General features: G+C 43.6%; 2 protein-coding genes across 2 annotated transcripts in view; one reads left to right on the forward strand and one right to left on the reverse strand.

The window, feature by feature from the left end:
• Nucleotides 1-4,224: 4,224 nt before the first annotated feature.
• Nucleotides 4,225-98,956, forward strand: LOC117731205 (chemokine-like protein TAFA-1). The gene is made up of 5 exons (XM_034533396.1): nt 4,225-4,321; nt 6,740-6,876; nt 83,661-83,801; nt 94,851-94,975; nt 98,927-98,956. The coding sequence occupies exons 2-5, from the start codon at nt 6,753-6,755 to the stop codon at nt 98,954-98,956; spliced, it is 420 nt and encodes a 139-aa protein (XP_034389287.1). The 5' UTR covers nt 4,225-4,321; nt 6,740-6,752.
• Nucleotides 98,957-131,689: 32,733 nt separating this feature from the next.
• Nucleotides 131,690-144,179, reverse strand: part of tafa4b (TAFA chemokine like family member 4b) — a 17,641-nt gene continuing 5,151 nt past the window's right edge. Inside the window, 2 exon segments of the mRNA XM_034532076.1 lie at nt 131,690-131,934; nt 141,810-141,965. Of these exon segments, the coding sequence (XP_034387967.1) occupies nt 131,690-131,934; nt 141,810-141,965 (401 nt within the window).

Consider the following 144,179-nt stretch of genomic DNA (forward strand, 5'->3'; position numbering starts at 1 on the left):
GTTTAGGTAATTAATGGGAAACACAGATTGACGTCACTGGCCGCGTTAGCACCGTTGCGAGTCCAAAAAACAGGGGTTCATTTTAAAGCCGACAGTTAAACAGCTGATCACAGAGCTAGAAACAAAACGCAGACTCAAGAGACAGATCACCCAGAGAAAGAATATAGTCCTTACCTTGTTGAGCGGCAGGCTTAAGAATGGCAGCGTGAAGGCAGTCAGGGCCTAGCAAACCAATCGAAAGGGCGATAACAAGCAAGCAGGTCATAACAACAGGCAGAGGCAAAACAAGACGGAGGCTCCAATGCCAAGAAAACATACAGAACCTGGCAGAGCGGGACCACCGGTGACTATATATACACCGCCCTGACTAATGGGATGATAAGAGGCAGCTGTGCAGAAGTGATGCTTAGGGGATAGGAGATGGTATGCAAAAAAAAGAAGCAATTTACCACATACACACACATAGTTTGCCAAAACATCGAAGCCAACCTCTTTCCCACGACTTTATAAAGTGGTATAATGTCACAATATTTGTGCTGGTTGCTAGTATATAAACATAAACTCCAGTGAAATCAAAATGTCCCAATTAAAGAAGAGTGAAGTGTGTCAACTGAATTTAATTTGTCTCTTGATGAAAAAGAGAAAGTAATTAGGAACGCGACAGCCAAAAATCATTTAGATTCATAGCTGTGAAATAACAATTTGCCTTTGTGTTTTCCTTTTAGAATTCCCACTGACATGTAAGCCTTTATTCTCACAGGATCTGCTGAAAAGTAGAGAAAGGCTGAGGGTAAAAGCCTGAGAGGTTTAAGTGTGGAGAAGTGTATATCCTCCAACCTCACCTTTCAGACTTAAAATTACAAATCGACAATACCTTCAAAGCCAGGGCCCCTCAGTAATGAACACCTGTGAGCAAAAGCAGGAAGAAGGACGCTCCGATTAATGTGAAATAAATTATTTCTACAGATCAGGCTCTTTCGTTTCATTAATCATTTTCTTTTCTTCGCCATCCACCACTGAGCAAGAGTTGCCGCTGCATACCTTTTCCAAATGAATTTGCTCTCCCTGCCTTAATCTTTCTTGCTATTTTCTTTCTATCTCTGCCTCCCTGTCACTCTACTTTTCTCTCGGACAGAATGTTTTATAGAGCGACCGTCTAGGTTTACTAACACAACAATTCCCCAGATGAAGAAATGCTTGGTTTGCTCCAGTGAGAAATGTTGAGACGTATGTCGGAATAATACTGGACAAGGTCTCATTTTTAAAAAGGGAAGCAGGAAGCGGCTGAGGATAGGGAAGGGGGGGGGATTTAAAATGGTATTTTGGTACTGCTAGCAGGTGCATATTGAAGCTTGTTGGCTGCACCGGAAGGAAGAATTGTATTAGCCAGAGGGAGAAACAGAAAGAAAGAGAATAACAGAATGGGAAAGAGAGACGGAGAGCGAAAAAAAGCGATATTGGCAAACCCTGTTGTTTACATGGCTGCCCAGATCCAAACACAGAGTTGGCCAGTGATTGGCCGGTTGTGGCTATGTCTTGGCGTGGGCTGCAGCGACAGCTGTTTGGAAATGATGGAAGCCCCTGAGAAGAGAGACAGGACAGAGCGGGACCACAAGAACAATCCAGAATTACTGTGAAATGGTGTCGTCCCAATCCATTCTCACCAACACAGCTCACTCTCGGTCCGAATGGAAAAACAGGACAACAAATCAACAAAAAGGAGAAAAAAAATGAAGACACAAATGGGAGACTTGTGGCGGTGCTGCACATTGCTGAAAGCAACATTTAGTAATTGGATGCCTTCAATTTTAAGTTGTCCTCTGAGGCATGTTTGCGGGCCTGTTTCATTTCACGCCTTCATCTCAGTCCAATGGGACAGATCATCGAGACATTAAGCCATGAAGACAAAATGAAATTTAAGCGTGCATGCTTATTAATGCTCCTTACAAAAGGAAACATCGACAACTATATGCACAAATAAGCCTATTTATTGGTAATCAAGGCATTCCGTGCCAATATAGCTTGACAGTGTAGAAGCACTAATCAATGTGGTAATCACTGCAGTTCCCGCTTACTGCGAATCTGGTCACTTAACATGTGCCGTGCTTCCACCCAACAGAGATCCAGATGGCAGTTTCGCTATTCGAAACTGCATTCGCAATAGATTATTACAGAACTATGTGAATACAGAGGAGGCAGCCCAGAGGCAAAAACAAATCAACCCATATGCTTAAAACGGGCATAACAGCCACTCTTATTGTTAAACCAAGCTTTCTACATCTCCTCCTCCATTTGACATTGTGTGTCTCTACATTCAGCTTCTTTCTCCCCTGCAGATTGTAACTCTGTGGGCTGAGCACACCCGGCTGTCAAATCCTGTAGCCTATAAAGAATGAGCGCAGGTGATAGCATCAGCAGAGATGGTCCAGGATGCCCTGTGGCATAGCACAGTGACACAGCAACTGAAGGGCTTATTAACCATCTCAAATATTCTACCGACTGTACTAGTTAACTGCATAACAACAACAACAACGACAACAACAACAACAACAACCAGGAAGCGGATAACGACGCACCGTGGACTGCATTCGCACAAACCACAGCATGCAAAGAAATCAGGATGCAGCTACAGCTCTGAGACAAAGTTTTTTGAACAGGTATATTCCTCATCAGGTTCGTCTGTCCGTACTCCCCCACAGCACCAACGCTGTCCTCACTGTCTGCCAGCTTATTGAGCCCCTCAGCTGTGTATTGTTGTGAGTAGCATACGATTCATTTTCTGTGAAATGTCAGACTGTGAGTGAGTCAGCCACGGCAGGTGCGTGGGATTTGGCATATACTGTAAATCTCTGGTTAACAATATAATGACTTAAAGGGGGAGCCCCTCACACACGGAAGTTAATGTGTTGGAGGAAAACGTACTCCACACAGACAAAGATCGGTCGCTTCCACCTGCCTGCGTGGCTCAAGCACAGTGAAAAACATACACCCACTCAAAAGACAATGGATGTCACTCAGGGTTCAGTTTGCGAGCATGTGACGGATGGATGCTCACATGCTCCATCGGGCTGTCGCTGCCAATGCAACTTTGTTTCGGTGATGGGAACGCATCAAAAAAAAAAAAACGCATCCCCCCCCCCCACACACACACACACGCGCGCGCGCACACACACACACACACACACACACACACACACACACACACACACACACACACACAGGTAGGACGAGCCAGCTCGTCAAAAAGATAATATGGTGATCGTGGCGCTCTGATGAGGCTATTCTGCCTTCTATTAAAAGTGCTGCGCTTGGAGCATATTTCACTCTCAGCCGTCAAGTGTTGGCTGCCGATGACTAAAAGAGGCACATTCAGTCACCCTCCCTGCACACTCTCTCCAACCCGCACACGTACATGCGCAGATGGATACGCTCAGGCACACTCACAAGTGAGCTGGAGGCTGTACTCGCACGTCTCCCGGACGTTGTGGCTACAGAATAGGATGTAAAGAGGGCTGGGTTAATAAAGCCTTCTTCAATTGCTGATGAAGTCTTGATGTAAAAGTGGGCAGTCTTGCTTTAAGACATGTGATCTGACTCTCTCTCTCTCTCAGCTCTCCCTCTCTCTCCCCCTCTCTCTCTCTTTCCAGCTGGGCTACATTGTAATACACACACACACACACACATACACACACACACGCTCACTCACACGCTCGCTCTGCCTCCCCGACACAGACTCTCTACTTAGTGCGTTGGAGAGAGAGACTGAGGCTCACACTATCAGCACCGCTTCTCAATGGGGGGACGCAGCCAAGAGCGGACAGAGCAGTCATTCCACTGGAGCCTTCCGCTGCACGCGTGAGGAGGAGCTGACAAGTGAAAAAGGGGGTTAAATAAGGAGTTCCACAGACGCAGAAGAGAACACGGACTGAAAGGGAGGAGAGGACTGGAGGAAGGTTTTTGTTTTGCACGCCTGTGGCCGATACAGCCGTGACATGATCAGCCTCCCCATCACCTCAAATCCAGGGCAGTTTGTGACACAGACCCCTGGGTGTTTTTGCTGCTGGTGACTGTGTTGCCAAGGATTTCAAAAAAGGAACTGAGCAGCGGGGTTCCACAGGAGAGAATACTGAGAGGAGGTTTTGGGGGGAAGGTGGTGGGGGGGAGGGGGGCGAGGGGGAACTGAATATTTGCCCTTTTTGGAGCGCTGTTCCGCTTCTCTGGTGCTGGAATTTCAGGTGGGAACCCCTTGCCTTCAAAATATGGATGGATTTAAGACAGAGGAGTGATTCTGACTGAGCTCCTTTCCTTTTACACTGCTCAGGTAAGTTGTGTGGGACTTTCCAGGAATACCTCTGGTATTTTGGGGGACGGGACGGGTGGGGTTTGGGGTGCTGATTTGACCAGGAAAACTATCTTAGGGATGCAGAGAAATGTGTCTGAGAGGAGCGAGGATGACACGACTTGACTGGGAGACGGGAGGCATGTGGAGAAGTAGGACAAACAGCTTGTGTATCATTAAACAATGATGCGTTGGACAGTTTCATAAGGTGTACATGTATTTTAACACCGTGGAAATACTGGCAACATGCTAAAAGACCTGCTATAGGTGCACTGCATTTGATAGGAAGCAAAAAGTTCAGTTATGAGATGGCAACCTGGAGTAATGTTGTGACACCTCGATCATCCCGAGAGGTCTCGCTTCCTGCTGCGTGACGAACAGACAGGATGCGTTGTGCGGAACGTGTGAGCTGCAAGACAGAAAACAGGTTTAATTTGATTAAATCAATGCTGCACGCAGGTGCATCGGTGGGTCTGCGCCTGCAGGTGTGCGTCTGCTGTTTATACTCCTCGAACGCTGGATGTACCGTGTACATATAGAGGAGCTGTCCTCTCAGTTGTTTTATTTGGGGGGGGGGGGGGGGGGGGGGGGGGGGGGGGGGGGGGGGGGGGGGGGGGGGGGGGGGGGGGGGGGGGGGGGGGGGGGGGGGGGGGGGGGTCGTGCTCTACAGAAACCAGGAGAGTTTGTTTCTTTTTATTTATTTATTTTTCATCCACAGCTGCTTTCTGTTCCTATGAAGTTGCCTTAAAACGATGCACATGCCGCTTGGTTGTTATTTAAAGTCTGCCCTGCGTCTTGCCATCCCGATAACCGGGGGGTGGGGTGGGGTGGGGGGGGGCTCAGAGTCTCTTTGCAATATGCAGCTGACCATGAGGCGCAACGATGCTTATGAATATGAAAGCCAGCTCGTCGATCAGAAATACTGTGTAGTTAAAAAAAAAGAAGAAAAAAGAAAGAAAAAAGAAGAGGAAAACATACCCACGGGAGGACTTTACATTTCCACAAAACCGCGGATTATGGTGGATTGAGTGCAGGGGTGGGGGATTTACAATGTGCTGTTCATAATGATATGCTTAATTTTCAGTGAATATTAAGCAGTCTCAATGTCACTGAGGGCACAGAGCATTTTAGTAGCCTAATGGCTTTAATCTCAGACGCACATCCAAACACAAAGTGGTTTATTTGGAGCGAAGCAAGGAAGCGTGTAGGCTTTGGTGCTTTCTGGAAACAAACGTAGTGATCAGGCCTGCTTTCATTCTTCAGACATTTGAAACACGTCTGTCTTATACAGACTCCTTATTGAAATGTGAAATTTCCATGGTTTTGAAGTTCATATTGAAGAGACTCCCCCGGGCTCAGAGTCTGCTTTATATTCTCCCGTGTATTGAGATATGGCAGAATCAAGCATTAAAGAGAGTGTAAGATTCCCACTGTCACATTAGAGCATCTGATTCACTCATAAAGTCGCCACCTCGATGAAACATGACTAATGTGATATCGCAGTGATGCAGCGGGTGACTTGGGTGGAATATATTCTTCTCAAAACTGACAGTTTGTTCAGTCCAGGGATTACTCAACACACCGAGCCACATTTTGGTTGAGAAGAAGTGGGCTGATGATTTTAAATTCCCCACTGCGGGGTCTTATATGAAGACGAGCGCTATGGTAACACCTGGAAAGGAGGAGAGCCTCGTTATTCAATGAGGGCTAAGGCGTGTCTCCATATGCTGGCCCTCACCAGCCATTAGCTGAACAAATCTACATAAGGGCTGTTTTTGCTTGGACATGTAGTCTACTATAAACCTTAAGGATATTTAAGGATTTAATGTTACTGATGTTGTTGTTGTTGTTGCTGCTATTAATGGAACTGTAATGTTAAAGGGGTGACATACATCATTATATAATCATTACAGTCTGACAAAAGCTCTTTTCCTTGTTCTGCATTTCATTCTTTATTTGTGTCTGGTTACGCTGACATATATTAATGAGATTACCTTTTACTTTTTGTCTGCAGGTTTTTTTCTAATATTATTTTTTATTGAAGTCTTCTCTTTATATTTTCATTGCTATTGTTATTGTAAAAAAAACCCACCTCTGCACACACCTTTAAATAAAACTTACCAGTATAGATTAAACATGTCCAAGTTATATCAGAAGATTCATCAGCATAATTACATTACATGTCATTTAGCTGACGCTTTTATCCAAAGCGACTTACAATAAGTGCATTAAACCATGAGTCCAAACTCATATATATATACTCACATATAATACATTGTTTCTGTTGTTTGGCACATGAAAGTAAACACAATGCGCGTTGTAAATATGTATTGTATGGCGACACGCATGTAATACCGTGTTTCCCCGTTGTTTCTCTCCCGCTGTGTTGTCGTCCTGCAGACTCGGCCTTACCATGTCCTGGTTGTTGGCCATGTGGATTAGCCTCGGCTTCCTGCTGCTGTGCCAGGCCACACTCTACCAGACCATCCAGCAGCACCACGTGGCCCGGCCCGGTCGCACCGACATTCTCACCCTGGGTACGTGCCCCTCTTTGTCGGATTTGGGCTTCGCAGCACAGCACAGCGCCACAGAGCGAGACGTTGCCCTCTCGATTGGGACAGCGGGCTCTCCGCTCTGGCTATTTAGTGCAACAGCAATGTCAGAATGATTTGCCAGCGTACTGTACAGCATCATCATTGTTCATTGTGCTTCTAATTGTATGTTGCATAGGTATATTCAGTCATACTCTTATCAATCAACTCGTACACATTAGTGCTTTGTAAGGAAGACATATGTAGACTGTCGGACTTTGCTTGTGCGGCTGAGCTGCACATTTCTGTTTTCATTTAAACATGGAAACCCTCTAAGACAAAGAGCATCGTCAGGCATGCTCGGTATAGGGAGACGATTTGTGTTTGCAGCAAAGAATTCTCCGCTACTACACCCTGAGACTTGCTGGCAGACTGTTACGAGCAGGGCAAACTAGGAGCAAAAATCCCTATTACAGTGCTGTGGCCAAGGGAGCTTTGATCACTGTGGCTTAGATGGAAATGACAATTATGTTTCCCTATTTTTTGCACTAGGAACGTTTGGCAATTAAGCCCGACGCCTTCTGCACCGTAGGGGCAAAAGGGGACAGTAGACGCCAAGGCGGATCAAATTCTCTGATTATGGAAAAGCTTACCAGTATTGCTTATGATGTATGTTGGAGTGTTACGAGGGGAAGTCAAAGGTTTTCTTCGAGCAAGAGCATAGGCTTTCTTTAAGCTTCTAACAATGAGTGTGACTCCCAAGCTGAACCGTCGTTCAGAGTGGGGCTCTCTCTCTCCAGAAGCCGAGCGGCGGTTAAACATTGATGCTATCTTCTGCGTGCATCCCCCTTTGTGTGTGTGCCAAGAAAAAGAAGAAGGAAAAACAAAGTCCACCATTGAATTCACCATGCCAGTGATGAACATTTGTGACTTTAAGCAGCATGTCGGAGAATTGGCTTACTTTTGCTTTGGAACAGCTGACACAGTAAAATCCCAGCTATGATAGATAGAAAGTTCTCAAAGTATCCCGGTCCCCTTAATTGGAACAAGAGGGTGAGGGATGAGCGACAGACAGCCTCCGATGAATTTTTAAAGGCTGGCTTCCAGTTTTTCGTTTTTTTTTTTTTCACCTCCCTTTTTGACTGGTTGGCAAGTCGAGCTCGGTGCCAAAGATGTACAAGGAAGTGCAAGGCTCAGTAAGTGTCTTTTGAATAATGCAGACTTCCCAAAGGGAAAGAGAGAAAAAATAAGACCCGCCACCCTCGACGCGGATCTAGAAGAGTCATCCAGGCAAAAGAATAGTTATGGCTGAGGGTTCTCTGGAAGGTGTCCTGTCAGACAAATCAACTCACACACTTACGACTCACAGCAGTCATGCACACGCTCACACATTTACACACCCTTTTCTCACCGAGGCGGTTGCAGTGTGTCGTTTTCATGGGCCCTCTGGGGATACTGGAGCTGTGGTCAGGACGCATCGTGCCTGAGAGGATGCATGCCGGGTTGATAAACGCACACTCTGTTGATTTGATCATTTAAAGTCTCAGATTTCCTTTCTGATGTTAGACAACAATAACGTCCCCCGAGATGTAATCAAAAGAGAGATGTAATCAAGTATACCAGCATTCGAGCCCTTCACACAGGCCCCCCTGAACCCGGCGGCGAGCGCGAGGCCGCTTTTTGGATTGCTGCACCAATCAGATTGAACTTTGGGCCCACGCTTTGCTTGGCGCAACGAAAAGCCGTCGCGGCGCCAAGCAAAGCCATTGGAAATTATGGAAATAATGGTTTCCCGAGCGCAGAGGCAGCGTTTGCCGCTTTCAGTGTGAAAGGGCACGTAAGACAGATGGTCTGTTAAAGTGTTATTCCAACACGAGGATACTCTCCAGAAAACTTTTAAAATTAAACAAACTGTGATGGATGACAGCCATAATTGGTGCTGGCAATCAACATCTGAGGATATGTTAACATATTTTACTGTCCTAATCAGCAAGCTTCACAGGGATAATGGTCTATCACAACTGGGAGCTAGGAGAGAACAGTCTGTTTCACCCCCCCCTCTCTCTCTCTGCTGCTCAGTAACTGTAACATTTAAAGTATATCATGTTTTTTTAAGAGGATTAAGCTGACATCAATCTTACTCAGCCGTGGAGTGGCGTTAACCGATCTAACCAGAACTGCTCTCCCAGAATTGAAATGCTATGATGCTATGATTAATATTTGAATTAGAATTGATTTTATAATTTGAGGAGCTCTCTGGTTTCATTGAGGGCAGCACCCTCAGATATAAATAGATATGGCTATGTAGGACGTAGCGAAAAATAAGAAAAAAAGAAAAGCTTTCGAGTTCTTTTTCGTAATGAAATCATGTTTCTGTGTTTCAAGAGGATGATGAAAAGATGTGTGATGTACACTCTGCCGTACAGAAAATTAAGTTGTAAAATGGTTTTGTTAATGAAGCATGAGAAATAAAAGATTCAAAATGTCTGCGTAGATAAACAGATTAATAGGAATAGCGTTTCATTTTAGACTCATACATGCCTTACATTTGCTAAGATTATTGATTCTTTATCTTTTTACTGCTTGATGACAAGATAGGTGAAACTGCATTGTCTTCTTAACAGTCATAATCCAAGTTTGGAAGTGAAATAGGGGTCGGTATTTATGTAAGAAAACATTTTTGTTGATATATTTTGCAACTCACAAACCATCCCACACAGACAGAGATACACAGACAAGGGGCTGTACTGATATCTGATGAGGATGTGAAGGTCATGTTGAGCTAGTTACAGATGTGGTTCTCCAGCCTGTTGAAGCATTTTATTTTTTTTGTTGAGAATTCTGCTTAAATCCGCTTTCTGCAACAGTGAGCTGGCGGTGCAAAAAAAAGAAAAAAAAAAAGTGATTGCTGAGATCAAGTTTCAAGATCGCATTTATTTTATTTTTCCTCGCAAACGTTTCCGTGACAAATCGGCATAGTCAGCGCCGAGGCGGAGATTGAGTAACGAGTTGCCTGACTGCTTTGTCACCTGCTCAGGAAGCGGCGCCGCCGCTCTCCTTCCCATGAGCCTCTGCTTCACACAGCCTGCCCTGCGTCCTGCTGGTGCCGCTGAAGATTGATGGCGGCCTGATTCTAGGCAGCCAATTCTGGTCTCTCAAGAAATAATCCACTACACTGACAGATGAGCTGAATGTGACACGACACACACACACACACACACACACACACACACACACACACACACACACACACACACACACACACACACACAAGCCCCGTTCGGCACTCTCTCCACCTGAAGTGCTCACTGCCAAGACTGCTGCTGCACAAACCAGGCCACTGTTGACAGCACATTGTATTGGACTCCATCACAAGTCAGTGGAAGTGTAACCGATTTACATTGTCACTGCATTGCTGAAGTTACTGTAGATTTGCTGTTGAAGTTGAACGCGCTCCCTAATGTGTTGTCCACTCAGTGTAGTACATTTTTGTCACGCTCAGCTGGTATACTGTATTTTTCTACCCTTGTTCAGCTACATACAGTAGCCATGTTCATAATTCATCAATACCCGGAGGGACAGTCTGAGAAGAACAACACTTCAGCTGCTGCTTTGTTTCATGATGACTCTGACAGGACAGTTTAAGAGAGTCTCAGATCGAATAGAACAACATGCTACCTGTTCCAGGTGCAGCTGTAAAACTCACTCGCATTGCCTGTTACACTTTGACAGCAGTTTTTTGCTGACGTTTTGTTCAACCTTTTTTTGGGGGGGGCAGCCATGACAGTGTACACGTGTACTATAATCACAGCACTGTATATAACATAGTATTAAATCCCCTAATCGCTGTTCATGAAATAAAATAAAAAATAGCACAATTAAATAATCAAAGAAATTAAATGACCCATGTGTGAATGGCGATGCCATGTTGTTGTTTTTGTCATGGAAAAGGCGAGGAACGAATGCAGCTATTGATTTGAGATGACTTGTTTAATACAATTAAAGATGATTGGAAGGCATTTTAATGTGCCATAATGCTCCCTCGGTGTAAAAAGAAAAATGTACCCTTTGAGGTGGAAGAAAGTTAGTACTGTAATTGATTAGTCACGATGCATCATATGGTGAAACAAGAGCTCATCGGTGAGGAGAAAACAACCTGTCGAAAATGCTGTAGTCCTCAACTTCAGCTTGATGTGTGTATTTAAGATCAAGTTTATTCACTGCAGGCGGTTGAAATAAACCGTAAGCTTGATTTAGGATGGCTGTCTCTCGGTGAATGAGGATGGGGTAGAAGTCTGGTTGCCATACGTACACGCGGCATGAATTGATTTCTTTCCCTTTCGTTCCATTACCGAACGGGTGGCTGCTTCAGAAGATTGGTGATATTTGCTGGCAGTGTTTGGGAATGTGAAGAAATTAGTTTCCCGGGCTCACAAACTGAATGCACACGCCGTTTTCAACTCGGAACTCATTTCGATACAGTTCCCAGACTCCTCGTTACAAATAGCTCACTGTTAGCGGGCTGAAAGGCAAAAGTGAACGTGCGCGTCTTTTTACGCAATCATCTTCAGAGTGCTAATCTCGCTGCTTCGCCTGTTCTGTGGAGGTGTAAGAGCTTTAGTGAACGGCACATCCATCCATACTGCGCTGAGGAACAGCTATGGGATTTCTGCGTTTTGCCATTAAATCAGCTTTATTTACACCCCCATTAAACTGCGGGGACTAATTACTGTGAGAATTGATGGTGAAAGAAAATTCAATTAAATTATAGTCACTTGAATGAATGACGCCTTAATCAGTTCTTTTGAACACATCCGAGTCATTAATGTCCACGATTGTGGAATAGCCTTTTATGTGGTTGCAGTATTTTGTCTGACTAAATATTCACTTAATGTAAAACATCTCTTTAAGAGCCATATTAAAGTACTGTGTGATTGAAATAGAAAATGCTATACGACAGATTTAATTAGAAACATTAATTTCTTTAACATGGGCATCTGCAAATCCTGCAAGCAAAGGAAGTACAATCCTATAATCTATATCCACGTGGGATTATAATTGCTTTGAAAACTGTGGGCTTAGGTAGAGAGCTGTGTGATCTCACTTTCTATCACACAGCATGCATGCCCTTCGAGTTAATGAAAGCAACCTTTCTAAAAACTAGGCAATAACTGCCTGATCATTCAAGGTGCCGAACAGCTCTTTCTCCGTGCCTGGCCTCTCCAGCCCCCAATCCCCCCCAGCCCTCCATCGTCTGGCCCCCTCTCCTCAAACGCTCCCTCCTTCCATCTCCTCCTCTCTATCGGCCCCTCAGACGATTTGTCATGGATCAGATGAGACAATTTGTCATGGATTAGTGCACTTAAATGTCTGTGTGATAGTGGAAGCAGTCACTGGAAAAGCTTAGGAATCCTATTACATTGCGTTTTATGGACGGTGAGAGGGGAGGTAGCAGTGGAGGTTGAAATGGCACTTTCTTTAGCCTGCGTACCGTTTCTTGACTTTTTCCTCCACACATAATCAGATATTCACTTTGAGGTGAGCTCCATTGACGCGTCTTAAACTGGGAAAGGAGAACAGAAGTTATATATTCTTTCCTGATTCCCCACTTGCTCAGTATCTTGCCATTTAATTGACTGTTCGCTAAGCCTGCTAAGCCTGTCAAGCATTCCGTTCTCTCTCAGCACATAAGCAGTTTACGATGATAACAGTAGATGAATCACTCAAAACGCTTGGTCACTTTTGAAACTATGTGTTCTTTATTTCAAACAGAAATTTAAAAAAAGCAGGTTAACTAACTAACTATGTTGAATTTCGTCGGCTGAACTGTCGCTCGAGAATTCGATGTTGCTAGTGAGCTAATGCTAGAGAGTTGCTTGAAAACTCTCTCCTAGAGGTCCAGATGAATTGTTTTAACCCAAGAACCCTGTTAAGGTGTTATAAATATGATTTAGTTTCTGACATTACCTCTAACCCTAGATACGCCCCTTGCCTTTGGAAAAAAATGCTTGGTTATTACATAGCTAGTAAGCCAGGTATGCTAACATTTGCGGCTTACGTCAGAGCTCGCAAACACAATTGAATTGATTCCTTTTAAATTTGCTCTTCTCACTGTCCAAAGTGTGGCTCTTATTAGAGTCTCGACAAGCCTTGTGATGGCTGCTAAGCTGTGATTGGAGGTGGGGTTTAGTAAACCGTGAATAAGGCAAGCGGCCTGAAAAATTAAGCCTACCTGGAAGTGCCAAAAACAGTTCTTCAAATGGCCAACTTCAAAGCCTGACATAAGACATGATTTTTGTCCCTATAGTTAATTCCCCCCTTTGTGAATATTATTACAACTCACATGCTAAATTATATCAAGGCTTAAAATGATGCATAATTAAGCGTACAGCTGCTTTGAGTGACAGGTGGGTGTGGTGGGTGCTATGCAAACAGTACCTGGACCAGCTCCAGCCCTACCCACTCATTGAAATATGGCCGCACTTCTGACTCTACAAAAACAAGAAGTCACTGGCCAAAATGATACGCTCAAGGCCAAAGCACTTACAATGATAAGAAGTTCAAGCTAATTGATTGTTTCATTGCATCATTAGTGGAAAGCAGCATCTACTCCTCTGCCATGTTGGACTGAAATCAACTACTCCACAAAATTCTAACTAAATAATTTATCTTCTATTGACATAAATGTAACTAAAACATCAGAGAGCCTGTGCAAATAGAATGCAGAAATCAATAACCAAATTATTAAAATGACTAGAATTACTAGAATAACCTGATTCATGTGCTCATGTACATATCATGAGTATTTACTCAGCGGCCTTGATTGGAGCAGATAGATCCTATTTTTCTCTGATGTGAGATAATTGTCGAGTCCACGGTGGCTATTTATCACAGGTGGCTCATTCCCAGAAATATTTAAAAAATAAAAGGAAGAATATGAAAATATTGCCATCTGTCGAGCAGTACCTTGAGATACACGTCTGTGTGTCACACGTCGTCCATTGGTTTTTAATTACTCCTCCATTTGTACTTTTGTTTAGCCCGATCTGATTCATTCCACCCTCTTGCTTCCCAAAGCAGCGGAAAGTTACTACATCGTACATTATTTCGTATCTTTATTCATACAATATCTTATGCAGCTTCTCGATCACCTCTCGGCCCCTCTAGCAGCGTCTCACTTAAGTGGAATGGCTTGCTCATGTTAATGGAGCAAAGAGACACACTGCCAGGTAATTGAGATGCAGCAGAGCTACTTTGTGGCATCATTTAGAACCACTGCAGGGGACAACTGTTACTCATTGAGTGTTTTGTTTGCAGAGGACTCCCTTTGCTTCAACCCAGTGGCAGACAAATTAGATATGGTCTTAACCATACTACTAATTTACTTTCTAAATCCCTTCACGTTGCTGCGTTGCTCTCTTTTCTTTAATCAAGAACACTTCCATAAATATGTTATACATAAAATAGATTACTTTCATCATAGTTTTTTCTGTGTGCGTATTTTAGTTACAATTGAGGAAATATGAACAAACTGGCTTGTTGACCTGACCCGCCATATTTCCGTGGCATGTTTTTCACTACGACTTCTGAAGTGTTGACACAGACACAGGAACATTATTGATTCTTAATTTGAGCTCCATCAATCTGATCAAATCCTTTTTCAATGACATTTTAGCCTCTGAAATATTTATATCTCGTCTTTACAGCTGCTGAAATACATAGTTTAATATGAATAATGGATCTCGTGACTGCTTGTATGTGAATGGGGTTTACTCAGCGACAAACTGACATTTCTCAAATTATGACCCAACTTTGGAAGTTTATCAGGTGAACAGATGAAGACAAATATTGCTCCATGTCTGCTGGATGTAATTCGCAACAATTTTCCCATATCAACTTATAATATGGTCATGTTATTATGTCAGTATTGTGTTGACGGCCCGTTTTCTGCCAAATCTCTTCGTGCAGGTTTTAGGTTCATGTCTTTTATTTTCCACCATCATGTTAACCCTCTTAACTTCCACACACCTTGCTTCCACACTCTCCCAAAATGTGGGAGAACCACTCCATATTTGCACCTTCTGTGTTTCAGAATAGTTTTCACGTGCATAATAACATTATATTTGAGCTGCATATTTTCAATTTGTTGCCAAGGTGACTTGCCTTCTCAGTTTGGTCCAGTGAATCATTCATTCCAGCCCTGACAGGGGACAAAAATGGATTATGGGGTTTTGAAATTATGGAAACAGAAATCCTCTTGCTTGAATATGTCCCACTTGTCAAACGAATGATTGAAAGTCTGTCTACATTTTCCAACCGGGAGTGCTCTGTCAGCATTAGCTGAGGTCTATTTGTCTTGTCTGATGTGTCTGGATGAATCTATGCGGCTGCTGTGCCAAGGCAGCGCCGTATTGTCATATCACAGCATTATCTGACAGCAGGCGCTCTAATAATGGAACTCAGGTTGAGATGTCACAGTTAACTGCTCATCACTGCTATACGTGAGACGGACGTGGCTAAAAACCTGAATAAATGGACAGGATATGTTATTCTCATCTGCATGAGCCACCATGTTGTGCTTTTCACACTATTGTGCAGCTTGTATTGAATGTGCCAGTCACTTGCACTGTACACGGCGTAGAATGGTGACAGACTGCTGGAAAAGTACGGAGACAATTAGAAGCCAGTGTCCTTGCAATGCATCTTCATTTGCCACAGTATCTTCAGCTTATGTCAGGTTCACTGAACATGGCTCGGTGCCCTTATGCGTTCCTACTCGGCGCCCGTTGCCCGGGACGGTGAGAGAATGAAGGATGAGGTGGCACTTGCATGTGTCGTCTGTCTGTAGCTTAGCCTAATGACCCAGAGGAGCTCTCTCTTTCTCACTCACACACACACACACACACACACACACACACACACACGCGCACACACACGCAGCTTTCATGCTCTGTGTCTGGATGACCACGTCTGCCTATTAGCTCCGCATCTCATCTGCCTCAAGTATTTAGTCTTTTTCTCACTCCTATTCTTTTACTCCCAAAACTCCTCCTTTCGCCTCTGTGGACTTGCCACAAAAAAAAAAGACACGTTTAACTTTATTAAACGTATTTATTATCTTGGGAAACTGAGCAAAGTTGGCAGTGTGTGTTTGCAAGGAAATATTATTCAGAACCTCAGGCAGCCAGGCAAGCTATGTCGGGTTTTCTCTTCCTCGTCTCACGTCCCAGAGGTTCAGGGGGTGTGTGCTACCGAGCTTTTCCAACAAAAAGACCTTTTGACCTGCTCTCTCTACATTTCCAAAAGAATTTAAATGAGGATTAGTGCCGACTCTGAGGAACTTGTTCAACCTTTCCCCTGAAGGAATCAGACAAAGTATGAGGATGGCATACGTGTGTACAAAATAGGAGTGTGATTGGTAGTGAGCTGATGGACTGAATACCTTTCCACATGCCGTCTTTGATCATAACATCTTTTCCTCTTCCTCGTGGATTCATGCCCTCTCCAAGGCATAATCTGCAAGGCGCACATGCATGCTAAATAAAGAGTGCGGGAACTGTACTGATGCCGAACCGGATCCCTCACCTCATCTTTTGTTATAATATATTTTTGAATCCGCATCAAGGCCTTTGAGCTTAAGCCCCTTCATGGAATGCCAACAAAAGAACAGCAGTTTTTATAATCGTACCGCTGATATTTTACATTTGTAGGATATCCCATATATCGCTAAGTTAGGCTGCAAAACATATTTCCACATCTGCATCCACAAAGCGGAAAGCATGGGGAGCTGCAATAGCATGTCTGTTCCCAACATTTGGCTCAAAACACACACCACAGCAAATATTAAAGCGGACAAATCAATGTAGAGGACGTGCATGGTTAATCTCCAGGTCTATTTCATGCTGTAAATTGAGTTCCCCAGACAAGCTAAATGCTGCTATGTGTTACTTTTCTTGTTCCCATTGACGGCCTATGTACCTGTGAGTGTGTGTGTGAGTGTGTGTGTGTGTGTGTGTGTGACTTGGTGTAAGCATATAATGAAAATGTTTGCTCACAGCTGAGCCAATGTGCTCCGCTCTTGTCAGGATCAAGGGCTTTAGTTTTGCTCAGAGCAGATGCAAAGAAGCACAGTAAGGGTGTGATGTTCCGCTGAAGAGAGAAGAAGTACCTCTGGCTCACTTACTGTATATTAGCTTTTCATATTACGTTCCACCTCTTCCCCTGTTTCGCTGAGTGCAAGGAGAACAGTGCTCAAATCTCGACAAGGTTCACCCCCCCCACCCCTTCTCTTAGGTGCAATCAAAGCAAAAGCCTTTGATTTAACCATGAATAATATACATAAATGTGTTGTGATACATTCGGTGGAACGAGCACCACCTCTCTCTAGTTTGGATTTACCCTCTTATTTCTCTTTTATCTTATTATTTTACAGCATTCGTGTCAGACAGTGAGCTGGTACAAAGAGAAGCTTGGCTTTGTCTCACTCAGTCGCAGACAATGGTGTTAGTTCTTCACTATCTGAGACACGTTTGGTCACACTTCCACTACCTGTATCATCTGTCCGATTGCAGGTTGGATATGCTCACATGTTGTTAGCGTGACACTAATTCTCTATACGTGACGCAGCATCACTTTAACATGAAACATGGCCTTTACAGGAGTTGCCGCTTCTCACAGATTGTTGGATTATGGAGGAGCTGTGCACTTCCTGTCAGGGTAGTCACACCACACCGGGTCTCCGTGCAGCGGCATGTTGCTAGTAGTGATGTTATTGCAGATTTGGATGATACACATGAGAGGGCAGGCAGGTTAGACAGCATCACTTTTTTCTTCAGTAAATGAGAAATATCCCCCACAGCTGCAGCCGGGGTGACAACGACTACTTGTTCCACTGGTGTAATGTAGTTGGAGGTGTACACACGAGGGGAGAGGGATACAGGCTAAGAAGGGTGGACATTTATGAACACTTTTGGAGGCCTGAGCGGTGAAGAAGATGGAAACTCCTGAACGGGGCTTCGTTAAAGGGATCTAAGAATAAACTTTACTCTTGACATTATCTGTTTCTGACGATCTGCTCTCCGCTCTGACATTGTGACATCCACCCTACCACAATGTGTGCTTTGGTCTTGGGTTGTGATGTGCAAATAGAAAAGGATCCGTTCCACTCAAGCACCCACCGAGGTGCAATAGTGTTTTCATTTTCGACCACGAACCTTCTGTTAGATTGCACCTTTGCCTTTTGATAACTTGGTGTTAGATGTGTCACACAGATTCCAGTCCAGAAAATACTGTCAGACAGCCATACTTTTGTTGGCTTTTCTTCCAGTAGAATAGCAGCATCACTTTTGTTTGTGTCCATTACCGAAATAATGTTACCGTGCAAGCCGCATTTTTATCGAACGCACTGCCAATTCTTTTTTAAATCGACTTATCTTAAGATGCTTTTACAGAAACAAGTTTACAATGTCAAATAAATCTGAAAATGAACTGCTGTTCTGGCTCACAAAAGATGCCTCAAATAAAGATAAAGGGATGTGGGGAATAGAGTTATGGCATCATGTTAGAGAAGGGTTATTGCTTGTGGAGGTCTCCTATGAGAGACTGAAAACACAATGTAACACAACCACCAGAAGCAGTCGGTGTTTGGTGTAAAGTTGGATCAGGATATTAATGTTTTATCTATTCCAGTTATGTCTTAATATTTATTTTCCTTATTTTCCTTACTTACACACTGTAGTAACACGTTTTACTTGCTATAAAAGTGTAATTTGGTTCTAATCAAGTTTCAGGTCATTAAATGGTACAGTAGGTCCATGTCTGGTTAAAACCAAATCTATATTGGTTTTAAATTTGATCAAAAGTCTACCTGAAATATTATGTGATGCAATTAGGTCAGCTGATGCATAAACTGATAAGAAATCACATTATAAACAAACAAACAACCAAACCAAATCAAATTAAGGGTTTGTATTTCATCAGAATTGCAAATCTGCGTCTGATAGCTTCTCAAGTGTGAGGATTTTGGTGTTTTTTTAAAATATATAATCATAAACTGATTATCTTTGGGTTTTGGACTGTTGGTCTGATAAATCAGCAAATTTGAAAATGTCACCTTGGGCTAAGAATATTGACTGACTGAGATTTTAAAACAATAGAATCAGGAAAATAATCAGAAAATGAATTTATAATAATTATTGTTTCTCTTTTTATCACCCTTTGTACCACTGCTTTAGCCTTTGTAAGTGCAAAGAGTTTCAATCAAATCACATCATCCAAGCATATGATACAATAACCTACTGAGCAAGACATTAAATGATGTCTTTGTTCCTAAATGGTGGGAATCATTCTCTGTATCACCGCCAGAATGAGATGATGACGACCGGAATTAACTCGAGTACCACTTCAGCGCTGAATCAATGAAGGCAGATTCTGTGGGGGCATGAGGAGATAAAAGTTGTGCCTATAACAGATGTTATCCATCACTAGCGCTGGAGATGAAGGGACCTCTTTTAGCCAGAGGAGCGATGTGCTAATGTTAGTAATATTGGTGATATTGGAAGGTGAATACGAGCCCCCCCGTAAGGTCTTACAGGCTCTTGTGAACACGCCATCTCATCCTGAGGTGAATTGGATTGAGGAGTGAGTACAGATCTCGTAAGTCCCCTTCTAGGAGCCACGGCTCTCTCTGCAAGGGCACTTGTAATAGGTGTCTTACACATGGGACAGCACATTGAAACATATTCCTAGTCTTAAATGAGGAGTGTGGCTCTCATACTGTACACGTGGAGGCAACAACTGTAGTTGAATTGCTAATCTTGGCAACCTTTTATTGTTAGCCAGGCAGAATGCCCGTGCCCATGTTTTGTGTGAATAAAGACTATTGAATCTATGTTTTCTCTTCCTGTTCAAGCCTCGCTGCCATTTGGAGGAGGCAGTGTTTGAACAGCGAGTTTGGCCAATCAATCTCAAGTCCCCTGTCCAACGACTAGACGGCCATCGATCATCGTTGACACGTTAAATCTCTTTCCCAGCAAGAGGCCAGTTACCATGTTGCTGAAGCCGGGCCGGGCCGGTCCATTTGATCAGGGAGATGCTGTATTAGTGGGCCAAGAGCGTGCGCATCTGTGTGTGGCTTAGCGCCAAACTGGAGCTGGATTTTATTTTACAGAGGCCTGTTAAATGCCCAATATCAAAACTCCGGGGATTAGTTTCTGTCTGTTGCTCAGGGTGAAATGTGTAATCTCATATCTGAGAAGTGGGAGGGTGAGGAGGAGGAAGGAGGGGATTTCTGCCATTAATGTCTAACCTTTAAAAAATGGATTTGCAAGTGTGACGAGATACGGGCCCGAATGTGATCGCAAAAATGTCTCGGCTCTGTGACAAGAAACAGGGAGCAAAAGAAAGGGGAGTCAATCACAGCGTTCACAGTCAAGTTAAACACACCGCGCTTAATGAAATGCCTTTCATCTATTATTAAATGTGTGTACAAGGAAAATGAATACTTTGTGTACTTAAGCATAAGTTCTCGTGTTCGAAGTAAAATTTAATATTTTGACAGCGCAGCACAAAGCCATTCCCATGAAACACTTTGAAAAGAAATCATCTGTGTAAGTGGTGGTGCTGGGAAATAGTGTAAACAAGCTCATTTGGATGCCAATAGCAACAACACTAGTATCTCACTTTCACAGGAAAATGAGTTGTTCTCTTTAAATGAAGACAGAAAAGAATACAAAACAATACGTTTGCACTTTCACACACACAGACCCAAAGAAGATGTTTCATCCTAGTGTTGAAGAAAAACTATGCAGCGTGATTCAGCCAATGTTAAATAGCAAGATAAGCATTGGGCCTATCAGAGTAACTGTGATAAGTATCCCATTAAGTGCCCAATGGCTTCCACTTTCTCTTTGAATGAGTAGATGATGAGTGGGGGAATGCATATTTAATGTCTCGGGTAGAGTGCTCAAGACACTTTCTGGCTGATTGCATCACACTCGCAGTAGGTTTGACAATGTCAAAACCAATCTTTTGACTTGCCTTGAAAATGTTCATGACCAACTTTCCTTAGCGCTGCCCTCGTTTGACATTCATCGCGATTCATTTCGGTTCGCGACACACATCGCCTGCACGTATATATATATATGTACGTTCAGCGCTCACTCTTTCATCACGTGTCACTCTTTCATCACGTGGACTGGCTGGGCACTTGAGCGCTGGCTTTTCAATGGCGCTACAATTGCACACACTTTTGAGAGTGTAAAGCGAAAGGTTCACGCTGTACGGAAATGTTACCGATGACCCGGAGCAGAACTATTAACACGGCAAGTCATTCTAGTTTTCTAGTCTGTAATTAAGATGTATTCATCAGACTGTGTTGAAAACAACATTAACTGTGGATAGTTTTTCCATTGGTTGCTGCAATGTGCTGCTTTGGCAAACAGTATTTCAATATATATATAGATAGTGTTTGGTTTAAATGAGAGTTTTAAGAGCCAAGGGGAGTTTACTCAGTATTCATCATGCATGTCCAATTCATTAGCATTGAGCGCTTTAAAAGGGTATCCCACGTCTCAGATCTGAATTCTAATACCTCAACTATATCAACAAATTAGTAATTCAGATAACTCTGAACCAAAACGACTGTGGTTTGAATAAGTCAATGCGGGGCGTCAAATCATTGCATGTCTTAACGCCGGCTCAGGGCATGAGCAGTTGCATGTGGATGTGGGTTTTCAGTTTTCGGAAGAAAATGACGGCTTGTTGAAATAACTCAGGCCTCAAAAGAGAAAACAGAATAAAAATGTGCGACGGAGGGAAGCACTTTTTTTTTCTTTCTTTCCTCTTACTATCTATTCCCCTTATTGCACGCTGTGCTAAGACTAAAGCATCAAAAGTACCAAGCGGGTCCTCGTGCTTCTGATTAAAAGCTGCTCGCTGGATGTACGAGATCATAATACAGTTTAGCGACATGACTCACCCTCTGGTCGTCTGCGGTCGTGTCTCTTTGAGACACCCCCGTCATTCAGTACCACATTGATGAGATATAAGTGTCTCATGTCTCTTCAAAGTACAGCCCGCTCCCTGCGTAGCCCTGAGTACAGCATGTAGATGCCAGTTGATAGACAGCCAATTTTCCTATTGTGGCTCTTTTGTAAATACAGCCGTGAGCTCTGGACCATGTTGATGAGTTAGCCTACTGTAACACGAGCCAACGCTATTCACCGAGATGAAAAGGTGTGTGCGGAGTGGGGGGGGTTGCTGTCAGCTTGTGTGCTTAGACCCTCAGTTCACACCAGTTGGCTGGTCTGAATCCAATTCATCAGCCCTTAATGGACTGCACAAATTGTCTCTCTAGGATCTAAACTCGAGGAGTGGACAGACAAGGAGGGAATGGAGTGGGCGCATATGGAGCATAGTGTTGAGCACAGCAAACAGGCGAGTCATTAAATGTAAAAAAACATTTTTCTCCCTGTAAATCTCCCTGTTTTTTTTCATTTTTTTTCTTGTCCTTAACGAACGGACTTCCAGGCATCTCAGAGAATAATTATTGGCTTAGAAATAAAACTTTCACTCTTGAGAAAGTCTTTCATTCACACGGAGCAGCAAAGCTAAATCGAAACAACAGCAAGAAAAACAACAACCTTGGAGCAAATCTGTGATATCGGGCTGTAAAAATGAAGATGACTCGACTTGAACTTGACAATTAGCGTCCACCTGAAATTTCCGTCTGCGTCGCGCCGCACATTCGAACGGTCGTCTCGCGCTCCCATTTCAATCGCACTTTGGAAGAGCGGGTGCGAATGTCACTGCTGCCATTTTCCAGCGAACACGCACCTGCAGAACGAAAATTACAGATGGCACGTTACAGTAGCAATGAGCATCTGTTTCTGCTCAGTGGCCGGTGGATTCAGCTGTGAGCGGCGCGGTGGAGATCTGAGAGCTATCTTTTTCTCCTCAAACCCATTTGCTCCCCTCCATTTCCCTGCATTTGAACATGATCACAGGGCTCAGCAGCAGCAACAACAACACAAGTAAATTGTCACTCATTTACTGAGGGTCGGCAACACTTACTGGGCACTATGTTCAACTCCAACGGGCCTTTGATCCCATTTGTGAATGGCGAGGGGTTTATATGTACCAGCTTATGAGAGTAATACTCGTGCTGTCGCAATAACCGCAATACACAAGCCAATCGGCAAGCAACAAACACTTTGTGTACAATTTTTTTCTTCTTCCGTTTTGATTTTTTTGTCACTTTTTAACATGCCGTCCAAAACACAATGGGGGAGAGTGCTGCAAGCCCTGTCTTCTACCTTGTGAGGGAAATATACTTTTAGTTTGTCTGTCATTTAAAAATCAGTTTAACAATTTGGGCTGCCAAATAAGAGGCTAAAAATAGTCTAAATGAGAGGCTAAATAAGAGGATACATTTAGTGAATTAATTTGCGTACGGATTTTTTCTTTTTAAATGATTAAGCCAATCATTATGACCGTGGGGGAAATTCCTTCACCGTGACAGCCCCTATGTACTACAAACAAACATTGTATTTCTAAGAAAGAGTCCAGGATTGTCCTGTAAAGGTGTTTAATATCAGAGCTTTTAAACTGGAGCTTTTACTGCAATAGCTCCATTGCAAACACACCTTTAATTCTATAGCCCCCACAGAGTTTCTCAGCTTGGTTTGTCTGCCCTCTCTCCATCTGTCAAATTACCACCCTCCTGACTTGTTTCACTACAATTGATTACTTAGTACAATTTGGGAAGAAGAGAAACACAGGTGGTGGACTGTCTCACTTTATCTCTTTCACTCCCCTCTCTGTGTTTTAAATGGAAAGGAGAGTGGGAGAGAATGAACCCATCTGGAGCACAATGACTCATCAGTCCTGTTTCTCCAAGGTTGGTAACACCCCTAACAATCTTGGAGCTCAAACAGTCCCCCAGCTACTGCTGCCACAACATCACCGGTTATATCAGAAAACATGCCGCAAAATCCAGATGGCACCCGTCAACACACGAAGGAAGCTTTTTTCTCTCGCGCGAAAAAACCTCTCGGCTAATATCGCAAAATGTGATGTTGAATTCTTTGGATGATCTGTTATTTTGACCCCATCGTTGGGCCTAATCACAATTCTGCATTGCTCTGAACTCGTGTCAGCTGCTGCGTTATGAGAATCCGTCTAGAATCAGGGATTTTATTTATTTTTAACTCTTAAAGCGGTGGAGCTTTCTCCTCTCCTGTGCACTCTTGCATGGGGGGCACTCCTGACCCTACGCCACGCTCTGCTTGGCAGGAACACTTAAAGGCTTCTCCCCATCCATCGCTATATGCTCTCTCTCTCCCACACCTCCGCTCGACCCGGCCCCCGGCTTAACTGAGGGGATCGACTCTTCATGACTTTTTTATATCTCCCACATCTTGGGACTCCGTCGCCGAGGCGAGCGGTGTTTCGTGTGATTAGTGTTTTTCAGAGGTAACATCTTGTTTTAATCTCCCCGCCGGGGTGTGTGTGAGAAGTCCTTTTCCCTTTTACTCACCTTTTTGCCCTGACGTGTGAGCATGTTCTTTAAGTCCTACCTGTGGAGGGACTGGTAACGGGGGGGGGGGGGGGGGGGGGGAAGGTGTGCGCCGTGGAAGACGAAGAGGTTTGACTCGACTGTCAGTTATATCATGCAGAGTGGAGGGTTAGGCCGGGGTGATGCACAATGATGGAGCTCTACAGAAGTATTTTAACCCTGTGAATTTATTCGTCACTCTATTCCCAGACTCTGACAGCTGTGAACAAAGGCATCCTGTTGGATGCCGAAGTAAAAGATGTGTGAGACTTTAGTTTATCTTCACAGTATGCTGCTATAACACGTCACATAGAGGTGCAAGGCGGTTGTCATATTAGCGCCGCGCCACCAATTCAGAGGCGCAGAAAACCAACAAACTTTGTTCCAAGTCATATCGTAAGGAATGGTGTCGTGGTTTAAAGCTTCTTTGGAGATTTTGTTTTTCCCCCCTCTTTTACTGCAACACAGCTGCTACTTTTGAGGATTCACTTTCAGGTAAATATGGTCATTTCTTTTGGGATCAAAGTGGCAATCTGAGTACAGCACAGTCTATCGGATGCTTTTTACCTCTCCGAGTCTCGTAGTGCTCCGGGGTGGGTTTGGATCAAAAGCGCTCATCAGATCAGAAGGATGCCAGAGCAGGCCTGAACCCGCACCGCAAAGGTCACGGTTCGCTTCATTATTCATGAGGCTCCCATGCTAAAGCCGGGGAGTGTTAAGAAAGGAAAGCGAAGGGGAGAGAGAGAGAGAGATCGAGAGATTGATTTAGAGAGGCGTTCCCCCCTCCTCATACCTGTCCTCCCACAGAGACCCCTGCCAAAAGTCCACCTTAGTTATTCCATAAGCCCCAACTCTCCTGTGGATAAGGAACAAAGGAGGAAAAAATGAATAAGGGAGAGCAAGAAAGAGAGAGAGAGAGAGAGAGAGAGAGGGGGGCAGAAGACGGAGAACGCCTCCCTCTTGTGTGGCCTGACCCGCTACCTCAAAGATCCCCTGCTCTTGATTTTGCCCCCTTCTCTCCATTCTCTCCCTCCACCACCCCTCTGAGGTCGGGGGACCGAAACAGAAAGACGCCCTTCATCTCCCCAAATATGACGCTCCACTTCGCTCCAACACCCGAGACCACTGGTCAAGATGAATAGAGTTGCCAGGAACAGAGAGAATATTCATTCGGTCGGCTCCCCTGAGATTATCGTCACCACCGGCAAGCAGCAGCAGCAGCAGCAGCAGCACCTAAACAATCCCCGCGTGATCTCACAACTTTCTCAACCTGACAAATGTTCCCAAAAGAATAGGGGAAAAAAGCTGAGAACACAAACACAGAGATGAGGTGAAAGAAAAACACATTCACACTTTTGCTGTGAAATCTAAATAAGTCTGGGGCCCTTGTTGTACATTCTGTTCAGCTATTGTATTCCCTGCGGGGCATATATGCTGTATGGGTTGTTTTATTGCATTCCTTTATGAGGGGGCATGGGTTTAGCATTGGCCGTCAGCAAAGCTCTCACTGTGCACAGCCCCTTAAGAAAACCCCAACGTCCTCTCTGGGGTGGGGGGGGGGGGGGGGGGGGGGGGGGGGGTTCAGGAAAGGAACACGAGACGTGAGATCTGTAACTGAACCCTTATCACTTTCCTACCCGCCTCCACTCTAGCCCCTATCCTGTCAACACACACCCATACGCGCCACCTGCGCCGAACAACGGGAGGATTCTGTGATCCCCTGTTGTGCAAAAAAGACAACTCCCCCACTTAACTTTTTTTTTCCCTGTTCATTTAAAAAAAAAATTTAATAGCAGCATACAGTATCAGCAGAATTACCGGGCTCCGAAGCTGCGCCAGCCTCGCAAGAGTGTGTCAAGCCCAGAGGGGTTCGTGGCTTTGATCTGACGCACAATACAGTGTGAGGTGGAAACGTGTGCGCACGCCCATACGCAACTGTGCGAACAGACACACACACACACACACACACATCTTGGCACACGCACACACACACACACACACACACGCACACACGCACACATCCCCTTTGATATAGTCCCAGGCTTTTAGTGGGTGATTAGGGGATGCGACCCAGCTAAGGTCTAGAGTGATAGGAGGAAGCAGGAGCCTGCTGCTCTTTAGTTAGAGGAAACCAATACTCTGTCTGTAGATAGAGGAGTAATTATGCCCAAGGGTTGAGGGGAGAGCATTTTGGAGTTGAAGCCAATGAGGGGAGGAGGATTAGGGTGAGGGTGAGGAAGACTGGGGGGGTTGATTTCAGATTTCCCACTGTGTCACCCCCACAGACAGCAATTAAAATTCCTCCAGAGGAATTTGAGTGTGTATTTATTGTGTGTGCTTGTGTGTGTGTGTGTGTGTGTGCGAGAGAGAGAGAGGCTAAGCATATGTGTTTTTACATTATGGTGCAGGGTGCGGTTGTGCATGAATCCTACCAGTGCTGCATAAATGCAGTAGAGGCTGCCGCCGCTGCGCACGCACAGCTGTGTGTGAGAGTGCACAACGCGGCTGTTTACTGAATCCACTCCAACAGTTGTTGGTGGTCTAAGGGCTATGAAATATTAATGCACCCTCTCTCTTAATGATTCATAAATTGTATTCCGATACTCGCAATTCTGCTTCTCCTTCGCTACTTCCCGCTGCCGATAATTGGACCGTTGCCTTGGTTAAAAAAATAAAATAAATACAAAACGTGTGGAGCATGAGATGAAAATCAAGTTTCCCTGCATCCTCATGAGTTTCAGAAAGCCCCATGCAAGTGCTGAGGGATCATAATGTCAGTAAATAGTATTCATGAACAAATGCTCACCCGGCGAATGTGTTTTTAGCATTCACACCAGCACCGAACACCGCGCTGTGTATTTGGCCGGCAAAAGTGCTGCAGACTGCCAGTGACTCCTTACAAAATATCAGCTTCAGCACAGAGGAGGAAAAAACTAGAGCGAATTTGCTCTATTTACTGGAATAAACCCCCCATTATCAGGAGAAAGTGCAGATATTGTTTCTCTCTCTCTCTCTCTCTCCTCACATTTAGATATGGCGAGGCCTCACTCTAATCTAATGTGTGCTAATCTAAAAGAAACACACTCACATTACGCTTGCTTTATTTATTTATTACCCGGCATCGATCGGAGCCACAGAATCACCGCTCAGGACCAAATGAAAAGAGAATAAGCTTCTCACTCTCCAGCTTCTTTATCTTCCGTTTCTCTCCGTCCCCCAGCCCTCACCTCTCTTTGTGATTCAATAACAACTTCACAAGATGGCAACATTAATATTTGCACAGGAGAACATCTCCAGGGGGATGATATTGGCTACTTCCGATGCTACTTTCTCAACAGCTTACTTGGTCTTTAACTCTCTCAGACACACACCTAAACACTTACACGTACACACACACACACACACACACACGCACACACACACACACACACACATATACACACACACACACACACACACACAGGCTCATCTGCAAGACCAGCTGGGTGTCTGCTTACAATAATGGTGAAGCAATAAACCATAGGCCTCTAAATATTTGCCTGTCTCGTTGTAACTCGTTGAGCTGATTGGCTCGAGATGGTTTTTCTACACACTCAGCGAGAGCATATATTTATGCTTTTGATGAGCTTTTACCTAATCTCCCTTATTACACACACACATGTAATGAGGGATAAGCTGCTCAGGCTTTTGTAGCAGGTGGGTTGCCATTCTCGTAGAAGTGTAGAAGAATCAACACAAACGTAAATTTGGCCTGAAAGAGAAGACGACTGCAAGCCTCCTCGCGGATGGATCACACACAAGGACGTATACAAAGTCTCCCGTGTGTAAGTTCGTTCACGCTCACCTTCGTTCAAGGATTCGTCAGGAATTATCAGCGCTGCTGTAATTCCCTCCGATAGCGCCCTCATGAATAGAACATTTGCGGAGTATTGCTGATCATCAATCATTTACATACTGGAGTGATCTTATCCCTATCTCTTATACATAGAGTGCACTTCAGAACGTGGTCGCATGTAATTGCAATTTTAAGAATAAGGAGCGAGCATACTAGACAATCAGCACAAAGAAGCACTTAATAAACCGGGACCAAGTAGCTCCTTAATCCCTAGGTGACTAGGTAATACTGCAAAGGTCAGTCCCTCTGAGATATCTTTGCTAGTGGGAGGAGCCTCTTTTTTACTGACCAATAACCAATGAAGATTTTTCCATTATATTATGGGCATAACAACTTCCAGGAGCTATTAAATTATGCGAGTGCTGACACAAAATGACAAAGTGAGAGTCAGGTGGGAAAAAAAAAAAGTGCATAAAAGAATAGAAATGTACGGTTGCTGATTCCCCCCCCTTCCTATCGATCTATTTTTTTGGATAGCAACGGCGCTACATGCGTAAGAGTGTGGGAATGTGTGATGTAAGAACATGATATTTGCTGTCAGGTTGAAAATGTGATTAATTTCACAAGACAAAAAAACAAACAAGCTATCCGGTCTCTGTACGACAGCAGTTGGAGCTGCGTTCGTATTCTCGGCATTAAGTCAGACATGTTCCCGGTGGGTGTTGGCCTCCGCCAGGGCTGCCCTTTATTACCGGTCCTGTTTGTGACTTTCACAGACAGAGAGACAGTGAGGAACGTCAGGTTCGGGGGTCGCAGATGATGCGGTCCCGTTGGCTTCCTCGGACCGTGACCTCCGGCATTCACTGGGGCGAGTTTGAAGCGGCAGGGAATGAGAGTCAGCACCTCCAAATCTGAGGCCATGGTGCTCTGCCAGAAAGCGGTGGATTGTTTCCTCCAGGCGGGGACAGAGTGCCTACCCCAAGCTAAGGAGTTCAAGTATCTCGGGGGTATCTCGGGAGTAAGGGTAAGATGGAGCGGGAGATCGACAGGCGGATCGGTGCGGCTGCAGCAGTAAAAGAGACGCTGCACCGGACCGTCTTGGGGAAGAGGGAGCTGAGCTGGAAGGCGAAGCTCTCAATTTACCGGGCGGTCTACGTTCCGACCCTCACCTATAGTCACGAACTCTGGGTCAGCCTTAGAGATTAGGTAAGGAGCTCGGACATCAGGAAGGAGTTGGAGTTGAGGCGCTACTCCTTCGTGTCCAAAGGAGTCAGCTGACGTGGTTCGGGCATCTAATCAGGATACCTCCTGGGCGCCTCCCACTGGAGGTTTTCTGGGCACGCCCAACTGAGAGGAGGCCCCCGGGGAAGACCCAGAACATGCTGGAGGGATTATATCTTCCAGCTGGCCCTGGAACGCCTCGGGATCCCCTCAGAATGAGCTGGAAAATGTTGCGGGTGAAAGGGAAGCCTGGGTCGGCCTACTGGGTCTGCTGCCACGACATGACCCCGGATGAGCGGCTGATAATGTTGTGATGGATGGAAAATGTTGAGATGTGGATGTGGCATTCACATACGTCTGTCATCGCTCTGAACACATGTCGGTGCAGACCGAGTGGCCTCCCACTTGCTCAGTGTTTTCATGGTAATGTCACCCATGCACAAGCGAAATGAGTTGACGTGACTGCCGAGGAAAGGCGCGTGTATCCATTTTCGGCGAGATGACACAATATTTCCCATGGTGCATTTAACACACAGGAGAATGGGGAAGTTAAGATTCCCTCCAGGTCGGTGAACACAAAGCCGTCTTCTGGTTTATTTCATTGAAATTATTTTTAATGAGGCTAACAGAACAGAGACTGGCAACGAGAGAAAATAGATGGCTGGCAGCAAGATTTTTTTTAATCATTGGCACAAAAGTAAAGGTTGGCTGGCCACCTGTGTGATGCAACACGCTGACATCTTTCACATCCGTCTTTATGTAAGCGTTTCCTCAGTACACTAGGTACAGTGCTCTTATTTCATTGAGACTCATCAAACTCTCACTTTTTTTCGCAACTCTCATTCTTTTCTTCTTCTTCTTTTTTTTTTTGTTGCACTGCCACAAAGAGAAACACGTCCGCGTCGGAGCTCTCAAGCGCACAAGTCATTAACTGCCCCCACATTTCCTCTCAAGAGGAGACGCAATACGTTGTGATGCATGCCACCATCTCTCTTTCTATTCCATCTAAGTGATCGTATTCAAGCCAGCAGCGAACACGCCCTTTCGTCGTTCCACCCACTCTCGGCTGGGGGCGGGGGAGATATGATATGATGGGTGGGGATATGATGCTTGAGGGCCCCGGGCCCTTCCACATCTGGAGCCTGCCACTACAGCTCAGCAGTGACCACCACAGGCCAGCCCTCATCCGGTGTCCCTGTCGCCGCCATCTCCTCTGGGTGGGTGGGTTGGGGATTTGGGGATTTGGGGGATGTTATACCTCGGCCAGCTGACATGGATGTTGTCCACGTTTTTGTCTTTGTTGGCTCTAATAACGTTCGGTTCAGGCTAGACGGAGGCGGACCAACGTAATGTGACCTATCTTGCACTCTGACTTGTCTATCTGCTACATTTCCGTACTGCCCACAGTCTGTTTATTCACTCGCCTCGAGCACAGAGCTGCAGCACAGACAGTAAATGCCTTTCCCGTCGCCACCGCCCACCTGCACTTCAAAATGACATATTTATAGTCTGCGTTGCACAGCATTATAGCAAGTGCTAGCTTTTGATTAGGTTGATGTCTCACGGAAATGAAATCTGATGCCATGTATGAAGCGCGAATCAAAAAAAAACTCACAAGCTGTCCTTCGCCACAACACTTCATCGGGGACTGATGTTTGGCCCCATGTTTAAGATAGCAGAGGAGAGGGAAGGCGACGAAACAGGAGTGGGAGGGAGAGGCCAGGAGACGAGAGGAGGGGAAACCTAATAGTGAGGGATGGTTCCGTGACGCGGTCCTACAGAGAGAGAAATAGCACTCCATCTCACTTATCTCCTGTTTGCTCAATTTCCTCTGTGTACGCCAGTGCACCTGGGGTCCGGCTGTAGCTTCCCAACGCTCCTCAGCGGCAGCACACCCCAAGATAATAGCCAATCCCGCTGTCCCCACTCCCAAATCAGACGGGGCCAAAAGACCTTGTGCTTTGTTTAAGATTTCCAATGAACAAACCCGTGTCCCTCTGGCGACAAGCCATTACAAAAGCAGACCGACTTATATCAGACCCCTTTGTCGCTCAGCTAATAGCACAAAGAAGAAAAAAATAAAAGAAAGCTCTTTGGTCTCATACAGAGGTTGTGTCAGCTAAAAGGGGCTATTTGGCTATTGTGTGCCACACGATGATTACTACGTGGATGATAAAAAAAATACTGATTACCTTCAAGTCAATAATCCACAGTCACCTCAAATCGCAGCTGTTAATGGACGCGGATTGTGTGAGAGACACGACGCGCCGATTACAGCGATAGCGAAGCACTCTGTGTACAAAGTTACAGAGCTGCCATTAATGCTCTGAAGTCTACTACCATTATCCTCCCACGCAGCACCTTGTCTTTGTGTTTGTTGATAGAGTCAGGTGCAATTATCAGGCGACTCATGCAGCTGTGTCAATTAGTCCCCCGTCTCCCAGACACCAAATTTCTCCGTCGACTCGGATGACATATCTGCCATCATCAAAACACATCAGCAGGCTTTTATGAAATGCAGTCACATTAATGGGACTTCTTAAGACCTATACGTTTGCAAAATGCCTCGTATTTGGATATTAGCATTTTGATCCGGAAGTGTTGTGAACAACTGACGGGCATGAATTCAGAATTTGTTTGCTTTCTAGACATGTTTAGCAGACAGTTTTCATCTGTATTGGAATAAAAAAACGCCGCTCGATGTGATGTCCATTGTGAGAATGTGTGAACGTTTCTGTATTTCACGGTGCACGGGTGAGTCTCACTGCAGCAGAGATAGGACCAAACAGATGGAGCATACAGTAACATCCCAAGGGTACACTCGTTCTGGTCAAAGCGGAAAAGAACCGCAGTTAAATCGTTAGGAAATCCAAACCCTCAAAAACCCAAAGCAGAAATCAATGAGCAGAGGAGCGTCTGAGGAGCGCGCAAACCAAACAGCCTTCGACTTCCGGATTGCCGTACTATCAACATTTCATGTTGATGTGACGGGCTCAGCAGCACGCTGGGAAAACAACTTGGGCCCCGTCCGTCGTGGCGGAAACACGCGAGCTGGTAAGGCCTCTTAGCGATGAAGACGCAGATGTTAACTCCACACACACACGCACACAGACAAACGCACACAAACACGCGCGCATGCATATTAAGAGGAATAGCGCTTGAAAGCTGCAAATCCATTTGACATGAGAACAGGATAATCAGCAACACCTTGATACGCGGCTCCTCTTTCACTGCTGCAGGACTTCCACACCCCCCCCTGCTCCTCAGTCTGCAATAAGCCTTGCTCTGAAGGAATCAAATCTTAATATGTAGCATACTAGTGAGCTTTTAATGTCTCCTGTTTCCGCACTCTAAAATGCCAAATCAATGCTAACCTACTTAACCCGGCACCTCCAGAAAGGGTGAGAGATTACAGAAGACTTGTCTCCCTCTAGTAAAAACCACACTTGCCAGGGAGAAGGATCGGGCGCGGTGCTTCTTTCTTAACAGGCCAGAGTGTAACTAAGGCTCTTAAATGATAGATTAAACAGGGAGACTGTAGGTGGTACAGAGGGCATGTGGGGAGATCCAAGAGATCCGTGAGTGAAATACGAGACATGTGATGAGGAAGAGGGAGGGAGATTGAGGGGGTTGTACACGACAGACTGCTAGAGTTGAGTCTTAAAACAGTCGAGTCATCCCACGCACAAATTCTAAATAATGCAGGTGCAGAGGCACAACACCCTCGCAATGTTAACTAAGACGCTTTTCCACATGTGGCCCTCTTACTTATCAATTACCGCTTCAGGGATGAACCGGAAAGCCAGGTTGGGTATAGCGGGAGGCAGTTTAAGCCTTTTTATGGTCTCCCATGGTTTATTGTGTCGGACAATTTAGTTCTTTTAAAAGTAAGGCTTCAGTTTCAGAGTTGTCCCTGGAGAGCGGCCATTAAGGAGGAAGCGAGAGGAGGTGGTAAGTGAGACACAATCGAACCAGGGATCATAAAGAAACAGATGTTGCCAGGCGGCCTGTTTACACCACTAGTCTTAACTGCTCGGGAGATTAAACACACCCACACTGCTACGCTCACGAGCGCTCACATTAGCATGACTCAGACTTGAATTGGCCAATGTCAAGAGAAAGTCAAGGACGCTCGCTTGTTTCAGAATGTCTGGCGCCATTGTGAAACGCAGCTTCTCTCGTTTTCTCGCCATTGCTCCGCCTCGTCTCAGAGACGCTGCAGTCACTCGTCTCTTTTTACGACGGCCAGGAGGCGTGAGTTAACTTGGACCTGCGGAAGACATTGATGCGTGCACGCTGACATATTTGCTGGTTCATTCATTTGCGAGAGGACACGCTTCGCTCGCGCTCCAGTGCGATGCTGCTTGTGTGTCTGTGTGCACGCCTGCGCGCGCATGTATATTTATGTTAAATGGTGTACGTTTCCGCATACATATGATTGCGCCCTTTGTAACCCCAACGTTTCGGTGCAGTACTCCGGTCGCAAACACTTCCCCCAATGTCCTAAAGCTTGCCCTCATTCGGTCGGCAATGCTCTGTTTGTCTGCACCTCGTCTTTTGCCTAACGCGTTATCTAAAGCATGTGCAAACACACACACACACACGTAATAACTCATCCGCATGTAATTATATCGGATTATTGTCGCTTTACAGCCTCCGTATCATATGTAATCTATGCAGAGCCGCAATAACTTTCCTCCTGTTTTTGCTTCGAGAAGGCAAGGTGTTACATACAATTAAATATAATTGGCAATGTTCCATAAAGACCTTCTCCTTTCAAGTGTCGCCTGATGATTACTTGTTGAGATACATATATCTCACAACACCGATACACTGCGCCATAATGCACACATTATTAGTCCAGTAGTCACTCTGGCAATCTGTAAACTCAGAAACTCTTCATTACCCAGAGAGGATACTGGGAATTCTCTCATTCTATTTTGTTGAGGGGAGTCCTGTCAGAGATAAGGGAAGCACTAGTGTAATTTCCTTTTTGAATGATTCGACATGGGCGGATTGAAAGAGTGGGATATGATTAGATTTCAGGGTATATAGAAAAAAAAGAAAGAGTGCAGAGACCGTAATGTGTATTCTATAATTGTTTTAAGAACAACTGAAACTGATATTGATCAAATGTTTTCTTCTGCACGGGATCTGAGTTCAAACATTAATCATCCTACTTCTCACCCTCTGCATATTCAACATCAACACTATAAACCACCACCATCTAAACTGTACTTGTCACTTTTATACTTCAAAAAAACTACTTCTTTGCTCTGCTTTATTTGTGTAGTCACGGGCTCCGGTAAAAATAATACGTTGGCAAACAAAAGTGTTATTAATCACTAGGCTACTATGATTTTTAAAAAAAGGACACGTGTGCCTCGCAGGGCAGACTGCAGCTTTTGTGATAGTTAAAAACTGAAATCAGACAGCCAGGCCTTGGAAGTGTAATTAGGCAGCTACCTGGCAAAGTTCTCTCTGATGCCAACAGTTTCAAAGCCCACCTTGCTTCAAAGCAAAGGACCCCTGAAGAAAGGAATCAATGAATTCGTTATTTATTATTTACTGACAATTCACCGGGATAAGCGCAATCTTTTTTTAAGCACCTATTGCAACCTATAATCTCGGCTCCTCAGAGAGTGAACAATGGCTGGTTTTAGCCCACCATTCGTGCATCCAGGATTCCTCTCCATTGTGTTTGCCGCTTGCTGCACTCTTTAAGATAGTGACGTTACAAACACATGTGCCGCACAGAACACTGTCTGCTGCTCGCGATGATATGACTTATTCATAAGACTACGGATAGAAAGCATAAAAGAGGCTGAGACTTGGCACCAGAGTAACAAATGGCAGCTCCCACTCCGCCTTTGGATGAGGGCCTGGTCGACACCAGGTGATGCTAATGGTGCGCGACGCAGCGGCACCATTGGCTAATGGGAGCTAACACACTCTCGGTGGCCAGACTGTAAGCGAAATCCTCCTTTCTCATGCTTTCATGGAGAAGGCATTCTCATTTCAGTGAGACATGCAATGTGTCACAATGTACAGCGTTGCAATAAATTACGTTTTACTGTCTTGATATTTCTAAATTTAAATAGATGCTACATCACTATGTGCAAATAATGAGGTTGTTTAATGTGATCATTGAGGTGTCAACGTGATGAATGTGCTTTGGTTTAGAGTCGAGAAATATTAGACGTTCCACTGGCCATTTTAAATGTTTGTGCTTTTGGAACGTAACATAATAGAATATAACTAAATGGGAAATAACCACCCCGTAGTAAACCTTACAACAAAGCAGCGGCAGAACTCCGCCTTTTGAGTCAAGGTCTTTTAACTCAATCAGTTCTTTTTTCAGCTAACATTCCCAAGTCTGTTTGAAGATTCAGCTGATTTATGTTGCATAAATCAAGCAGCGAGCAAATGTGTGTAAGATTGAAGGCAGATGTCAAATCGCTGACCACCTGAAGATAAGGATACACAGGAGAGTGGCACATATGATTGATTATGTCAGAGGATATCTCCTTTCCCAAAGGAATGCCTTTGCAGAAGGTTTTATTTAAGGTCGCCAAATCAAATTGGAGTCTTTTATCCGAGAATGATATCAGCATAACACCTTTAATAAAAACCTTAATCTCTCCACCATGGTTCGTTTACCTATTCAAGATTATATAAGGTGACGTGGAGCTGGCAGTAAACATGGTCAGGAACGTTCATGTACTCACATATTCACCTTTTTCACATAAACAAAAGGCCTATTTTAGATTTGGTCACATAAAAAAAAAAGAAGAAAGTTTGTGAGACGCTGCTACAGAGAGTATCAACATGCCTTAACAAACATATGTTCTAAAGCCAGCTGGATTTGACATGATTGCTATCAGCTCTCACTGTGAAGGAGCAGCAGCAGCAGACACTGATGAGTAAATCCCTCTGCACAGATGATAGATGAAGTATTCAGCATCTCAGGGAGAGTGCTGTTATTGTAAATAATGACCCTATCAACCTCCCGCGTTAGGCACAAAACTTGTTTTTCCAGCATTACGGCACGACCGATGCTGAATAACAACATCGGTCGTGCCGTCACGCAAGTAAAGCTTCCTCTGACGGCAGTGCCCTCGTTGCCGAACACTTTATTTGCTACCATCTTTTGTCTGCCATCTGATTCCAGCAGCTATTAAGCGATTCATATATTTTCAGGAGAACATCACCGGGCTTGCGCAAACACGACATCGTTAACCCCAAAAGGGGTCCTCACCCAATGAACTGCCAAGCTCGAAAACACACGGTAACACACACATTGAACACCAACATGTGGGACTAACAATTTATTCATTTGACCCTGTCTTTCTCATGGTTATCAGTAGAAAGTGTGTTATAATAGTCGCCCCTTAGATACTGAGAAGCATGCAATGGTATGCAGTGTGGCAGATTCTATGCACAAGGCTTGAGCGTTGTCATGGAGACAGATATCTGGACGACCTACGTTGTGATTTATAAAAATCTGCCTTCAGGCGTTTAGGCGAGATACCTGATGCTCTCAGAGGGGGAAACTCACAAAGCGCCCCGTCAGTCGAGAATGGACTGTGAACATGGCGACGTTTTAAGAGACGACCTTTGAGAACGAGAGGCGGAAACGAAGACGACGTACCGGCGGTTGTTGAGTTACGCAACGTCATGTCGGTGGTGTATATTCTGCTAAAGTTAGACCAACAGCTGGGAAGTAAGAGCCGTGGATAATAACGGGAGCAAAATCTGTCCCGACTTTTGGAGTTGGAATCGACCTGGGGGGCTGTACCCGAGTGAACTGGAATCATTACAACCTCCTGGACCCCGGACCCTTCAGAAATAAAGCTCCGTGCTCAGAGCTGAGGAGAAGGGGGTCAGGGGCCAAATGGTGGCTGGGGAATGGGTCAGTGATTACAGTAAGAGGCTCGGTCGCTCATCGATCCCTCGGCTCAGGCTAGAGCGGGTGAACGAGTGGAGCTCTCACAGACACTCAGAGGCACACAAATGGAGCTGATGCAAGGAAATGGGAAGAGATGGGGGGCCAAGGAGAGGCCAGGGACGCCGAGAAGCAGAGGCACGCACTATGAAGTCTTTCCAAATGGGAGTAGGAAGGGCCGTGTCAGCGAGTGTAGTGTGCAGACAACATGAAATGTGTGAAGTGAACCTGAACCGAACACCCCTGGAGAAATGCCCCGTTCTTGGTCTAGGGGTAAACTACGACAAAAAAAAAAAATCTGTGTATTAAATGGTATTCTTGGAGCATTGTTGTCCAGAGGCACGCTCAAAATATAAGCTCTACCTTGACAAAACTTTTGACCGCGTCGAAAAACTTTAATTACTTCCAAACATGGCTGTGATTATCTCGCTTATAACCATTTCTTACCAAGAATCACAGACTCATTTAGTTTAGTAATCCCAGTGAGTCAGGCATTTTGAAAAGCTAATTGCCTATTATGCTCAACTTGTTGCTTTGGATTTTCCTAGCCTGGTTACGAGGCCGAGGACTAAAGGGCTTGAGGAAAATACGAGGCGGTGTTTTCAAACTTCAGAGAGAAGCTGTCAAGCTGTAATGGAAAATGTCAAGTTTTGCAATGTTGGTCTTACACAACCAGAGCAACGGAAAATATTCAGAAATATTCTATGTTGCATTGATAATGGCTATCAGTAGCACATGGCGTTAAAGGGCCCCACTCAGGCCTCGGCTCCCTTCCTCCACCACCCACTGTCGAACACATATTATACCCCCCAACCATGTCCATCATGAAAATGCAAATTGATGCATTTGGTGCCTCGTACTCCCACCTCTTTTTTTCTTCATTTTATACCCTGAGATTTCTCTGCTGTTTGATTTGGTGCCACTTAAGGACAAGAAAGTGACTCCTGAAATTGCAGATTACCATGCCTGTCGAATGCTGGTGTTTAAAAGCCGCCACTACCAATGTTTCATCCCAGTGCTCAAAGAAAGCAACACGAGTTTGAGCCAGAGCCACCCCCAACCGAATGCTCATGGGTATGCTAAATATAGAAACCATTTTCCATATTTCTTTTCATCAACTCTGGGGCCAATGCCCACCATATCATTTTCTCATCATGTAAATTGGCATAAAACTGAATCATTTACGTTGTTCATCTATTTGGCAGAGACAGACTGTTCACTATATGGAGCAATGTCACACAACTAACTGCTGGTATCTGCTTGTTTATTTGGCTTCGGAATACATGACACTGTGGTGGAAAATGAAATATACAAAAGTGAGACACGAGACTAAAGGAAGTTTGATCTGCTGATGCATATTTATGAAAGGCATGATGCAATTATATGTGTAAGAGAATACAGCTTCTTGAGACAAAATTAAAATGGAAATAATTTCTTCTGCTGGGTATAAACTGTCTTTTTGATGAGAATGTGAGCAAAGCTGCAAAAGAGCCAACTTGAACAATTATTATAAACCACACTGTCTGCTGCCCCTCGTTGTGTCTGGACGGGAGGAAACTCTAAAAAGTGTGTAAATAATTCATGCTTTAGCTTCAACAATAAATCTAAAATACTTATATATTCATTTTTCGGGAAAGATAAAGACAAACTCCAGCCAAACTGCCAGAGGCAGTGAAAAGTGTTTGCATTGTCTGGATGCTAATGGGAAAATATAAATAAATAAAAAAATATAAATATAGAAGCAGCTGATGAAAATAGTGCAATCGGGATGAAAATACAAGAAGAGGCGGAGAGTGTGTGAGTTGAGTTGGCCAGATCTGGCAGGATAGAATAAGGGGGTCGAGGAGCCCTTCACTTCCTAATGGATCAGATCTGCTGCCACTAACTGAACCTGTGTTCACTGACCCAAGTAAGTGTAAAAATAAAAGTATCAACGTAAAAGTACACGTTGTGTAATATGGAACCATTCAGAGAGTAAATGTCCGTAGCTACATTCCCCAAATTTTTTGTGACACGTGAGTTTACGAGTCTGTCAAATTAAACATCACTAACAGATGTTTATGATGAATTCCAAATCGTAATTTGTTCCCCACGCTAAATGTCTGGCAACTTGCTGTTAATTAAATCAGAGAAATATCAAAATGTTTACATGATGATCAGTTATGTCTTTAGTTTGATGATTATTAGATTAAATAACTGTGAATTTATGTATTTCAGCTTTGTTGTAAGTGAATGACATATTTCAGAAATGTGGTGAATGCGTGTAAATGTGGTAAATGTCTTCTTGATTCATTTTCAACATGAAATCTTAAATCATAAGTAAGCGTGGACACCACTTCTTTGGACCAATTATTGTATTGATTTCAGATATTTTAGTACTTTTTCAGCAGCGTACACAAACGCAGCAGCTTTTTAACATCTAAAGATGTCAACATCATATGCAGTAAAAGCCCTTTCATCGTGACCAAAATGTTATTCTGGCTCACGTCTCGGACTATATTGATATTCACTGCTGTAGAAACACCCTTTTATATATATAAATGTCAGAGTCTCAAAAAATCAAAATCTTAAGTTGTATTTTTTTTTTTCGACACGGGTAAAGTAAACATCCAGACTTTCAGTGCTAGAAATTCAGAGCGTAGAAAAAAGAACTAGTGTGTTCTAGGGGGAGAAAAAAGCATATATTGCGAGGTGAATGATAAAACGATGCCCACAGGAAAAGATATAGTTGAACAGTGAGCAGAAATTAGACTTAGATTCAACCACTCCTGCATGACTCGCCTGCCGCTAAAAGACTTGTGGGTATCTTTTGCTTCACCATAAAGGAGAGAAACCCGTCCTTCTGCCATGTCTTTGCTCTTAATCACTCGTAATCGCTCATCTCGTTTCTAAAAGCATCTATTCACAGCACCACAGCTTGACAAAGACAACAACAGAGCTGATGCTCCTACTGCAGGGATGGAGGAGAGAGGGCGGAGTGTGTGTGTGTGTGTGTGTGTGTGTGTGTCTGTGTGTGTGGTACGTCAAGTCAAATTGTTTTTACATTTCATCTTGTTGGCTCCTTATCTATTCAACTGTTTATCTGCATCTCTGCTGGGGTGTGTGCGAGCTCCTGGCGTTTGTCTCCGTGTGTGTGTGTGTGTGTGTGTGTGTGTGTGTGTGTGTGTTTGTGTGCAGCAAACTGCCAAAGTAAGGAGGTAGACTTGCTGTGTCAAGGGCTGTAGGGTGAATGTTCAAACCGCAGTCAGCGGGGGGATTGTGTGTGAAATACAGATGTTAGGAAGTGCTCCACCGTTTTGCTGTTGTTATCACTGCTCTTCGGCTACGTGAGGAGCAGTCTGGGGGTTTTGACTTGACAAGGGAGAAACGGGATGATAAATTGTCCCATCAGCTTTCATCCAAACCCACCACCCACGCTTTTTCTCCGGCACCGCCCGCCCTGTAGATGACATAAAAGAAAACAAATAAAACAAATAAACAAAGCGAGAGATTACAAAGTTACACACAGAGAGCTACACAATGAGCAGGAGGGATAGGAGTCACCGCCCTCTTGTCTCAGCAGCTGCCACACATAAGTCATCAGTTAATAAGGCAAAACGAGGGTAACAACAGTTTCCTATATGTGAAATGAGTGACCGCAGGCGGCCGAATGGGCACCGACAATTAGAGGCAAAGAAATGTAAGCACAGTTGTGTTTATATAGCTAGTAACGCGCATGGCTCGTGAAGAAAATTGAGACATCCGGAGGGTGTGGAGTGAAGCGCTGTGGGTAAAATAATCCCGCATTCGGATATGCATGCCCCTGACGCTAATGATTTTTTACAACACTTTATTCTCCACTAGTGTGTATGCTAATTAGCCCGCAGAACAAAGAAGTCATCGCTCTGATCTCTCCCGCTGAATGCTGACGATGGGCAGTTTTCCTGCAGCAGTAATTAGGCGAAGACCAGCATGTAAGTTGCTCAACGAAGTATCGCGTATTAATCCGTTTATTTCTCCTCCTTTTCTTTTGAAAAAAAGCAAGACAGAGCTAGACACAACACACGTTAAGGTTTCAGACGCTTCTTTGGCAGACGCATCGCCGCTTGAACTGTTTGTGTGTCCTCTGCGCGGGCTGACGCCGCATAACACAACAACAATGTTTGACAGTAAAAATAGCAGCGCACAGAAGTCCTCTCGGCTAATTAAAGACCCGCTACACAACGAGAAAGTTAGGTGTTAGTCTGAAGGTGGAAGCATGTCTATGCACTAATTAATCCGCAGAGACCCGTCGACATGGCTGTGGCCATGAACGTTGCTAATGAATCCATGCATTTTTAGATAACTCACATTAACATCTGAAAAAAAAAAAAAAGGCTATTATTGTGTGAGTGGAAGAGCACACGCCACGCTCCTAACCACTGTTCTCCCACACGGATGAACACGTAACAGTCAACCCACCATCAAATATCTAAATTCCTCCACCCTGAGCTGCAGGAGCACTCTGGCTGATGTGCAACATTAATTTCTCATGATGTCAGTCAGCCTCCATCAGCGTTAAACTGTAGCGTAACCACAAGATGACCGTAGACGCGGGAAAACAACCGGAGGGCCAATGCGAGACGACGACTGTCCCCTCCGCTCCGGTCGTGGCATTCCCCCAACCCAAAACAACAAAAACAAAAGACAAAAATAGTGAAACTTATACTTTTTAATAATTAGTTTTGCCTGAGTGCTTTCCCCTAGCTACGTGGTCATGTTTTCCAGAATGCCTTCACTGGCTTTCCAATTACAGTCGAGAACAAAAACAGGAGATGGAAACAAAAGTGTGTAATAGTAACACACACTGCCTGTGTGTGTGTGTGTGTGTGTGTGTGTGGGTGGGTGAATGAGTTGGTGTCGGTGTGTGTCTGGGCTGCGTGGTTGGTTCTATATCAAGCTTCTTTCGCTGGAAAGCATGTGCGGGCATTTGGATGCGTTATTATATAAAATTGCAATGTAAAGCCTTATGTAAAATCCTCTCAGAGATGGAAGATTACGCTCTGAGGGCCCACATTGTGCGAGACAGTGACCAAACTATATGTCTCAATGGTCAACAGATGTTCAGTGAGTGCGATGAAGCAAGCTGCCATTACGTGGTGAGAGCGAGATAAATTAAAGAGCTGAGCGTAACAGCGACACAGAGTTTGACCTTGTAGCTCCCGGCTGGAACGGAGCGAAACATCGTTAACCGATAGCGATGTGGTGGGATGGAACTTAAGACGCTGTCTGCAGGGCTTATGTGGGCGGGGCCATGTTTCCATCCATCATGCATCACCTCTCCATGATAGCGTATAACCTCCACAGCCCAGCTAGTTTTACATTATGTATTGTGAGCCAAGTGGTCTTATGCAGGCTTGTTGCTACTAAAGGAATAGCCAGCGCCTCTCTTCCTAAAAGGATCCCCCCCCCACCCCCCCTCCTCTGTCTCACTTTGCCCTTTTTGCATTTCTATGAAGAGGAAGAGGCTTTTAATGCAGCACATGCTGGCGCTACACAGAAAAAACTTCACTTTTCTACTTTATCGTTGGTTCAACTAATCCAATAGGCCACGGCGAGACAGGAGCAGAACCATGTCTCTGTGTTATCTCGCAGCACTTTGAGCTCTGAACTTTTTTTCCTTTTTGGGTGATGTGAGGGAGTGCGCTTTCTTCTACCACACTGATAGTATTAGTTTATTAAGAGCCTTGAATAATCCTTAAAACATCATTCCCAAATGCCCTGTTTATGGGTTTAGAAAAAGAAAAAGTCAAAACGTTTTTTCCTTTCCATTTTTCAGATGGTGGATTTTGCGATATCCTCAGTTCACACTCGGGGAAAAAATATAAATGAGCAATTTATAGTGGGGAAAGAAAAACTCTGTTTATTTCAAGCTGCTGTCAAAGAAGTCTTTGCTGTGGCACAGAGGAAAATAATCTCCTCTCGCACAGTTTCAATGAATGACTCAGTGAAACGTGGTTCACCACAAGCTGTATAAATATTCAGTCAACGTGCACTCCCCATAGGGATCTATGTCGACTATCAATATGATGGATTAGTCTTTGCCTACTGGAGAAACAGAAATAATTACTCATAGCAACAATTACCCCAGCCCCGTGCTGAATTGCACAACGCCCAGTCAGTAGATTTCTTTGTCAAAGTGCTGCGCTGAATAGCGTAACACTTGGAGGACAAGCAGAGATCAACAAACTTCATAGGTTATCTGTGCAGATGTTTTTTTCTGCCTCTTTTATTTAGGATCACAAGAGAGCTTCATGCAGCTTATACGGTCCCGGTTAACCCCACAATTCCTTTACTGATTCTAGGGTTAGGTTTTAATTCAATATGAAGAGGAATTTTATCGTCTTTAAATGGAATCCTATCAGGATTAAATCATATATTGTGATACACAATCTAAATTGATAATAACAAGGGCATCCTAACTCAAATGTAACCAAAAATCTGATCACACTATTGTCTTAATCTGATAACTCTGTATTTGGGTTCATGCATGTAAACAGTCAGTGTGACGCTGTATATATATTTCCCCCCGTAATTTGACTTCCAATGAGGACTGTCGTGCACATAAACCTCACTTGTGTTTTTATACAGTACACAAAGACACACTCAACCAGCAACAATGGCAGATTCAGCCGTAAGCCGTAAGCCTTTAATGGGAGAGAAAAGTGGTTTGATTATGACTTTTCAACTGGGGGTTGTTTTCATATATGCGAGTCAATCATAGGGCGGCGATGGGCCTGTGTAATTAATTCTTCATTGAGTGACAGTTCAGCTGTGGGGCAGAAGTCTGCCTGTTGTTGATAAACAGATAGGACTTAATTTATGAAGAAGTCCAGGGCATGTGTGCTTATCTCATGTGTGTTTCTCTGTCTGCTTGTTTCATTGTGTTTATACATTATGCAGCCACTATACAGCTGTTGCCTCTAGCTACGTTTTTTTTATGTAGTTCTCTGAGTCTTCTTAAAGTTCTTTCGTAGTGAGAAGATCCATCAAGCAGGAAAAACAACAGAGGACCAGAGGTCAATTGAGAGCGCCGAGCACATCAGAAGGAAACAATGGCTGCTGAATTATTGAGTCCTTCCTGTCCCATCAGCCATTTGTCCCAGGCTTAATGGGTTTCTTCTCTAAAAGGCAGCGTGAGAGAAGGGAAGGGTTTTTTGGCAAAAGGAAACACAAACAAGCTGTTCAAGAATGCTACATTCAAAATATACTCTTTCACTTTCTCTTTGCTTCAAACTGGCAGCATTAGTTATTTACAGAGTCAGAGCCTTGACTGCTCTGAAACATTGAGATTACACCACCGTGGTGCATGGGGACGCGCTCACATACACACAGATAGGTATTGGAAAAAGAGGCACTGACTGACCAGCTTGTCTGCAGTCACAGAAGAACCTGTCTGCCAGCTTCTTCGATTAATCCACACTTCCCCTGGCTGCTTAGCTTTAACTCTCATCACGCTGCCTTCCGTCAATATGAACTCAGCGCACACACACGCACGCACGCACACGCACACACACACTCATGGCCTCCACACCTTTCCGGAGCATGTGTGCTGCAGTGGGTTTTACTGGGTGGGCCGCCATCCAGCCATGAGTTCAGGAATCTGGTCTGTCAGCTGGCAGTCGGGACTCGGCAGGTGTCTCCTCAGCACAAAATGCGAAGTCAAGAGCCAATAAACAACCACAGCAGGAGAACCCAGGGTCGAATCAATAGCGAGGCCGTGTATTCTCCCGGCACCAGCAGCAAGATCTTCCCCATAATCTAAAAATCCGCCTGCTCCTCCTGGCTCACCGGCGCCTTCGGCACGCAACTCCGCTCCAGCGGCGTGGAAGTGACAAGCCGTGGGGGCCGCGAGTGTCTTATCTGGAAGCCGTGGCCGCGGCGTCACTCGCTCCACGCTCGACCCAAAACTGCAGCTGTTGTCCCCCCAGTGTCTGTTTGGGCGTGATTGCTGTCAGGTCATTCAAATCAACACATGGAAAAAGCATGCCCCCCCCACCCCACCCCCACAGTATTAGCTGTTCATCTAATTCGCTGAACCGGTAATATTTTATCCGGTTGCGTGCAACTTTCTCAAATGGAAAGTGATTTAATACGCCGTGTGGGTTAAATAGCGACTTGCAGCATCTGCAATTCTTCCACGGCTGGAAAGTCAGTGGAAGAGATGCATGCAAATATGTCGGGGAGTCAGTTGGCTGGAGGAAGTTTGACTGAGCTTTGAGCGACTGGCAGTGAACTCTGATGCATTCAGGCACGGGGTTACTATGCTGATGTTGGTGAAAATAACTCTGCATGTTCAATTATGGAGTATAAAGGTCAGTTAGACTTGTAGGAGAATGAACCGAGCATCTATGAGGGCAGGATACCAAATAAGTCAGGGTGTAAAAATATGCATCCAGCCTAAGAAGGCCACCGGCTGATTTCTACAACATTTTCAGTGGTCTATTTTTACACAACCTCAAAGACCTGATTTGTTTCATAAAATAAACATTGCATGAATTCATTAAACTCGTTCTCAACTTAATAGCCTGGATATAACGGCACAATACAATTAGCCTCTTCCTCAGGTCGTTGTTGCACCTTGGAAACATATTTTTACTGGTCTTATTAGGCTTATCTCGCTCCCCACAGCTTTTAAATCTACCACATTAGTACGTTTTTACGGCGGCTGGAAATGTTCTTCCCCTTGGCCTCTTTATTCCCTCTCAAGAGGCCCATATGTTATACGGTAGGAATGTACACAAGCCTCCGACTTGAAAGCAGCACGCTGTCAGCAGCAATCAGCAGACGAGAAGGCGGAAACCAAGTATAGATGGCTCCCCTATAGAGTCCAGTGAAAAGCATACTGAGCCTTGTTGTCTCTGATTGGTGTTACCTCAGCCAATCAGCTGGCAGAACAGCAGTCAGTCTTTAGCCGAGAAGAGAGTTTACTGCAGGACACTCAGACACAGCACTGTCACTGTTAATGTATGAAGAGAATGCATGAGAATTACATCCGGGCGTAGGTTGTTAGAATATACATTGTTCATAGTGATAATTTGGTGTGACACTCCTACGTCGACAACGTTTTCTTGAGAATAGAAGGAAAAAGGGCTTAACTCAACCATGTGTAATAAAAGAATGATAAGCTTTGCAAGAGGAAAATGAAGTATGTTGTTGTGTATCAAAAGGCCCGTGCAGCATTGTAGATTACAATGCACCTCACAAGTTTCATCCAACACCAAGTTTGATACATTCTTTGGACAACGATACCATATTTGCTGATATCAAGTCTGCCACAATAGGATTTATTTCAAGGGTCTGCGATGGATATGAGATGTTATCATTTGCCCATTTAACACAGTCCATCTATATCTATGTAGCAGTCGCAACAATCAATTAAAATATGATTTGACTATTCTATTAGCGGTCTCTGGAGGAATTAAGGTGAGCTTGTATGGTAATTGGTGACACATTTCAAATTAAAGGTGTATTTTAAAGATATGTATCGATGTGTTTACACTTTGCTTCGACAAAATTGTCGATCTTAAACTTATAACATATTTTTTACATACATACATGACACTTAGTATCTGCATTTAACCCATCCTTAGCAAATTAGTAGCAGTGGGCTGCTGTGAAGATTTATGTAAAAAACATTCCTTTCATTCAACTATAACTGAAGCAGGACACTGTTTAAAATCATGTGTGGAGAATATATCAGTTGCAAAAAATGCAATACATTTGTTTATATGAGTCATTCCCTTTATTTTTTTACCATAAACTGCTGTAAATCTGTTCTCAAGTTTATTAATAGATGAAATGTCTTCTGCTTTTCGAAAAGAGAGAATCCAAAAAGAGTTTTGAATATATTTACATCATACAGCGTGTCAGTTTCTGGTACACCACTGGCTACTGTTGTAAATTAGACTTTAATTTATTTCTTCTCATACAGGAAGGGCTGGCATGTTAAGAGAAACATAATGCTCTCTTTTCTATCCATTGAATGGAGAATCAATTTTTAATCAAGAATGCTAAATCAAATCGTGACACAAAGAAAAAGAAATTGTGAGATTCTCAGAGATTTCCATCCCTACTGATTAGCAGCAAAGAGGCTTTACTGCAAAATATTGTATGCGCATTGTCAGGTGCTTGTGGTCAATTTCTTGTATTTTTTCACTAGAAATATAGCTGAATGTCTACTTTTCAACATCCGGAACATGGATTGTTTGACTGTTCAATTTTAAGCAATGGGCAATTTGTCACATTGGAATTCTCTTTAATGCTTCAGAATTTCATCATAACAGAATAAATTGTATCCACCTTGTTATATTTAATAAATAATCACCACTATTGTCCTCTTACTCAACAGAGAACATTATTCATCATCTTAGCCTCTGCGTCAGACCCTGATAGACTGATAGCCCCCTTGATTAACTTCTCAGTGTCAACTCCACCCTCAAACATTAGAACTGCTTGTTGAAAACTGCTCGCTATGCACATAACATCACAGAGAGCTTTATTTTCTAGATTTAAAGCTATATGCACAATATATATTTAATATTTTTGACATACAATATTTATGGGCGAGAAAAATGCTTTTGTGGATATGAGCCAAGAACTTCTAAGATGGCTCTTTTTAGGACAGAGGGGGATCCTCCCCTGTGTGAGAAGTGTTATACACACCATTTAACTGAGAAATTGTGTTTCCTTTTCAACACGTCTCCGCAGCCATTAGCCCCCGCTTGCAGGAAGTTCTGGTCGTCTGGCAGCGCAGCCACATGGCTAACAGCCTTTATCACGACTCGGGATCCACCAGGGCCCGAACAATTACAAGAGCCTGTGTTCTTGTGAATATGTGTCACATTAAATTTGCTCTGACAGGAAGGAAGGAGGGAAGTGAGGACAGAAATGCTGTAGGGATTAATGTTGAGCTTGGAAGCCCATTTCTTCAAGGCATTAGCTGCCTGGTGGAGCGCTGAGGGCCTGACAGGGAACTATGACACAGCGTGTTCAGCCATTTGGGAGTGTTACAACTAAGCAAAGACACACACAAACACACACACACAGACACGCACGTTTTATTTTGAAGTGTGTGTGCGTGGGTGTACGCCTAACACTTGAGAGAACAGGTAGCTCCCAAGTGCTCTGCCATGTGTCCGTAGACCGTTTTCCAGTGGCATTAGCATGGAGGACGCACCTTCAACGGTTGAATTTTCAATCTGAATAAACGTGTAACAAATTAATAATCATTTACAGAGTAGGAAATCTGAATGAATGGGAGCGAGGAGTTGTCAAACTTGACCCCCGAGCCAGCAAACAAAGATGAAAAATAGAGGTTGATAAATGGTGCAGAAAAACGCAAAAACCCATACCCGTCTGCGTCGTGTGTGAATAGGTTTAGACTAAAGGTTTGGGCTATTTGAAGGGACAGAGCTCTAAAAACAGTCGAGAGGACTTGGTGATTGGTGTTTTAACGCTGTGACCTTTGAGTGAGTCGAACACATGCAGACAGCAGTGTGGAGCCTGATGAATAGCGTGGGTCTTTTCCCAGGTGGGAGAGCAGATGCTGAGAGGAGAAACAGAACATGTTTTTCTATCCTCCTGCACTCTCTTTTTCTCCCAGCTTCTAATCTTATATTAGAGATGAGGGGAGGGGGCGGGTGGTTGGGTGGAGAGGTAGGAGGGGAGGGGAGGGGCTCAGGAGATGACACACTATTAACTCTCCTGGCGTTAATCTTAATGCCTCATGCTAGACGACTATACACAATCCATTTTAATGCAATTAGGTCTTGCCAGGAAGGATGAGTTATTCAATGGGAGCATAATTGCATCCTCAAGTTTTTACACTGGTTCATTCCAGGGATGTGATTACTTTCATACGTGGTTTAACACATGGTGCCACTGACACATACGATATGTACACTCTCTGAGGCACTCATGCAGACATACGCAGTTGTGTGAAATTAGGCTGACGTGCAATATATGCACGCAATTTTACCTGATTATTCTAAGTAGAAAAGTAGAATTGGGCCTGCATCAGGTTTCATCAGCGTTGGCGTTCACATAGAATTCCAGAGCAGCAGGCCTAGACACACTGGGTCTGGTGATTGATGGGCTGGCTGTGGATGTGTCACCCTGAGGGGGACAACTGTGTCTTCCTGCCGCTGTCCTACAAAGCTGGCTGCTTTGTATTAAAATCAAGATGACAAAAGCTCCAAACATAACCCTTTGATATTTCTGAGGGAGATAAAGTAGGATGCGAGAAACACGTGCCGGCATTCTTCTTCTTACAACGCTATCGTCAGCACATCCCTCCACTCCCCGCCCAGCTCTGCTTCAGTTTCCTGGATGTCTATTTTGAAGTTTGTCAGAGTTCATTGATTAGGATTTTGTTTATGATATCTAGGGAGGACAAAGTCAAAACTTGCTTTTTTACATTTTTATTCCTATAATGGACTTTGAAAACATGTGGACGTTGCAACATGATGCCATCTACTCGAGAGCCATTGCAAGGATACAAAGCACAAAGAAGTGTTTTCTGAAAACTTGATAAATTGTCTTGCTGCTCGTGGTGAATAGCTTAAGCACTAAGCCCCAGTTCGCTTTCCCTCATATTGTAGTATATTACGCAGAAGGCAAAGATGGAGGGCTTACAGCATTGTCCCTGTGAGGCCAGTGCTTAACCACTGATGTCTGTGTAAATAAAGGTTCTGTGTAATGGGGAGGAGAGGGACGGGGACGGGGATGGGGCGGTGGGGGGAGGGAACATAAGCCCAATGAGCTGCCGCAAGGGAAAGCGTTCCTCTGCTCTAAGTCTATAAATAATGGAGATGAAAGGGAACTAGGCCTTGAAATTATGTGGAGTGGCCCTGGGCAGGCCATGGGCCTCTGTCAGAGCCAGGGGGGAAGCAGGCCCCGTGTCCACCTACATCTCTGGTCCCAAGCCTCCAGTTAAAGACAGCAATGCTCTGCCATTTGCAGTGAGGTGGGGGATCAATTGTTACTCAACTTTTTTCACTTCTCCTACCACAGTGTTTTATTAGATACACAGACCAAAATACCTCACTGACATTTTAAAAGTTTGATGCATTTTTTTTGGCATCCAGGAACCACGTTTGTTTTAAAATGTTAACAATTATGCATGATGTAATTAAATCTTGATACTAGCACTTAAAAAAAAAAAATGTTGTTGAAGTTACTCAGACAGCCATGAAATAGTAATTTCTCTCTCAGGTTCTGAAAAGGATGTTTGCACTCAAACCTCAATTCTCTGACATGTGGCTGTTGGAAGGTCGGGCCCTCGGTGCTCCTGTGCTGAGACGTGTGCCCTTTGCGGCAGGCTCCCTCGCATGCGTTCAGCTGCAGCTGCAGCGGCAGCACGTCCAGATGCATTGACCCCTGCTCTGTGCAGCAATTCGCTGACAAGCTGCTTTTTCAGGCAAACTCAACATATTATGTGGTCTTGCTTTAGACCCTCAGAGGGCATCAACCCCGACCCGTGCAGCAAACGTGACCTTGAATGCAGGAACTGGAAGCTCTCCGGGATACAGACAGATGCCAGAAGTTTGTCACAGCAGAAGTGCAGGCCGAAGGTCAACTATAATGGGGCACGCACACCAAACCCCCGAAGCATGACTGACACCTGCACACCTTCAACCTACAGGAAGTCGGATCTGTCATCTTGACCTCTCTCCTTCTGTGAAACCACACACACACACACACACACACTCACACACAGACACACACATGTCATCCGGGTGAGCTTTAATGTATTGGGCATTGGAGCATCAGGTACCTGTTGTTGGGTTGGGACAATGGACCACACATACAGTATGTTTGTTGCGTTAATCCCAGACTCCAGTAAGCCATGCTAGTCATTATACTGACCTGCTCTCACATGCGTGCTTCTTGTTTCTCTTGTCACTGCCAGGATTATTTAGATATGTTTCAGCTTTAAGCTGAACGGATGCTGTGCGAGCGCATGCACACGCACGAAAGGGTGAGCTAATATGGGTCTGAGGACAGAAAACATTCTTTTCCTGCCTATTACTTCTTCGGCTGCCGTCGCATTTGACGTTGAAAATTGGCACAGAGGTCCAGGGAGAACAATTTACATGTATGCAAGTGTGATTCTACATAATAACCCTCACCATAACCCACTTCACCAGAGTAAAGTGACGCCCAGCCAGAGCTAGTTTGTCTCTGATCGTGCTCTCGCCATGCTCGGGCACGTCCCGTGATGCAGACATCCCGCCAACTCATTTATAAATGATCTGAGAGTATGATACAGCCTTAGGAAAAAAACAGAAAAACGTGTAACTGTCCGAGTGAATTTTACTGACATGGTGCTTTATATAGAGCAGACTTCAGAGAGGAGAGAGCGAGAGAGTGAATTCCGTTTGGTGTTGAACACTGTTGTATCTTTAGGCTACAGTCTTGGACACACAAGTCCCACTGTGACATTCATTTCCTTGACTTGGTGCTGCAGTATTTACCATTCTATTCCTACACCTTTTCCAGTTATTGTCTCCTTCGCTAAGCCTGCCACGGACTGAAGACAGAGAAAGTGCATCGTTGGGAGTTAATTTCCCTATTGATATTTCATTATAGTAGCTGTGTTCATTTACAGCAGCACGTGTTTGCATTATGATGACGCTGTAAGCACCATGCCGTCTCTGGAGGAACGATCTCGAAGTGGAGCGCTCTACTTGTGTTTATCTCTGCATGTCCCAGGGAGGCATGTGGGGACGGTGACAGTGGCATCTCTTGTTGATACACACATTAGCAGATCGACAATGCTAGACTAGAATAGAATGTCAAAACGATGAGCATGGAAGTGGAGACAAGGCAAGCGCAAAGTCTCTGATGAAAATATTTTTGATGCACCAATGCTGTTACCAATAACTTCTATGTAATTTATGTCTTTTTTTAAATCTCCTATCCATCTCACCAACTCTCCAGTTCTTACTCATTTTACAGTTAAGTTCTCAATCCTGAACTCCACACGTGAGAACCTGCACTCTTGAAATAATCTCTGGTGAACACTTTCAATTTGTCGATGACACAGTTAGTGCTGGCATCCTCTCAATTAGAGCCGAGTGATAACTGGTCCCTTCCGTGTATCCTGCACACTCGCAGTTGTCCGGCTCCTCTTTAAAGATCGGCGCCCAGCGACTGTAATGAAATCAGCAGAAACCACAACCAGCCAATATTGTCTGGACTGCGGTGACAGGAAATAAAACCTGAAGGTCCTCCAGTGCTTATGATAGTTCTACTGGACATGCACAACAGAGATACATTTGACAGCAAAAAGAAATGTCATTTCGTAGCTTCAAATAGTTCGACTGTCAGGAAGCTGACATTCACAGCAAAGGTTTTGTTACAGTGGTACTGAAAGGTCAGGTTGATAACGGCTGTATCCATATAGCAGTTTTAATATTGATAGTTTGCCTGTAGGCCTGTTTTATTTGAATCATACAGGAACTGTTTTATAGTTGAACAAAACATTTACAGAAAACCGTTGAGGGTGACATACGGTCTTATACCTGCATGTCAAAACATCAGATTTAACAACACTGTCCGTTGATTGTTTCCCACCACCGTTCCTCCAAACCCACAATCGGTAATTAACCATCCATAACACAACCATTTATAAAGCAGAGCACAGGTTGCAATTAAGGTAATTCTAAATTTGAAACCCTCTTTACAACCTGCTAGCTCTGAGGCTCAATCAAGCTGTCCTGTGTACATTTTTGACAAGGCAATGCGCCCCAGGGTAAAGCAAAGCGCATTAACCTTGCCCATCCTCCTGCAGCATCTGCTCTATCAAGACTGCCCCCTCCAGCAAGGGAGTGACGGGTCCTCCGTTGCACCTCTGCCTCAATACTCGGTGCTGAAGACGAATAGGTGGTGGGCCCCGGTGAACTACAGCGGGCCCCTCTCTGCCGTGGGCCTGCTAGCTGCCAGACCACCAGCTGACCAGGCCGGAGCTGACGGCTGCCTGGCCCGGGCGCAAAGTTGGATTAGGCAGGAGAGAGCTGCCAGCCCTCTTTTGGGACGAGGAGCACGAGCCTCACAGCAAATACTTTGCAGGTCTGATTCTGTGTAAGATTAAAACCTACAACATCTAACTACAGTGTTACAGTTAGAAGGTGACTCCAAGGTGGCACCCGACTGTTGTCTGCAGGGTAGGGTATGAGCTAGTGTGATTGATCAGAGGCTGTCAAGGGACATCAGTCGGAGTCTGGCCAGTAATGCTCTCAAGTCAGCGTGGGACCACCATCAGATGGCAGCTGCGCTCGGACTCGAACTGCAGGGATGTCCTGCACCACACTGCTCACTGCATCAGACCTCCAGACCTCGAGGATCGAAGAACTCACACATACTGTTTGTCTTTCTTGTTGAAGGGCCGGCTGAAACTCAAGTGTCGGTGTCTTTGTTGCGGCAGGCAGCAGTGCACTGCGGTGTAATGTTTCCATTTTTCCTGAATAACCATATGATGTGGTAATTGCATGGAGCCACAGATAATAATAACAGCTGTGGAGAACGTTAGAGGAAAAACACATTTTATTGTTGTTTTCTTTGTCAGCTCTTTTTGTGCCTGTTGTTGTTGTCACACTTTTAGTGTGCGTGCGTGTGTGTGTGTGTGTGTGTGTGTGTGTGTGTGTGTGTGTGTGTGTCTCAGGAGCCTGTGTTTATAGGCACAGTAAGATTACCTCTAAATAGACTGTCGGTCTCTCTTGGTAAGAGATAGAGTTGCCATTATTCTGGCCCTGGACTCCTACCAGGCTGCCTGGTCAACCATCCACCGGCCGAGTGACAATGGTTCTGGGCAGCAGAGGAGGCGAATATGACAGGGAACAGGCGGCTGTGAATATGGATGGAGGTGCTGCTGGGGGGCGTGTAGGTAGTGTGTTACGGGAAGAGGAGGAGGAGGGAAGCCAGAGAAGCTGTCGATCCAGGGACCATAGCTCACCTGTCAGCGAGGTGGCAGAGCGGACAGGCTGCCTCTGTGCTGGGCTCTTCTCGCTTAAGAGCCCGGTAACGCTTAAATACCGCGAAAAACATCCAAAAGCGTTACTGCTCAGGGACTGCTCAGCTCAGGACGACACATCCGATACGCGTCTTGGCCCCAGCAGACTGAAGTGTAACTAATACAAGAGATTATTAATAACCACCACTTTTTTTAAAAACTCAAGACAATGTAGAAATGGTTGCCTTTTGTCAGAACTCTGTTAAACAAAAAAAAACACTGATCTGTGGGTTACAATTATTGCTGTCGCCCATTTTAATTATTCATATTCCATTTTGAAATATATGAACCTTGGATAAAACTTGGATCCCGTGATATTGATGAAAAAGATTAATGGCCGATGATGTAGGCTTTAACAATGACAGCGAAATTACAATTCATGTCTCACCGCTCCGGCTTCGTTTGCAATCTTTGTGGATATAGTGGGAAACTCTTTGTGGCTGTTATTAGAGCGATGTCTGTGTTGGGCAAATTGAGGATATATCTGGGATCTGCAGTGGATCTGAGCTACCAAGAACCCAACTGGAAACCCTGCAAGTATTGCCACAGAGAGACACCCTTTGAGGGAAACTCTGTGACCGGGCTCAATTCAAGGAATTGATACACTGTGAGGGAGTGTGTGTGTGTGTGTGTGTGTGTGTGTGTGTGTGTTTGTTTGTGTGTGTTTGTGTGTGTGAGTGGGTGGGTTGATGCTATATGATGCGGTTCTTCTTAAAGGTTAATTGAATCTGTTGACCCCAAAAATACTCAGCTTTTTTCCATTCAGGAAAAAAAAGACAATAGCGGCATTTAATGTTGCTTTGTCGTCGGTATGAAATTCATATCATACACCAAGTTATCCTACGTTCTACTTCTGTGCTGTGTGGCACAAAAAAAAAAAAAGAAAAGTCTGCATGCAACCCCACCGGTAACTGTGAGTGCTTGCAGGTGGAAATATTTCTATGGGAACATTGGGGTTCTTTGAATTATACGCCACGTCGCCACCATCAATCAGCACCTCTGTGTGACGGCAGGAAATCACATCATATTACTAGCCCTTTCGCTAATGTTATTAGCGGATATTGTTCTGAGGCAGAGTGTGGACTTGCCCAATGTGATGAGGCCCGATGATGAATTTGCCCTGTTGTTTGGAGACCGTTAACTGACTAGAATGATTGACCTGAACCAGGAGGTTTGTGGGCGTTTATTGATGTTCCCCGAATGTTATTCCTTTAATGACTGCACTCTGATCATTGCCAGCTTTATGGCTTGAGGGAAGCCAAGTTGAGTTAGCGAAGTTAGACTAAATGGAGTTTTTGAGGTTCGTGGTCACAGAGCGGGGTTACCGTGCACACGTGTGGTCTGGCAGCGTGTTTATTCCCTGGACTGCTCTTTTCAGTAAATGTAAGGGCTTTCAGAGAGGTAAAGGAGAGCCAAATGACTGGAGGGCTCAGTTTTTGTACATCTGAGGATGCTAGGCCTCTCCTGGGGCGAGGTCTGGCAGTTTTAGCTAAGGCAGCATGGGCATGGTACCCCATGAGTCCTCTGGGTTTATTTTCAGCAGCCTCAAGAGGTACAGAAAAGGATAGAGGTCAGAGGGTTGGGAATTACCTAGAGTTTCACTCAATTTTTTTGCCAGGAACTGCCTTTTCTCCTTACCTGTTTCTTCAATATACTGTATGTCTTCCAGTATAGAACGTGTTTCTGTGTGTGTGTGTGTGTGTGTGTGTGTGTGTGTGTGTGTGTGAGTGTGTTTGTGTAGCTACTCCTACATAGGTTTAAGTGTAGCCTGTCAGTCACTGGGTTATCTGTGCACTCAAGCAGTCCCAAGAGTCAGACCCTTACCTGTTAAATTGACTCCCTCTGGCCATTTTGGCAGAGAGCTGGGGAATGGGAGGAAATATACATCGGGTCCATAACAACCCTGCTGGGTAGCAAGTGTATCACACATTCCCCTGCTCACCTGAGTACATTCTGCACGGCCAAGGATGGAGCAATCAACATGGTGAAATTAAAGATTTAACTGGGGAAAAAAACTACACCAGATGTAATTCAGGTATTTTAATTTCTCAGCAAATAAACAATTCACTCCGGTTGCTTGCTGTTTTGGTTCATTTACATGTGTTGTAAACCGTACCCAATGTCTCTCTCTCTCTCTATCTCTCGCCCCTCATCTTCTGTTATTTATCTTCTGTCATATCCCGCATACAGTCAAGGCATAAAAGACTCCCCAAAACACTTCTGCAGCTCATTTAAAAGTAACATTACATGTTCTTGTCTCTGGCAGACATCTTTTCTTTCTTCCATGAATAGAACTCTACGCTAAATACATGGTTAATCGTCAAGTTCATCATTTTAGTGCGAGGCTACCCGGAGCTTTACGATCCGTCCCATCGACTAGTTTAATTGCTTCACCATTTCCGTCCAACGACGTCACGGCGTTCGGTTGAAAAGTCAGTGATAAATCGAGTAGTAAACTGTGAGGGATTTACGGTGCTGGAAATCCAAATATCTTTGTTGAGACTTTTGTCGAGTTTAGTCAGTGAGGCTTAGTGCTGAATGACCACAACGTCATCATCATAGCCGTCGCAGTGCAGCCACTCTACATAAAAGGTCAAAAGCAACACGGCTGATGTTTGTTTTCTACCTGTGACGGCCCCTAATACTGCAGTTTCAGTCTATAGAACACGTTCAAAAGTTAATCTATCTTGAAAAATGTATGCATGGATGACTCACAGCTTCAGTTATCATCCATGGTGCGTTTATTTTTATGAGTAATATAGTCGGATGAGATTGAGTTTTAATTGATTTTCTCATCTTGGCATTAAACCCAAGTTTAATCCATTCGGTTTGACAAAGAAATGTTGCCAGGGATTTATCATCTGAAATATACAAATTCTCTCTCTGTCGTACATATTTGTGCGTTCAAAACAAACTCCAAAACAGCCCTCGTGTGTATCTGGCTATAAGCGTGTACATTTCTCACACAGCCAACTCTTTTGTGTCATGAACATTGCCCACATGCCAACGAGAGTGCGTCCGGCCCATTGGTCGCATGTTAGCCGGCCTCTAATGTCCTTGTGGTGGGCGTGGCGACCTCCAATCCCTCCACCATCCCTCCACCCACAAGCACACACATGACCACCACATGACCACCACGCACCATCCCAGATGTGTAGTTGCCCGCCAGCAGGCGAGGGAGAAGGATGCTCGCCGACTGCCCACACAGTACAGTAAGCTCCCGCCTGCAGGTACACACGCACATTTAAGATGGCACATTGCTCTGGCAAAATTGAGTAAGGAATTGTACATTCATGCCTCCAACTTTATTATTGTTAGGCTTTATATTATAGGCATCATGTCGTGTTGCGTAAGCAATGCCAGTGAATAACCAACTGAATGGTGGACTGTGGTGGACGGCCAGCAGCCTTTAATTAAAATAAGACAAGAGGATTGAACACAAAGCAGACGGATCATTATTGAATGCATGCAGTTTTTGTTTAACACGTATTAGTAAACGCTGTCCGACTCGATACACAGGCTTGTGCTTACAAAATCATTGAATGTGGCATTTGTTAAATATTTCTGAATATATTACACAAACCACGAATGCATGTATGCCTAATGGTGTCATTTGTATATTACTCCGTATCGCAGAGGCTGTCATTTAGCCTACATCGCATGTTCCGTAAAATATACACGTTCGAGTTACATGTGGAATGTTTTTTGTTCGCTTTCACTCGTTGCACACACAGCAGGAGGATTATAGCTATTCTAACAATGTAGGGATTGGAGAATTCATGAATACTTAATAAGTGCCGGCTATAAAAAAACTGATGTAATGGTGATGTAAGTCAATGAAAGCCATTAATCAAAACAGTTAAACCCGAACCTTGTGTTCTGCTTTAATTCACCTTTTGGACGCGTGTTTTTCCGTCTTCTTTGTGCGACATAGCGAGCGTGTGGTTTAATGTGTGATTGGCTGTGTTTGTGTCAGGAATGCTTAAGTAAATGAATGCAAACTGCGCGCTCATGCTATGTGATGGTCTAGGTACGAGGGCATTTGGTATTCACGTTGAACGTCTGTTCAACACCGATGGCTTTCAACTGTGTGAATAAAACGCCGTGGGTCCCTCGCACAGTCGCCCTGAGCTCTGCCATACGTTTGCATGCGAGGATCTGAGCCTGAGTGGGGCTGACAATATGACTCATGACTAACTGTACGCACAGTGGCAATCCTTTGATCCCCATCCCTTTGAGTGTTGGATGTGAGACACACACACAGAGACAATGGGAGGTATTCGGCCCCCACCACGGGGAATGCTGACGTACTGATGCTTTTTACTTCTCCTCCACTGCAATTCAGAGGCAAATTAATGTTGCGCTTTTTACTGCACGACACGTATTCGATAACTATAGTTGTTATTTTGCAGATTCTCAGTATCGCCAAAAAATAAATGATGGTGTATTATCAATGGTTAAGAAAAGAGTTATTGATCCTAAGGGGAGACATTTACAAGCCACATGTATGTAAAATAGTACAATTTAGCTCACCTTTACGATGTGAATACATCTATACATTTATTCCAATAATATGATATTCTTTTACATTCTGCATAATGAAAACTTTTACTTTCGGTACTGTGGGGTTGCATCAACAACGTTTAGCAAAACTAGGTTTTCAAAAAGAGGAAAATCCAGGTTTAAAATGAAGCAGAGCTCTGTTGCACAATTAAAAACATAAATAAATAAATGAAGTTAATGGTACCTAATAAGTAGGCTATAAAAAAGGGGGAAACCTTACAGATGCTATTTATTATTTAATTAAACCCACGTTGTTTGCTATACATCTAGCTGAAGAGTCATTTCATGCTGGCTCAGCAGAAAAGCTCAAATTCCTCCTCGTGTGAGAAAAACGGGTTGGATGAATTAATGGAGCAATATGGCCAAATTATACAAGATAAAAAAGGACAACAGCACTGTTCAACCCTATAAAGGATCCCTTATACGGGCATCTTGAGAGTTTCATCAGCAGCATCATGAAACTGAGCTGGGTTGAGTCTGTCCCTTAAATTGCTTCAAGGAACTTGATAATGTTGCTCATTCCATATTAAAAAGGCAGACATGTGTATAGATAAACCCTGTGTACATTTTGTGTTAATACTGAATCAAAATTAAAATTGGAGTTTAGAGTAAAATCTAAAACTATACTGAAAAGAGAGGTTTAAATGTAATCTTTATTAATTTTAGGGAAGTTTTAAAGTGTGGCGCAACACTGATTTAATGGGGTGATACAATAGATCCTTGCTTGTGCAACCCAACCTAAGAGTTGATGCTGATACTTTGAATACAGGACTTACTTGTAACTTGGTATTACAAGTTGGTACTTTTTCCACCACTGCTCAATGGAGCTAATTAGAGCTTCAGGCATTTAGTGATTCATGCAACATTTGACACATCCCATTGGGTCTCCCCTTCCCCCCATCCTCTCTCTCTCTCTCTCTCTCTATCTCCTGCCCCCTTTCTTTCAATCAGTCTTTATATGTGCATGTCTCTTTCAGGCGGATGAGAATGAGACTCCTCCATCCTGTTCAACTCCATTAAGCAGCTAGTGTGCCTCAGTTCACCACAAATCATAATCTGCTCATGGTGAGAGGAAGTATTCAGCATGGATGGGACTTGACGCCAGAGAGTCACTTTGAGTTTAATTGCGTGTGAGAGAGAGAGAAACAGAGAGAGAGAATTATTTGCATGTCACACCTAACACACGTCACACCTACACCGTGTGTACCAAACATGTACAACTATGTCGCTGCTGATGTGAAATTTCTCTGGATGACTGCTTCTTCAATCTCCTCCGCTCCTGACTCTTAACTCCTCGTGTGGGGGGAGGGGTCACATGAAAACCTCCCCCTGTGCAGACTTCACAGTGGGACACAGGAGGACTTGTCAGCCTCCACTGCAGCACATGTTATATTGATAAATCTCCCCCGAATTCAGATATGACTGCGGCAAAACAGTATTCCCCACATCTCCCAAGTCAGCAAGATGGATTTATTGCTGTGCCGCTTTAGTCAAAGGTGTACACGTTCCTCTGGATTTGGGAAGCCTGTCGCAGAATTTCTGTTGAAACACTGAGAGAGAAATATACAGAAGAAAGAGAAAGCCAAAGAATTCACGATAAATGGCGGCTGCCTGTTTTCTCTTTTGTTGCTCTCAGGCCGTTATTAGCATGCACGGGTCTTCCATTTCTCAGTGCTCTCACCCGGCCAGTTCATATTTAGTCTCCTGAATGAAACATTCATAACTCAGGTATGTGGTCTTGGAAACAATGTGTGCCGCCGCTTCAGAAAGGCCTGCATCAATCACAAGCCTGGAGAAGCCAAGCGTGAGAAAAAACAAGCGACCTTGTCAAGGCGGTTGGGGCTCGCCTCGGGGGTCGCCGCAGGGGGTCACAAGCACACGGGTTCCACAGTGGGATCCTCAGGAACTATCAACATCATTTGAATTTTTCCCAGGACCACCCGTGTCTCAGTGGGATTATTATTTTTTGCCTTTCAGCTGGTTTATCTCTTAAATACACAGAGCCAATAGTGAAGCCTCATGTTAGCTCTGCCTGGTCTATTTTCAGACTTCTGCTTCCCTGGGTTGTGTAACCCAGCTCTCAGCCCCCACTATTTTTCAGAACACATTAGTGCTGAATTATGCGTATGCATCATGTAATTATTAAAGAAATGCCCAGAGAGAAGGCTCTCCCAAGAGACTCAACTGTTGTTATTGTTGTTATTATTATCATCATCAGTGCTCTCAGCTTGTCTGCAGAATTAATAGTACGGTTCTCAATTGTAGGTCAATTGCTGATTAATCAAATACAAACAAGGCCTTAGAATTTCTGCCTCAAGAACGAGCACAAAGAGTACCTCTGCTCAGCAAACCCTGTTTTTTCTCAAACCACATCGGCACCGTCCTATGCAAGGCTGTTTAATCTCTAATTAAACCACTCACATGAGGAAAAAAGGGAGCACCCTGGGATGCTGTGACCACCCAGCGATAAACCTGAATGGGAAACTAACAAGAACACTTCCCCCCCCTCCATCATCTTCCCTTGCAGTAGGACTCCAACTTTAATAATATTAAATAGTGCTCATCAATTTGCAGTCCAATTGACCCTGTCAGACTCCCTACCTCTTTAAATGTCACACCCCTGCGGGTTTCCTTGCAGGAGTAGATGAACACAGGCGAAAACACAGTTTGGATGTTCAGTGTACGTATAGAGACTTCAGGGGCTACACACACTTACTGACGCTTCAAGTAAGAGGTAACAAGTAGCTCACAACTCCCTGCATGCCTTTTTTTTTCTCTAATCACTGCTCCCTTTCTTTCAGTTTACAAATATCAGAGACAGCTTCCATACAATTTAGCATGCGATCCAGGTGCTGTTTGGTTGTCTCAAGGCTCCCTCGTGCAAAGTGATCTCACAGAAATACGTGGAATCAGCGCGACTTCTTAACAGGACATTACAAGGTGGCGGCGCGTCATGCCACGGACACAATTTAGGTGAGAGCGACACAAAAGAAAAGATCATGGTTCCTTTTAGATGTTAATGTTTTTTATTACTGTCATGACTGGGAGGCTGGGAGAAGGCACAGCCTTGAGGTCTCCTCGGCCAATGAAGAAGGGGAACAGGTGAAAACAGGAAAAAAGGAGATTAGTAACAGTCTGCTCAGACACACACACACACACACACACATTGGCAATTGCCGTGTCCCAGAAGAACACACACATTCTGCAAATTGTTTTGGCTTAAAAACACAAAACACAATTTTGAACGGGTGTTATATTGTACATACTTGAAAGTGTTTGGTAAAGTGCCAGCTGGTGCATCGAGCAGAGCTCTTCTTCCAATAAAAATGTGTTCCAAATGAGAGCTGATGCACAGCTTCAATCAGAACTGAGGGTGAGAGCGATGTATTAATAGTGTTGGCAGTCAGAGAAATTGGTTTGGGATTTTTTTTTCAAAGTTTGTCTTTTTGTCAAATGTACTGTATGTTGAAGTTGTTATTGGTTATCATTCATCCTGTCTATTCTGGCAATGCAGTGATCCCTCCCGATAGAACCGGTGGGCACCGGATACCCTTCTTTTTTCTTACCGGCAGAGTTGTAGCTCAACGGACACTGAGGTCTTGTTTCTGGATATTTGGGATGTTACATTAACAGTTTTTTTTGGCCACTTCAGAGCAGGGGACATATTTAAAAAATCATTTCTATGGTCATATTTACTAAGGAAGGGATCGCTTCATGACTGTGGAGGAGGAACGATCACAGCGCCCAGAGGAGAGAATTGTATTAGGATAGATTTTAAAATATCCAAACCTATCCCTTAAGGCTGATAGCAAAGGGACTGCTATGTGTTATTTTCTCCCTACAGAATCATTAATATGCATGTTTGAATACATACTGCATATGTCATGAATAAATACACCCACCATGTGTTGCTCTGCTATTTTCAGAGCCTGAATATACAAAATCTTAGTCAGCATCATTGACCGGTTGCCTTCATGATGCAGGCGGATGTCACCTTAGAAAGAGCGTAGGCGTACGAGTGTAGGTGCTTTTGAAAGAGGAGAGAGAGAGAGAGAGAGAGAGAGAGGGGGGTCCAGCTGTGACAAAAGTGAGTCAGGCAACGGAAATGGGGGTTGTTTGCTGCCTTACCTCCTCCTCCCTACTCTGTGGGGATTTAGTTATTGTGCATTTTCTTTCCTGTTTGGCAGGCAGTCTTGCCTGATAAATGGGCAGCATTTGAATAGAACAAACAGCAGAGGAAATTGCATTCAACAGTAACAAAAAAAAAAGTTTCCTTATCCTTTTCTTCTTTTCACCGTCACTTATTTCCTTTTTTTGTTGCTGCTTCCGCTCCTTTGTTGGTAACAGCTGAGCAGGATAGTTGACAGTGTACTGTGATGCTACGAGTGCTGGGAAAAGAATGTAGGGTGGGGGGGGGGCATCTTTATGTCTGGCAAAAATGGAAATGTTGAGAACTGGCACTCGCATACTGTACCTCTTCTCAGTGGCAGAAAGCTGTGGAGGGCCCAGTTCCTATACCGATGCCAGAAACAGGCTCATTTTCTCATTGAGATGAAGCAAAAAAGAAATGTCTTTCAACCTGCATCCGCTCCTCTATGCTGAGAACAAGGGACGCTTTCAGTTGAAGTGGAGTATTCTGGCAAAAGAGCGAACGAGAAACAGCCAGGGAGGAAGAGGGAAAGTGAACGAGGCAGTGAGGTTGTTTTTTCTGGAGCCATTTCATCACTCATTGTGTTGTGAGACTGTCCCACTGTTTGGCTCAGTGATGCCAACTGCTTGCAGGAAAGACTCCCGCGGAGTGCCGTCTATTGGCTGCCACTCTGAGAAGAGGGAACATAAAAATGTACAATTTTGTATAATGCTAATTTTCTTCCGCAGGAGAAATTTTATAAACTCCATGGTCGCTATATTGAAAATCTAACACTTTATAAGAGATTATGTGCTAATGTGATTCAGCGCCTAAACTGAGCTACAGTTAGAGGCACACTGTCACACCTGCCACTGAATGGTTCAATTCCAGCCACTTTATTTCACTTCAATTCAATCACTTATAATTGAATAGCAGTTTCACCACTGCAGGTGACCCCGTAGTGAAAATTATGTTGCGAATAATGACTCAAACAATGGTCGCCCCGACCGTGTCGTGGCCCTTTTTCTTTTTAAGTGCGTTGGCATTTCTCGCTCCACTTTTGGTTTTCTTTTCGCTCAACACTCACGTTATTTTGCTGGTAAAAGTCACAGATGAGAAACACTAATGCCTAAAATGAGGCATTAGTGTTTCTCCAAGAAGCGTGTTTGTGTTCAAGCAAGCATTTGTGTGCAACTGTGTGTGTTCTGTATGTGTGTGCGTGTGTGTGTGTGTGTGTGCTAATTGCTGCGGTGAAAGACAGATTTCTTTGCAGCCAGGAGCTCATCCCTGCATCATGACCCCCAAGTCAGAACTGAAAAGGGTCACCCGACAAGAGACCTTCATTATACCGCAGCCCCATGCAAATCAACCCCACTGACAAACTCTGGTGTTTAAAAAAATAAAACCCATTTCTGAAAAGGTTAGAAGGGGCCCCCGTCTGCAAGTCGTCCTTCTCCAAGGTGAGCTCCCCAGCGCCATCATAATTGAAAATTAAGTATTTGCCGCGGTATAATTAAATGGTGACTTTTGAACTCAAACGAGACCTCAGACGCATATTAAGAGATTAGGGGGCTTGGATCTCTTCACATACACACACGTACACACACACACACACACACACACACACACACACACACACACAGTCAAACACTGGCACCCACCAGGTAAAGGTAACAAAAGGTGGCAGCTTCTTAATTATCACCATGCCTAAGTCGTTAAAGCACAGCCTCCTACCTCACCTTTCGATTTCTGCAGCCCATAAGTTAAGGGAACATCTCGTCTATTTTTAATTCATTATCACACAGCACCATAAATGTGCTGGTAATGACGAAGTAGAGGGCTGGACGGCTTCTCCAGGGACTAATTCTTAGGGGAATTAGCCCCCGAACTTTGAGTTGAGGGGTGAGATGTAATCAAGAAAGTTGTTCCTCTTATGAAATTAAAAACTCTCTTTTTGGTAGCACGTGACCAACCAGTTAAAACTACCGCGTGGATGTTCTCACAAGTTTGTGTCTTGTCATCAGGGTCCCTGCTCTGCAGCTTAATTGAAACAGCGTCGTCAGAGTAAGGCTTCTGCACCTTCTTTTGAAGTAATCACCAAGTAATATTATTTTCATTTACAGACCACTTGCTTCCCTAATGTCTCGATTACCTCGCTCTGCAGAAAAATGTGAAATGCCATCATTACTTTCAGTATTATAGAATCCTAATGACTCGTAAATTAAAGTGGAGGATATTTCGATATGTGGATCAGAGAGAAAAATGCAGAGCGCGTTCTGCCATTTCAACAAATGGAATCATCAATGGAGTTTGGTTAGTATTTATCTTTTAGTGATGTTCATATAAATATGATTAATGGTTATAGATGTCGGCATTTTTAGTAACCATTAGTCGGATAGGCCTCATGATTGCCCCAGTCGAGTTTTGCAAAGATCCCTTCAATGTATACAAAAACAATACACAAGCAAAGTAAGGACCAGTTAACAGGGTGAGGATACCAAACCATCCTGAAGTGAAGATTATACTCATTGATGTGTGCCATTCTCTCTGCTATTGATGTCGTATTTCAAGTGTTGCGGGTCAAACGGCAGAATAACTTGAGTGTAGTAATAGCATCCCTTCAGCGGGATCAGCACAATGCCACAACACTCGCATCAATTCCGTTTACACCAACTGGGAGGGGATTGGTAAGCGGGATGCTTTGAGCTTGGCGGCGGTTTAAATTGATTAGCATGCGGTGTCTCCTACTTAGCCGGAGAGGAGGCCTGCATTTAAACAAATCAGCTCTTAATCTCGCCTCCGAGCGAGGGCAGAGCAAAGCCAATCGATAGCATTAGAATGTAGTTATACTCCCACTTATCTTGGTCTCATTGCGTACTATAAGGAGCAGGGAGAACAGGAGTCCTGGAAAGAGCTCAGTGCATAATTCAAACCGAGCAAGCTATACGGCGATGTCAGGATATATGGTTCGCTTAGACCAGACGCTCAAGCGGAGTATCCCAACTGCTTTAGAGATTGACTGAAATCTTTTGCCATCGACTGGATTTCGGACTCGCGTTCTTTTCCTGCGGCTCAACCTTATCCACTGACTGCATTGGGAAATATTTCAATGACATATTACACTTCATTTTTGTATCTCTCGCCTCTTGTCCACCCACTGTATGTAGCCGCCTGCGCACCACGGATAAATCACTTCCCAGCCAGCTTATTACATGAAATGAAGGAATTCATCATGGTGACAGTGGGCCGTTATCTTGGAGAAATTGATTGATTCATTAACAAGGAGTGAACAGTGCTTCGCTGTGGGGGCAGCGCGGCGTACCGTTGCCGCGCGCCGCTGTACGTGTTGAAGGAACACGTCTCCAGTGAGGAGGTCTTAGTTGGGGCGTCCCCTGTAGCAGCATACAGGGTTCTCAGCTCATTACCTGGCCAGTCTAGTCAGTGGTCATGAGCTGGGAGACAGCCCACTATGGCAAAGAACAGAGAGTTCCCAATTAGTTTGTCCATAAGCCTTCAGAACATTGACAATGCCTTAAAATATGACAAGGCGTTCTGATTAATCTGAGCTTTTTGCTGAGAGACGCTGCAAAGTTAAGTGCACAGGGCTGAATTAAGTCTGGTAGAATGACTCATGCAAGGCCTACAGTGAGTCAGATATGTCAGTTATGAAGCTCTTTACAGCGCAGTAAATGCAACGATCAATAGTTTTGAAGCTTTGCTTGAGTGAGTTGTGTTCATCGTTCTATACGCGTGCACTTTCATGGGAAGACGTCATTTCCAAGGCTGCAGTGTTCTTAAATGCTTGACAGGAAGAATGTGTTTAACAGAAGGAGGATTTTATGACGGCTAAAGTTAGGGGTTAATCAGCCCTCCCTGTTGTCTCTATCTTCCTCCTTTAATGTCTGTTCTGTCAATAATGCCAGAAGCTTAAGTCCATCCATCTTTTTTAATTGCATTAGTGAGAAGAATCTAATAATTTTGATCTGAGGTGGTGCATTTAATTTAAGAGTTTTTCAGTGGGGCTTCTGTGCAGCCAGATTGTGCATCAATAGTTTTATGATTAAAAGTTCCAGGTATTCCAGCAAGGCTGACCCATATTCACCGGCCTGCTTATCTCCTAAAAGAGGAGCACACCAATGCATTGGGAAAGTTTTGTTGTGTACGCGAAGAAAAGTTTTAGTTACATGTTGTGACAAGGTCAGTGAGAGACCTAGTCCTGATGAAAGGAGAGAAAAGGGAGTGCCTTGTGATGAGTTATACCAGGAGACATAACATCATGGCGAGCTTGCTGGCTGGCAACCTGTTCCATCTGTCTTTTTATCCGACTTCCTGTTCCTCCGTCTCTTTTCATCCTTTTCATCTGCAGCTCATATAGGGCTGCAATAGAAGATTACTTTCATTATAGGATTAACCAATATGCCACTTAATTGATTAAATGTTAAGTAAAAAAAAAAAAGGAAAAAATATGAGATTCCAAAATAATGTCCTGAAATTCGATATTCTTCTTACTCGTTTAACAATATGAAAAATCGATCGAAAACTATCTTCAACAGGCCAATGTTGTTGGTGTTTTTGGCACTACTACGGATTGCCATTCATTTCTTTCTCAGACATTCATGGTCTCCATGGGACGAATCGTTATCACTTTGGTGACCCTTTAACTTTTTCATGTAGCGCCATCATCAGGTCAAATCTAGAATGTGTCCAAGTCTTTGATTCCAGAACAAAGAAAAGCAAAACTAGTGACTTTTCCTTCAACCTCAGCTGTACTCTGTTTGTAGTGCTAATTAGCATGAGCTGCGTGGGCGTCTCCAAGCGCGTTTTGGTTTATGTATGTGCAGCAGTGCAAAGTGCATGAGGGCTGGGTGAATCCGAGGGTGTGATGATTAATAAATACCCTCTCAGCCAGACACATTACTGGTCTCATCGCTGTGAAACAGCTGGGCCAATCACAGACAAGCAGGACAACGATACCTCAAGAAATGAAGACACACTTCTTCAGGGATTCATATTGTTTTTGGAGGCAGATGGTGTGCTTTTTACAATTATATTTGTTCAATGATAATATAATCAAGTATTCGATTGCAATTTAGAGAGAATTTTCTCATGCACAGGTCCGGAACATCACAATAATGTTTAACTTGCGCTATGATTTAATGACATATTTATTGAAGTAGCCGAACAGTTGTATCAACCTATATATGGAGTAAACAACTGACTATCATGTCAAATAAGGAAAGTTCAATTGAATAATATCTCAACAATATCTATTGTCAGATTTCAAATTGAACGCGATGAATTATAAATAATGCATACTCTATTAATACATAAATATGCTTGAGGACATTATGTGATTAATAACCCACTTGTTTCAGCTGTATTCCCATCTTTGTTAACATCATTGTTGGGCTGTTAATTAATGTGTTAGGACTTTATTTTTCTGTGCCTACATTTTGGATTCGAGTGGGTACATTTGCTCAAAAGATTTGTGCTTTGTCTCGTAGTGGCGCTTCAAATTGCTCCTTTTTAATATTTCTCTTTTTAATATTTCTCTCTGAACAAGTGAGACACACTGGCTTTGAACTTCCTGTTGGATGAATGCACGTATAAGAATCTGTCCATTCTGGGTTGAAGGCTCTGGTTAAGCTGTCCACATTTCTCTCTTTGGAGAACACCGTGTGAAATAACTCACGTACAATCTCTCTGTGTGTAATGCAACTTTTCTATTGGCTATCACAGCATTTCATTGACCAAAGTGAATGCCAGGATATGAGAACACAGTGGCATACTTACAACAAATTAAACGCAAAAATACCAATAGAAATGAAAAACTTCTATTAATGAATTAATATCAACATTTGTAGAGTAGCAAGTGTACATTCTGCAAAAGAGACTCTCGGGTCCTCAGGTTACCAACTAGAACCAAGGATGTACCACAATCTGTGTGTCACCCTTCGTCATATCGGAGCTTCCAGAGGCGAGAGGACGTGTGCAGCTCTGCTCCTGATGTCAACGCAAATCGGTGCCACTCTCAGAGGGCCACATGCCAAATTTGAAGGTGCTTAATTCAATTCCAAAGAGAACAGGCGGGTCTGAAGTCATTTCTTTTTTGAATGGAGTGTGCATCTGCCTCTGACGGAGAAAGATAGGAGTCGCATTTAAACACGCTGTCATTGTGCGCAGCTGAATGATTCCTCGTGGTTTTAAAACACGCGGCGGTTTGCCGTTACGAAATGCCATCAGTTGCGAAAATGGATAAATAATGGAGCTCTTCCAGAGAGGTCTGTGGAGATAGAAACAGGAGTGACACAGTACAGTAACTACTGGTGATTTACTCTCCCCTTGTTGTGATCAACCATCTGTTGCCGAGTCTTGAGAGCTGCACTCTAATTTGATTTGTGCGCGAGAAGCAGCTGGCAAATATCGCTATTGCATTTTCCTCCGTTTAGGGTGCATATAGGTGTTGACAGATCAGAGCAATTATAGGGAAATGAATGTGCAAGTTATACCAGGATGAAATTAATCAAAAAAGCATACTTCTTTGGAGCAGTGTCAAGCAAACGACTTCCAGTGCAATTCCATTAGTTGCCATTTAGGAGCATTTACGTGCGCCGTGATGAATACCTCCTTTGTATGACAGACCTAATTGCAATAATTGTATATAATCCATAACAATAACAATAATTGTTGTTGGTCCCCTGCTCTGCCTGTTCTCCATTTTGGCATGCATGTAGCTTTAGTGCAAAGGGGCATTTTTATTGCAACAGCTGCCATTCACTGAGGGCCACTGAGCTGGGGTAATGAGACCCCTTGCATGGTGCGAGCTGCCCTATTGCACATGTCACAGTTCACTCGGGTCAGATGACACACCTCGCTCCACCGTTGGAGGTGTCTCTAATGAGAGAGAGACCAGAGACATGAAGGCAGGCCGGCAGTACGAAGATGGAGACATTCTAAGACAAGTAATAGAGTGAAAGATAGCATTGCAGTTTGCGCGCGCGCGTGTGTGTGTGTGTGTGTGTGTGTGTATGTGTGTGTGTGTGTGTGTGTGTGTGTGAGTGTGCGTGTGTGTGGGTGGGTGCGTTAGACACAGAGAGGAGTGGATGAGTCTCTAACAAGCGGCTTCATCAGAGTGAGGAATGAGCTGCCAAGCAGGATCTTTCTTTTTGACCTACCTTGGAGAGCGATGGATGGACGGATGGATGGACAGAGGGGTGTGTGAATGGATGGAGGGAGACGTAACGGAGAGAAATAGCCAGAGCATCCACTAAAGTGCTGTGCCGAGGCTCCTTTCTTCATTGCCTGTCAAGGAAGCCTCTTCTGTGGAGACAATCACTTATCTCCTAGCTCTGATCCTACAGTCACGACTTGGAGCACCACCAGTACACAGGCAATGACCAGGGAAATGATGGAGCGGATATGATGGATAAAGAGGACACACACGGTGACTGCTGCTTTTGGCAGAGTACCAGTCATATCTCCCCCCTGATGTAGGGGCATTTTTTAAAGTACAATTTATGGATGAAAGGTACATACCATCATGGAAAAATTGTTAAGGTGGCCGTTTATGTACCTGGAAATTGTGTTTAACCTTATTTTTCTCCCAGATAAAATATTCACTAAATGTCAACAGGATTCAGTTTCTCCAATATATTTATTTTTCTTTGAAGGGATATTTTCTCTGGTTCTGGCTCTAGCCCTCTCTCGCTCCTCTTCTCTCTCTCTCTCTCTCTCTCTCTATGTCTCTCCATCACAGAGCTCAGTGCACGCATTGCTCCGGCATTAGTATGCACACTGAGTCCAGTCACACTTTGATGTGCAGCCACATGATTTCACAGTCCACCCCGGTGGCACAGATCACATTTGCAGGTATGTAGAGGCAAGACCGATGACGGGATTCAGGTTCTCATTTCATCTCAACTTGGTTTCACAGTTACCAGACAATATAATGCCAGAGGTACACTCATTGTTTGTTAATATCGCTTATACAAGACTGTAAGAATTCCATTATTTGGTCATTTTCTCACCATAACTTCTCTTTTTAGCTATGGGTCAACAGGGAAAATGCATTTTTATTCACTGTTTCGCTTTACAAGCAAGTCCGCTTGGAAGAGAGAAAGACCTTGAGAATCAGCTTGGGCACAAGTTCAAAACAAAGTCATGATTCTAATCTTTATAATTAATGGGTACAAGAGCCAGTGTCATTCATTACAGCTGATATTTAATCTCGCAGATAGAGGGAGAGTTTCTGTGACTGAATCATGGCATATTTCAATCCATGATTGATTCCTTTCTGCAGAGGATTGCTATGGAAGATGAAGTAATCACTCTCGTTCAAAAAAAGAAAAGAGTGAAAGTTGGGGCTTTTTCTCTTCTTCTTTTCACGGAGCTCCAGCATTCAGAAAGTCTATTCAGCGTGTTCCCAATGTTACAAAGTCTGAAAAGAAGGCACAGGGAGCTTTCAAAAGTTTGGTTGCACTGTTTTCTCTGCAGACAGAGAACATATTGCAATTTGTATATAAAAAAAAAAAACACTCCTGATAAAGACTTTCAGAATAGAAAAGTATTGGTTCAAAGAGATTTCAAGAGTGAGGAACGTTTGAAAGTTGTCTTCGTCTCTGCAGGGATGTGATGCCCCGTTAATGATAAACTCCTCAATCACTTTCATTATGAATCATCTCACCCATTGCTCTGGCACGCGGTTAATTTTTCTCTGCTGTGGCCCTCAACATTAGAAACAGATGAGATGGAGACTCTTCTCCCACTTGTGTTACCGCATCAAGATGTTATCTGCAGCTTAAGAGCTTATGAAGCCGACAGTAATGATATTGAGTGACTGAATTGTGTGTTTTGATGGATATCGCTGTGAGTAATCTGATGCCAAATTGTGTTCCAGTTCTCATATTGTTCCGATTTTAGAGTCTGCAAATAACTGCGCTACCCTTCTCCTCTCATGTTTGCCCCTCCCCCTCTGTCATCTCTCGTCTCGCTTATAGTCATTTGTCACAGCTATGAATTTCTTTCCCACAGGTAGATAAATAGGATGAAAACCCATTTTAGTACTCTGTGACTAGAAATAGATTATCATTGTCCGCTGTCTATTTGGCCCCTAGTTAATCTGTTGCACATTGTGTACTGTGCTGGATTGTGAATGGCCTCCATTCTGCTCTTTGATAAGATTGAGAACCCGTCTCTAAAAGGTATCTGCAGTGCTTTATGAGGAGGATAATTAGCTTCTGCAGTGAAGAAACACCACGGAGAATGGTGAGAATTAACAATAAAGACTCCTCTCGTCAAATCATTTTCCGCACAATTGCTGGTGACAGTTACATTTAATCATGTTTTGGGAATGTATGAAGAAGATCCCCTCTTTGTCATGCCTCTACTTAAGGCCGGGTTGTGCTGGAAAATAAGTAGTTTGTACGACCTGTGATGCGACCACCTTGAAAAGTGTTTAAACCTTTCCAACATTTCCTAATGACTAGACTTAACACTAATTGCTTTCTCTTGCACACCTGGCCAGTTCTTTAAAAAAAAAAGAAAAAACAATTGTCTCTTCAAAGTCCAGAAAATCACTATGTCCTTATTGCGAAATGCTAAATGCAAAGTATAATTTGATTAGGTCATCCTCAGCAGGAATAATACACGGTTAGTGGCGGCGTCTATGTTGTGATGACCAGAGAAAACTTTCTTTCTCATAAATCAGAGCTTCTCTCTGAATATAATCCCCCTCCATATGCACCATCATAGAGATGTCTGTTTTGGATTAATCGTGCAACTTAAATATCTGACGTCAAGATGAACACATTGATGCTGCAATCAAATTCACATTCACAAAACAGTCCTGTAACATGTCCCATAATTGCCTTATTTAACCATATATTAAAGGGATGGCTATCTTGTTATAAACATTATGGCAAAATATCTGATGGTTGACAAATTTAGACTACAACAGAGCTACAGATATTCTGAATAATGTACACCAATGAAATTAGGGGAAGGTAAATACAAATGGTGGTTACCTATAGTGAAATAACACTTTGACCCCTTTATTTGATCCATGGATTCATCTAATTATGAAGAAAAAAAGTGATTGAAAAGATGTTGTTAGTGTATGGCCTATCATCGAATAGGCAGGTATAAATAAATGGCGGTTACATGATGACATTAAATAAAATGTCTTCAGTCATGATGAATTACAACTCTTTATGGCATCTTCATGTTCCTGTCTTGTCTACGACACACCGTCGTCCTTGTCGCTAACGAGAGCAAGGTGAGCCGTCCCTAATGCCACATCTGACATCGTTATTCTGCATTGTCAGACAAGAGCTGAGTGCTTAGCGCATTGATTTTCCTCCCTTTTGCTCTCGCTTAGATTGATCATCACGTGGAAGTCGATCTTTCTGGAAAAGTGATCAATGCTCCGCCGTACAATTATCATCTCGCGCACGCATCATTTAAAAGAAAATAACCGTTTCAATATGGTGCTTAGTGGGGAAACTCTTTGTTATGCACACATCAGGAACAAGACACCATAACATGTCACCGTAATATGACGTATAGGTAAACCGCCGGCAGCGAATCGTAGAACATGTGCCCGAGCTGTCGGCTTTCGTCAATAGATCTTTGACCCCTGTGTAGAGTACAAAGCCAGCGAGACGTGGCGCACTGTAGATGCTTGAGACCAGACTGCCTCGGCTCAGGCGGGCCTCGACCAGCTGCTCGGCAAAGCACGAGTCACCTCTCACCGCTTTCTAGCAACATTTGCACAAACAGCCTCGAGTTATGCATTCGCAAGGCGCTCCCCTGCTAGCGCTTTAGATGCTGTTTGTTCCTTCAAGTGTTTACAGTGAAATTAATAAATAAACAACAACAACATTTCTGTACACATGACATCTATTGCTTCTGTCCATCCGGGGAGAGGGATCCTCCTCTGTTGCTCTCCTGAAGGTTTCTTCCCTTTTTTCCCTGTGAAAGGTTATCTTTGGGGAGTTTTTCCTGATTCGATGTGATGTCCTGGGACAGGGATGTCGTATGTGTACAGATTGTAAAGCCCTCTGAGGCAAATTTGTAATTTGTGATATTGGGCTATACAAAATAAACTGAATTGAATTGAAATAAGAAAGAACATAAACTGACAGACAGTGAGCTGTAGCCGACTGCCTTAATGCTAAAAGGCTGCATTAATACCATGAGCTTAATAACATTTATACGGGGCCCAGTTAGGCAAAAAAAAACTCCCTGATTGCCTGGCTTTGCAGAAAGTGGGCAGATTATTTGCACCGGAAAGTGCCCTTTCTCTGCATACACTATACTCTAGGTATTTTTAGCATGCATCTATAATTTGATGTTAAGTGCCTGCTGATGCATTATGCATATTAGATAATGCATTGTGTGTAATCCATGCAGACCTCGGCTGAACCGAAACCAAAATATTGTGTACAACATGTAGAAAGGTATGGCGTGATTGCTGGTTGAGACCATTTTCTCTGCGTCACACCTCCTTCACTGAGCCATTCTGTCACACAGCATTCATAATAGACCTTCGGGCCAGACAGAAGCTCTGACGTATTGTACTCAATAACCCTACGAAGCGTTTTATAACTTTGTAACTGGCCATTTTCAGAACTTTTTTCCCTTTCTTTTTTCCTCTTAGAAGAGGTGAACTGAAACTCATGGTCTGCATTCAAGCCATTTTCCAGGGCTCACAGCATCCAATTGTTTCCTGCCAGGGAATGTCACTTTTTGAAGGCTGCTCTATGGTGCCGTTCAAAAAGTGAGTTTGGAGACTTTGAATGGACAATTTAGTTTCTCATTTCACCATCCGACTCTCATTTAGAGAGAGCAGTGACCTGTGTCATACGGACATTGGATGGAGGTCAGGCACCGACAACTGTACTGCAGGGAGCAGTAAAACATAAAGAGTCGCAGCCATACCTGCCTGGATTCGATGGTTTGTGTTCAGACACACGTCAGTAGAGAGGAATAAAGTAAGAAACAAGACGTGATAAATAGGAGTTTGCTGACTTTATCTAATATGCCTCTTTATGTGACTGTGACAGCGCATAGTAAATTCTGCACAATGGTGTTACTGGCACTGCACGACACTATTTCTGGCTTCACCCTCCTGTCTCCTGTCATGGAAATAAGATTAGCGGGATGTAAGGGCAGGGACACAAGCACCCCCCCCCCCCCCCCCCCCCCCCCTCCTTACTGCAGATATATATTTTGATACCATGTTTAAAATGCAACGAAGCCCATCTCCATATAAAATCTGCCATGCTTATACAAGAGTATCCAACAAAGTTATCCTTACACCTAAAAAAAGAGCACAGAAATAGGTTACATCCTGCATATATTTACCATAATCTCCCAGTTTTTTTCCGCCACATCTTTCAGGTAACTTCTTAGAACTTTTAATGTGTTTTCTCCAAAGCAGGTTTTTGTTGTTGTTTTTGAACCTGCCAGCTATTAGTTTTCATTGCTTTTTTGAACAACCGTATGGGTAATAAAAGCTTGAATTGACATTTAAGCTATAACGGTTGTCAGCAGCCCCCGCGGTTCCCCTCCCATCACTGGGCTTGAGCTTGGCAGTGGGTCTTCTTGCGGCGGGCTGAGTCCATGACACGGCGAGTTATATATGCCAGGGCATTACAGAGCCATTCATAATCCGGTTTGTCACGCTGCTCCCTCTGGACTGGGGTAATTTCATGGTGCTGAACTGGTATTGATAGAGCCTTGGTAAATGAGGCACGCAGCAATCGTTAACTTTAATAACCATAAAGATGTGAGCATTGGAGTCATACAGGCCCACGAGAGGAAACCCATACAGGTGATTAAGAATCGACCATGGCCGAGGCCAGCAGCACCTCGCATCTCTTATTTGCACTAATGGAATTACCTGTTAAAGATGTCAAGAGTATTACCACCAATGGGGTAATTGCTGCACTATACTTTTCCTATTTAGTAAACTGGGGCCTATTTCAATGTCTCCATGCATGAGGAATACCTGATAAAAAGCAAGCTGAATACTAAGATGTTCCTCTTTTTTTCTTTATGTGTTTGTGTGTTTTTATGGCTTTCTCCTCAGGTTGGAAACCCATTCACTGTAGGTTGCTGTAAGTTGTAGCCACTGTAGCAGTATTTAGTATTCTGTAACAATATAGCTAGATTCACAGGTGAGCCATACTAGCAGAGAGGGGGAAAAAACAAATACATTGATTTATGTGACTTCGGCTGGGTCAGTAGTTCCTGTCAGTCAGCTTGAGCTCCGGAGCATCTTCCTCCTCTCTCACTCTCTCCCCCTCCCTCCTTCAGGTTTGTGGTAGCTCCAGGCGCTACTATAGCTGCTATGTCCACTTGTTAACTCTCATTACTGTGGGTGATACTCCCTCAGGAGTCACGTGAAATCCAGGCCACCGAGGGGTCAGAGCGAAACCAGCCTGAAGCCGTCACACTGGCTGAGGTCAGAGAAACCATACGGATCACTGCAACAGGGATGGGCACTTGATAAATGGTAAATCCACTCCGGCTCCTGATGCGTCGGTGACACGATAGAGACAAAGGTTTCTAGATTGGATAAACAACGGTTAACAAGGCCTGAGATTCATTTGGTTGCGACTCCTGGAGACAGTATGCGCTGGGAAACCTCCCACAGCTGGCTTTCCTCCCATTTCTTCCTCCGATGCGTTTTGGTGGTGAATTGTGCAAGCTCCTCGGGTAGCCTTCCTCCTTGAGGCTACCTTTTATTATTCATCGGTGGAAGTCAGTCCTCTGGGAAAGAGGCTTCGGAGTGAGAACAAGTGGCTGGGGCTAAAGCCTTAGTGGACGATTTACTCTCAAAGGCCGGGAGAACTTCAAAACTACTCCCATGTCCAAACCATAAGAGTAATGTTGCCTCTTCCTGTTTTCCCGAACAAAAGACTCTTTCTGAACACTCAGTCGGTGTCCATGTCAACACCTCCTGACATGCATAACAGCGTAGCTCTAATGTGCCGCATGCACAGAAAGCCCCGTGCATGCGGGGCTCTCTTCACCTTTCTCTTATTCTTGCCACTTCACACATCTCCTCCGCGCTCCACGAGGTGTGATTCAGGGAGCATTAGCACCACGAAGTACTCTTTCGTGAAAATATAGCAGTGAGGTCTAATTCTGGACCCTTCCAAGGATTTCTCTTCACACACTATTCATTTGAAAACTCCTCCTCTTACAGAAGTAGAGGAATGAGCAGTGAAGGAGGGTTGTGCAATTTGTGATAAAATATATAAACTGAATCAGTTGCCAAGAGGAAGGACATGAAAAGTTGTTCCCTGGCTCTGCCTCTAAGGCCTTCATTTGGAATCCACTCGACGGCGCTTTGTAGCGTGTTTAAACATTATCCTAAGTAATCAGGGGGAGTGTTCATGAAGTTCTGACTTGATGTTTAAGTAATGAAATGCTAAACTCTTGATGAACATCATTAAACATATATGCAGTGGGACAGCTGGCCAACAGCCACTTTGATGCCTTTGCTTCTTGAAACAGATCATTAATATTCTGCTTTTTGGTTTTCTTTCTTCCCTCAAGTCTGAAAAACTAATCGAGACAAACAGAATAGAGATTTTATTTTTCATTTCGGTTGGACATATCTGACAACTTTTCAATCAGATGCATTTCATTATGTCTAAAAACTGCGCATCACAAGTCATAAAAAAAAAGGGGGTCATTCTCCATTATGCATGTTTTCACAGAGAGAAAAGTTGACTCACTAAACAACCTGCTGCTTAATAAAACTTTACGAAGGTTTAGAATGGACTTTTCTGACGCACGGCTTTGCTCACAGTGTCTCAGTTTGTCTTTTTTCGCCTGCTCATCATTTTCAACAATGATTTTAAATGCGGCTCCCCCTCTTCTTCTGGAATATTCTCTGTTGAATTTACATTCGTAAGCTCAACACATGTCCACGTTTATTTACTGACAACGGAAGCCGTAATTTATTCTGCCATCTGAGATGTAAATCAACAATTAGAGGTGCTACTGTAACACAGGAGCACTGGGGAACAACAACAAGCCCACAGAAAAAGAAGAATCGCAATGTAAGACGGTCTGTGGTTGATGCAGCAGCTGGCAAAACAAAAACAGGCACTTCAGCATGCAGGCGGAAACGGCTCATTTTCACCTGAGTGTGCACTGATTAAGTTGTTACGACGAGTTGTCGAGAGGCTTAAGTTTTCACGGCTGCTGTGTTCCTTCCCTCAGCCATATGTCATTACTTAATAACTGTAGCGGTGAGAGAGGCAGTGTGAGAGAGAGATAGAGAGACTTGGAGAGAGATGGAGGGAGTTGGAGAGAGATGGAGAGAGTTGGAGAGAGAGAGAGAGAGAGAGGAGACGGAAAGTGATTACTGCTCTTGGCCTCTCTGCATAGATTATAGTTGTTGACGCTGAAGCTGAGCCATTATGTCGTGGGAAAATGCTGTTTGTTTTTGGCAGGGGGGGGGGGATATCAGAAGGCAGTAGACTGTGTTATTTGTCGCTCAGAGGATGAAAAGAAAACTGTCACTTTTATGTCTGAAAACGTGGAGTCTTTGTGTGAATAAGTCGTCTTTGGTTTGTGGTTTATGACCTTGAGTTTATGTTCAGAATGCAGCCCATTACGGGTGGTGCGTTGAGGCTCTTGATGATGATCGGCATGGCCGTCAAGCATCTAAGGTTTACCATATTGGCCCCAAATAAGACGATATGAGACATCTGGGCTGTTTTTTTCTCTCAAAAAATCAGTAATTGGTAAAAAAAACCTCTTTTTTAATGTCACAACACACTATTTCTGTTGGAAAATTTTCCCTGAGGTTCTATTAATCCAAGGAGATCAGGGTCCTTATCCTTGAAACCTTTTTATCTAGATAATGTGAAACCATAAAAAATACCTCTGAAGCATGAATCCCTTTTGTGTCGCCGGTCTAACGGTCCACATACTCAGAATCTCTGTCCTGTCGGGCTATTGGAAGCGGTCAAAATGTTGTTTCCTTCGGCAGCTGTGGCAGCTCTGTTTCTGAGCCGCATGGCAAATGATTTGGGCCACGGTCCGTTTCTGCAGTTAAGACGTCTGGAGAGGCTTTGAACTTTACGAGAGGTGCGACAATCGATCAGCTGCCGATGGAAACCGGACGGTTTTCAGCAGATGGGCCACGAACGGGGGAGCAGCCGGTGTAGCGTGAGTGAAGAAGACATAAAGCCCACAATTTGGCCCAACTGCAAGTCCAACACAAGCAATGGAGGAACAACCTTAAAAACATTTGGAACAACTAACATAATCAGGCACTTGTTATAATGTCATTTATTCCCTTCAAAAGCTGAGAGTAGTCGCAGAGACCAGCTGATCTGCCGACAGCACTGGGTCTTTCTTAACGGAGGTTATGATGCGTTCATGCTCCACTCATTAAAAATGAGTATTAAGCAAAGTTCAATTATAAATCTATTATGATGTGTTCAAGTGTAATTTAGTAAAATCTACTTTTTAGCGAGAAACTTGAATAAATAGTTGTTTGAAGGAGATGTTTTCACAGCAATATTAAATAAATATTAGAGGGGGAATTATGACTTTATCTAGAACTCTGAGCTGCTTATAATATATAATTAAAACCAATGAAAGCAAATATTGTGATAAAAGTGCACAAAAATCAAAGAAATTTGTTTTTGTGCAAATGTTCACTACAGATAACTTTTAGAATTGTTGATATATTACACTGAAATCAGGATGGTTGATATTTTCTGGGACGGATGGTTCTGGGACGGTAGTGAAACGAGTTAGTCTGGAGTCTTGCTGTCAATTAGAACAAAAATCAGATTCGGCAGGTCAGACTTTTAAAAAATCGACCAAGGAAATTTGAATCAGTGCATCTGTAGTTTTCACTCATCAGTAAAAGAATAGCTCATAGTACGATGTATCACATAATTGTCTAGTCCTTGAGGACACCATGTTTTTCAAAATATCTCATTGTATATTCGGGCCAATAAAAGCAACATTTAAGTGTAAACAATGTATTGTGCCTTTCTGTTGTTTGTAAATTGCCCTAGTCTACAAATTTCAATCTGCCCACGCTCAGGAAATACTCTAATATTAAGTATGTGTTTTTATCCCGAGCTCATATTCCTTCTCTCGCTATTTATCTCCACATTTTACAACCGTACCTCATTAACAGCTCCTAATTGGCTATTGGGCTAAGCTTGAAACAATGAAGCATTGATTTCCTTAAAGATAATCACCTCATCCAGTCATTTAATGGCTGCTGTCACTGTAAGCCGCCAAGAGAAAAATTACCAGTTAGCGGTCCCATCGATGCCCTTCACCTCCCCTCACCAAAGGCTAGAGTGCACAGCCACCCACTCCATCTTAGCAGGTTGCTTTAACCCCTTTAGCTGCCTGACAGGCTCCAAGCACTGCATCCATCACAACCTGCAGTCATGTCTCAAGTTGATTTGATCCCGTATTGCACCATAATGCGCACGCAGTTACTGTTGTGCACTTGAGCAGAATATATATATATATATATATATATATATATATATATATATATATATATATATATATATATATACATTATGGAATGCCACAAAACTATCGTATGCGTAAATACACACACAAAGAAACTGCAGGGACACAGACTCACACACGCAGGGATAAAGGATGGTCATTTACCCCAGCCCGAACTTCCAGCTACTTAAATGAAAATATGTCTCGTCCCAAGTGGCCATTTGTCGTCCGAGTGGCTCCGGTCGAGTCATCGTGGAGACATTTACACTGCTCCCTCTTCCACCTACCAGATGGTTCGTAGTGACCGGGCCTAATGTCCACCTGGTTGAAGGCCGGACCTCGGCTGTTACACACGCAAGCATGGGCATATGCGAGTGTGTGCATGAGTGTGTATTAGGGATACCAATCTATTGGCAATAATTATAATAAGCATAAACCTTGAAGTGCATTGTTGTATATGTGTGTAGTGTAGATTGTTGAATGTGTCTGAAAGCCAAGCATCAGTTTTGATGAAGTAGATCAAGCAAGTCAATACTTGCTGTTGTTTGTCATTGATCTGGTTTTTTTTGCTTTGAGTTATTATTTTAATACAAGAAGAAAAGCTTTTTTTCGAATTATTTTTGGGAGATTTAAAAGGCCGTCAAGGTAAATACGCCCACCTTCCCTTTTGTGGTGGGCTTCCTTACAGCAAGCCTACAACCATGAACCTGACTTATGATTAATTGAATCCCCAGTCCTGTCCGCAAGGGTTTGACACTACTTCCTGTACAACCTCTGGAATGGAGCATGGCTGTAGTACAGCACAGGAAATCAGGGGAAGCTCAAATCAGTGGATTTGTTTGAGTATCATTGGATCACCGTCTCACTAGTGACATCCAATCCCATTCATACAAGTTTACCTTTATAAACTGCTAGTTCCCAATATAATTCATCTGATATCATCAGTTTGTTTCTGTGAGAGCTCTCTCAAAACACAGAGCTTTGATCCCCAATTCTTACTGTGTAATAAATGCTCAGTTTGTGACCTCTGGACAAAATGGGGAAGACACACAACTTTGAAGGTACACAAACTTGCTTATGTAGCTTAAGTCCCACTGAAGAAACCAATCCAAAAGTCACCAATCAGGACACATTACATATCATTAGTGACACTAGGTATTTATGAAATCCCTTCGTTGTTCCTTGTTGGTTAAACCTCTCAGCTAGAGCTAATTCAACCCAATTGAGTATTCTGTGATGCAACATAACGTCCTCACTTATTCATATTCATATATCTGCTTTGACTTGAAAGGAAGTCTGCAGGTCAGGAAGCTGTCGGTAAAATATTCAACAAGCAAACACATTGTGGGGTTCGGGGGTTTTAGCACTCGGGGGATTTTTTTCTTCTCACATTTATAGTCTGTGTTCTGCCTCCTCCAGCCCAGAAATATCTGACAACAAGCGCTGAGAGAGTGACATTAATACTGCACGACGGCACGGTCCAGCAGGGCTGCACATGTTTGCCTTTTAATCCAGGACTCGGCGGCCTTTGGTCTGGCCACAGCAGACATTGATGGGAATGGGACTGGAAGAAGAAAACTGTTTCCAAAGTTGTCTCGGCAACTGGGAGCTCAGCTCCGTAATTCACGACCTGGGCCATTTCAAACATTTGCACAACCACCCCAGCTAAAAGAAACACACACCGGTTGTTGTCACGCCAGTGGAAGCAAATACATCTTCCCACCGCATGTTCTCTTTTCTTCTTCTTCTTCTTCTTCTTCTTCTTCTTCTTCTTCTTCTTCTTCTTCTTCTTCTTCTTCTTCTTCTTCTTCTTCTTCTTCTTCTTCTTCTTCTTCTTCTTCTTCTTCTTCTTCTTCTATCTTCTATCTTCTATCTTCTATATATTCTGTAGATTGGAGAGGATGTGTTCAAGCCTCCTCTTCTCCTTTCATCTCCTCTCCTCCTCTGTGTCCGGGGATGAGCTCCAGTTTAATTGTTGGACGCTAGTGTCTGTTGCGGTAGCTGTCAAGGGAAGATAAAGAGTTTTTCCTGGGGCGTATGGAAAGGGGAGAGCGGTGATGGAGCGCCTCTCTCCTGCAGCTCCGCTGGCTGCATTAGCCCCACGCTTTATAATTGTGTGAAGGGGGCACTTCCAGTGGCTCCCTCATTACTCATTGGCATGGCCGGTCCCTGGCAACCAGACACACCTTGTCCTCTCTCTCTCTCTCTCTCTCTCTCTCTCTCTCTCTCTCTGTCTAACTCATTTCAGGATGCCCCTCCGCTCCATCACCCCCTCTCCTTCCCATGGGCAATCCTCCCTATTGTTATTTTGACCCAGTACCGCCATCGGCGCCTTTCCCCTTCTCTTTTCACAGAATTTTTTTGACACCCCCCTTTGTCACACTGGGACCTATTGTACAGCATTTGGTCTGACTGATGTCACCCATGCTTAGGAGTTCATGCTTTAGTGTAGTATAGCCTAAGACTGCATTGGCTCTGTCATGGGACTCAAACGCGCCAGCCATCTAAGTCCATGTCTGAGGCCTATGACTGCCAGGTCTTCCCTGCAGAAGCGTAGACACAAGTTTCATCCTTTTTCAATCCTACTGACAATATATGGAAGATATGAACAGTGCAAATGCAGGCACGTTAACACGAAGCAAGTGCATGAGGTGATCTTCGTCGTAGGCTGATTGGTATGGAATGAGAACAGCCAGCACTGAGTGAGAGCCAATTAGATGATATAATTAAGATGCCTCAAGGGCCAATTTGTTACACATACTTACAGTGAAAGAGCCCAATGATTGTGCTGCAGCGTGCCTCACGATATGATGTGCGGCACTCGAGTTGCTCTCAGCCCATGCTTCATTCACATTATTGTTGCTCATTTGGATTTTTTTTTAAATCTATCAATGTATTGTGGTTGCGTCAGTTCATTTTCAAAGACATGTTTAGTCCCGCCTTAATCTCTCACATGTACTGACCGTGTACCACCGTGTCTGTCTGTCTGTCTGTCCGCAGAGGGAGGTACATGTGAAGTGATCGCCGCCCACCGATGCTGTAACAAGAACCGCATCGAGGAGCGCTCTCAGACGGTCAAGTGCTCCTGTTTACCGGGGAAAGTGGCCGGGACGACACGGAACAAACCCTCCTGCGTGGACGGTGAGGAAGTCGCATGTGTTTTATCGTTGTGCCCAGTATGCTTAGGAATGATGTACACATTATGGCCAACATAATGGTTGTGGGTAATAGGCGTGTAGCCCCTTATGCAGAAGGCCAGCCTCTTGACACAGACCTGTAGTGCAGGATTCACATTCACATTAAAGATATCGCCAGAAAAGACGTTTTCTTACATACATATATTTAGAAAAACTCAACACAATGTTTATTTCCAGAAATCATGACCCTGTTACTCAAGATAATCCTATTATATTCACGAGAAGGCAGACTATACAGTCGATATCTCCAAAACTAGGCGACTCACAAAAACACAATCTAGATTGATGACTAGCACAACAGGTAAAGAGAAAATATGTATTTTTGATTTGGGGGTGAACTGTCCCTTGAAGTAGTATCATTACATATTAATGGGTTTTTTTCAGATTTATCCAGTAGTTAGTTACTCTTCCATGCCAATGTTTCTTTATAAGAACACTTTGCACATTGTTTGTAGAAACAATATTATTCATGTGAAATGAATGCATGAAATGAATGAATAAAAACAATAAATAGGACAGTGTTATGAACTAAAATTAGGCTAGTACTTTAATGTTCTTAATAAAGTTTCATTTCGAAGAAGTCCATCCAAATAATTATCTAATTTGCAATTAAATATAATAAATCTGGTATAAAAATGAAATTATTCCAAGAAATCTTTGACTTTTACATGATTTTTACATGAAACTAAGGAAAATAAATGGAGGAGAGAGTTTCCATGAAAGCAAACTAGAGGTCACTGTATATTTCTGCTGAATTTAGATAATTATCGTATTACTAGGATCATCAAAACATGAATTATTACAGAGAAGATTTCTCCTTCGGCCAAACTGCAGCTGTCGACATGACATGTGTGGTGTCAGATGTTACATTTCAGCTACAGAAGACGGTCCCAGTTGAGATTAGCATCCGGTTTTAATGAATTATACTTTAATAAACACCTCAGACAACGACCTAAAGCATATTCAAAAACACCTTCCTCTGCTGTCTCAGTAGATGTTCTAATAATAACAATACATTCAACCTTTAAGAACCCAGTGGCATCATGGGAGTTGAAGGATGATCTAGTTGGACTGTCGAACACCTGAGCAGGGAGCACGTTGCAGATAACATCGCCTAAGGCAGTGCAGGCTGATAGAAATGAATAACTAATAAACACTAGTCAGGGAGGCTCCAGGCTAGTGCACCTGAATTACCTCAGCTGAGAAAAACAATCAGGCAGAGGCGTGTCTCCATGGGAGGAAAAAAAAAGCTGACAGGAAGTCACAAGTCTACTGAGACAGAACTACGATGCCCCCCTTCACACCAGGAAGCTCATTTACTGCTCCTCAGCCTCGATCTTTACACCCCCACCTTCAACAGAAATCAAAGTCATCTCTCCGACTGCCCTCTTGCCATGAAGTGACACTAAAATATCTTCATTAGGAGGGATGTTACACGAAGGGCCAGACAGGCCTGCTCAGTGGGCTTCACAGGGTTGGTTAGCCACAGCTGACACTCAAGAAAATCCTTGAATGTAAGTTGGATGCAACAAAATAAAAACTTTCTGCTTGTGTGATGAGGACTAACCATCAACCCAACAAAACTTCAACTGGGAACAGCAACATGTTTTGTCCTTGAGACATTTTGTATGAAAAAGGAACGTGTTCGCCCCGTGGTTGGACAGATGAATGAAACATTTACAGAGCTCTGACATTGAAAAGCAGATATGTGTCCTTATACAGAGAGGCAGACAACCGGACACTCTTCCACAGCATCTTACAGACAAAAGACTTTTGTCTCCGTTCATATTCACTCAGATTGTGTCTATTTCACTAACCCGTTGCTTAAAAGACAAACGTCATCAAATTGAGTGATTTTCTTTAAAATTTAAAAAGTAAGGTTTTAGCAAAAAAATTCTTGTATTTGGGAAGTAGCGAGCAAAATGGAAGAGTTGTGTGAAAGCTTGTAAATGGATGTTTTTATATGGTTTTGCTGTTGTTAAACGTGGCCCCTGATTTGACAATTCATCAATAATTCCCCCCGTTTTTGGATTATTCGTGTCGCCTCAGAGGCATGCAAAAATTCAAGGTAAGACGGGGGGGGGGAGCAAAAGTTACCAGTATAAGTAGGACAAAGACATACCAACGAAAAAACACCATTACATTCACAGAGGAATGGAGGTGGAGAAGTAGGAGTACGATGTTCACACTTCATGCCTCCCTGCTTCAGGTTCACACAGCGAGAGAGCCCTTGCTGTTTGGGTATTGATTAACAAGCACTTATTGAGGGAGTGGTGATAAAAATGGAAATGACAAGTCACTGAGCAGCAAAGCTACAGTATTGAGCACCATTACACCACACTGAAAGAGCAAAGAGGACCTGACCTCTTAATGATTGTATTTCCTTTCATTGGGGGCATTTGCCTCCTCTCTTGGATGATTTTTACCTTCTTGGAAGTGAATCAGTCTGTTATTTATTTAACGATCAAACCACCACGGGATAAGGGCTGAAGGGCAGACGGCATAATTATGTTATTATGCATAAGAGCTCATCTGTAGTCGGAGGTGTCGCGCTTTGCAAACACGCCATTTAATTAAAAGATCTTTTTTTCCGTAAGTGTGGCAATAAATGGACACAGGAGGAAGGGACCACTCTGTTCCAGGATTTTGCTTGTTTAGGAAATGTGCACCAGAAAGTTAGATATGTTTATCAACTGTGCCCAGCGGGCTGCCGTTGCACCATGTGAGGGATTATAGACTTGTGGAGTCAGTGGTCTGTCCCCTCAGCAGCACACCGGCCTGGCCCAGATGGAGCTTTCTCCCCAGGTCCCGACGTTATTAATGTACCGTCCAGGTGAGGAATGATGCTGCAGCCCAGCTCATCTCGCCGCACCCCAGGGGGACACCTGCCGCCCCCTGTACCATACACAGGTTATGTTGCCACAAACAAACACAGAAAAAAAAAAAGAAGAAAAAAAAAAGATTGCCAGTGCTCTGATATCAAAAGTGTATCTTCAGAGGTCATTTGGTTTGGACACACAAACACAGCCTGGAGGGATGAACACTCTTTTATCTTTGGCCACATTTGTGGAAACAGGCAGTCTCCCTGATGTGCTGCATTATCGCTCATTAGCATCAAACCGCAACATCAAAGCACACAGCGAGCATCGGTCCCATTGTCGAGTGTTTACTATCTCGTGATTACGGGCCTCGTGGGGTTGTTGCAGTTGCTATTGGTAACTGTTTGGGTTGTTATTAATACATGAGGATGTGACGACAGCTTGCGTTGGAAGGTGGGGGTCTGCTGTCAGATTATTCCTCTAGTGGGAATTGATTATTAGCTCTGACAAGGAGAACTATGTCCCAGATATGTCAAGGCCAACGAGACTCTTAGTGAAGAACATCCCTTTTAACAAGTCAAACGCTCACATCTCTCCAGCCTCGCCGGGCCAATCACATGCACTTGGATTAGGCGCTCGTCACTGCACTACTGCCTTTATCCCAATGTACGAGACATGTAAGCCCTCCGTCGCAGTGTGGACCAACACACACACACGTATGCACTCATTTATCCAACACACGCTTGCAGTTGCCCCATCACGCGCACATGCTACCACTTTGTGTTGTCATGTAGCCGCTGTAGCGGTAAACTCTTTCGACAAGAGATGCACGCAAATGCCCGCTCGCTGCTGATCAGTGAGGGGGAATGAACCCTTCTGTTTGGCTGCAGGCGCGTACAGCCGAGCATGACAGGTTGTCATGGTACATTTGAGATACGTCCGCGGGGTGGGTTGGTGGGGGGGTTGGAGAGGCACATGGACGCCACTTGAGGGGAGGGGACCAGAGGTGCTGCGGTGCTGTCAGAATATCATCTGCACGCAAGCGTTAATGCGCACAGATTGACACCGTCTTGAAAACATATTTGTTACATTACAAGGCCACCATTGTTATGAATGTCGTTTATCAAACAAAACCAATGCCGCTGCACGTGTTCTGTGCATAAATACATGTGTGATCGGCGAGAGTTTATTCATTACTTCACTTGCTCGCATGGACCCCCCCCCCCATGCTGCTGTATGTGTCTGGCAAAAGCTGCAGCAGATACTGCCTGAGGGAATGGATAAAAGGAGCACATTATACTGTACAATGGTAAACAATCGCTCTCTTCCTCTTACAGACAAGCACAGGCAGACGTAGGGAGCGACTGTAAAAAAGAGTGAAATCCTCCTGGGTCAAAAGAGATGTTTGTGTCTTCGGAAAAGTCGAAGATAATGATCGTGAAGCACGTTTTCTCCTCCATTTTGACACGTCCAACTGAGCTCTCACAGCATCGACGATGTGATTAGACTTCCGAACCTTTGACCTGCCGGGACAGGATCTGACCCTCAGCTGCAGTTCAAAGATCTCCTTAGTTTAGTTTCTCTCTCTCCTTCTTTCTGTTTCAATTTCTTGTCTTTTCTTTTTTTAAACAACGTCAAATTTCCTTTCTGCTCTCGCTACTCGGGTAACTTGTCGACAGTTGTGCTGAGAGGGAAGTAAAGAAACATAAGGCGGATTTATGTCAGCCGTGTAGGAGATACACTTTCATAAAGGGCTTTTGTACCCACAAGGAAAGGGAGTATACCCACTCAACAAAAGGACTCATTGTTTAACCATTAATAGACACGCACCAACACCAACACCAACACACCAATGTAACACTCACTCATGGCTGCTCAAAATGCACACAGACACACACTGACACACTCATAAAGGAATCGCTGGATATTGTTGATAATCTACAGTTTTCAATGTCACAATATTAATAGCAAACACCACATATTGGTGGGAGCAATTTTGACCCGGAACTACTCCACATTCTGTTTTCTTGCCTCATGACTGACAGCATTTGGGGCATTATCTGCTTCTATGTGTAACTGTACATTCCAGTTTTACCTCAATGAATCCGAGGTCATGCAAAGGCATTCAATAAAAAAAAAAAAACATCAATATAAAATGATGTGTCCATTACATATTCAGAAAAGCAGTGTGATTACAAAGATTATTCCTGAATAGCTAATCAAACCTCTGCTCTCTCGTCTCAAGGATTAATGCAGGTATAATGACCCTCTGAAGCTGACCTCAGGTTCAGGGGTTTCTGTCTCAGTCCCACTCTAATTACACACTTGCTTCCTTTGCTTCATGCTCCTTTGACCCTTTCAGTTTTTCACCGTTGTTGCACAACGTTTGCACTCACACCGCTGTCTCATTAGGGAGGAATTATGTTTTCCGCTCCAACCAAGCGGTTCACTATAACTCCTCTCGCCTACTTGAACGATTATGTGAATGAGTGATTGATTGATGGGCCGTGTTTGGTTGACAACTGGGTGATAGGACCACTGGTGTAAAGTGATCAGGTGTATAGGGTGCAGAGCGAGGACCTTCTGGTAGTAGAGATTTTGGCCTGAATGCGTGAGCGGATGAGAAGAAGTGAAGCTAGTTGATCTTTCGGGAAGCACTGACCGTGCACACTTTAAATGTAACCAAAGAGAATTCAAAGTCCAATTGCTTTCTGCTCCAGATCTCGGCTGATTTAAGTGACTCGCCAAAAGATAGACGCTAAGGCTGACGTCATTGGAACGCCACGGTTCTACAATGATTAATTTAAGTCCAGCGAGTGCCGTGCAGGCCATTCCGAGTAATAAAAGAAAAAAGCATTAACTATTCATTGAGCCCACAGATTCACAACTTTGAGACGGACCGAAATCAATTCACCTCCTTATCAGTCAAGGTGTTCAAACATTCTGCTACCTGGCAGGGACGTGTCAGCGGGTTCAATCCATCACAGTGCGCGCTCACCTGTGATCTGACAGATGCACTTGTAAAAAGGTCCATCGCTTCATGTTTTTCAATCAATTCAAGTCCCACTCTCGGGTTGTTTGTCCATCAAAGCCCGAGACTCCAGCCTGGTACATGGCTAACATCTTGAATCAAACACTCTCTGCGTCCTTGTTTTCTGATTATTCCGAGCCCATCTGTCATCTTTGACAGAATACAGCAGCTACTCAATGGTACACGCGTGAGGATCGTGTTAATTGGTGTCGACGCTTTTAAATCACCCACAAGACGCTCAGCTTGTAAGCAGATCGATCTGAAAATGAATAGTCGATCCAGTTGGGACAGTTGTCGCCCCCCCCCCTCCCGCGTCATACACTCACCAGCAGACACAAAGGAAGAGTCAAGTTTGCTGGTGCTGGAACAAAGGTTATATCCTGTGTGCTGATGGTTGCACTGGGGGTAGTGAAAGCAAAATGACTGTTAGAGGTCAGTGGTCACCAGAGAGTGATGCATGGACCTCGGCCCAGAAATGGCTCATCTCCAGTGTTCAAGGTCAGAGGCAGATGTCCTGGCATGGGTACAGCCACGGACATGAAGGATGTGTGTTCACATTGGGCTCTTCTCCATTTTCTGTCTTTTTGTATTTCTTTTTTTATCACTGTCATCAATGCAAAAAAAAAATGCCCTGATTCAAAAAATATCATACAAAAATGTTAAATTGGTCATCATAGAAATAAACTATGAACATAAGAAACAACACTATGAGAAACTATCCGGGCCCATGCAATGCAGACGTTTCCAGGACTGTCCTTGTTGAAATGATCAAGGCTTCACGGGCGCGGAGTGTGAGAGGTGAATTCAGTTCTGTGAAGTAAATATCATTCAACTTTCATGCAAAGCGGCTCTCATGTTTCAGCAACTCGTGTGAAGGCGCCTCCTGCTTTTGCGCCCTCTTTTTCTCCCTTTTCCTGCTTTCTCTCTCGCTCCATTTGAAGGGATTGATTTTTGCTTTGCAGGTATCACTTTACCAATTTCAATTCCAAGTGCATTCTGCATTCACATTGTTGAATATTAAGCCTCCTCAGTGGGAGATAGAATGGAAAACACATTTTCCACCATCCCCCCCCTCGCTAGCGAGAAGGAGGCACTAAACAGAGTGGCGGTGTCGCAGCACGGCATCCTTACTTGGTGAAACTGAGAGAATTAACACAAGGCTGTGAATGACCAAAGAAATTCTTAGTCGACTAAAACTGCAACTTTGTCCACAAAGAATCACACAAAAGTGCCACGTTAAGTATTGTATTTACCAGTTTCTTGGAAATAAGCTAAAACAAATTACTTATGGACTAAAGAAATGTGGCTGCACGATGGTGTAGTGGTTAGCACTGTCGCCTCACAGCAAGAGGGCCGCGGGTTCAAACCCCGGTCGGAGCGGTCCTTCTGTGTGGAGTTTGCATGTTCTCCGGCTTCCTCCCACAGTCCAAAGACATGCTGCAGGTCTAAATTGCCCATAGGTGTGAATGTGAGAGTGAATGGTTGTATGTCCCTACATGTGCCCTCGATGGACTGGCGGCCTGTCCAGGGTGTCCCCTGCCTTCGCCCTATGTCAGCTGGGATAGGCTCCAGCGCCCCCGCGACCCTAATGAGGATAAGCGGTATTGAAAATGGATGGATGGACTAAAGAAATGTTAGTCGACTGAGATCAAAACCACTGATTGGTTGACAAATCGATTAGGAGGAGTAATCCCATTATGCACATCTCCTCAAGCCTTTGCTACCATGGACTTCCTGCATTATGATGGTGTTGCAATTAAACCACAGCGGATTGTAAACATGATTAATGGTGTGAAATGCATATTTAGCCCATGGATGAAGACTGAGGGGGCGCACAGTGGAAGATGGACCAACGTCTGGTAATTAGTGGATAAGGTAAACAGCCGTGGGGGGAGCCAAAGGGCGGGTTCGCAGCCTGTTAGCGGATGCTCTCGTTGTGGCGTTAAGTATCCTCAGGCTCATGGAAGGAAACGCGAGGGAGAAAGTCAAGAAATGCATCAAGTTCACTGAGCAGCAGGTGTTGTTATGTGTCCAGTTTGGTGTTTGTGTGTGTGCGTGTGCATGCGTGCGTGCGTGTGTGTGTGTGTGTGTGTGTGTCTGTTCACACAGAACCGCAGCATGCTCTGTGCTGTGAGGGACTGCACTTTAACAGTCTCCTTTCATCAGTTGGAGACGGCATGTCGCTCGTACTCACAATTGATTGGTGGTTGGCCTGTAACCTTGGCAACACAGGCTGGAGGGGAAATGATAGTTTTCGAGTTGGTTCAAAAAAATGGGTTTGCAAAAATTAAATGACACTGCTTTAAGTTATTGCATTCACCCATTCATTTCACCTGCATATCCTCTTTATGTTAATAGGAAATGGTTAGAAAATGCCTCACAAAAATCAGTTGGGTGTGGGAAAATGACTTTTCTGAAAAACTGCTTTGAACATTTCACTTTTGCTGTCAGAAGCTTCATGCAGAGGTTTTTCACACATCGATAAATTAATTAGTGTCTTTCAAAAATGGTTAAGATTGGAGCGCCGTGATTTTATTCAAAGAGTTGTTTCCACTGCAAGGCAGCTGGATTTATAAAAAAAATAATAGAACGCAAGAAAACCATATAAGATGCATTTCTAGCTACGGGGCTTTTTAGCTTGCGTGATATCCATACTGTCTCAAGAAATACAGCCGTTCATTTTGAATACACCACAACGATACGCATGCGGAAGAACAGGGAAGCACATTTCCTCATGTGATGAGTTGAACATATCGATTTCCATATCATCACCCATATCCCTGGCAGAGGTCGCTAAGGTAGTCAAAAAAGCTCCTTGGTGGCAAGGCGCCAGGGGTGGATGAGATCCGCCCTGAGATGCTGAAAGCGCTGGACATTGTTGGGCTGTCTTGGTTGACACGCCTTTTCAGTGTCGCATGGGGGTCGGGAACAGTGCCCATGGACTGGCAGACCGGGGTGGTGGTTCCCATCTTCAAGAAGGGGGACCGGAGAGTGTGCTCGAACTATCGTGGTATCACACTGCTCAGCCTCCCGGGAAAAGCTTATGCCAGGGTGCTGGAGAGGAGGCTCCGACCGCTTGTCGAACCTCAGATTCAGGACGAACAGTGCGGATTCCGTCCCGGTCGTGGAACAGTGGACCAGCTCTTTACCCTCGCAAGATTACTGGAGGGGTCCTGGGAGTTTGCCCAACCAGTTTACATGTGCTTTGTAGACCTGGAGAAGGCTTTCGACCGGGTCCCTCGGGGTTTTTTGTGGGGGGTGCTGCGGGAGTATGGGGTGCCGGACCCGTTGGCACGGGCCATCCGGTCTCTGTATGCCTGCAGTAGGAGCTGTGTTCGTCTCCTCGGTAGTAAGTCAGACACGTTCCCGGTGGGTGTTGGCCTCCGCCAGGGCTGCCCTTTATCACCGGTCCTGTTCGTGACCTTCATGGACAGGATATCTAGGCGCAGCCAGGGGGCGGAGAGGATCCGGTTCGGGAGTCTCGGGATCGCCTCTCTGCTGTTTGCGGATGATGTGGTCCTGTTTGCCTCCTCGGACCGTGACCTCCAGCATTCACTGGGGCGTTTTGCAGCCGAGTGCGAAGCGGCAGGGATGAGAGTTAGCACCTCCAAATCTGAGGCCATGGTGCTCTGCCGGAAACCGGCGGATTGCTCTCTCCAGGTGGGGGCAAACTGCCTACCCCAAGCGAAGGAGTTCAAGTATCTCGGGGTCTTGTTCACGAGTGAGGGTAAGGTGGAGCGGGAGATCGATAGGCGGATCGGTGCGGCTGCAGCAGTAAAACAGGCGCTGTACCGGTCCGTCTTAGTGAAGAGGGAGCTGAGCCGGAAGGCAAAGCTCTCCATTTACTGGTCGGTCTACGTTCCAACCCTCACCTATGGTCACGAACTCTGGGTCGTGACCGAAAGAACGAGATCTCGGATACAAGCGGCCGAAATGAGCTTCCTCCGTAGGGTGGCCGGGCTCAGCCTTAGAGATAGGGTAAGGAGCTCGGACATCAGGGGGGAGCTTGGAGTCGAGTCGCTGCTCCTTCGTGTCGAAAGGAGTCAGCTGAGGTGGTTCGGGCATCTAGTTAGGATGCCTCCTGGACGCCTCCCATTAGAGGTTTTCCGGCCACGTCCAACTGGTAGGAGGCCCCGGGGAAGACCGAGAACACGCTGGAGGGATTATATCTCCCGGCTGGCCTTGGAACGCCTCGGGATCCCCCAGAATGAGCTGGAAAGTGCTGCGGGTGAGAGGGAAGCCTGGGTCGGCCTGCTGAACCTGCTGCCACCGCGACCCGACCCCGGATAAGCGGGTGATAATGGATGGATGGATGGAAAGGTGTTGTTTTAGCGATCGCCACACTTTCTTTTAGGAACACACACGCACACACACGCACACACACACACACACACACACACACACACACACACACACACACACACACGCATACTACACTCAGAGAGAGACAGGAGTGGAGGAACAGGAGAAGAGGGAGGGAGATCTTGATGAGAACATATTTGTTTTCGTCAGATAGCTGGAGGAAGAATTCAGTTGAAGTTAATGAGAGGCAAAGTTTTGATTGAAAATGAGATTGCTCCCCTGCAATGTAGCCATATAAAAACAAAATAGTGATTCATTTCTGTTGGTAAGACATTATTGTCGACAGCAAAAGTATAACCCGTGCAGCACCAATTGCTCTGAGGCCGAAGAGGGAAAAGATCCATTCAGAGACGTCCCTCCTGTTCCTCTGGAGTTTCTCATGATATAGTGTGTGGGTGCTTGTGTATGTGTGCACATATACAAGTGGGTCTGTGTCAAATCACTAGGCTAACCAAACGTTTTTTGCGTGGGAGGATTCTGCATATGTTCAACTATTCGTGATGATTCTTTAAACTCTGGTTAATATTTGTTATTTTTAATTGTATTTTATTTATGGTTATTTCACTTTTAATGCTCATTTAAGTTTTTTTTTAATTATGCCCCTTTGGTCTTCTACTAAACTCACTACTTTTCTTTTCCCACTTTTTGTTCTCTCCTTTTGTCTGTTGTATTATCGTCTTATCATTATTTGTATCCGTGTGTGCATACGCACATGAATGTGTGTGTCAGTGATAAACCTAACCTGTTTTGTTGTGTGTATCTGTTCTCTCCCCTCCCACAGCCTCCATTGTTATTGGGAAATGGTGGTGTGAGATGGAGCCGTGTCTGGAGGGAGAAGAGTGTAAGACTCTGCCCGACAACTCTGGATGGATGTGCTCCTCTGGGAACAAAATCAAGACCACAAGAGTGAGACCTCACACACACTTACAAATGCATTTCAATGCACGCACGGACACCCACGCCCAATGCACAGATGCACACGCACGTGTGAAATACACGCACATGGCGGTTCTGTGTGCACATTTAACCCAGAAACACGCTAGGGCTGCAACTAACAACTATTTTGATAATCCAACTAATCTGTCAATTATTACTTTGATTACCCAGGTATTAATCGGATAAAAAGGCATATTTAACAGCTTTTTATAAAAAAAACTTTTACCTTGTATTCTTATATAGTTATATAGTTATTATTATTTCACATATTATTGCATATGGCATATTTTAGCACATTGAGCTTTGAAAAGTGCTCTTTAAATTATCAGATTCACTTTAAACTGTCTCTAACTGATAGTATGAAATATTCCAAATACTCCATCACTTTATAGACCGCTTCAGCAGAATTGCCTTGCTCGGTTACAGCTCGGGTCCATGTGCACTTCCTGTCAGCTGATGTCTGACCGGGCAGCTGGATACCTTGATCCATCACAAACAGACGGATGTTATTTCTGTCTGTTATTTCTGTCCATTACGTTTTGTTCCTAAATTAGAACATGTAAACGTGCGTTTGCCTTTTCGCCGCTTTATTAGTCTCTGCCTCCGACACTTTTCAAACGCTTATTACAGAGACGAAAGGAGAGCAGAGGAAGATGGCGTCATTTCCTTGTAATTGGCTTCTTCACTGCCCACGATGGAGACTTTGTCGCAGCGCACGTCATGCATCATAACGATAATGAATCGATGATCAAATCTGTTGCCAACTCATTTGACGATTAATTCAATCGATTAGTTGTTGTGGTCCTAATACACACAGGTGCACACATATCCGCATGTGTACAGCGGCACATATTTCCACACAGTTTAGGGCCCAAAAGCCAAACGAGTCAACCGCCTTTTTAGGAACTTGAACTAAGGGAAATCACGAGCGTTAACAAGAGTTAAAATACTTTGATTAAATGCTTTAGCAAAGCCTTCCTGCCGACTGCCTCCTTAATTTTGTATTAAGCTTCCGCCATTTAATAATTAAACATGCGTGATCGGTACGGATCCCCCCCCGGCGCCTAATTACACAGTTTAACGTGTGAAATAAAGTTTTACTGACGATCGTTATCGGCCAATATTCAGTAAAATATATACGATCAGGATATCCACATTCTGTCTGTTTGCCAATCTCTGTTAATGTTACATCGTAAACAACTAATCCGTGTTTTAACGATGGTTCCCTTCAGTTACATTATGATGCGTTTAGGCTCTGTTCACGTGTAATCTCGTAAAATATAGTGTCGGTGAGAAGTGTTAATAAATCCCATTGTTTGCAGGAGATGTTTTCACAACAACATAGATAAAGAGATGGAGAGGGAATTATGACATTTGTAAAGTAGCTCTAAGCAGCTTATAATACACCATTAAAACTACTAGTGTCACGATTTGTTTTCATCAATAACAAAACAACATTTTATTTCCTTATGATTTGTGGGTTTTATCAGGAAAAAAAACACTAAAGGTGACTTAAAAAAATTAAAAGGATAACATGTACAATTGTTTATGGCACTGACTTTAAAGAGGTAGAAATAATTTTTGGGACGGTGGCAAAAAAAATAATAGACCAGCTGTATAATCAAACAAAAATATGGATCGGCAATGCTCGACAATTGGTCTGTGATCCGATCCGTGACTCTGATCCTTGATACCATCTAAACCGTGAGCTTTGTTATCCGTTGCACCGCCAACACATAATGTCAACCGCGTGGGTAAAAAGGTGTCATGCCGTAATGAGAACACTCGGAGAGAGAGCACAGCATCTGTGTATAACACGGTAGACTGTGCGTGTTGTAAGCAACCTATTTAAAGGCCCATAGTAGTAAAGAATAAAGCAGGCAGTAAACAAACAGGTGGGCTCTGCCTCGGGCCACACTCCTCTCAGAGATAAAGTTAACTGCCACTCTGCTTCTCCACTGCCTTCTGGCTCTGTAAACTGACTCCGAATGTGGCATGCAAAAATAATGAAGGGAGTTAAGTCCTCAAAGGAAGCAGTCCAGCACTCTGTGACAGGTTGATCACCCGATTTGTATTCATTTTAATTGCCCCAACGCGCACACACACACACACACACACACCCCCACCCACCTGCTAGCGATCAGCAAACCCGTTTTCTCTTCGAGCTTGGTGACAATGATAAAGAATAGAAGCAGAGACTTAAGTGATGATAGGGAACGGGTAAACAGCCAGCACTGCAGATTTACATGTCCGCAGATAGACATAAAGCTTTGACCGGACCCCTTCACAGCCACCACAGGCCCAACATGTTCAGAGCTCTTGCCATGCTGTCAAGGTAAGGCGTGGAGCACTTGGTTAACTCCTAAAGAATGCATCTCTAATTCTCAAATCACTCCTTTGCACAATTGGAAATAAGTAAACTGGAAATATTGATTGTCTTCATAAAACAGATTAGTACACATTAACCGAGATTGTACATTTCTGCACATGAATGGAGAAGGAGCTTCATAACATATCTATGAGTAAAATGGCTTTTGTCTGATATGATCAAAACTTTAAGAGGGCGAAAAGGTCAAGCCGGAAGCTGCTTTTCTACCCAATACACACGTGTCCTTTTTTCTTGACCCTCTCTTTGCAGAATACCCAGCCATACTCCCCTTTTTAGCTTCCGGAAGCAAAATGCAGAGGATGGGTCAACAGAAATTGAGCTGCATTCTTGCTTCTGTACAGGTTAGTCTTTTTCTCAAGCTGTTCTTTGTTTTTTTTGTTTTCCCGTCTCTCTCACATCACTGTATACTGCACTTGAGTGTCGGGGCGGCAGGAGTGGGACCGGCTCATCTTCAATGACTTCTCATTGACCCAAATACCCAGTGCGAAATAATCAAGTGTGTGTTTACATGCTGTGCATGATTAGGCAGGCGTAACACAAATACTGAACCCACCACCGCCGCCCACTGTAAATATTTATCATCCGGCACAGGGGCATAAAAAAAAAAAAGATGAAAGTTGCTGCAATTTCATTCAAAACGGTTTCGTAAAAATACGGGTAAACACGCATGTGCTGCAGCAGCACATTTATGGAGTACTGTAGCAACACACACACACACACACAGAGCCAGATCCACCCCTCAGCAGAACCCTGATGTCAGTGAACAGTGTAATGGCAGGATCAGTCACTCCTCCTTTCATTGCCTCCTTTGTTCCATGTCCTGTTTTTGCTATCGGCCGCTGTGTGGGCTTGATTACAGTGACTTACTGCGCTCTGCCAATCCCATTAGGCACTAATCTGTGACATGCTACTTGCTCCTGTGTGTGTGTGTGTGTGTTTGTGTGTGTGTGTGTGTATGATTTTTCTTGTGTATGAACGCATGTGTTTGATATGTCTGTTTGTTTGTGTGCGCGAGACCCCCGGGCAGACCCTCTTCCCTTTTTTTTTTTTTACTTTGTGTGGCTTCTTATCAGGGGCCACTTGATATCCCGTCCTGTTGAAGCAGCTATCAGCACACAGCAAAGACACCAAGGCTACATGAAATACCTTTTATCCTGCACACTGCTCCCTTTTATTTAGTTATTCATTTATTTTAATCAACATTCCTCATTCACCTGCTTCTCAGGCCAAATTGCCTCATTTGTGTTTGTTACGTCACAAGCCAGCGAGCACACAACACGGGCGTGGTTGTTGTTTTTTTTTATTCTCAACCATTTCATCTCGCCTGCAGGTTTTCATTTTGCTCTGAAAAGTGTCAGTGAAGCACAATGATGCGGGCACACACACAAACACACACACGTGTGTGTTTTACAGCAAACATATTGCATCGACATCTATCACAGATGATAAAAAATGGCATGTAAAAACAGACGGCGAGCTAAAGCCAGTGCCTGACGGCCGTGTTTCTTCTTTTCTCTCTTATTGTCTTTCAGAGAGGGAGCCCTTCATTGCCTGTTCTGTAGCAGCAGACAAGGCAGGCCCTTTTGTTTGTGGAAGTCACAGTGCGAGCGAGACTGGGGGAGCGCCTTCCAAAAAAACACTCGCCCACCATAGATCTGCATTACCCCGCTCCACTCGCTAAATAGATCGAACCATCCCTGCTCCCTCCAGACAATTACGTACCTTAAGAGAGACAGGCAGAACGAGTGGGCTGGAATGAAAGCATCTTTTCTCACTTGATGATAGTGAGAAGAATTATGTTCCTGTGATAACCTCACTGTTAGTGTGCTAGAGTGAATATGAATTTGCCATCAAGACGGGGATGTTGTGATACAGCCCACATCAGGCATCCAATGCAATGTAATGGCTTTTCTTCAGTTATTTCACACTGCAACACAATTCATGTACAGTAGTTGTTTTAACTGTATAAACCCACAGCATTTCTACTATGGAATATGTCATTGTTCAGATTAGTGAGTGGACTCAAGTGGATACTTTCACACTTCACAGTGGGCCCCATTGAACTAGTCCAACATGATTTAATTGCTGTTCAGAAACCCGCATGTCCCTTTTTTTCTTCTTTTTTTTTAAAGGAGCGCAGGGCACTTTTTTGAAACAGAGTAGCACACTGTGACAGGATGTCGCCCATCTGTGAGACTGTTTCAGAGAAAAAGTGACCTGCCAGCAGACGCATCGCCGTCTAATTTGTCAAATCGGGAGACACACACACAGTTCAACTTCACCTGAGAAATCATCTGTTCCATCAGTGGGCTTGACAACCTGCTGCAGTCCTGTACAATGTCATCACCGTGATGAACATAAAAGCGCACACACACACACACACACACACGCGGTCAACAGCAGTGCGTCGTTTGAGAAAAACAACACTTTTTTTCCCCAGTTGCCAAGAAGGGCCAGATTGTCCTACTTTTTGTACAGGTTTAGGGGGAGGAGTGCCACTCATTACTACTCTATAGCCATTTTCTTTTCTCATTGCCAATGTCACATTAAATGGATCTTGATGTATTTTGTTGTCTTGAGTCTTCTGTTTGTTAGAGGGTGCTCTTTAGTGCGGTTTGAGGAGGGTTTCTTCGCAGGCATGATTGTTTTGTTCAGCACCAAACAAGAAAGGGGGAAAGGGGAGGCCGTCTTTGCACTTATTTTAGCTACGGCAGTTGTCCTTGGCTCCTTTTACTAACTGAAGTAGGAGTAAATTGCAATTTAATGCGGCCGACAAATTAGAATGCAGCCGGCTTAGTTGCCGGCAAAAATGGGATCGGCCGCAAATCCTTGAGCAATCCGCTGCTACCTGCTGCACTGTTCACTTGAAGAGACAGAGGACACAAAAAAAGAACAGAGGGCACTTATAGTCTCACACACACACACACACACACACACACACAAATGACAGCATTTGCATACAAACCCCTCTTCTCCCACTAACAAACCTCTGGTGGATTGGGTTTGAGAGTGAGAAGGAGCTGTAATGTCTAACCTGCTCTTGCACTAACAGACGTTATTCTCTGCTCCAACGTTTTGATAGTCGTCCTAAAGCAGACGATACAGATGAGCCCAGTGGATTAATGTGTGAAGGATCATTGGGGGGGGGAGACAGACAAATCTGCTCAGAGAAAGAGCTGGAGGTGAAATCAACACGTTAAATGTGAGACTGTGAAGTTATTTAGAGCATACAGAGGAACAGCTGCAGTGCAACTACCTGAATAGGTAAGACGTAGTCAGCAAGGGAGAAAACGTCAGTACTGCTAAGTGTTTCCTTAACATGGCGCTGTGAGACGGCTCATGTTGACATCCATCTTAACAAGTCATTTGGCCTTCAAAAAATATCTTTCTCCTAAAGAGAAGAAAAAAAACTGCCAGTGGTGCTCCACTTATTACGAGTGATGTTTCCCTCGTTTCATGTACTGCCTCGCGTCCTCAAACAAAATAGGCTGACAAAGTTCACATTCACACCTGTGCAAACCTGTAAATGTGTTTTTTTACAAAGTGAAATATTTCTAAAACATCAACATAATGTGAGCACTGTGGTCAACAGTTGTTGTTTTTAAATGTGCTGATTAAATGCATTTGGTTTGGAATTCGAGGACACGTTTTTTATTTCAGTAAATTCAGAAGTGAAAATTGTTAAATTCCTGGATCTGCACCAGAAATAATACCTGTACCTTGACCTATGACCTAACCGCACTCCTTGACTAAAAGACAATAAATGTTTTTCAAAAAAATATTTGAACAGGTTTTGGAGATATTGAATAACAGCCCTGAGAACAAAGAGGACTGAAAACATGCTTGCCTTTAAGAAAGAGAAAAACAGAGCTGCAAATCCAAGAATCCCTTATTGATTTTCCTTAACAACTGTTGAAACAAGTGCAACCCATTGGAAAAGAAACAGACTTATGACCTAAATGACTTTTTCTAGTGTCTCAAATGATTTTGTCAAATCAAACACAGTCTCCCAACAATACAACCACTGCACTGCATTATGTTTTCAGACAAACTCTAAATTAAACCCACATTAAAATGCCAGCTTTCATGATTGTTCTCTGAATAGTCTCAGAATAACACACCGACCACGGGAGGAAAATACAGGTGCACATCATTCTTTCCAGAGAAAATGGATAAAATCATTCGGCTCTCTTGCTGGCATGTTCAACATATTGGAGCGCTGAGATTCTTTATGTAGCACCCTTTGCAATCAAATCTGCACACCTGGCTACCACCTGCCAAGCCTACTGGAAATGTCAGCGCTGTATTTCTTAATCGCACAGGATTATGGGATTTCTAATTGGCCCCAAAGTGTTCAGGGAACTTCAGACTTCTTCACTGTCAAATACTAAAGCAGTAACATAACTGGAAAATGTGTTGACAGTGAGGCAAAGAAGTATTCTGTCCTAGCTTTTGATGCCAAGATGGTAAGAAAAAGGCACGAGGGACTCCACTGTTGTAAACGTCGTGCATTTTTATTCAGGTTGCTAAAAAAATAGGACACATTCAAATGCAGTCTCGAGAAAATCTGTGTTAGAGGAAAATCAGCTATGATTGGCTAGCTTGGTTTGGAGGTGCAAATGAGTGTTGGAGTGTTGGCGATGTGGCTAAAATGGTCTGAGATGAAGTCATATCAAATTGTGACTCAGACATACACAGCATGGAAACACACCTGGGTGTTGTTATACAAAAGGTGTCCCTGATATATCCCTCTATAGCTCCATCTATAAATGCCAAACACACCTCCGTTTTCGGTGCCGTTTCCACCCGTGTAAGCTGTCTGTTTTTAGCAGCAGCAGGAACCGGGAGGTGAGACTGTGCAAAGCCCCCACAGTTCAAAAGACTCCCCTCGTCTTTTTTTTTTAAACACGCGAACGGAGCATTTCCTCTGGGTGTAATCCTCGCACACTTGTATGCCTTTGTTCTATCTAAGTGCATGTGTGTTTTCTCTCCTCTCCTCTTCCTCCTCTGTGTTGCAGATTCATCCCAGGACCTAACAGAGAGCTCCCGTTGCAGGGCTGCGTGCCAGGCTCTCCCCTTCATCTACCCTTTCTCTTCCCACCGAACGGACTAAAACTATTACATCCGCGTCTACTGACTGGATTACCTGGGACCACAGAAAGGATATCCACCCAGATAAAACAGCTTTGCTTGTGTGGTGCCAAGGATTTTAAACCAGACTAATCCCCTGTTTGATCAATGAGCCCCATGTTGGTGACTCTCCTCTTCCACACAGCCGTGGCCAGTCTACAACCCTCTCTCTCTCTCTCTCTCTCTCTCTCTGTGTTCCCCTCCCTCTGTACCCCACTCAAAAACTGAAACAGCTTAGCAGGGGGTTATATAGAGGTTGTTAAAACATTATTTGAAGACATTCGCACTGCCTGAAGGTAAACCGGTTTCGGAGCCTACATGGACCTGAACATATGGGACCCACTGATGGCAGACGTGGAGGTGGCGGATGGTTACCTTGATTCCTTTTATTTCTGTGCGGAAGGCATTCGTGTTGGACTCATTGCCGCAGCTGGTGTGACAACACTGGACTGTCAGTGACAGAGACCACTAGCAGCCTCCAATGAGTCCATGAAGAATCTTGGAGTGGCTTCGGGGTCCTCGTGGCTTCATCTTCAGCCTTCGCGACAAACGTCTTGACTTTTATTCGTGGGCATGCCCGATGTAAATTCATGAGCACTTCTTTTCTTTGTGTGTAAGATAATTTGTGTATAAAAAAACATATATAAATACAACACATATAAGATGACAGATCCAAGAAGCTGAAACATATATTGAAGACTCTAGCTCGAGCCCATGGAGGAATATTAATCAGCCCACTGAATATACTTATCCAGAGGCTGTTGTTTTCCCAATATGGTTTGTATAGGAATACTTTGCAGTATATGCTTGCTTTGGTAAAAAGCAGTCATAAAAATAAGTATTGGTCACTTTCGTCACACGATGTCCTTGGTTAAGCCAGAAAAAGCTTGTAGTTTCTGTAAAGATGAGGAAAACACTGTATAGAACTGCCTCACAAAAGAAAGCAGCACTAAGAACAAGCCCTGAGCTTCCCACACAGACACAATAGGGACAAAAAACAGCAGCAGAAGAACTTGGAGCATAAATGGACAGTTATTGTCTATTTCTGCTGTGGAAAGTGGTCACGGGCGACTGCTTGACTGTGTTTGTCGTGTTGATCGCCCTCTCACGCGCCAGAGAGAGATGATATATTTAAAACGACAGTGAGAAAGTATAGTATACACTATTGAGAAACATACAATTATCCCCAAGTAGAGTTAAGTATATATTACAGGACAGCCTTATGAGAAATAAAAATGGTTTTCTATACAGATATGACGTCTCTCATTCCTTCATATTGTAACGGGTAAAAATACTCCCCTTATGACAATTTGATACGGTGTAATATGTGGGCGGAAGATCTTGTCAGAGTTTCATTTATATGATATGTTCAGTTCAACAACAGCACAGTGCGTATGTGAAGATGACTTACGGGTAGACACACATGCAGTAAGCACACAAACACATCCATGATGCTTCATTTATACAATTCCCTTTGTGGCACAGAGGATGTATCAGAACAGCACATTCAATTCATTCATGCAATTAGAATAAAGATTTCCAATATCGGGGCAGGCGAAATTCCAAATGATTTTCAATATCACCCTCCTCTCTCGACTGATATGAGATTCGTCTCCTCTCCCAGCGGACGCACTCGTGTACATTCATCATTTAGGAATTTGGCTAGTTTCGTGGAGCCCGGCGCCTCGATGAGCAGTCACAGAAGGCATGAAAAAGACAGACACATCAATATCCCGGCGGTCTTGCCAGAGTCGTGAAGGAATATGCAAAGGGAGAGGGAGCAATAGCGTGTTTTTCCTCCTCAGTGAGCCGTTCCCATCTTTGTTTTCTCATATCTAATAGGATTCACTGTCCTGCAGTCTTATTGAGCTTCTGTGAAAGAAAATGAGTCAGGGAATGAGTTGCTCATGTGTGTGTGTGTGTGTGTGTGTGCGAAAATGTCTCTGGGTGCTTTTTGTTGTTGCTGTAAATGAATGCATGCAAGTGTATATGTATTTACCAGTCAGTTTTTACCATGCTTGTAAATGTATTTTTAGGGTACCCAGAGTCTGTGCGACAGGCGTCCCGCAACAGCGTACTGTGAAGATTATCCTCAAATTCAGTGCCTGTGTAGAAAATCAAGGATTTTTTTCCCTCCTTGCTTATACAAGTTCTAAGTGGATTTTTTTTTTTGTGGCTTAAAAGGTGCTTGGGGGATCAGAATAGGAAGAGGTGCTTTTTCATATTCTCTTTTATGCACTCCTTAGCTCTATCCAGAAACGATGGAGTCGTGCTGTGCGGGGAGGTCCTGCTCCATTTTAGGCAGAGCAGGAAAGGAGCACAGCGTGAATAGATAACAGGGACCAGGTACCTCCTCCCTCTCAGCGGTGCTGCGCAATCTCAAAAGAGAGACATCCATCAAGTCCAGCCCACCTCCCACAGAGACACAGAGGCAGCCATGTCCGCATCACGCCGGACGGCTAATCAACAGCTGACAGCAAGGACAACCTTTTCCACATAGCCAAGACGTGCACCGGAGATGTCGGGCTGTGTGGTTTAGAAAACTTGCATTGGTAACTTTCAAGGGTATCTCAAGTGAAACATAAACTTTGTGCATAGACATAAAATGCTTGGTTACATTTTGGGAGCTTTTAGTAAAAAGCCTCCGCTCCTCTTTGACACCACTTTCTCAATCTTTGCATTTTATTACACATTCATAATCTTCAATCATTTTTTAATAGCAAACTATAATCTGCGGAAAGGGCACGCTGCTTACCTGTGGGGGCTTTGCGGTGTTTAATTAGTCATAATGGGCATCAGTCACTGTGACGCCTTTACAATTAACACCCACGGGAGCTGGACAACTGAGAGCATCTCAAAATCATCATGACACTCAAACGTGGTCTCGAAGACAGCTCGGGCATCACTGCTAAAGGCCCATTTCCCATAAAAGAAAGTCAGATTCTTGATTGATCGCTTTAATCATTGGACATAAGAAAAAGGGAGAATGACATGTCAATAAACACAGTTACAGCTAACAAACTAGCAAGTGATAAAGATCAGCCTGCAGCTACGCTTTGTCTCTGTAAGTCTGTAACTAGGCAGCAAACAACACACAGTGAAACACACCAGTGCCTTGCTACTATGCGTCAGTGTTTGCAACAAATGAACAGACACACTGATGGGCACACAATACATCACTGTTATAGTCCCAAGACAGTGCGCCGTGACCGTCAACCACCAATGCAGTCGTCAGCTTAAAATGACTCGGCAGTCTAATTGTCAGCCAGGCGCGATGATGACAATTTATTTCTCCGCTGCTTTATCGTTTTCCTCACCTCATCTCCCCTCACGTTTCCACCCAAAGTGTAGCAACTCGGCCCCAGCCAGCGACACCAAGGCATTCACGGACCAGCCTCCCTGGGAGATCTCAGACGTAACACTTTCCCGTTCAACAGAGAGCCCTTTTTCATCGCAGTGTTTATCCACACAGCTGGATCGACGTCAACACACAGACGCTCAGTTGTTTGCCACTTGTGGATGAATGACTGGAAAAAAGGAAAAAAGAAAAAAGCATCAGGTAGAGAAAGGGGCTATGTGGAGCAATACAAGCCCACTGCATATATATTGTTAGAAGCCACGTAGATTCACTCTCTCCACCCTCCAACTCTACCTATGATACATTATATAAATCTATAGAAACCCGTGCTTTCAGTCATTTGTGTTCATGACCTTTATATGGTGGCACACAGGGGATGTAGAGTGATCAGTCTGCCGCTGTCAGAATGGGACCATCAAACAACGGCACACACCTTGCAGGCTTAAAAAGCACGTACATGAAATGTGAAAACCAAGAAGTGCATGCGTTTTTTTCCACATATACTGACCCCAGTGCAATGTGATCCAATAAAATACCTTTGTGTCCCAGTATTTCTAGTATCATAATATTTAATCATCGAGTTCACTCTGTGTATATAAAGTATGTATATGGGTATATACTGTTTATACATGTGTTAGATAGTATCCTTTCAAATTATGTTTAAAATATCATCTCGCGTGAATCATTTTTAATTTGAGTAAGAAACTATTAGTACATTGGTTATGTGCACATATCTAATAATAACCAGGAACAGATTGTACTGGCATCTTTTTTTTGTCTGGAGGTCAGATGAAATTTCATGTTGTCTCTCCAAGTTTGTATGGAGAGTTCACAACAGCAGCCTGGCCTTCAGGCTTCCTGCCAGAGACAAAGACGCTCGCCGTCAGTCCATACCTGCCCACACACAGTATGATGCGGTGAACTTATCTAAAAAGTTTGGTCCATGGAAAGGCAAACTTGAGCATTTGTCTTGCCTACACACTGACTGAAAAGTGTTGCCATGCCACCGGGTTCATGCATCTCTCTTTCACTCTCTGTCAGGCCCGGAGTAATCTGTGTTTCCTAATCCGTACACTTTATTCGGAAATGTGAACACATTTTTCGATAACGCCCTCAAGTCATATCACAATCGTATCATCACAACAGTATCGCGATAGTTCACATTTTATTTCATTTGACTCCCACGCGATTGCCAGTTGAAGCGGCAACATTCCGTATAAGATCTTTGCCAGAGTCGGACGTGACGTGATCGGTGTGGCATGATGGATACGTCTAAATTATGCAGAAATGCTCAAATATAATCTAAAACACAGTCTTAGTTTGGCAGACAAACAACACAACAAATGCCTGCAGAGACAGAGAGAGCTTGGTGTCAGTGCACCAGTAGAAAACAGCTTATTCACAAAATGCCCAAAAGCGCACTCACACATACCAGAATAAAGTAAAAGGGAGAGAACTGTTGGTGTCAGCGCACCAGCAGAGAACGGCGTATTCACTCCCACAAAATGCACATTGAATTTCATATTCTATTATGTCAACACCTTGAACAATGGGATAAATATGGTGTTGTGTTGTTGTGGTTATATAAAGGTCTTTGTGTTCAACAAAAAACCACAAGGACAATTTAGTATCTGGGAGGCTAACTACCAACAAATATTCACAACAAATATTTAGATTTAATAAAAACATGGGGAATTATTACATCTATCTGTCGTTTGCGCTTTCTTTCACTATAACATTATCAAGCAATATCTTAACTGAGACATCCAATAATAATTTGACGATAAAACCATTACTGTTGTTCAGGAATAATAACCCTTGTGAATGTGTAAATTAAACCCAGGGAGCTGTGGTGTTGGTGAATGTCATTTCCTCCACCGTAATCGCTGTCATAACAGTACAAATGTAGATCACTGAGGCACACTGTAAAGCATAAGCACACGGCCAAGTCCAGAGTTATAATCACAGCCATTAATACATTATTATAATAGTTTGGTTGTGTATCATGATGGAGCGAGTTTGGGGACTGTTATCAAGGAAAGTAATCACACATATTTAGGTAAAAACACCAAAGTCAACATCACACAATGTGTTTTTTATTTATTATTTAAGTTAAATGCGTGAGAAACGCCCAAATACATATCCTTGACTTTCTTGTATTCAGGAACACGATTTCACGTGGCAAAGTATATGTGTCATCCTGAAGACAAATTATGAAAAAAAAAAAAAATACTACTCATGATATCTCAATAGTTCCTTTTTAGATTTGGTGAGGGACTGCCTGCTCTGAGCACACATTAATGTGTCAGGACTCTTTGACATACTTAAATAAGAAAGGGGAAAAAAATGGAATTTAATGAATTTTAACTGTCACCTTTTTGGCACATGAACGCCTGTTTAGATGAATGGCTGCATTCATTCATTACTCGGCTCTGTCTTGTCCACCCTTCACCTCACCAATTTGATTTGAAAATTAAATGAGGTGATACCACTTGAGAGGGTTCAGCTACATCAACATAGATCATTTATAATTTTGGACTGTTAGCTGTAGTACATTATAGTGTTCGCCGCCCCTTCCTGTGTGTTTTATTTATTCTATCTATGAATAATTTAATGAATGGCCTATTACCACAATGTTGAAAACAACTCTTTTGCAGAGTCTTTAGTCTGGGTTAATGGTAAAGGTGATTGTCTAATGGTTGCAGGATGGAACCGCTTCACCCAATTCCACCCTCAGCCAATGAGCTGCTTAGTTCTCTAGTATGCAAATAGAGGCACAAGGGCAAGCAAGCATGTTTAGTGAAGGACACACTCTTTGGACCAGGAGGAGACAGAACTACCCTGGAGGGGCAAGCACGCCTCATTAAGATTCAACACTATCATTTCACTGAGGCAGATGAAATCTGAGCGCCATGCAAGCAGTCAGTGCCAAGAACACAAGCATAAGCAATAGAGACAATTGTGTGTGACCTGTAGTTGTTTTGCAATATAGTTGAGGCTATCAACCCAGGATTTAGTATCAATTACCATAATGTCCTCTATCCAGGCCCTAACTGCATATAAGTCACAGCAGCAAATCACATTTAGTGAAACACCCAAACCCAGCAACCAGCATACAGAGACACAAGCACGCAGAAGGCCAGAGCTCCTTTCTTTAAGTGGCCAGTATAGAAAACCTTGCTGCCAAAATGGAATGTTAACATGAGCATTGTGAAGAAATCAATTTAGATGTTATTCCCACGACTGTCTGGGTATGACTGTCCGGGGTATTTCTTTTTTGTATTACCTTCCCCATCTTGTTTTTCCCCAAGCTATCATCCCAAATAGAATGGTGTCTGTGTCTCAAGGCGGTGGCCATTGATCCACATTGGAAGTGAGATACTACTGCCTCGTCAGGCCACATTGATGAGCGCAACCAGACAGGCGAAACATATTAAAAAAAAAGGCCTGCTGTCGTTTTCTTTATTAAACCAGATGCTGTGCATCACAATGCTATCCAAACACCTATGTCATTGAATTATATTGCAGCTGCTCTATACATAACATGTTTCTTCGTATTATATGTTTACACATGGCTTTAATTGGAATGGTAATAAGCCCTAGTAGTAGTATTTCTAAGCTCATGGATGCATAAGAATCAATGTGAAACACACAGAATGCTACACAAAGAGGGCCCTGTTCACTCTTTGTTTCCCTCATGGATCTATTAGGGAGAAATGGTTGACAGCCTTCTGGATAGATGCAGTCCAGTAGGACGTCTCATCATTATCTCATAAAGTTTCATATTCCAAGTATACTTGTAGCACTTTCACAGTCACAACTTGTTACACTCGCCCCAATGCAAGAGAATACCCAATTCCCCTGCAGTCCTTTACGTCAGACCTGTCAAGAACAACTTCTTCAAATATACTCTGCTAAGCTAACATGAGAGGTCGAACATTGGCTGACATTTGCAACCAGGTGACTTATGAAGCATTTCAGTATTTGCACTTCTGTTGGCTGTCAACATATTAACTATCCTACCTTTCAACAAATTCACAAACTCAATAGAGGCGCTACAATATAATAGTAGTTAATAGCTACCTTTAACACTGGTTCATCAAGAGGCAGTCAACTTCCACTGTCTCTACTCATATTAAGCGATGCCTGCTTGGCCAGTGTTGCGTTAAGCTTTGAAACTGCTGTGCCTAATGCCCAAATGAGTGTTTAAGTGAAGTGAGAAATAAACTTTTGTTGGCAGTCATTTCACTGTATTTTACAGCCAATATCAATATTCATTGAAGAATGCTCCCAAGTACAATGACGAAATAAATGATGAAAAGTAGAAGCGATTGCTCTTTGCGTTTAGTCTTGTGTTCAACATGATGCTCCGGGTGTTTAATGTATTTGATTTGTCTCCAAAGCCTCACACATTCATGATGTTCTGCTGAGTCAAAGACCCTTTTATACAGTTCCAAAATGTGCCCTAATGCCCTACGGCATTGACCCAGTGATGGCCAGTAGGGGACACCTTTTAACTGACCACCTTTATCTTGAGCTGCTCCATCAAATGACCCCTGGCATGAAAGCTACTGATTGCCTATTATACACTGTGTGCATCGTGGTCATCTAAAATGCACTTGCAGCAGCTATGCTTCACTGAAGCCATCGAGGACATATGTCGGCAGTCCTGTGTGCTGGAGTAACTTCCGGTATAGCGAAGCTTTAATATAAAAGGTTCAGCTGGAGTGAAACTGTGATCTCCAGATACAGCGGCCGGTACTGGGATGCCACCGCTCTCATTTCATATAACACTGGCAGTGCATTTCCCTGAGCTGCTCAGAGCTAAAACTATTTAAACTCACTCCCCAAATGAACAACTTAGTAAATGAATGCCTGGACTGTCTCGTTGATTAAACAGCACAGTCCTTCTATGATTCATCGGCAGGTTGTGTGCACTCAGCCACATAATCTCTCTTTTTCATTACGGCACCTCCAGAATTGCCTTTTAAACACAAAATAATGACAGTGGCAGCAAAGCTATCCCAGTCAATCCACAAGCTCATATGATTTGTGTTGATCATTTGGCTGATTCATAATTTTTCTCGACCCGGAAGCAGAGGTCTGTGCTGCAGCAGTCAGATATTTGTTGTACCGCATGCTAAACAGCAATATAATGCTATTAGCCAGTGCACATGTGAGAGATCATGCAATTACATCCTTTAAGGATGCTGTGGTACTTTTAAGAGCATGATAAGTGTCACTGTGTGGAGACACTAACACATAACATAAAGTCTAAAGCAGATCATATTTGGCTTTTTTTTTATATCCAGCAAAGTAACCCCAACTATGGAAGCCCATAAGTCTGCTAAGTCATAATTATGAGATAGTATCTCATAATAGTGAGATGCTAAGTCATACTTATGAGATAGTAAGTCATAATTATGAGATGCTAAGTCATAATTATTAGATAGTAAGTCATAATTATTAGATAGTAAGTCATAATTATGAGATAGTAAGTCATAATTATGAGATAGTATCTCATACTTATGACTTACAGGATTCTATTTTTTTTTCTCACAGGGCTTCCATACTTTTGTAGAACAAAAGTCAAGATTACAATAATCAATTTCCAGCACTGACTCAAACCTGCCTGTTTCAGCCGTGGCGGGCCATTTCCCAGCCTTTCCCTGACTTTCTGTTGCACATGAAACAACTGAAAACCTTCCACCTGAACCGACCCCCTCTTCATTACATTAATCACACCCCCATATAGGTGAAATCCATTTAAATACCCCTAGTTGCACAAATAATTTGTGTAGCCAGGTTGAAAGATTTTGGAGTCAAAGGCGGCGTAATTAGACGGGACGATTCTGAAACCTAATACAAGATGTAATTAAGGAAATTAATAAGGTGCCAGCCCTCTTTCACTAGGGTGCTCCGCCTGATGATTAATCACAGCCTGGGCTAATTTGATTTGTGACAAGGGAAGAGATGACTTGGTGAGTCAGTTAGGAGAGCCCAGTTCGACAGCATATGACATTAATAAAACATGAATAGTGGGCGCTCCGACAGGAACGAGAATCCACTCGCGATCCACACGAAGCGATCAGATTAAAGAGGACTTTGGATAGATAGCCTTGTGACAAAGTCGCTGACAGGGGATTGACTGGAAGTTAATCAATGTCTCTAATGTCACATTATTGTTATCACTGAGTAATTGGACTCAACACCTTCATAAATAAACAAGTGTTGACCTGAATATTCTCTTATTGAGGTGAAGACGGGGCAAATTCCTTTCTCTGGTGAATTCAAATTAATGTAGCCTTTATTTGGGCAGGTGTAAATGTTGTTTGTTATTGTGTTTACATAATAACAGGAACCCCTGTGTAATATGATGCAATCCTGATTCCTCGTTCTAAATGCTGTCTTTGAGGAGCACATGATGTTTGATTTTGAGCTTCAACCCCCTCTGCCTTACAGGCGTTGAATCATTAATATCTCTCAACGTTATGACAAATAGAGTTGTTGAGCTATTAAAACCACTTCATGGTAATGTTTGAAGCCATCGTACAGCATGTGCTGGTGCTTCCATGCAGATGTTCCTGTCATTGCATTGCCTGCATGTGCTGTAGGAAATGCATGCAGAGACATTCACATGCAATACATTATTAATATATATATATATATATATATATATATATATATATATATATATATATATATATATATACACACGCACATACTCATAAACCCCAAACACATGATTACACTCTCTCCCAGGAGCCATACTATTCACATTGTGGCCAAAACCACCAGTCTCCCTGCTGTTTATTCTCCCAGGTGGGTAGCATTGACAGTGTCATGGCCTGACCAGTGAGTGTGCTTGTAGGGAATCAACCCTCTGAGGACGGCAATGAGACCAGCCACAGAATGAGAAATAGTCAACAACCATTAGAACCAAGTCCCTGGAGACTCTGGTGACTTGGGGAGTTTGTCATACACACTTACTGCAGTGATCCAAAGCAGATGCTGCTCATTAAGATGTCATAAGCAGAGAGCTTTATGCACGGCAACGCCGGCTCCTTAAACATTTTCATATATAGGATGTCATGTATGTGCTGAGACGTGTGTGTTGTAATTGCGTATTCATGGGTGTTTATGGAAGGGACATGTATCAAGGTTGAATCAAAGCCTTCTCTGATCAAGAGGGGAAGTGTGTCGATTGAATTATAGAATTATAGAAATAGAGCTATTTTAAAATGGATTTGAATGCAAATGAATTTAAAGTGATGCACCTGGACACTGTAAGACAACAAAAACAATGTATCCGTATTAAATGTGCTGCTGTGACTTAAAAGCCTGGAATCTAAAATAGATTTGCTATCCTTAAACATTATTAACCTTACCATAGCCATTTATTTTAATTTTAGAATAACCTCTTAAAAAAGGTGGTTGTAATTATTTGTTGTTTTAGTCACCTGTTTAATTGATGATTAGTGAAGCTTTGAGATGGATATATGGTGTAAACACAAGAGTATATGAGTTTTACATATACAGTCACTTTAAAAAAATGTGTCTACATGTAACTTTACATATTGTAACAGTTGAGCTGCAAAAAGGAAAATGTTACCCGAAGTATGAATGTTGTGGAGTCACGTAAACAGACAGTTTGCTCACACTTACAAGAATTGAGTTTCGAAGAAATTCACCAAAAGGTTGATTTAGGCGAGTCAGATATCTCCTTGATCATTCAGCAAACCGCTGGCAGTGTTTAGATAGTGACAAACATCACTGCCCTTGGATCTCTAAAGCTTCAGTTACATCAAGTGAAAGCTTTGTAGATGTCAAATTAAACCTGATTCTACAGAGCCCAGTTCCTGTCTGCATGTATTCATAAAGAAAGTCTGGTGGCCGTGTTGTGATTTGACAGTGATGCCAGAGCACCGAACCACGTATTTACGTTCTGTTTGAACATCGGAGGCAAAGAGGAATGGTTCCGTGCAGATGAGTGTGTGAAAGCGGAAAGTATCATTCACGTGTTACACAACCCATTTCAATTTATATCTGTCTTGAGCTGATTTATCTCTGGCCTTGGCAGACCTCAGAGGCAGAAGTGTGGGCTGGCTTTGACAACGCTAGAAAGACGGCCAAGAAATGTGGAAAATACGGGTGACATTCTGAGACAATGATGGACACAATAACTGTATAGACCAGGCATGATGATACATACTGTCAGTCTGTACACTTATTCTCCCCAGGAAAACGGATGAAGCAGGAGGTGGAACAGGTCTAGCTGCCAGAAAATACTGCATGTGGGATGTGAGTAGGTGTAGGTAGCAGTCAGGCTGATATGGGTCGTGCCCTGCCAGTTGTAATAGAGATGTGAATGTCCCGCTGACGGTACCTGGACAGGGTTGCTCATGGGGGGAATATTTACTTTAGTTTTGAGGGAGATCCCCAGCATCAGTCAAGCATACTCACAGCTCTAACCTTTATCCTGAACAAACGGGCGAGATGTGTCCTACGAATGAAAGTCAATACACCCGTCTGATAGACAGACAGAGTGGCTCACACTCAGCCGGATCTCGCCGTGACTCAGTCCGCTGCCTCCGACGGCTTCCCGCAGCGTTGCGCAAGATGTGCTGCGAGAAACTAAAAGGTCAATACAAGTCATGACATCCACTCATTTCGGTGCAGTGAAGAGCACCGGTGCTTCAAATAAGGATGTAAGGGAGAGGAAATAAAACTAAACTTTAGGCTACATCTGCTTCACCTCAGAATCCCTGGGCAGCAGAGGGGGCCTTCGTGATTACAGGGAGCCATAATTCAAAAAGACAGCACCAGTGTGAGCCCCTTTGACGGTAAACGTCTTCCCCGCTGCTGTATTTCTACATTCACCGACTATCTGCAGTCTCTGAGTGTGTATAGGGCTGAATGCCTGTGCTTGTGCTGCCCTCCCCCCACCTAACCCAGATGTCGGACGCCAGGGCTGCCGCTTGGCAGTGGATGCAGATGCTGCCGTTGACTCTTTGTTTACCGCCGCCAGCTGAAGGCCTTCAGCATCACAGTGCTCTTCCGAGCAGCGGTTGCAGGTGTTGCCCTTACTGACGCTTACAAAAGTTCTTTTCTCCTGCCAGCCTGTGCATCATGACACTGGTGTTGTTGTTCAGGAGCATGTTGTGCTGTGACCTCGTCAGAGACGCTTACTATTTATGTTGCTTCTTCTTCGTTACTGTTCATTTTTCTGTCCCTCCGCGCTGTCATGCGGAATCATCTTATTTTTTTGTTGCCATTTTGTTATATTCTTCACTCTTTTATTTAATGTCGAATGGTTTCCCTTATTTTTGTTGTCATGCCCAAGGGGTCTTCGGGTTATGTTGGATGTGTTTCTTGCCCTCGTGAAGAGGTTGTGATATTGTTTCCATGTCGAATGCCTGCCTGTAAAAAAATCCTTTGAAACAGAAACTGTTATGGAAGTAAACTTGAAAACTGATTGAAACCCTGAATCCAACAGTGTGCACAGCCACGACCGAAGGAAAAAGGCCCTCCCACACAGAAACTGTATATATATCTAAAAAATTCACACAATGACTGGCATTTAGCTCAGTAAATCCTTGTTCAACACATTTTGACATAATTTGTGTATTTATTAACACAATGTTGCTTTTTCTGACTGTCAGGTCTTGAGTGAAGCCTCTAAGCATCTTGAACCCTCTGGCGCACTTTGAAAAACCATCACACATATGTGTTGTTGCTGCAGCTGTGGCAAAACATCTTGTTTGACATTTGTTTCTAATTAAAAAAAAAAGTCAAATGTTTTTAAAGATCAGTTATATAAACAGTCTTACATATACAGTAGTTCCCAACAATGTAAACAACGAGTCAAGTCTATGAAACTGACATCATCTCGAGCTGGGATGGAAAAGGGCTATTTCTAATAGTTAACACCGCATACTGCAGCCTACATGTGCAAATACAAAGTAGAACATGTAAATCTTTGGAATATAGTCCCTAAATGTCCCACAATAATATTGCTTCTTTTTTACGTGCTGGTTTGTTTGAATGTGTTTGCCTCTTGAATGTTGAATGTGAAACTACACCAACATTGGCGATCATAAGCAAAGATGTCAAGTTTTTTCGAATAAAGCCTCAAACTCTCTCAAGGACTTTTCCTTTCCTCCAGCTGACATCATACGTTGCCACGTATCTCCCAACCCGCTGGAGCTTTACTCAAGGACAATCGTTCACACGGTGACATCTGTCACAGGCCAGACAGTCGGATCTCGTGGGCATTTTGTGCATTTACGCTGCTGCCGACTGCACCCTGTCACACCAGCAAAAGGTGTGTTTGGTGGTAATGATGAGGAGGTGGTGTATGGCTTTCCCTGTGGACATATTGTTATTACAATATCTAATGAGCAGTTATTGTTCCCCTGATCACGGCCCAGGGTATCTTGTGCATTACCTGCCAAGTATACAATAATCAATTAGAAAGGACCTTTCTCTCATGGGTTTAAATGTCCAGCAAGACTGATACTGCAGACTGGAATGGTAGGATTCATAAAAGAAATGGCAGAAATGACAACGATAATTCGTGGTGTCTGTTATAGGATTTATTTTTGCCACTTCACATAGAGACATCAAGAAGGCTTTTCTGGTCATGCCGTTATGTGGGCTTTAAAATCTTCTCTTGGATAACTGGTTAAAGATTGCAATTCCTGAACAAATGCGCATGGACTTGGCATTAAATCCACAGATTAACCTTTTTTCCAAAAAAAAGGAACAGTTTGTTATATAATGAAACCGTTTAACTTTGAACTATAGTCGGCACAGCAGGAAACTGTTCTTTTCATACATGCATACAATGAATACAAAAATGAACTGATTCAGTCTGAAAAGATACGTTGCGTAATACCCTCGTATCGAGGTACAAACATTAATCTAAGTAATGAACTCTTGGTGTTTATTTATTTCATCTTATTTCAATGCATACACATATTACATTAAATACATTAAATGTAAACATAGCCTCATCAACCACCAATTAAAAATAAAGGAGTGCAGCCTACTCACTCTCACTAAATACTAAGTTAGGGATGTTGTATTTGCCATCGGTTCCATCCTCTTTTGTTCTCCACAAGCTCTCTCTCTCTCTCTCTCTCTCTCTCTCTTCACTGTGCTGCAGTCCACTGAAATGTGAACATACTAGTTTGGCCAATCAGGAGAAGCTCACCACAGCCAGTACCAGCTGTGTAAACATCTGTGCACCTACAAATCTTTTTCAGATGAAAAAGCCACACAACGGCTAAGTTGACTTACCTGCAGTGACATTGTCTCCTGCCCAAGTTTTACATGACATCCACTGCGCCGGCATTTTGACGCCTCCAGGGTACTGATGAGCGCTTCCCTCGGTTCTGCTGGGACTTGCCTGACAAGGTTCTCCAATGGGTGTGTACATCATTGATGCTCTCGTTCCAGAATTTGCCCGCCCTACTGTCCTCATTATGTCCTTGTCTATAATCAGAGGGTGAAGGTAAAGCGCTTTTTAATGAATTTTAAAGTGTAATTTCATGGGAACACATATAAGAGCTTTTTTTTATCCTCAATGTATCCTTATTTCAGTCGATCACTATCTGTGACATTGGACAACCAACCCCGAAGAGAATTTGACAACCATCCCCAAATGGGATTTCTTTGTTCGCAACTAAGATAACCACTACATGTTGTAGCTAGTTATTATTTTTATGAAAATAATTGTTTTACCAGAAAACCAATTGTGTAAAACCTGGACAAGAAAACACCTACAAGTGTTTTACCCCTGAAATGATCCTGTCGGTGACCTCTGACCCCAATTATGAACATTTCAGGACCAACAACGGTGCCCTCTAGGAAGCGGGACTCTGTAACAATATCCTTTCCCACACTCACGTGTTCTAGATCTGTCGTCTCTCATTACAAAATTGCTGATTGTATCAACTAAGCTATTAGCTGATGATTGTGTTCTCAACACGCCTTTTGTTACAATCAGTGTATTAATTATTGCAGACGTAATTATCAACCCATTGTTCCTCTTTAATTAGGCTGTCACTAATGGATTTTAAGAACCTCGCCCCATCAAAAGCTAATTGATTCCTCCGACTCTCACTAACCTCTCTAACTGGAAACGAAAACGTTGCCACTGCTGTGGCCGTAAACAGCCTCCCCTCCTCATCTGCTCTGCTGCTCCACAGTGACAACAGCCTCCATTTTGCTGTGAGCTCAGCTCTCACTTTCAGTGACCCAGAAATGTTTCCAGGCAGCTCAGTAGCCTGATAGGCAGCTTTGTTTAAGCTGGCCTTGCACCATCGTCACCACAGAGGTTAATGGAGGATGTTAGTACTCATTGGAGGCACACGTCAGCAGCACTGTCTGGATCATCGCCCCCCCTTTGATGTTGCGAAGGGGTCCTTCAAGTCAACGTCATTGGTTGTCACCAACCTGCCGTAGTGCATGTGGCTCCTCTATGAGATTCCCATTGTGATCCTGTGACTCTGCAAATGGAGGTGAGCTGTGATTGAGACTTTATAGTCTGCGATGTGCTTTATTTAACTGTCTGTGTGCATGTTTCTATGAGGACGATAGCTTCGATGGAGCCTCTCTGTATGAGCATAGTCCTTGTTAATGAGTCTGGCTATGGCCAGTTAGGGAAATGAAGCAGATGCTTAATTTTCTCTTTCTCCTCTCCTCGGTGAATTGGCTGACTTTGGGATATTACACCCAAATTAGCACTGTGAAGTGACCGTTTTTTTCTCTCTCATTAGCACAGTGGCAAGTGTGAATCAAAGCCTCGACAAAATCCCCTCTCGGTTTTGCTCAGATACACTCATCCATACACATGGTCTCCTGGATCCAACAGTCATTTGACCTTTGGCAGGAGGTGTGATTTATTCTGGAGCTACTTAATGCACATTCCTACAACTAAGCTAACCTCTGTGTGTACCGAGCCAGCAGCACCAGCAGCCCTAAAGGGCCGTGGCTCAGATATCCTTGTCATGTAACACCTAAAGACAGTCAAAGGTCAGATACTGAAGGAACAGAAGGGCCACAGATGGAGCTGCACCAACTGGCCTCAGGGCTGTCACATCACTGCACACCTAGCCCCGACCACCCTACCGCCTCACCCCCTGGGGGGCCAGACCAGCTTCTTCACACACACACACACACACACAAGGACAAACAGGACCATACATGCACTGCTGGCTACACTGTGGCACATGTACGTAAGTTCACACATTGCCACACACCCATACTGAGAGGATTAATGAGGGGGAACATGCATTTCAGTCAGATTCTGAGGAGTTTAAGTGGAGGTCAGCTGAGGGTGTCCACGGTGACCCCCAGACAGGATGGCGAGCAAGGAGGGAGAGCAGGTGGTCAGAGGTCTGGTTAGCATGATAGCATGGCATATCTCTCTCTCTCTCTCTCTCTCTCTCTCTCTCTCTCTCTCTATCTCTCTCTCTCTCTTTCTCTCTATACATGGGAATATATATTTCCCTCTTTCCTAATGTCAAGCCCATGGCTTTCTGCCAATGTGAAAGGCAGCCCATTAGTATGCTTGTCTCCATGACATGTATGTGTGACCAAGGGAAACATTGTATTTATCATAATTTAAACCAACAAGCATATGATCCACAGTAAAAGTAAAAACATTTTATTATTATTTTAACACACATAACAAAAAAAAAAGGAACAGCTGTGAAACTGTCATTATGACTGGCCCATTTTGAACAGATTCCTCACTACGTTCTAGGTTTTCTGCAGTTTTCATAATTCTATTCTAGAACTAGTCAGTCCAAAACTTCTCTGGGGACACGCGTCTCTGTGCACGAGATCCCGGATGTAAATCAATGACAGATGACCGCTGGCTGACTAACTGACATGGAGCTTGTCCCACACTCTCTTTTTGAAGTGTAGTCTGGACTACATGTGCCAAGTGCATTTATCATTAGCAGAGGGCTTAAGCTGTAAACAGACCACATCATTACCAAGTCTAATTACATTTGGGTTCAAGGTCTCACTGCAGACAGACACGGGCACTCACACAAGGGCACCCTTACAAACACATACGCAGAGTTGTCTAGTGAAACAAACCTTGACTACAACAATGGACAAAAGGGTACACTTATAAACTGGCTGTTGGAGAATTGCAAGCTGCAGAGTGAAGCTACACATATTAACTAGTGCTGATCATAACCGTAGCGTGAGCGAGTGCACCGTTTGCAACTTGTCAACTGTTGCATATGGGAGTCAACATGTGTATCAAGCTGATTGGAGGAAAGTGGAAGGAAGTGTGAAGTCAGTCAGTGTAACTGCGGAGCACCTCCCAGCACAGGCACTGCGATCTACAGCACCGACAGAACCCGCGGCGTAGTTTGACAGGACCACGCTGTATAACACCTCGGACTTCATCAGAGCGGAGGGTCCAGATAATGACCTGATGCACACCGATCCCGATCAGCAGCTTCGTGATTAGCCCTGACAGCCTGATGACAAGAGTGCTGTGAAGGCAAAAGCTTTGATGAGAGACTCTGTGATAGAGAGACCGGGGGCGGGGGGAGTTAGGTAGACACAGAGAGAAAGTGAAGAGAGAGGAGAGGATAAAGTTTGGAGCAAGAATAGTTACCATAACAAAGTCTGACGTGGAAACATCTTAATCAATGACAAAAAGTGAGACAGGGTGATTGGGAGACGTGGAAAACACAAACGCCCATTACAGCAGAACACATAATCAATATGCCCTTTATAGAGCCAGCTTGTAAACACTGAGACATTCCCTGGTGCTTGATAATGGCACCAAAATTATTTTCCCCCTCCATCTCCCTTGTTTTTCTTTTTAATCTCCAGTCCCTCTCTTGCTTTTTCCACGTCTCATACACCCTTGCCGCGACAATATGTCATGCAACGGATATAATTGCAATAATGCAATTTGGTTCGGAGGCGGATTGAGAGAATAATTGGACTCAACCCCAACGAAGTGACAGGCTAATGATTTAGCATGGCCACTGGCTATTGTGAGAAGCGAGCGCTTTCAATGCCACTGAGCTAATTTCCTCTGATGATGGTCTTAGCGCGTTGTCTTTGTGTCGGCACAGAGGAGCGCATGGCCATGAGGCGGACAGCTAGATGATGTAACCCACCCACCCAATGCCAAACAAACACATGTCTCTTGTCTGGGAGAAGCCACCCACTGTGCTCAGTTACTTTGTGCAAAAAAAAAAAAACGGGCCTCATTTGAACTAAAGATAAAGCAAATCCCGGAGCAAGACAAAGTCCAGAAAAAAAAGAGGCCTCATCTCCATTCATTTCCCCCAGACACATGAGCTCTGTCGGAGACCATAGAGAGTTGCCAAGAGCAGGGAAAGCATTAGCATAGCCATCATAGATAATGGCAACGTCTCACGGTTAGGGCAAAACTAGGACTTCAAATTACTGCAGCAACTGCACTCAGTTGGGTATGAAGAAATATGTGAATGTGTATGACTTTAAAGTAGAATTCATTCTGATGGCGTACTGTACAATATGCAACTGCAATGTTTGTGATGTATTCTGATTTTAAAAAAACAGGCTATATACAGTCAGAGCAACTCCCGTTGTAGCTGTCCGACTTTGTTCAAAGAGGAATTTGCATTTGAATGGAGCGAGCGGCCATCACTTACACCAACAACACTAACAAGGCAGCAGCGTTTGCAGTGACCAGTGTCAAGATGTGCCACATCTTGATACCTTCTTCTGTTTGATGGCACCAGGATAAGACTTCAAGACATTTTCTCCTGCTTCTGCAAAGTACGGCTCAACTGAAACCACCGCGAGATAATCTTGTTTCTCATTCTGCGGGGGACATGACGCGAATGCGAAGTGGGCAAAGTCAAAAGAGGCTGTTAAACAGTGCGTGTGTGTGTGTGTGTGTGTGTCTGTGAGTTTGTGGTCGTGCGTGCGTGTGTGTGTGTGTGTGTGTGTGTGTGTGTGTGTGTGTGTGTGTGTGTGTGTGTTTGTTGGCAGAATGAGGCTTGAAACCAGGCGGGTGAATTTATTTATATCAGCTCGTTTTATGAGCCTTGCAGCTGGCGAGATGAAAGGGTTACCACAGCATAGGCAATGTGTGTGTGTGTGTGTGTGAGGGCAGATTATTAAAGACTTTCATGCAGGTAAATTGGGGAAATCTCACCCACTAAAATTAGTTGTTTTCTGACACTCTGTGCCAGGGGCAGACAGAGTTAAATGCTTTGCTTTGACAGTGTTCCTCTCTCTACCCGGCACACAGTCTCTCGCTTTCCTCTTCCTTGTTTGTCTACTTTGTTTCCCCTCTTCATTTTCTTGCGTATGGTTTCTCTTTCATCTCTCCCATTCTATCATTTTGGCCACTTTTATTTCTATCCCCTGCTCTTTTCGGCCATCTGCTCTTTTGTTCCTCTCTGGCTATGGTGTTGTCATGCTGGCATGATGGCTTACCCAACATCTCACACAGAAAAATTTTACAAAGCGAGAGCATATAGAGAGGCTGATAAGGAACGAGGGCAGATAGGAAAAACTATACCTGGCATGCATAGAAATCAGGTGGGGACTCGAGAAGCATTTATAAAGCACCAGGAAAGCCTCTCTCTCTCTCCCCTCCGCTCACTCCATCTCAGCCAGAATCAATGCTCCAAAATCCCCCAAAGCCAGATCCTCTTACATCCTATCAATTATTCAACCTGCCTCTTTTGTACAACCACTCCTGTTTACAAGGACTGCCTGGCCAATTGTAAATGTTTGTGTGCCCACTGAGCCCCCATCACCTCCCAACCACACACGTTGATTACACAGTGATTAAGCTCTATTCTGCCATCCCCCCCCACACACACACACACACACACCCTTCACATCTGCGCTGAGGGGGCATCTGTTAGGCTGGCACAGAGGCAGCCGTAGAGGCGGATAGCCCTGAGCTCTGAGGGCGAACAGGGTAGAGCGGGATGCGAGACGCCAGTCGCCGCCTGTGTAGCTCGTCGTCAGGGATGAGGTCTGGCTGAGGGCACGGCATCTGGCTGCTGGTCCCGGGGCAGATGTGCAGCCACGCTCTGAAATTATGTGACTGAATATTCGCCTGCTCGGTAGCACCAGCAGGGTAGCTGGGGGACAGAAACTACGAGTGTAATTGTTCAATGCATGCCTTCATATAGGTTACGACCCTTTTTTCGAATTCTTCTCATCGGTCTTTCTGAAAAGATTAAACGTGTTCCTCAGGTTTTCTAAATGGGTATCTACTGGAGAGTTAACTTCAAGTAGCCCTTCATTCCCAAAGCGTGCCTATTCTTTTGTTTGCAACATATTCCTAAACCAGTGGTATACTGCAGGAACCTCAAAGAGGGCTTAAGTCCTGCTGTCATATCCAGACTAGCTGTTAATTCACTAGCCTCTGTAATGGCTGTGTAAGGCAATCTTTTATTGGGGGTTCCTTTCATCTTCTTTTCAAAGTGAGTCATTTTTTTTAACAAAAACAACAATTCATTTGTCAGTATTTAAAAAGCTATAGTTCCCTTGAATGTGGTCTATTATAATTGCATACACCCTGATGTCATTGTATAGCTTCATCACTGTAATGTATGCTCTCTAAAAGGCCGACCCAGTCTGTCGCCTATTTAAACCATGTATAATTATTATTTAGCCAACATAATGGAGGAAAATGCATCACACCATGTGAAACAAGTAAGCAGGATTTTGACACAGGGACCCTTTACAAGACCGGGCTCCAACATCAGCCAACAATACAGGACGTCGTTAGTTTTATCAATTGCAAATTATTAATCAAATTAGAAGTTAATGAAATTACTAGAAACCAACTGAAAGTGAACATATCAGCTTTTTGGATATTGCTTTGATCTAGTCTGGGTCGTGTGCTTAAAGGACACTTTAATCTGAAATATTTAAAAAAGCATTATATATTAATATATTACATTTTTGTATCTACTTTAATTCTAATTACTGTCAAAAACAAAAGTGTGAAACACATTACGTAGTGTTGAGTACGTTATGTAATTGTGATGTGTATGTCATTTGATTTACTACATAAGTCAGCGTTAGTTTTCTTTCTTCTGGAATACAACCAGGAAGTTCCTGTCTCGAAATCAGCTTTCTGATTTCTGGGGGGGGGGGGCAAGTTTCACTGAAGCAGCAGATGCCCATTTAGCTGAGAATGTAGAAGGAGAACCACAGGAAAATGTTTCAGCTTTACAGAAACATAAATGAAAGAGAAAAATAATGCTGGTGGGAACAGAAGCTCGCTTGTCAAAGGGCGAGAAGTTTGGCTCTCTGTACTCCAACTATATTTTTATGATTAAGCGGCCGGCCAAAGAGACAGAGGAACTAATGGCTTCTGTGTTTGACCCTCCCTTGTTCTGTCTCATCACTCTCTCCATACCTCTGCTCCATACCTCAGCAGGGAGATGTATGAGGGCGTTGCACCAGGCAGGAGACATCTCATAGGAAGACCAACCATTCATTTGGTAAATCAGGAAGGAAGGGCACATTTGGATAATTAATTATGAATAACGCATGCATACTTTGCTGTTGATGTCATTGGTGCAAACTATGAAACACTTACTCGTTGGTTATTTATCTACTTGTTTGTCTGACGGATTCATTCATATTATGTGTCATCTTCATGTGAATTATCTCTGTTGTGTGGGTTCTCACATGTCAGGGAGCTCGCTCCATGTTTGACAGCAATAACATCAGTAAAGTAAATGCAATTTCTCCAAATTAGAAACAGGCTTTAAATAGCACTGTTATCATACCATATTTGATAACTGAGTACCACAGGCCACGCACCACACTCTGGTGTCTATAGTCATAGGCTTAACAGTGCCAGCAAGCACTAAAACTCATGATATCATCATATTGTCATGTGTATATGTGTGTAATCGTATAGCTTCAGAAGTCAACATTACATCCGTCACTTCTGTCTGCGTGTGCAGCACATACCTTATAGTACAATGGAGATATTGTGTTTTGAAATGTATGTTGCTGGTGTCTGACAGCTGCCATCTACATTGTCAGTGCTACTGTGCTTTCGGTTCTTGATATTTTTCGTGCATGTTGTCGCATAAAGGTGGACATAATTACATTTACAGAGAGATATGAATTGCTGACATCGACCATTTAGTTATTCACACCCTCTCGTGTAAGCAATACCACAGCAAACACACACACACACAGACATATTGTACACAAATACATAGTTTGTATATATATATATGTACTGTATATACTGCAAGTCCTCAATACAAACGGCACAATGGTCGCTCACAGTGAATATGCATGTATGTAGGTCCAGCACTGCTCCAAACACACGTGCACGTGCACACCGCGGGGCTCCTCTGTTATCAGGCCTGCTCACATTGACAAAGACACATGCATTGCCAAGACAGCCAGGCTACAGCCGTGGTAATGCAGCCCGTTAGTCTAACAAAGGCTCAGGTCAATGGAGCCTCCAGTGGCTAATTGCTTCAGAGAGATAAGTTAGTTTGACGACGCAGCAAGGAACGGCTGAGCGAGAGGAAGCGGTGAGGGAGGAGGAGATGTTAATAAATACCCCCGTTCACTCCACCGTCAATATCGGCCCGTCGCAGGCCTGCTCGCAAAATGAATATTAATCACAGTTCTGATTGTTTGCTGTTTTTTTTTTTTTATTGAATTTAAACTGTGGCTGTGTTGTGGTGTTCATTTCACATACGCTATGCTGGGTAAGAGTGTGGAGCTAATGCAATGAATCCCCACACCATCACCTGACGGCTAACCAGTAAATTCACATGACCATGTTGCACTGATCTAACGTGCTGCACCAGAACACTGAGTGAAGGTGGCTGACCGCATGGTCACAGGCCTGAATGCAATTAGAAAGGAGGTTTAGTAGTGTTTGTTGAGTCATTACATGTCACGGGTATCGCGCTAAAAAGATTTGATCTATTGAAGGAAACATGTTTGGGCTCGAGTTGATTTGTTCCCTCTGAAGTGACAGCGACAAGACCAGCGACTTCCTGATGACACTGATCTTCCTCATCAGCTAATCTGCCTCTGACTTATATTAAATCAATGTCAGTTTCAGACAGCAGGAGGTGGGGCCCGTTTCCTCGACAATGGCAAAAAAGCTCTCTTTTCCTAGAGCTGACTCAAGTTGTCCCACATCTTCCTACCTCTGACTGACTCACTTCATCTGAAGATTACCATTCTCACTGAATGTGAATCCTGAACCCATTTTTCCTGGATATGGCTGAAGGCTAATACAAAATGGACTTGACAAAATATGATGCATACGCCAAGACAACAGTGTTTCATCCCTTTATTTCTTCCTCTCAAGGTACCGATTGTGTGAATTGCCGACGAGTGTGATGATGGACTATTGGAGGCGTTTGGTTTGACGATGCAAGTGGCCTCTCGGGAGCCACCCAGGCTTAGCGCATAAACAAAGACGTACATAAAATACTCTTTACACGCACCCCCTCTCTCAAACACCACAGCTATACCTCTCTATCTCTGTTCTTTTCTTTAAGGCAGCTCATTATTCTTCCGTTTTCCATTCTCTCTCAAACTGCCTATCATCTCTCATTAGCATTTTCTTCTGCTGGCATGTCCTCCATGCTGTTTGTTTGTCTCTGTAGGTTTTGCCCTCTGGGTCCCACCAGTTGCTAACCCGTGGAGATGAAACCAGTCTCCATGGGACGTTTTGGAGGTTAGACTCCCACTGACACATTACAGACAAGTCCCCTTTCAGTCAGAAACAAAAACTGCAGAGAATGTATCTCAAAGCACAAGTGAATATACCTATTATATTATATTTAAAGCCAGCTGGTAAAAGGGATGGTAGAATATTTTTTTTTTTAAACAAAAAACTGACAATGTATAGACATGTGGATTTGCACTGATGCTTGCTAAATTGGCGTGCTATGTAACATCTCATTGAAGGTGAATATGGTAATTCAAAATCCCTCCAAGATACCTTGAGGCCTCTCAGCAAGTTCAGTCGTCTTCCTTCTCATAAATTGGCAAAGGTGGAGGAGTGTGTGTCTGCTCTGCTGCAGGGCTGGCCAGCCTGCATTGCACTCGTAAATACACGTACGATGGTGCACTTTGCAGACTTTCTTGTTAAATAGCGGTGACCTGAGACGAGCTGTGGATCTGTCCCGGGTAGGTCTTCTCTGTCTGTCTAAGCCTTGTTGGAACTTAGGGTGGAGCTGCAGCGTCAAACCCCAGCCACCAGGGAGCATCGCAGCGCAAATTGTCCTCAAATATTGATTCGGCTGCAGAGAGCAATGTAGGACGGAGGGAGCGAGGCGCCAGGCTCCTCTAAAGACCACCAAACGTCTACTGGAGAGACAGAGAAGGATGGAAAGAGAGGGAAGAAAGGGGGGCGGGGGAGAGAGGGGCAGGAAAGCAACAAAAAAACACTTATATTCACATTCTCTGCTGATTCCTGTTGTCCCACATTAGTATGTTTGTGGGTGGGAGTCTTGCAAAGTTTTTGAGTGAATGTACTGTAGGTGTATTTGCTTGTGCGCAAATGCGGCTGCAGGATGTCATCCAATCCCCACTCTCAATGGACCGTTGTTGCTGAGACACTGCTGAAGGAAAGAGGGCATTGTGGTGTGACTGGCCTAACTGCAGTGCTGCACCGTAGACCTAAAAATATTCCGTGACAGTGGTCCCGAGAGAAGCTCAGTGCTATCCAGGCCTCTCAGTAATGAGAGAGTGGAGCTGCCTGCCACTGGTAGCCCCGCTGTCCCCCAGCTCCCTCTGGCTCAGAGCTCAGCACTGGAGCTGGAGAGGCAGCAGCTCAGCTCCCATAGATTTATCATCACTCACAAAGCATGTCTGAAAGCAGAGGATCTCATTCACAGAGGAGCAGCCCCCGCCGGGCTAACCCCCGGGCACACTGACCCAACACATACAAATATCAGAGAGGCAGACGGACGCAGTTTGAGAAAGACTTGCACTTGAATGTGTGTCTACAAGAGGAACAAATGGATTTGGAAAGCATGAGGGCAAAAAGCAGCACACTGGCGCAAACGGTAAAGATAATATGGAGTGTGAAAAGTACTTTAACTCTGCCCTCTAACGCATCGTAAGCAACGTGGCAGAAAAGAGAGAGAGATAAGCACAAGAGAGGGACGGAAATGTTCAAAGAAGAGGCGAGTGTCTGAGGGAGAACGGATTGAGATAATTGAGAGATGTGAGGTGGTTGCGCTATTGGCTGCGCTATTGTACTCAGTGTAGTAATGATCGAACCTTCTGGGGGAAAAAAACATGTTTGCAAGGGAAACAGACATTATCGATGTAATTATTTCAGTATACCTCACTAAAGTATTGATGTGTGTGTGTGTGTGTGTTTGTGTGTGTGTGTGTGTGTGTGTGTGTGTGTGTGTGTGTGTGTGTGCATGTGTGTGGAGGAGGGGGTCTGGAGGCAATCAATGGGCAATGTGTGCTCAAAAACATACTGCAACTCCTAAAAAGAGCCCTATTCCTGGAATTGTTTTGTGTTTCAGTACCTTTGAAAAGTACAAACCTGAACACTGAGAGAGTAGAAGCAGAGAGCATTACCAATAAAGTGAAATAACAACATAAAGACAACTAGTCCTTCTTGTTTGAACATTTTATGGGGCTCCTTTTAACAGTTAACATAAGAGATGTCACAGATTAAATATAATAGATCAAAGATATAGAACTTTGAAGGCTGAGCTTGGAAATGTTCCTGGGCAAAAATGAGACGAATGAATCACACTTTACTAGTTCATATTGTGCCAAGCTGTACGTAAGTGAGGCTCAATAGTCAGAGTCATTTTTAGCCAATTAATACTCAGGAATAATGGGGCGTGATATATATTTATATATATTTATCTACTTCAAGTGTTAGACATTTTACAAAATGCTCACCTCCAATTTCATGTGACATCCACAGCAAAAGATGGGAGATATCTAGAAAATCAAAAACATTCCCGAACGGTTTTAACTAGTGCAAATATCTTACATGAATTTTTAATATGTTGTTATGATCCTACACTGCAATTCCTAATTAGAACTGCAAAATGACTTCCGCAAAACAGTCTTCATGATAGAGACTTGACCCACAAGAGCAATTTGATGCTAATTTGCTATTTGCTAGTTATGAGCTGCTATCGCTTTCATATCCCCGAACTCATCTCCGCTGTCTCCAAAGCAAGCTCTCTACATGTTGACAACCGGTCTGGACTCCGTCCAGCAGCACCCAAAGCACAGCTTTTAGTTCACAGCGCACACTCATCCACAAATGCTTTGTTGAAATATATAATGCGTATTCACTCTTTGAAATCAACCATTTCTTTTCATCAGTCCACGTTTAGTCCATTATTGGAAAATAAGTGTCCATTTGTGTCCAGATTTACCCTGGGTTTCCATGTGTGTAGTCCATCGGTCTCAACAACCAGCATACAGTGTATGCTGTTTGTGTGGCTCCATGTTAGCCAAGTGTACATAGTTTGTGATGAGTACATTTTATCCCATTGTTTTGTGATGGATGGCCTGACAATGGTCCTTTCCTTGATAATTCCCCCCATCGTACAGTAAATATGTGCGAGTCATCCATCTTTTCCACACGGAGAGTTTCAGGTTTCCTCGCGGCTCATCGGCTCTCTTGCTATCGTGTGACCTAAAAAAGAAACAATATCATAGATAAGTCAAGAGGATCAGTGTCACAGAGACGGGTAATTACACAGACTGTCCCGGTTCACTGTCGCTGAATAAATGTTCCCATTTGAAAGAGTCAATCAGAGGTCAGGGAAAAATATTCCAAATCAAAACCTTTCCTCTCTATTTCAGACTCTGTGTCTTTTTTTGTTGGATGGACAATGTTTGTTTGCAGTCTGGCCGGCTGACTGTTTGCAGGGACCAACGGTGTCTCGACTGCTAAAGCTGGATTTCACATGTCTCGGAGCTGTAATGGTTTGTTGACACTTAGTGTGGAAAGGAAATAATTGGAGATGTACAGAGGTTGTTTTCCATCAACAAACCCTGTCCAGGAGATGCGCATATATATATATATATATATATATATTTATATATATATATATATATATATTGAAAGATCTTGTTTTAGTCCTGAGAATGCAGTAAATGTTTCACCAGATGTGAAATGAGACTGATGGTGCGATATCTTTGCTGTTCCTTGTTCAACAGTGTTCCGGTTCCTCGCTCAGGCATCTTTCTACAGCACGCCTACGCTGTGTGGGCTTTGAAGAGATGGACAGATACAGATCATCATGGTGAATGGGATGCTGAGATGGTGCAAGGAGGTCGTGGGTAGAAAGAGAGACGCAGGGGAAAAAAAAGAAGAGGGACAGGAGAGCAGGGCCAGTGCATTCAGTTGCTAGGGAATGATTATCTCCTTGCAACCATCTTCAGTGATACCTGCCACCAAGTCTCCAAGTAACTGCTACCCGGTCCCAAAGCACCTTGCGAATGCACAATTAATGTCCACTGATGCAGCCAGCCATCGGCTCCTCATTCCTCTCTCAGCTGACCGGCTAGTCAGAAAGGGTGGGACACAAAACAAGGGAGAGAAGAAGAAGAAGAAGAAGAAGAAGAAGAAGAAGAAGAAGAAGAAGAAGAAGAAGAGAGATAGCACCATGCAACCAATAGAGGATAATTGCACCCTACCAGTCCCAGAGTTGGTGTTAGGCCCAGGGTCATTAATTACACTGCCTGTGACTGAGCCCAGCAGTGCCTCTGTTCCTCAGTCTATCCCACTCACCAATTTAATTATGACTCTTAATTGTAAAGCCTCTGTGGAAGGCCCCAGCCATAATGCATTCTAATGAATGCAACAGATGTTGTGCTGTTATGCCATCTCCCGCGCAATTACTCTTACGGTTCCCTCACAAATGTTTCTTTTTTTAATATATTTCACCTGTAAATAAAACGCACCTGCTCCATCCCACGGCAAGCACGTACACGCGCACACACCCCAGCAGTCAGTCCCGCAAATTAACTTTCACACTTCAACAGCTTACAAAGGGCCATGAAGGACTCTCATTTAAATCAATGTATCTCATCTGAATGCCGTCGGTTTACATGGCATCACACGGTGGTTGTCTGGGGTACAGAGTGTACGCAGGTCCTGTGTTTCCTCCATCAGTCTCTTGTCACCCTCGCCAGAGGAGATACAGTTACAACAGATTAACAAATAAGGCTCACTGGGAGGCTTGCGCGTTAATTAGTTCTGTATCTGTTGCTTCGTAATTTCTTATTGATGTGTGAAATTAGTGATTAAATTGGATTACACTCATTTGTGGGCATCTCGGAGATCAAAACAACCTTTGTTTATATACGATTATCTTTGATTTGCTTCATAAGCACTTCTAAGTTCTTTCTTTTCGTTTTATAGGTAGATACAAAATGAAAAACAGCAATAAGAGTCATCTAGTTGAAAGTTTGTTGACCAAACACTAATTGATGTAAGATGTTTAACAGGTTTTTTTTTTTAAAATAATTTGATTGCAGATCAAGGTCAATTGTAGCTTCATCTAATAGTAGGCAAGGTGGAAGATGCTCAGTCACATATTTATTTATTCTTTCTGGACATCATAGAGGCTTTTTGATGTGAACACTTGATGTGAACACAGTTTATATGCTTTATTGTTGCTTACAAATTAGAAGTTATCAAAGGCGGTGCAGTAATTAGAGTCGGATAGATAAACATGTGGTGACACTGTGCAAGCACATAAAACAGAACAGACAAAACAGAAAGGAAGACAGCAGCGTGTGTGAGATGACATGTGCATCAAATGTACGATGGATCAGAAATTACACTTATAGACAGTCGTAGGGAGAAAGATAGACAGGCATGCAAACACTTGCACATGTATATAACTACACAGACTCAGACAGTCATTCTTCTCACCTTGGTGGTTTTGACTTTGTTGCCAGTGCTGCAGGACCAGCCGGTCAGGTCGGGCAGGACCTTACACTCCTCTCCGTCCATACACGGATGCATCTGGCACCACCACTTCTGGGCTACGATGGAGGCTGGAGCAGTAAATGGAAATTCAGAGACAAAGAAAGACAGCAGGTTACTGAATGGATCCTATGATATGATGGAGAGCACTGCAATTAATGGCAAATTAAAAACAATAATAAAGTGGTATTTACGATACAAACACAACAGCCATTGCCTATAGAATAACTCATAATACTGTCAATATCCACAACCAACATGAACTATTATTGTCCATAATAAGGGTCGGGCATATCGCATATTTTCACAATGTAAATGCCACGAACGCTGTCCGTGGTGCTGATCCTACAGCTGGGACTGCAGTAGGATCAGCACCACAGACAGCACCTGTGACAAACGCTGTTGTTTTCAAACCACCAGTATCTCTGAGCAGTTGTCTGTTTTATCATCTGTAATATGATTAGTGTGAGGAGCTAAACTGTATAGCAGTATACCCTTTTTTCATTTATTTAATCAGATTAATGTAATCCTTCAACATGGATCTTAAGCCTGTGCGGAATGGGTGAGTATGGCACCCGCAGGAGAAGAAATGTAAGAATGTAGAACAGGGGAAATATGACACATGTCATACCTAGGCAGCAATGAATAATACAAGTCCTTAAACTATACTGGATAAATCCAATCAGATGTGGCTGGTCTGTTATGCTGCCGGTGTCTTAACAGAGCATTCAGAGGTCTTTGAATAAGATTCAGAGGTGAATTTATGTGTATTTTGTCATTTGCGCAGATGTGTGAGTCACCTTCTATAATACAAATCAAATGACTGCCTATTGCCAAACTTCCCTTTTGTTTCTAGTACAATCAGTAAAACACAAGGCACATTTAGACAATGGGCCAATATTTCAATTGTGTAATGGAGAGAGCAATAACATGATTATGATGGAGCAATGCTATCAATTATAAAACAGCCTTCTCGGGAGTATTTGAAGCAAAATAGACTAATGTTTGAAATATATTGTATAATTTTTTTGCAGACATAAAAGCCCTCTCGGAAACTCATCTCTCTGACAATACAAAATATGGAAAGGACCTTCTCGAGTTTGATTCTTTCTTTTTATTGATTTAAAACAAATGCATTATTATCTATTTTTTTCTAAAATGAAGCGGTGATTTGGTCTACAACACAGCTTCGGAACTTGGCGAGATCTAAAGTTAATCCAGTGGTAAAACCCAAAGTTTTCTTCTGGCTTCACAGCTGACACTCATATTTTCCAGATCATCTGACCCACTGTCTAGACAGATGACAGCCTGACGCTGAGAATAACTCCCTCTCTCCTAACTCATCATCCATCCATCCTCTCAAGTGTGAATGCAGGGAGGGATAAAAGAGTACACCCGGTTCTCCAACTTCATTAAACTGTTGGATTGATGGATGTATATTGTGATCTCTGGTGGCTATTGGTCCGACAACGGTGAGAATTTGGGGTGACGTTGGCAGGAAAATGGGCTTTCAATTGCATAATGCCAAAGAACATGCGGACAAATCCTCTCAAGCCTCGTGGAAGAAGAAAAACACTGTGATTGTGAGAAAGAGAGGGAAGAGGCATGCAGGGGGAAGACAAGGCTAGAAAATAGGTAATGACGAACACATCTTTGTTTTGTGGAGATGAGCAGCGAGAGGGGTTCGGAGGTGGAGAGAGTGAAGAGTGGAGGGAAAAGGTGGCTTTTTGAGGACGACTATCACCGAGTTCAACAGAGAAGATAACGCAGATTAAACAAATAGAACAGAGGGAAGGTAGAACTGAAGCAGGGTGGAAGATAGGCATCACAAATGCAACCGCAGACACATGAAGACATGTAGGGAGAAGACATAGAAGCAGGAAGTCCACACAAAAGAACTCGTGGCTATCACGAGGCGTAATGTTAGACACACTCATATGATGCATGAGCTCAGTGGCAATAAACGGTTCTAAAAACCAATGGCTGTGTAATGCTCGTTAATGTGGCCATTATGTTGTTGACGACGGTGCTTTGCACTGCAAGAGCGTTAATGGGTATGGCCTGCGAGTGCTATTATGGAGTTAGCGTTCCCTGCAGCTTATCTCATGCTACACCGGGGGGGGGGGGGGCCGAGCGCGACACGTAAACACTTGCCTGTCAAGTGAGAAAATGAACATGTGCCGGTCCAAGGCCTGTGATGTCATGGATAGCTCGGATGTTGGCCGGCGCTCGCAGACAGGTCTCAACAGGTCAATGACGAAAAAGATTACAGAGGTGCTTAGTGTGTGCGGTGGTTGATTCTGAGGATCATGTTTCTTTCTGAGTGGCTGTGTCACTGGCGGTGGGGGCCAGCCAGATTCACCCCTGTGGTGCCTTCAAGGTCGGCTACTGTACAGATGGACTGAATTTGACATCTTCTACTTTAAAGGAAAAGTTCAACGGTTTGGCATATTAGCTTACTTATTAAGACATTACATCTTGTTCTAAAAATGGTTATGGGTTATGTGTGGTATCACAACTTCTTGTTTTTACACTTAGGTATTTGTACGAATGAAACAACTAGACACAATGTGTTAATTGGTGAGCCTCGGATGTGCAGGTATGGGGTTTTTTGTTACCTTTGAACAGAGCAATGTTTCCAGTCTTTATGCTAATCTATGCTTGCTTTAGATTTATTTTGAAGTCATAACTGTAATTAGATCCTCTTCAAATCTAACTCCCACGATGTTGAACTATATTCGTTTATCAATTTACTGCTCCGTCTCACCAACACTGTCACGACTTGTGCGCACAAGTTGTTAATTATCCACAGTCCCACTGGCCGACTGTTAAGCAGAAAATACTTGAAAGCATTATTAGCTCAATTGCTTTAAAATGATTGACATTGATGGCTTTACACTCAAAGCTTAACAAGTATGTCTGAAAATGAACCTCTGCTTCAAGTTTCCTTAAGTTCCTGAAAGAGGACGCTTATTCTGCAGATAAAAACGTGTGCAACTACCTCACGGCCTATCTGCTCTAATTGCCTCATTCTCATTAGTAGTCTACATTTAAATTCACAAAAGGTGCATGCTAATTTAAACAGGTTTACAGCTCAGGCACACATTTCATCACAGTTACGATCGGCTCATTACAACGGAATCTGCTCTCAAAATGGCTCTCTTTTAGGTTCTCTCTCAAACTTTCAGAGCAGGATCATCTGAGGGCAAACATCGAGACTTTGCTTAAGGTGCAGATGATTAGGCGACACCAGGGACTGAGGCTATGCTATTCCCCAGGTTCCCGTCCTCGTCTCCGGGGTTCTCTAAATGAGGTTTCACGCTACTAGGATGCCTCCGGCTCTCTCTCTCTCTCTCTCTCTCTCTCTCTCTCTCTCTTACCCCCCTCCTGCTGATCACGTCAATCTGCACGCAACACCCGATGAACGTCACGCACACCTTCTGACCGTCGTGGTTACCGCTTTTCATTTGCGTCGGCCGGATGAGCATTCATCCGAACACAGCCTGTGGTCATTTCTCCCTGCGATGCCGCCTGACTTGTCGTTGTAATGTTTGTGACATCAAGTGGACAAAGTTGAAATTGCAGGTCCCCAGAACCACATGTTTATTCTTTGACTAAAGATAAGCCTGCGTGCTGAACTATTATGACACTCGTGTGGATACAATGCCTTGCTATTGTCCAATCAACACTTTGAGAATGCCCGATGTGTTCCACCTTTGCAGGCATTTAACACACCCCCCCCCCCCCCCCCCCCCCCCCCCCCCCCCCCCCCCCCCCTATGAAAACAATGTTGAAGATGATAAATAATCTCTTTGGGTGAGAATAAAAAAGGTGTAAAACAAATTCACACCCTGTTCTCCTGGAAAGACAACAAAAAGGCTTATGTCAATCATCCGTGAATATACACAGTCAATACACTAAAGCCAGGAAATTAGATCAGCTCACTTACTCTCCCATCTCATGTGATGCAATTGAATACGCCGCCAACTATGCATTGATGTTCAAAGAGACCTCCTTCAACTCAAACCCTTTCATGGCAAGTCCCATGGTAGACAATAATAGATTAGCCTTTAAAATAAGAAGAAAACAAATGCACTACATATCCCATTGTCTGATGTAAGGCCATACTAATACAATAACTGCACTCAGGCTTGTGTCTGTTAGAGTGGCCATTAATACTTCACAAAGGCACTGCCTGAACTCACTCAATGGAGCAACACAAGCTGCAACAGGGAGTTTACTTTGCATGTGCACATGTGCCTGTTGTGCACCTGTGTGTGTTTTGTGTGTGTACATGTATGTCGTCCCTACTGGGCAGTAAGTGTCCGGAGTAAAAGCGCAATCACAAGCAGCCCCGTGCCCTTGCTCCCAGGTCATTACTATTTAAAGGGAATATGATGTGTACACAGACACACACACACACACACACACACCACACACACACACACACACACACAGACACACAGAGTTGGGGATGGACCTGTATGGATACCCTCAGGCATTGTAACTGTTCCACTCAGTGATCCTGGAGTGCAGACGCAGTTGGAGAGAGGCATCCATCTCTTTCTACAATGATTTACTAACACACTGTATCTCTGTAGCCAGGGCTCACACATCCATGCCAGCACACCCAGGTATGCATGACGAGAAAACACAAGCGAAAAAAGGGTGTGGAAAAATTGTCAGAAAAGGATGCACAGGGAGCATTTACACACACGGCCAGAACTGACTGGCGAAATGACAAAAGCGTGATATTATAGAGCAGATATTACAGTAAACAACAGCAGGTTGACATGTGCTAAAGCACCAAACTAGATTTCTGTGCCAATTAATGGAAACTAGTTTGTCTGTTGCAGAGCTCAGCAAATAACACACCTAAGTAAATCCACTCATCCGTCGTTTTTATCAGGTCACTGTGCTCCACCACCACATTTAAATGATTTAAAGTCCTATTTCAATTGATACTCAGAAAACCCTCAAACACACATGAATGCCCAGTGGGAATGTTGTTCTGAGCCAAGGACTCCATACTGCAATGTTGTGATATTTATGGTTGATTTGAGTATATCAAATAAATGCAACTTTCTACTTTCACGGCAGACAGAAGCATAGGGGTTAATTTAATGTGACACATTGTGAAAGGTTAAGCTATAAGCGAGTATAAAGTGCTTCCATTTAGCCCCCCTACGACACTACACGTAAACATCCATCCATCCATCCATTTTCAATACCGCTTATCCTCATTAGGGTTGCGGGGGTGCTGGAGCCTATCCCAGCTGACATAGGGCGAAGGCAGGGGACACCCTGGACAGGCCGCCAGTCCATCGAGGGCACATGTAGGGACATACAACCATTCACTCTCACTCTCACACCTATGGGACATTTAGAGATCAATTAACCTGCAGCATGTCTTTGGACTGTGGGAGGAAGCCGGAGAGCCCGGAGAGAACCCACGCTGCCACGGGGAGAACATGCAAACTCCACACAGAAGGACCGCTCCGACCGGGAATCGAACACACGGCCCTCTTGCTGTGAGGCGACAGTGCTAGCCACTACACCACCGTGCAGCCCGCATGTAAACATATTGATAATAATAAATAGCATTAGATGAGTAGCATTATGTCTGAATGCAGGTCTCCTTATAGAGTATTTTAATGTATATGTTAATGACATTTAGAACAGAATATGAGTAATTTTTCTCTCAGCCAGTGAACAATATTGTGCAACACGTGAGCAACATACTTTATACGAGGATAGCTTTCTTCTTGGACTTGGCACAGACTCACATTCATTCCCTAGATGTGCACACAAGCCCTAACCAACACAGCCCTAACCAGCAGTGTGAGCTTAACTACATTTGGCAGAACCCCAATTGAGACAAAAACAACATTTTATTTATCCTGCATTCAGTGGTCACACATTTGGTCTGCACTTGGACAAGCTATTTCTCCTAATGGGAAATCTATGAGACGCAGACACGCACAAGTGGACCCAATGCATTTCTCCAGTGGAAAATTCCCAAATACCATTGACATCTATCTATTATCAATTATTCCTCTAAAAAAAACTCATTACGCTCCAATTTAGACTTTTCCAAATCAACTCACGACTGACAGCACCAACTCTTTCTGCCAATCACTGATTGAAAAAGAACATTTTAAAAAAAGAAGCAAAAATAAGTCTATTTAATGATTACAAATCATGGAAAAGGATTTTGTGAGGAATAAAGTTGGCTTGACAAAGTTAGCCACGCAGTAATGGGTCCCACCGTGCGGCAGCCGGTAATGGGAGTTCCTGCCATTTTCTCCTCTTTCAGCCGGCATCAATAATGTAACTCCATTTACACGGTAGCTTTTCTACAAAGGTGGCTACCGAGCGGGATTTGTCTCTTTCCAACAGCGCCCCAAGCCTACAAGGTGAAAGGAGCACGCGTGGATGTGTGCGTGTGCGTGTGTTGGATGAGGTGAGATGTTTTTGTAACTGTGAACTCGGAGGTCAAGCATGACTCATGAGATGAGTGCTGCTGAGCACTGGATTTTGGAAGTGAGAGGCGGTGTGACTCGGAGGGGCGATCCAAATGGGAAATTAGAAAACCTCATGACTAGTGTGACGGAAGAACGAAGCTGTTTGTGTGTGAAATAATCCATCGCTGAATGACTTTCAGTGACACAGGAATAACATTGCAATACGCCTGTTAGCTTCTCATCAGTGTCATTGCGTCCTCTTAGCACACTAGACCAAGTATTTAAGGAGAAGTGAACGAACGAAAGCAAAGCATCAAGGCAATGCCTTTTTCTGAGAGGTTCGCAAAGCTTCACATGATTCCTTATTTATCCCGAGTTTCATTACAAAGCCAATCATCTTTGCCATGGTTGCCCGATTTGATCATTATAAGGCAATCGTTCTCATCTAGGAACTCATCAAAGAGGTTAAACAACAAATCTACTTCTTCATTGGGTGAGAATAGTGCTGGAATGATCTAGCAGGTATAGACTGTCTGTGATTGAGTCATTTGAATGGGAAAAGCACCGTCTACTGGCCACATGCAAGAATAGCAACGCACTGGATGGGGGCGGTATGTCGGGTGCTATATGGAGAGTTGTGATGACTAAATGTGGAGAACATGAGAGAACATGCCTGCACCGCAGGAAGTATGTGTGTGATTCACACAATGATTCACACAAATGAAAAACACAAATTGATGAAAATTAATTAGCTCGATTATTGTGCTCTCACAAAACATATCAGTTTGATACTTCATGACTTTTCCTTGATTTATGAGAATTTATTATAAACATTATTTATAAATAATTACAAAATTCAGAAAATATGGATTACTTTAATTTGGGGTCTCTCAGACCCCGTCTGTACTTTAAAAAAAAACAATAGATTGTACATGATCAATATCTGCGATTGATGTTGACTGTACTTTTTAATCAGCAGTACCTCTCCCAAATCTCAAATAAGTCTATTAGAGTTGTATAACAGTTAGTGCTTAAGAGGTCTGATGCATAATGTAAAAGTCAAAACGCACAGATATAAAACATTAAATATGTATTGTTGGTGTTTTAACAATACTTTATGGCTGTTTTGTCTTTATAATAAACATGTAGGCCCAGGTTGTGGCAAAGATAAGTTAGTTACTACTAAGTACTTCTCAACATATTGGATTTAATAAGGTCCGAAGAAAAAAATAATCTAGCAATAATTATAATTTTACAGCAGAAACAAAACAAAACAGTGAATTTATTCTTGTTGCTGTGCGAGATTGAGCCAATAGAAGTGAACAAACTGAAGCTTGTGCAGGGGGAATTTGTTTTTTGTTTTGTTTTGTTGTTTCCTCTTGACAATTACCATATCATTAATTTACCGCATTAGCATGATAATGTGCCGATACGGAATTTTCATCCAAAATAAACTAACCAAAAACTGCAATTCTGATCAAGAAGTTTCGAGAACGAGCATCTGCAACTCATCAAAGTCTCTATTTGAGTTGGACCAATAGTCACTCGGCTGTGGATCCGGTGTCCAACCCCCCCCGGTCGACCTTAGCAGTTTGAATAACCCCAGTATCCTCCCGTATGAGACAACTGTGTACTTTCCTGTGGTAGGCGGCTAATACAGCGTGATGGGATCGGGTTGGCCGACACTGTGTGTGTGCTCGTGATCTCAGCGGAGCGTCTGCGGATGATAGGGGTCAGTGACACGACTTGTTTCTAGCTGGGCGGGAGCTCGCGGAGCGGACAGACGGGTGGAACAAAGGTCTATGAAAACGACCCGCAGCTCTCCTCTGTCTATCATCACTACACTCACTCTCTCTCTCTCTCACACACACACACACACACACTGCTGCATATAGCAGACACAAACATACGGATACACATGTCCGTAGTGTATGTGTGAGCAGAATTCCTTGGATGATGTATTTCCTCAAAAAATTGATGTTTCTCTCCCATACATTTGACATCATAAACAACATTTCTTACCCACAAAGCATTGCTCCTGCCAATGCTTGGGTTGTCATTGTATTATTTTTTTATTTGGATCCCCATTAGTGTCCACAAAGTGGTCTCTGGTCTTCCCGGGCTCGATGTCTTGTTATGTCTTGACGTATATAAGAGATCAGAGGAAGATGCTGTCTCCTCGTCTGTACTCAAGTGGCCCACCAGGTATGAAATGGAACGCTGTCCCAAATAAAATACAGCCTTTTAAACTGCAGTTTAAATGTCCTGTCATGAGGCTGTGGCGGTCTCGGCCGACAGCTGTCGTATATTTGCTCCTCCTTTCCTACGCACAAGGGAATAAGGAGGCAAGGAGACACTGGTGTGCTTGCATTACCTGCATTACGCGATGAACCACAAACTGTTGGACCAGGAGGGAAGTGAGATACCATTTTACATAATTCACAGAAAAACATACTATTTTACTCCTCTTTAAAAGTGCATTTTGGTATCAAGATGGTGGACATTTGTTCATTGTCTCAATTTCAAAACCACGGATGTTCTTGCCGCTCAGTGTTTCGACAACATTGTGTTGTTTCTTCCTTCTGATATGTGTCCATCTTGTCCCTGTCTCACCCCATGTGTGTTTCTTGACTGTGGCTTTGCTAAGAAGGAGGACAGAAAGGCCAGGTGTTATTTTCCCATCAGCGTTTCATGTTTCCCAACACCTTTGAAAGGTTTCGCTCTGTTTGTGCAAAAAGGAAGAGCAGTGTCCTCCTGTTTTATGACATGAGAAAAATCAATTCCCACACAAGAATCTAACCGGGCAGCAATTCAAAATAAAGTGCACCCTATTAATCTTTCCTGCAGTGGACTCATTTATTTATGTCGGACTGAATCAGGTAATGATTTGTTTTAGGTGAGATGATTCATGTTGCAAATTTAATGATGCAAGATGATTAAAAACATTTTTAGCCTCTTTGACCCTGTGAGATTCGGCAGTGTGTCGATCGTTACACAAACATGGTGCAGCCAAGCAACGTCCACACATAGACAAAGCTCATTCAGAATTCTAGTCACGAACGATTGGATGTCCAGCGGAATTATCCTGCTAGAGAATTGTGGAGGAAATGAGTATAAAATAATGTACTAGACAGCTGGATAATTTCTCTTTGATTTAATGCATTTAATCGAGAGAAAAACACAGTGTTTGGGTTTGAATATTTCCTGATTGTATTGCTTTAATGAAAGGTTGGAACATAATACACAGTGTGGAACTTAAACATTGCTACTTAAGGGTGAATTTAATGTGTAATTAAGGATTCAAGCAGTGCAGTTTTAGTATTTGGTGCAAATGCGGACGACCAACCAGACTTACAGTAGACTGTTTGTCATAGTGGGTGTTTCTTTCAAGAGAAACGTTCTGCTTGAAACTACAAATGTCTGGAATGTGGGCTGCAAATACAGTGCGTCACTGGGATATATACATTTTTAATGTATTTTACCTTCCACACAGGAGGGTCTGGTATTGGTGGTGCCAGCGACCTGCCCAGGGAAACAGGAACACTTGACGGTTTGAGAGCGCTCCTCAATCTTATTCTTATTACAGCAGCGATGGATGGCCACCACCTCACATGTCCCCTGCTTCACCTGGTATGAGACTGAGAGAGAGAGAGAGAGAGAGAGAGAGAGAGGGGAGTGGTGAGGGGGATTATTTGCTATAAATTCATAGACTTTAAGGATGGCTTATTGGTGTTTTGACGGTTTGTCGCTGCAAATAAATTGGCATTAAATTCAAATACATTTGTGCTGCAAATAACAATCAAATATACACCACAGCGGCTTATCTGAGGATTAAACAAAGCTGTTGAATTATTTACTTTTGTATAAACTCCTCAATGTATTCCAGTCTCATACTCTTTGATTCTGAAGTAAACACCCTTTAGAGATGATTTGCTTTTATTCTCAGCACAGTGCCCTCATTAACGCAGACACAGAGGCGCCTCTGTTGTCGTTGTGCGCCGGCGAAAGAAACGTCGGGAAAATAATAGTTTATTTTGACTACTTTCAGACATATTAAACCACTTGATGTAAGCAAAGAACAGACATGCACATATTATGAGTCATGTGGTGGAACAGCCCACTATCTTTATAGCCATCACTGTGTGTGTGTGTATTTTTTCTCTCTGTGTGTGATCCTCAAAGCCATAATTTATATGAGGATAATTGCTTTTCACCTGACACCTCCAACACACAAACAGCGTCTATCTCCCACGATTATCTCCACACTTCCCTGGGGACCTTGCTATGGTTAATTATAATATTCTCTTGACAGTAATGGGACAGAAGGGCATGCTTAACTGTAAGTAAATTTTAACCCAAAGCTGTCTGCCCAGAAAGAAAGTGTGTCATTATTCGTGTGATGGTACTCAAACACATATGCTTTCTTAGAGGGAAAAGTTGTGGTGTGTAGCAGTGTGTATCTTATCATCGGTACATCTGTGTTTGAGTGTGGTCTGCTAACTGTTCAGTACAACGCCATCAGGATGCTGTGAGCACAGTGTGTGAATAGGCTTATGTTCATGTTTAGAAGTGTTCACCTTTTCATGTCTATGCTAATGTTACATTTCACTCAGCACATTAAACCCATAAATCTCAAAAGAAGAGGCCTTTGTGGCCACCTGAAGGAAAACGCGCCGACCACAAGTGTTGGGGAAAATGTTTAGTAAATATAATCGTTGCTTATGGCTTCTGAACGGATTCCAGCCGTCTTATCTTCCCTCGCAAACCTTGTTGTGCACTCCTGAGAGTCTCTGGTACCGTTTTTTCCCGAGCACAGCAAACCCTGCTGGCGACATTACTACCTATAAGCCTCTTTACAGCTCTGGAAAAACCTTGGTTATACTGTAGCATAAAGCCCAGATTTCATTTATGTACGTGACTTTACCCAGACTCCCAAACTTTTCATGCTCAGCTGAATAAGCTTTGCAGGCAGACACACAGAGGCACAAAAAAGCGCACGCACACATTCTGTCGAGGGTTCCATTTCTGCAGGCCATGGCCCCTCTCATCCTTTCTGATTTAAAGTTTGTTTGTTCTCTCCTCCAGAGAGCCCCATCAATGATCCCAGGCTCTCTGAGGGTGCCCCTCCGCTATCATCCCTCTACTTTCATTTCCCTCACTCCTCTGTCTCGGGCTCTCCTGAGGCTGGAGCAGCTGCCGGATTACCACCGTGCACACACGCACACACACACACACACACACACACACCCACACACACGCACACACAAACATATAGCCTACTGATCAAAATCTAGACTTTAATAAAATTGGACCAAACTCAATTGGACAAGAACTATTCGCGCAGTGGTGATTATAACTGTAATAATCACAATTAGAGCACATAGTAACAATCTTTTTTATTTTTTTAAAAGAACGTGTAATTTAAACACAACCAAATGGTCTTTGTTTTAATCCGACTCGTGCCCTCATTATTATTAATCTGTCTTGAAAATCACTGTTTGGGTAAGACCCATTGTCCTCACCCATCTCACAAATAGGCAGCTTGTTAGTGAGAAAGAAAGAGAGAAAAGGAAGAGGAGGAGAGGAGAAGTAGTCACAGGCAGCAGAGAGAAGAAAGAGCGGCTCGCCTCCGACTAGCATAATGAGGTCAGAGGGTTCGCAGGTCTCCTCTCTTATTGCTTACATCAAACCTGAGCCGGGGCTGTTTGTATTTCAAAACTTTAAAGCTGTGAGGATGTGAGTGAGCCGTGGAAAGTAAAAAACACCTGAACTTCATTTGTGTGCCTGTTTTGGTGTCTGTCCATCTTTGTATGCTAATTTGTAATCTAATTTAAGTGGGTATGGTTAAATCC

This window comes from Cyclopterus lumpus, chromosome 5 (assembly GCF_009769545.1).
Source record: "Cyclopterus lumpus isolate fCycLum1 chromosome 5, fCycLum1.pri, whole genome shotgun sequence".
In the NCBI taxonomy this organism is placed as follows: Eukaryota; Metazoa; Chordata; class Actinopteri; order Perciformes; family Cyclopteridae; genus Cyclopterus; species Cyclopterus lumpus.

Excerpts from the sequence above, each read along its gene's own strand:
- LOC117731205 (XM_034533396.1), top strand. The coding sequence starts at position 6,753 with ATGTCCTGGTTGTTGGCCATGTGGATTAGCCTCGGCTTCCTGCTGCTG. Across the intron at positions 83,802-94,850 it reads CAAACCCTCCTGCGTGGACG|CCTCCATTGTTATTGGGAAA; the intron begins GTGAGGAAGTCG and ends CCCCTCCCACAG. Across the intron at positions 94,976-98,926 it reads ACAAAATCAAGACCACAAGA|AGAGGGAGCCCTTCATTGCC; the intron begins GTGAGACCTCAC and ends ATTGTCTTTCAG.